The sequence below is a fragment of the Manihot esculenta genome, chromosome 5 (genome assembly GCF_001659605.2).
Source record: "Manihot esculenta cultivar AM560-2 chromosome 5, M.esculenta_v8, whole genome shotgun sequence".
NCBI lineage: Eukaryota > Viridiplantae > Streptophyta > Magnoliopsida > Malpighiales > Euphorbiaceae > Manihot > Manihot esculenta.
In genome coordinates, this window is record NC_035165.2 from 27587342 (window position 1) to 27730321 (window position 142980).

General features: G+C 31.6%; 13 protein-coding genes, 1 long non-coding RNA gene and 1 other non-coding gene across 30 annotated transcripts; 10 read left to right on the forward strand and 5 right to left on the reverse strand.

Moving 5' to 3' along the window:
• Window positions 1–12282: 12282 nt before the first annotated feature.
• Window positions 12283–14086, forward strand: LOC110614896 (calcium uniporter protein 4, mitochondrial). The gene is made up of 2 exons (XM_021756585.2): window positions 12283–12946; window positions 13501–14086. The coding sequence occupies exons 1-2, from the start codon at window positions 12299–12301 to the stop codon at window positions 13954–13956; spliced, it is 1104 nt and encodes a 367-aa protein (XP_021612277.1). The 5' UTR covers window positions 12283–12298; the 3' UTR covers window positions 13957–14086.
• Window positions 14087–25887: 11801 nt separating this feature from the next.
• Window positions 25888–25961, forward strand: TRNAT-AGU. The gene has a single exon. It is a non-coding gene; the product is annotated as a tRNA-Thr (tRNA).
• A 7516-nt stretch (window positions 25962–33477) lies between these two features.
• Window positions 33478–40735, forward strand: LOC110615517 (leishmanolysin). The gene is made up of 17 exons (XM_021757398.2): window positions 33478–34011; window positions 34849–35205; window positions 35301–35438; window positions 35608–35740; window positions 35859–35972; window positions 36066–36139; window positions 36218–36292; window positions 36869–36961; window positions 37123–37183; window positions 37533–37865; window positions 38003–38129; window positions 38226–38325; window positions 38613–38682; window positions 38776–38928; window positions 39075–39170; window positions 39710–40029; window positions 40135–40735. The coding sequence occupies exons 1-17, from the start codon at window positions 33928–33930 to the stop codon at window positions 40390–40392; spliced, it is 2586 nt and encodes an 861-aa protein (XP_021613090.1). The 5' UTR covers window positions 33478–33927; the 3' UTR covers window positions 40393–40735.
• A 7481-nt stretch (window positions 40736–48216) lies between these two features.
• On the reverse strand, window positions 48217–51373 carry LOC110614480 (probable 1-acyl-sn-glycerol-3-phosphate acyltransferase 4). Of its 6 annotated transcripts, none has more exons than XM_021756024.2 (5): window positions 50900–51373; window positions 50702–50777; window positions 49161–49776; window positions 48883–49013; window positions 48217–48715 (listed from the first exon to the last, which is right to left on the reverse strand). In XM_021756024.2, exons 3-5 carry the CDS (start codon window positions 49727–49729, stop codon window positions 48276–48278), a joined length of 1140 nt encoding a protein of 379 aa, XP_021611716.1. In that variant the 5' UTR covers window positions 49730–49776; window positions 50702–50777; window positions 50900–51373; the 3' UTR covers window positions 48217–48275. The 6 variants fall into 6 exon arrangements, with proteins under 6 accessions (XP_021611716.1, XP_021611720.1, XP_021611717.1 ...); XM_021756028.2 differs by having other exon boundaries at window positions 49161–49461; window positions 50900–51368; XM_021756025.2 differs by lacking the exon at window positions 50702–50777 and having other exon boundaries at window positions 49161–49794.
• Window positions 51374–52267: 894 nt separating this feature from the next.
• Window positions 52268–53688, reverse strand: LOC110614929 (elongation of fatty acids protein 3-like). The gene has a single exon (XM_021756619.2). It carries the CDS (start codon window positions 53395–53397, stop codon window positions 52507–52509), a length of 891 nt encoding a protein of 296 aa, XP_021612311.1. The 5' UTR covers window positions 53398–53688; the 3' UTR covers window positions 52268–52506.
• A 7457-nt stretch (window positions 53689–61145) lies between these two features.
• LOC110615526 (E3 ubiquitin ligase rnf-5) lies at window positions 61146–63024 on the forward strand. Of its 2 annotated transcripts, none has more exons than XM_021757411.2 (2): window positions 61146–61523; window positions 62107–63024. In XM_021757411.2, exons 1-2 carry the CDS (start codon window positions 61218–61220, stop codon window positions 62821–62823), a joined length of 1023 nt encoding a protein of 340 aa, XP_021613103.1. In that variant the 5' UTR covers window positions 61146–61217; the 3' UTR covers window positions 62824–63024. The 2 variants fall into 2 exon arrangements, with proteins under 2 accessions (XP_021613103.1, XP_021613104.1); XM_021757412.2 differs by having other exon boundaries at window positions 61146–61478.
• A 6490-nt stretch (window positions 63025–69514) lies between these two features.
• Window positions 69515–71044, forward strand: LOC110615525 (probable galacturonosyltransferase-like 1). The gene has a single exon (XM_021757410.2). The coding sequence runs from the start codon at window positions 69668–69670 to the stop codon at window positions 70733–70735; it is 1068 nt and encodes a 355-aa protein (XP_021613102.1). The 5' UTR covers window positions 69515–69667; the 3' UTR covers window positions 70736–71044.
• A 4773-nt stretch (window positions 71045–75817) lies between these two features.
• LOC110614963 (putative pentatricopeptide repeat-containing protein At1g19290) lies at window positions 75818–81663 on the reverse strand. 5 transcript variants are annotated; one of them, XR_002487875.2, is made up of 5 exons: window positions 81527–81663; window positions 77775–80963; window positions 77524–77695; window positions 77041–77275; window positions 75818–76673 (listed from the first exon to the last, which is right to left on the reverse strand). XR_002487875.2 is itself a non-coding variant. In XM_021756656.2 (2 exons), the coding sequence occupies exon 2, from the start codon at window positions 80816–80818 to the stop codon at window positions 77957–77959; it is 2862 nt and encodes a 953-aa protein (XP_021612348.1). In that variant the 5' UTR covers window positions 80819–80963; window positions 81527–81663; the 3' UTR covers window positions 77774–77956. The 5 variants fall into 5 exon arrangements, 1 of the variants encoding a protein (XP_021612348.1); XR_002487874.2 differs by having other exon boundaries at window positions 77037–77275; XR_002487876.2 differs by lacking the exon at window positions 77041–77275.
• Window positions 81664–81678: 15 nt separating this feature from the next.
• LOC110614965 (protein DA1) lies at window positions 81679–88267 on the reverse strand. Its single transcript, XM_021756657.2, has 11 exons — window positions 87510–88267; window positions 87023–87113; window positions 85800–85962; window positions 85455–85575; window positions 85238–85321; window positions 84835–84954; window positions 84508–84720; window positions 83938–84000; window positions 83708–83826; window positions 82442–82500; window positions 81679–82215 (listed from the first exon to the last, which is right to left on the reverse strand). The coding sequence occupies exons 1-11, from the start codon at window positions 87654–87656 to the stop codon at window positions 81908–81910; spliced, it is 1488 nt and encodes a 495-aa protein (XP_021612349.2). The 5' UTR covers window positions 87657–88267; the 3' UTR covers window positions 81679–81907.
• Window positions 88268–93368: 5101 nt separating this feature from the next.
• On the reverse strand, window positions 93369–96226 carry LOC110615968 (type IV inositol polyphosphate 5-phosphatase 11). The gene is made up of 8 exons (XM_021758243.2): window positions 96054–96226; window positions 95816–95957; window positions 95602–95732; window positions 95347–95423; window positions 95140–95265; window positions 94283–94470; window positions 94034–94171; window positions 93369–93702 (listed from the first exon to the last, which is right to left on the reverse strand). Exons 1-8 carry the CDS (start codon window positions 96086–96088, stop codon window positions 93523–93525), a joined length of 1017 nt encoding a protein of 338 aa, XP_021613935.1. The 5' UTR covers window positions 96089–96226; the 3' UTR covers window positions 93369–93522.
• Window positions 96227–98554: 2328 nt separating this feature from the next.
• On the forward strand, window positions 98555–102664 carry LOC110615613 (F-box/FBD/LRR-repeat protein At1g13570). 2 transcript variants are annotated; one of them, XM_021757584.2, is made up of 5 exons: window positions 98555–98712; window positions 99145–99216; window positions 100749–101591; window positions 101884–102039; window positions 102200–102664. In XM_021757584.2, the coding sequence occupies exons 2-5, from the start codon at window positions 99214–99216 to the stop codon at window positions 102479–102481; spliced, it is 1284 nt and encodes a 427-aa protein (XP_021613276.1). In that variant the 5' UTR covers window positions 98555–98712; window positions 99145–99213; the 3' UTR covers window positions 102482–102664. The 2 variants fall into 2 exon arrangements, with proteins under 2 accessions (XP_021613276.1, XP_021613277.1); XM_021757585.2 differs by having other exon boundaries at window positions 98559–98712; window positions 99149–99216.
• A 7098-nt stretch (window positions 102665–109762) lies between these two features.
• LOC110614629 (protein DETOXIFICATION 33) lies at window positions 109763–113409 on the forward strand. Its single transcript, XM_021756222.1, has 9 exons — window positions 109763–110197; window positions 110346–110541; window positions 111462–111807; window positions 111887–111973; window positions 112083–112139; window positions 112368–112606; window positions 112725–112843; window positions 112966–113052; window positions 113154–113409. The coding sequence occupies exons 1-9, from the start codon at window positions 109940–109942 to the stop codon at window positions 113220–113222; spliced, it is 1458 nt and encodes a 485-aa protein (XP_021611914.1). The 5' UTR covers window positions 109763–109939; the 3' UTR covers window positions 113223–113409.
• A 435-nt stretch (window positions 113410–113844) lies between these two features.
• Window positions 113845–116203, forward strand: LOC110616350 (30S ribosomal protein S9, chloroplastic). Its single transcript, XM_021758747.2, has 2 exons — window positions 113845–114290; window positions 115724–116203. The coding sequence occupies exons 1-2, from the start codon at window positions 113958–113960 to the stop codon at window positions 116009–116011; spliced, it is 621 nt and encodes a 206-aa protein (XP_021614439.1). The 5' UTR covers window positions 113845–113957; the 3' UTR covers window positions 116012–116203.
• A 2996-nt stretch (window positions 116204–119199) lies between these two features.
• LOC110615727 (probable hexosyltransferase MUCI70) lies at window positions 119200–122968 on the forward strand. 2 transcript variants are annotated; one of them, XM_043957005.1, is made up of 7 exons: window positions 119200–119425; window positions 119554–119865; window positions 120306–120517; window positions 120653–120829; window positions 120911–121066; window positions 122112–122388; window positions 122477–122968. In XM_043957005.1, exons 2-7 carry the CDS (start codon window positions 119679–119681, stop codon window positions 122707–122709), a joined length of 1242 nt encoding a protein of 413 aa, XP_043812940.1. In that variant the 5' UTR covers window positions 119200–119425; window positions 119554–119678; the 3' UTR covers window positions 122710–122968. The 2 variants fall into 2 exon arrangements, with proteins under 2 accessions (XP_043812940.1, XP_021613469.1); XM_021757777.2 differs by having other exon boundaries at window positions 119200–119865.
• A 6774-nt stretch (window positions 122969–129742) lies between these two features.
• Window positions 129743–138232, forward strand: LOC110615508. Of its 4 annotated transcripts, none has more exons than XR_006350641.1 (3): window positions 129877–132601; window positions 132695–132752; window positions 133689–138232. It is a non-coding gene; the product is annotated as an uncharacterized LOC110615508 (long non-coding RNA). The 4 variants fall into 4 exon arrangements; XR_006350639.1 differs by having other exon boundaries at window positions 129878–132601; window positions 132978–138232; XR_006350640.1 differs by having other exon boundaries at window positions 129743–132752.
• The last annotated feature ends 4748 nt before the right edge of the window (window positions 138233–142980 follow it).

Below are 142980 nucleotides of genomic sequence, written 5' to 3' on the forward strand. Positions count from 1 at the left end.
AATTTAAAAATAAATTGAATAAATTTACTTTCTAAATAATTATTTTCTACCCTAAACACATTTTTTAGGGAGTGAATTTCCTATAAAATACAAGTAATATTCATTATATTTAGGCATAATTTTTATGAAGCAAGAATAACTATTTAACCCATTATCTCAACAAAATTAATTATTTGATCTTCTATAATGAAAAATACATAAATTAGTCATTGTATTTTTGTTTTATTTGCTCTTTGATCCCATTGATCATTTTAAGCATTAGTTTGAATTGCATTCGAGTCCTATAAATTTAAGAAACATAACTATATAGTTCTTTTTATTTTTCTAAGTTTTAAATTATTTAAATTTATTATTTAATTAATTAAACTTATTATATATAATTTTAATATTTTTTTATTAGCTAAAAAGTTTCAATAATTGAATGAAAGAATGGACCACTTTCTGGTCAAAGAATGAAGTTTGATCCCACAATGTGGGAATTCTTTATGTTTTATGAATTCTCAAAACCAAACAAAATAATGCAAATTTTTGTTTTGTAATTTTGTCAAAGTTGCTTTTTTTTTTTTCAATAAATAAATAAAAGCTTTTTACTTTTGCCCTTTTATAAAGATTAGGTAGCTACTTGTTTGTGTTGGAGTCAATAAGAAAAAGAGGTTTAGTTCTGTTTTTTTGTGAACTTTTCCTTTAATATTGGCAAATGGAAGAACAAAGCTATTACTAATTGTTATAAAGGTGGTGAATTTGAATGGACAAGAAAATTAGAGGTTGGTTTAATAATTAATAATCATATTTTCATTTCAAATTTTTTTAAAAAAATTCATATTTGTCAAGCTTTACTCAACACCCATTGGTTGGTTGAAAATCATTGAGGATTGTAGAGTTTGTCCTATTAATTAATGCTATATAGCTGCACTTATTGTTTTATTATGACAATAAAAATGCCCAACAAATTTTCTTGGCATATTTTAATTCATGAAAAATTATTATCATTATATATTTTGTAACAAAAAATTTTTAATTAATTTTTATAAAATTAAAGTTTCCTTTGTGGTCTCTTTATTGTTCAATACTTTCGCCTTTTTCTTTTTTTTAAATCTAATTTTTTTCTTTTTCTTTTTCATGAAAAACGATCTGCATCAATTAATTATCGATGAAGAAGAAAATGTTATTATCCCTATTAAGAATTTTAGAGATATTTCGATCGTCATTTATGATTTCTGTATGGTGGGATGTTATTATCCCTGTGTCAGGCGAGCGTTTAATTCCCTTCGGCGCATGCATGGTCAGGGCTGTGAAATAACTAGATCTGCAGTCTTTTCTTTTTGTGGCTGGGTTTGAGGAACAAGAACCGGAACCTAGTAGAGGGTTGGATTTAAGGCTGAGATGTGTTGGGCCGGTCTAATTGAGTGACTTAAATAGGAGGCTAATTAGGAGGATGAACGGATTAGACCTGACTTGCTTGGGGGCTCAGAAGCCTCCTGATTGTGGATTGCTACTATCGACCCGACCTTATAAGGGGATGGGGAAATCCAACGATGATCAGATCCAATATTTTTTAATAAATATATCTTATATTTTAGTTAACAATTTATTTCTGCATACCTTTATTAACACCATTAATTTTGAAATTATATATATTAAAATATAAAAATTAAACTATTTATTAATAAAAAAATAAATGAAATAGCAAATAGAATATTTGATATATTATTCTTAAATAAGTTAAAAATAAAAAAATATAATAATAATAATAAAGCTTTTCTATTTTAAATATACTTTCTCGCCTTATAATTTTATTCACTTTATTTTTATATGAATATATAAAAAGATAATTTTTTTATTAATTTTTTAATTATACTCATTTTACAATTATTAAATTTCATTAAATATTAAAATATTTTGAATACTAATTTAAAAAAATACTAATTAATGAAAGGTTATTTTAAAAATAAAATAAAATAAAATAAGATTATAATAGTTAATTTATATATTATTATAATATAAAAAATAATTTTGGAATAAAAAAGTGAGTAAATATTATGAGATGGATAAAATATTATTTAAGGTTATTAAATAAAATAATTCAAATATTTGTGAAAATCATATTTATTTTTTAAACTTTATTTCTTGATTAATAAAGTCAAATTTTTAAAATTAGTCATGATTTTAACTCATTATTTAGTAAGATTTATTTTGCAATAAAAAAATTTAAATTAATTATTATAAAATTATGTAAAATTTTATTTATTTTAAGATAAAAAAATTAAAATTTTCGATTCTAAAAAAATTATTAAAAGATAAATAGATTAAATTAAATTATTATGAAATTATTGATTTGAAATGGACGGAAAAAGAAATCTTTAACTCCTTCTCAGCTTTTATTAACTTTCCTCCATTTGGTTCTAAAAATGTAGGCCCATATCTTCGATTTTTTTTATTATTATTAATTGCGTAATGGTACGTCACAAATACATATCTCGAATAAATAAAAAATAAATTATTTTTTAATTTTATGATATAAAAAAATTTATTAACTAATTTTTTAATTTTAAAAAATATATTAAGACATTTTTAATATTTTAGAAATTTATTAATTAAAATTTTTTTTGTTAATTTTTTTCTATCATCCCATCAATTGTATGACGTGCTGAGATAAGGGAGAAAATGTGTATTAGTGGAGTGCCACGGAGGATTCCCACTGAGAGGAGACCCTCAACTTTTGGAAAATTATAGCAAATTTCCACCGACAATTCTAACAGGGATCCTTTCTAACACAATCTACCTTGATTCTTTTTTTTTCTTTTTTTTTTCCCCAATTCGTTTCAAATAATTTTTTTAATAAAAAACTAATTAATTTTTATAAAATTATTTATAATTTTGTTTTTTAAATTAAAAAATAAAAAATGATTAAATTAAATTCTTACGTAATGTTAAATTTTAAATAAAATATTTGTTTCCGTGTAAAACACGTGAGAAAAAAAAAATCCAAAAATGAAGAATTGATGGGTTAAAGGCATGTGATCTGTATTGGAATGCAAAGTTGTAGAAGAGTTGAAAGAACACTTGATGTTTATCACATGGGAAAAATGGACTAGCGTCCAGACAATTCCTTACCCACACACATAAACAAATGGAATCCAACAATCTTTCTGCTTGCCTCATATGATTCCCTGCGGCTCCAAACTTGTTGGGATTCTTTTATTCTTATTCAGCAAATTAACAAAGATTTTTATTAACGTATTGCTGTTGAAATAAAAATCCTTATAGAGGTTTTTTTTTTTTTTTTTTTTATGAATTCTTCATTTGTTTTGCTCCTTGAATTGTTTAGAATCTCCATATTTCCACTTGATTTTGGAATCTACCTCCTTTTCGTCTGGTCTTTTCTAAAAAAATTTTACGGCAATGCAGTTATTTTTAAGGTTGAGCAAACCTAAATTTTAATATTTATAAAAATTAAATCGAATTAATATTATTAAAATAAATTAATTTAAATATTATTAAAATATAAAAGTATATAATTTTAAAAATAATTTGAATATTATTAAAATAAATTAATAATTTATCAAAATTTAAGGATATTCTTACGGGTTGGACTCGATTACTGTGTAGTTGCAATCTGATGATTCCACCTGTATTTTAATGATTTTTGGTTGGTACTTTTAACATAATTCATAGATTCTTGGTCCGTCAGGGACAAGCAAGTATATTTTTTTAAGCTAATAAACTTTTTTTTAAATAGCAAATAAAATTTCGACTATTGAATTATGATTTAATGTGATTTTTTAAATTAAATAATAAAATATTAAATTTTTCTATAGAAATTAAATATAATTTTTTTATTATGAGATTCAAAAGAAAATTTGAAATTTGGGTTTCATACACTTACACGAGAGAAGGAGCCAGCGGTTCATGGCCTAATACCACAGTGTCAGCTAATTTCAGCTGGCAAAAAGTTTAAACAAGTCCTGAAATTTTTATATTAAAATTCTAATTAAATTAAATTAAATTAAATTAAATTTTTTATCAAATAAAATCATAAATTTTACATTTATTTTGAAATAATCAAGTTCCAATCAATAAAAAATTTTAATAGTAAAATGTTATTTTTGACATATTAATTTTTTTTACTGTTTTTAATTAAAACAAACTAAAATACAAATAGTATAAATTTTTAACACTTAAAAATTACAGGAAATAATATTTCACTATATAAAATTTATTTCATTAGTCTTAAATACAAAATTCAGAGTTTTATTTGACCTTTCGAATTTTCAATGAATTTTGGGTTAACTTAAATGAAAAAAAAATAAAAATTCTTAGTTAATTTAGATAAAAAATAAAAAAAAGTATAAATTAAATTTTTTATAATAAATACATGAATGAGATTAAACATTAAACTTTTAACTCTTAATTTAGTATGATTCATTTTACAATAATTTAAATAAATTTTTATAAAATTATACATAATTTTTATTTTTTAAAATAAAATTTTAAAAAAATGAGCATTTTAAACGTTTTATCCATTTTTAATAAAACTTGAAAAAAAAAGAAAAATACAACAAAATTTATTGGAAAATTTTTTAGAAAAAAACAGTAAGACAGAATTTTGTGTTTTTACGTATCATTTTTCTACCAGAAAAACTGGGAAATTAGTTTTCCGTTTTCAAAATTTAGCTAAAATTAAGGGAAAACAACTTTAAGTTATTTTCCGTTTTTTTATAACAATTTTTTATTTCATAATCTAAAATTAAATAGTAATTTTTAAACATTTTTTTCTAATAATGAGAAATTATATTTTCATAAGCTGGAAATATTATGTGGTAAAAATATTTTAAAGATTAAAAAAATAATTTTAAATATATTATTTAATTATTTATTTTTTAATTTATGAGTTATTAATTGATATTACTATAATTAAATTGATGATATGACCAGAATGGAACTGAGCTGCAATTAATTAAAACATGTAAAGGAGAAAATCTTAATAGGCGACATCTTCACAGAGATGAAGTCAAGCAAGAGGGAGAGGGACAAGTTGAGGAATACCCCATCGATCAAGTCTTTGCTAATAGATATAGAAAACCCTGGTTTAAATTTGGGAGGAGGAAACTGAAAGCCTCTCTCTTCCCATGTGATCTTTTGTAATGAAAATATATATTTTACATATCTCGTTATTATACTTTTTAGGTGTTTGTATGTTTCATACCCTTGTCCAATATCACTACTAACGACTTAAATAATCTTTTAACAATTGGCTAAGGGGATATCACCCAATCAATCCCAGAACTTGATGATCACTATTTTTTATCCAAAAGGGGCTAAGGCAGGTTCACTTAGCAGGGTCTAACACTCGGTTTGCAGTCATAAAATAATTTGGAGAATTTTTGTGAGATAGGATCAATGCTAGGTCATGTGGCGTAGCGGACTCCCGCCTTCGAGCATGAAATGTCTTAGAGAAATTTTGAATATTGGACCTATACTTGATTGCGCGTTTTGAGGCTTGATCATAAGAATCGCCCTAACAACTTTAATCACTGACTGATGCCTTCGTCTTTTGGGAATTGTCATCCACAGGTTCGTCTTTCGGTTGCTTGTCTAGTTACTTAGCACAAGATGCTTTATTTGCGAGATTAACACTTGCATTGTGGCCTAGTGAAACCCACCTTGTGGTCCGGTATGAATGCCTTGATTAGTGGGACCAATGCCTGGTCTTTTGGTCTAGCGAAACTCGTCTTGTGACCTGACCTAACAAGACCCGCCTTGTAATCTTGATTAGTGGGACTGACGCCTGATAATTTTTACATGGGATTAACACCAGGTAGTTGTGCCCGTCTCATGGTCTGGCATGAATGTCTTTTTTAGTGGGATCAACGTCTAGATTATGGCCTGGCTAAAACTGCCTTGTGGCCTTTTAATAGGATCAACGCCCAATCTTCTAGCCTGGCAGAACCTGTCTTGTGTTATAGCATGAATGCCTTTTTAAATGGGTCCAATGCTCGAATTATGGCCTGTCTAAAACTGGCTTATGGCCTTTAGTGGGCCTAACACCCAGTGTTCTGCCTTGGCAGAACTCGTCTTGTGGCCTGGCATTAATGCCTTCATTTTCATGGTCTAACACCTAGATTATGCCCTGATTGAAATTGCCTTATGGCCTTTTAGTGGGACCAATGCCCGGATTGTAGTTTGACAGAACCCGCCTTGTGACTTAGGCTGGTGGAACCCACCTTGTGGCTTTCTCTGAATACTCCTTGATCCTTTTTCAATAAGGTGACCACATCGTTTCATATTACTAAAGAACACAACATATGAAAAAAATATCTCATTATCTGTTATTAATAAAATTTTCTCAGGTTACAAATATTCTGTAACAGCCCGGAAACCGGTACCTCTCTGTAACGGCCCCCGAACTGCTCGGCACTAGGATTCAGATCGGCTTAAGGCCGCCTAAACCCGTAGTAAGCCTCTCCTGAACTCCGTGTACCTGATAAAATCCCATACATGATCCAACAACAGACTGCGGAAAAACGTTTCTTGAAAACTACCAGACTTAACATTTAAAAACTGTACTGTGGGTCCAACCATGTGAACCAAATGTTCAGACATACTAATCTGAACTCGCCCTCAGGGCTACACCAGTGATACTCTACCAAGTAACCTCCATGCACTATGCGCTGTGTCATAGAACCCACTCTGTAAGGGTCAGCATATCATAAGGTAACTTGGCTACCATAGAGTTACAGGACTCAAACCTGGTCTTCTCTATAGGTCTCTCTATGGATCACAGGAATCACACCTGGTCTTTCCTCTGCACTGGTTTTGGGTCAAAGGAATGAATCCTCACAGTTATCATTCACTGGGTTTTCGAAACACAACATGTATTAAGTCTGGTTTGACTCATTTCTCATCAAGAAACTTTGAAAACTCAAGGGATTAAGCATACACTGGGGATAAAACATACTATAGGCAAAGCACTTACGAATCCATCAGCACATTAACTTACTATCTATACATCTGTACCAAATATCTCTTTAATTTACATCATGTCCACTATTCTATTACATAATCACAACCTGCACTATGACTTCATGCCTTACTCTTCGGATTCTGACATCCCACAGCTAACCTGCAAAACTGGGGTTAAGGGAGAGGGATGAGCAACTAAAGCCCAGTGAGTAGAAACACTGAAAACAGTTCATTCATACGCATTTAATATGAAAATGCCTCACAACTCAAACATTCCACATCTTTGATTAGACATGACCTCAAAACTCCCTCGACGGGCTATTGATGTCGCCTTGGTCCAATTGCAAATCACCCTAATATAAATCATAGCATCCATGATGCATGAACTATGCTCATACAGTCTGTGTCTGTAGTAAAAAAGTTTAAGTTTCGTTCTACTCACCTCTGCTCTTCTAGCAGAAACTGAACTGACTCTGTAATCTCTAACTCTGATGACCTCCTCGATCTCTCGGGTCCAATCCTACACAAATGGACTCAAGTGAGGTGCCAAACACACTCTAAACAACTCATAAACAACTCTACAACAACTCCCCAAAACCCCTCTACAAGCTCATAAACCAAACACATAAAGCATGCAAAAGAAGGCTGGACAGGACACTTTCGGCGGCAGGTTCGGCGGCCGAATGTCCTCTCCAGAGACGAAACTCATGCACCTTCGGCGGCCGAATCTCAACTTTCGGCGGCCGAACCCTTTCGGGGGCATGGTTCGGGGGCCAAAACACACTCCAGAGACGAAAGTCTCCTACCTTCGGCGGCACCTTCGGCGGCCGAACCTCCCCTCCAGAGACGAAAGTCTAATCCTTCGGGGGCAGGTTTAGGCAGCCGAAACCACCTCCTCACAACGTTCGGCGGCCGAACCCTCCTTCGGCGGCCGAAGCTGGGTTCTCCAGTTAGGCAGAACCTCGCTCACCTCATGCTCAACTTCCCCCAAACCTTACTCAACATGCATACAACACTCCACAACTTGCACATATGCTTATATATGCACAAAGGGGTCCAAAACTAGCCTATAACCCCAACAAAACACACTCAACTCATCAAATAGCACATAATCACCTCAAAATCCTCAAAAACTCAAAACATGCAACGAACCATGAAAACTCCTTAAAACCTTCAAAAATCATGAAACCATGTAAGAAATCTCCATACTCCTCTTGTAAACAAAAGGATGGAAGATCCTAACGTGAAGAAATGGAGGAAACCCTCTCCAAATCATCACACCGTCAAAACGCAACCTTTTTGCTTAAAATCCTCAAAACATGCTTAAATCTGAGTAAAACTCTCAAAGATTGGAAAGAACACATAGAACTCACTTAGAGAGGAAAGAAGACACACCTGAGGCGGCTGGGAAGTCGGAAAGCTTATCCCTTGACCGACTGAGGGGCCCCTTAAATAGTGGCTGGCCAAACCTCCTTCGGCAGCCGAACGTGCCTCCTAATCCATGCAAAGTTCGGCGGCCGAAACTCAACCTTCGGCGGCCGAACCTGGCAATTCTCCTCTATGCAAGTTCTTGCCAAAACTCAATTCTTAAAATTCATTTAAATAAAAACCGCTAAAAACATGTGTAAAAACATCCATGATACCCTTTGAGAGGAAACCGGCTCCAGAAAGTCCATCGGAACACCGGAATTCCAGACCCCACTCTAGCCGGGTATTACATATTCCATGACTCGGCCATCTAATTTGGTTAGCCTGTAAGACCCTGGGTGAATAACCTTCGAGACCTTAAATAGTCCCTTCTAGTTTTTTTCGAGCTTGCCAGACCGGCTGTTATATTTGTGGTTTGCTTATTTTCCCTGATCACCACTATGTCATTCTACAATTACATAATTAATTCTCAGAGGCTACTTGTAAGAGGTGGTTTCAGGAGTTGTTGTCTCGGGTTCAGATCTCCTCTCTTCCTTACCATTTTTGGTAAACTTTTAAAGAGTGTCGTCCCTTATCAGCCTCTCAATCTTATATTTCAGCTGCTAACGCTCCTCCATTGTATGACTGTGATATTTGTTAAAACGACAGTACTTGGTCTTGTCTCGTCTTTTTGCTTTCTCATGATTGAGTTTGGAAGACTTCCTTGTCATTTTTCCTTATCCACATTAGAATGCGTTATTCAATGGAGTATAATTCTTATACTTATTTTGATCATCCCTCCTTCGAGATACGAGATAACTCCTGTGATCTCATTCATGTCCTTGCCTCTCCAGCTTATGGTTTTACTTTTAGTTTGCCCTCTTGTCCTCTCTCAATGCTTGGACTTTGTCTTCCAGTCTGATATACTTCTGAGTTTTATCTATCAACTGTTAATACATTGCGGCTGGATTTTTTTATTAAGGAATCCATAAACTTGACGTTGCGTATTCCTTTCTTTAATGTTTCACACGCTATCTCATGATTTAACTCCTTCACCTGTATTGCTTCAACATTGAACCATGAGATAAAACTCCTTAAAGGCTCTCCCTCACCTTGGCGAATCTTTCGCAAGTTAGAGAAAAGTTTTTTACGAGGTATAGAAGTAATAAATTTGGATTTAAATGACATAGCGAAAAAGTTCTGAATTAAGTCTGGACTTAGATGTTGGTACTATTTTTTAGTCAAACCTATAAGTGTTGATGGAAACACTCGGCACAATACGAAGTCATTGACATCCTGAAACTGCGTGGTTGTCCTAAAGATCGCCAAGTGACTTATGGGATCTGCTGTTCCATCATATTTGTCCAAGCTAGGCAGCTTCAACTTGGTTGGGAATGTCTCTGCTAAGATTTCTTCTGACAGAGACGAGGCATCATTCAGGCTAAAATCCCCCTCTTGCTCCTTTTGGTTCCTCTGAACTGTCCATACCAGCTTCCAGTCAACATCTTTCAGAACATTGTCCGATTCGTCTAATTCATCTTCTTCGAATTCGGCCTTCCTTTTGAACAGCCTTTTGATTGTCTATGTCCGAGTTCTAGGGGTGTCAAGGAGGCTTTCTCTCTTCCTCTGGGAGCCATGATTGATGCCTCCCCCGAGTCTTATACTGCTCGAGAGTAGCCTGTAACTTTTGAATGTATTGGATCATTTACTCGTTGTTTAGATTGTTGAGATCTATTTCATTGACCATTGAGGGTGTATTTTATCCACTGTTAGGGTGTGGAAGAAATGATAACGCCGTCATCAGTAGCAACCTTAGCAACAGCCCGTGAACTACCGATCATTTTGAGGGAAAAAAGAGAGAGATTTCTTTCTAAGAGAAAAAGAATAAGAAACTGGCTTTAATCCAAGTGAACAGAAACGATTCAAAAGATATCCCGGCAATGGAATCAAATGATGCGGGTGGAAAATGGAATTGTACTGTGATTTGTTAATCCTGCAAGAGAGAGAACGTGAGGTAGTGGGTACTCATAACAACTACTCCGATGCTAAAGTCAATAAACTGGAGAATAGGGCAAATGTAAGGAATTGCATAAAATTCAAGTGTAGTTGTGTAAGAGAATTGCGTATTTTTATCTTTGTGATCGTTGATTTTTATACTGTAAAATAATGGAGTTAAATATAGTATTTGTTGATAATCCAACGATGATGTGGCTAGCTATTTGATAAGGGATCTCGCCAGTTTATTTGGTCGATGATCTGTAATTACAGACGTAATAAAAGTATGCTAGATTGTGCTTGCTAATGGTGACTTAATATGAAGGTTCGACCTTTTCAGGGGAGAACAAGTCTTGAAGAGGAACTGAGTGTAACGGTATTCGGCTTTTTGTTTTATAAAATCACGCATCCACTTATCATACTTTTATCATGTTATTCTATTTTATAGTAGCAAATGACTATTTGAATAATTTTTGTGTACCATCAATAAATTTATTTAATATTACAAACTAAATAAGAGAGTTTGTCAGCTTTGGGCTCAAAAAATCTTCAGCTTTGGGCTCAAAAAAATCTTTTTCTTTTTTTTCCCCTTTCAAAGGTTCTTTAGTTACTACAGCATCGGCAGATACTGGAATCTTGTTTGCTGACGTTACCCGAATCTTTGCCGACTCCAAGATTCTTAAGGTGAATCCCTTCTTCCCGCTACTGATGGAGGCCAGATCCCACAGGGGTACTTTCGTCTTCTCATTTCGCCTGCCCATCCCTCTCCCTATGCCCAGCCATGGTCAGTGCTGGTTTGCCGGATTTCATGGTTTGAACCGTTTCAGTTGAAAAAAGGTCAGGATTCAAAATAATTTTGATTTGGTTCAATTCAAAAGTTGTTTAAGATAATAATAATAATAATTAAAAATAAATAAAATTTATTTAGATCTTTTATATTTATAATGGATTATGTATTTAATAATAATAAAAAAATTATAAAGTACCAAACCAACCAATTTATTTTTTAAAAAGAATATATTTTCAAATCAGTCCAGTTTTGACTTGGAATTAGCGATTGAATCGAATTGTTTTGTAACTGTTTTTATCCTCACTCAGTAGGGAGGAGGCTCATAACCGGTCTTCTTATGGTTATGATCCAAGTTCTAAAATTGATCTGATCCAAGTTCCACTATCCGAACCGGACTGTGGTCTGATCTCTCTCCCAGATTCTATTCTCCATCCAATTATGCCAAGTCGACTTGCGTGCTTCACACGGCCATTTCATGCAATTTAATTTCAGTAGCAGTAATTTTTATTTTTGCGATATTTACGAGCCGTATAAAGAAAGAAATCAATATTTTTAGTAAATAAAGAAATAAATCTCTTTTTAAGTCATGAGTAATCTTTTTTATTATTTAAAAAATTAATGACTTTATTACTCAACATTGTCACGATAAAAAAAAAAGTTAATTTTGAAAGAGCAAAATATCTTATAATATTATCAAGTATTAAATTATGATAATTGCTTAAATATAATAAATTTAAAATCATATATTACAAGAGAAAAATAATTTTTTTAAAATGTAATGTATCATTAATTAAAATGTTTTCATACAATATTTAATTAAAAAAATAAAAATATTAAATAGGAGATTGAAACTCAACCAATTACGGATTCAACCGAGTTTCACAGGTTTTGGATGGGCATAAATAAAAGTAATAAAGTTATTTATGTAAATTATAATTTAAAAATTAGAAAAAAAATTAAATTGCGATTATTTGAACTCTAATAAAAGTAGATGGCTTGATTGGACTATTTCCGTTTTAAAAATATATGAAATATAATTTTTTATTTTATTTTTGTGAGAACCACATACATAGTTGTGGGTCCCGACGCTCCTCTATTTTTGGACATTATAAGTACGGCAGGGCCCGATATCTGCCTACTAGCATGAAAAGGCCAATCATCCTTAAATTTTCACGATCAACCCTCAGCGCCTCATCTTCTCCCTCATCAATGGCGCTTCGTAAGTTACTCTCGAAGCGTCTTTCCGATACTTACAGACTCGCCTCACCGGCGGTGACTCTACAGAACTCGCCTATTTCCTGCCCTCCCAATCTCCAAGTCACACAACTACTAAATGCAGCCAAAACCGATTACCTGAGCTCGCCGGAATTATCCGAGAAAGGTTTTTCCAGGAGATTCCTTCATCGGAAATCCGTAAACCAGTTGCCTGAGTTCCTTTCCATACCGGTCGGTGAGAAGCTGAGGGAAAAGCTCAAAGGAATTAACATTACCGGAGAACGGCTCAGACTGGATGGACTCGTACCTCCGCGGCAGGAAACGGTTGGCAAAGATCCTAATAGGTTTGAAATCACGATTATTGGTGCGAGGAAAATTCTGAAGCTCTCTCAGTTGGAGAGGCTAAGAGCAAAGTTCAGGGAGATGCCAAACAGCTCAATTTCGTATTCGGAGTTCGTTCAGATGTGTGTTGAGGAGTGTGGAGACGAAAATCAAGGTATCGAGTTTGCCAAGGCGCTGGACCGGTCCGGAAACGTCATCGTTTTGGGGAATATTGTGTTCCTCCGGCCCGAACAGGTATTAAAATATTCCGAAATTAAAAATAATAGTAAGAATAAATAAAGAAACTACAAAATTCCATTATATTTTAGAAAAAAAAAATAAATTTACGACAGAATTAAAAATATTAAAATAGTTTAAATATATTAAATAAATTAAATAAAATGCAACTCAAACTTTTAAATTTCGTAAATTGGCGAGGAACGGTAAATTTAGCCTTTTAACTACTATATTCTCCGTCATTTTTGTTATCGAAAAGACCTTGCGTGACTCAAACGGACTGGATTTGATATGTGGATTCCAAATCGAACTAGTCCCATCCGGATGAGTCTGTATCGTGTGGGATAGAATTATACAAATCAGTTGGATCTGATTCTTTGAAATTGTGGGTGGCCCCCAAGTTTCTGGTAATGGATTGCAAGTGGCATTCATGAAATTGCCTCAGGTCCACTTGCTTTCCATTTCTCGGTGAACGAGACAAACTTATTAGTGATATTCTGATTAACCCCACTACTTAATTTCATTGATTAATATGCTGAACGATTTAATTTGCCTTCTGTTATGCTTGATAGATGGCCAAATCAATGGAGAATCTAATCTCTCAATCCATATCAACTCCTAATGACCCAAGAAGAAAAGAACTGGAACAAATGGAGCAGCAAAAGGCTGTAATAGACCAAAAGGCCAGAGCCCAAGTTCAGGGTGAGCTTTATTGTGGACTAGGCTTTCTAATGGTGCAAACACTTGGGTTCATGAGGCTCACATTCTGGGAGCTCAGCTGGGATGTTATGGAACCCATATGCTTCTTTGTCACTTCTCTTCACTTTGCACTTGCCTATGCTTTCTTTCTCAGGACATCCGTTGAGCCGTCTTTTGAAGGCTACTTCCAGAGAAGGTTCAAGACCAAGCAGAAGAAACTAATGGAAGCCCACAGCTTTGATTTGGAAAAATATAAGCAGCTTCAGACATTGTTTTATCCTCACTTGGTTTATGGGTGTGCTCATTCGAAACATTACAAGACATTGTAACAGAGATGAGGAAGCATTTCCTAGACCCATGCACCACTGCAATTAATTTGTAAATTTATAGCAATAAACAGTACAAAGAGAGTGAAATTTTTTTATGATGAACATAGATGGATTAGAGTAGTTTTTGATAGCCTAAATGCATGTTTGGAATCTGTAAATTACAGGAGCCAGGAGGAATAGACCCTAATCGTGGAAAATTATAACATGCAACATTTGGTACCATATTATCAGATGGATTTCCTTAATAATTTGATGTATAAACAAAAAAACCTTATTTAAAAGAGGAAATTGTTTAATACTTTTAGGATATATTTTTACATAATTATTTAAATTTTATTAAATTATTTGCGGGATGATATAAAATTCTCTTAATAGAAGCTTATCTCGTGTATACATTTTGGACAGTCATTAAACACAAGATAGACTGGGCCTTGGGCTTAAGAGTTAGCACTAGAATCAGTTGTATCATGGTCCACGTCCATTCTCCGCTGTGGGTAATTGGGTGTGCCATAGATTCTGCTTCTGCAGACTCGGTAAACTGCAGAGTGTTTAGAGGATACATATCCGGATACAAGTAATTCATCTAGGTATTAGAAAAAGTAATTTATAATGTAGTTAACACAATAGTTATCCTCTTAAAATTCATTGTTGTATTATAAAAATTTAATTTTTTATTTTTCATTTTTTATAAGAGTATAGCCTGTTTAGTCGTAATAATTTAGTTTTTATAATTTTAATATTTATAATAATTTAATTACGAGTGAACTTTTCCAATTTATGATTTATTAATGATATAAAATAATTATTTTATTAATAAAATAAAAATTCAAACATTAATTATTTATTTTTAACTCATGAATTATATTGTAAATTATCAAAAAAACTCAATGTCCATACATGGAGTGTCTAGTTTTAAGCAATATTCTTGTCAGATTGTAATTTTAGTTTGCTAGACTGAATTTAGAGTCTGCTCTTTTACATCTGATTGAGAAAATTGCAGATATATTTATAGTGAGTTAGTCCTTTTCTTGGCAAAAACATTTAACAGTTGCCTGCCCAGTTGTCGATTTGAAAACTATAATTAAGTATTTCACAAAATGATAAGCCTGCAAAAGTTAGATGACAATAAATTTTTGTCTGAAATCCTGAAATTTGGCAGAAAACCTTGCCCGAATTCTGGCAGAGTCAGATTGACGCATGGCCAAAATGTTTCCAGCAATTTCCGCTGAATAATTCGTCTTTTACGGAAACTCATATTCAGTGGGTATTGGTTGATAATCAAAAATGAAATTGAGTTGTTTTAATTTAATCTTTTAATCCGATTTAATTATTTTAAGAAAGAATTATTACTAAATCAATTTTTTAATCCGATTTAATTATTTTAAGTCGGGTCAGGATTGTTGTTCTGAATCTCGGGGCTTAGGATGTTTGGGCTGGCTATTCTTCGGATCCTAAGATTCTTGATTTGGTCTGTTGTGTTGTTAAGTCTATGAGTCTTGCATATCTTTTGGGCCTTCATGGCTCTTAGAAATGAATCAGCTATTATTTTTTAAAAAAAAAATATTGAGAAGAATTTATTGAGCAAGGAAAATTCAATGCAACTCATCATAAATACAGGAAAGAGTTTGCCGGCAACTAGTTTTGGTTTTTTCAGGTACACCGGCAGTTGTTTGATTTAATGTGGAAGAGTACGAAGTTAAGCCCCTTAACTGTCACCTGTTTTAAAGCTTACCGACAACATGTAATTGGGCCCATTTCTCTGCAAAGCTGAGTTGAGGTGATTTTATGATCGGTTTGATTTAAAATTGAATCAAATCGAATAAATTGAAAAATTAAAATTTTAGTATTTATAAAAATTAAACTGAATTAATTTTAGTAAAAAATTGAATCGAATTAAACCGATCTGATTCAGTTCGATTCAATTTGGTTTGATCGATTTAAATTTTCAATAATTTTTTTTATTTTTTATACTTTATTTTTAATATTTTAAAATTTAATTAAAATATTTTAATTTTAATATAATCTAATCTCTCAATATTGTTAAAAATAATACATTATTATTATTAATCGATTCAGTTTGATTTTTTTATTTTTTCTGATTAAAATCGAATCGATTTGAAATAATTAAAACTTTTAAAATTTAAAATCAAACTGAATCAAAATAAATAAAAAATTAATTCGATTTGATTAATTTTTTAAATTTTAACCGAATGATCCTCGGTCCGGAAGCCTATTAAAGCAAGAGCAACGGTTCCCAATTTAACTTTGAGAAACTCATTAATTTTTATTTCATTTAATTTTGTAACAATTTTTATTATAAAATAGTAAATTGTGAATAACCTTATCTGAATTTTTATTTTCATTAGAAATATCAAATTTTTTTTGAAACTTATAAAAATAAAGTTTTGTCATTAAAAAAAAATATTATGACAAATAATTTGTGTAAAATTATTTTTCGTTTAAAATATTATATGGGAAAATTTTTAATGCAAAATTTTTTAAGAAAATAACTTAATTTCATTATTTAGTTATAATAATAAAAAGTCAATAATATTAGTACATTTAATAATAACATTCTCTAAATAATAAAAAAACTCTTGAAAAGGTATTATGAATAATTTAAATATAAATTTATGACATTGTAGCCACCTTCAACTCCTGAAGTTCGTAAGCACACCTTCAGTCCCTCGAGGTTCTAAACACACCTTAACTCCTTATATTCCGATTGTATTGGTTTTTTTTTTTCTTCAAATCAAAACTATGAATTGTATTAATAAAATTTTATTAAATAAAAAAAAAAATATCATTCAAATAGAGAGATAACTGTATCTGATAAATTCTCTAGGCAAAATATGAATTATTAGAGTAGTATTATGACAAATTCATCTAACAGAAATATCAGTTATAGAGTCTAATAAAAATTTACAATCATTAAAAATCAAACCCCTGAATAAGATAATTTGACAAAAATACTCCTCAAGTGTCTGTCTAAATTCCTGTATAAGATAATTTAGCAAATATACTCCTCCTTTCTCATCTCTCAAATATAAATCATTAAAATCTCCCGAACAAAACCACATAAGAGAGTTTCTATGAGATAAAACTTGAATAAGGTTATAGGACTAACGTCATCGTTGCGATTCCTGAAACCCATAATAACTAGTAAACCTCCATTGAATATTACCATCCGAAACAATCGAATAAATAAAATTTAAAGAAAAGCCAACCATAAAAATAGATCTATGACTCTTCCACGTTAACGAAAGATTTTCTCCCAATTCTTATCTATTAACTGAGAAACAACCATCAAAATGTAAAAAATTATGAAAAAATTTTCTAAGAGAACTAAAAGTTTTTTTTTCATAAAAAATAAAATGTGCAGCTTATAACTAGAAACCAAATCTTTCAATGCAATAATTGTCTGAGAATTGCGGCCATAAATCTGCCAATGAGGTCAGCATATTCTAAAAATTGATTGGATTGTATGTGAGAAATATTCCCACTATAAAAAAATTATAAGTGACAATAGGAATATCTCTAAAACTCTTAATAAGAACAATAACATATTTTTCTTCATCGATAATTAATTAACGTAGATCAATTTTCATAGAAAAGGGAAAATAATAAATTAGATTTAAAGAAGAGGAAAAAGTTAGAGTTATAAAAGGACTATAAAAGAAAATTTATGATAAAAATATTCGTAACCATCGTAAAAGTATTTTTATAACCTTTAAATCATATTCCAATTGGATTGTTAGCATCACGATTTTCAGGATATCATTTATGACGCAATCTTAATTTTCTATATTATTAATTAATTTAGATTTATGTTCCCTTAATTGAGTACTGAATTTTTCTTATTTTAATTTAATATTTTTACAATTTATAAAGTTTAATTGTCACGTATTTAATTTGATATATTTATTTAAATAAAATTTAAGAAGTTAAGAATTTTTAATTTTATGATTTTTTTATTATTAGATTAGTTTTATTTTTATTTATATTTAATTTAATTTTCAGATATTTTATGTAACGTTCATGCAAACTGTAATTTAATAAAAATATATGCAGACACATTCAATAAAGTAATGCTTTTAAATAAATTAGTCCATGTAAATTGCTAGGTGTCCAATGATTTAGTTGCAGCAGTTGTTGAAACAGAGACCAACAACCTCATACTTATTATAAAAATGGAGAGTTTGAAAGAGAAGTGAGGTTAAACCAAACTAATTAATTAATAAATTGGTAAACCACTCTCTTCTGGGATTCTCCTAATCTACCAAAAACCTTAATGTTCTATCCGACAAAATACCTAATTTTGTTTATCTATCTCATCTGCCTTTCTCATAATTAATTAATTAATTAATCAATCAACATCATCTCCATGTGGGTATCTGATAAATATTTTCCTCCTCCTGGTCCATGATAGATCTGGTTTTCTTCTGGGTCCCTTCTTGCTGGGCTCCCTGGTGGATCTCTCCATGTTCTTCCTGGTGAAGGGACCTGTAAAATAAGAAAGAAAGGTCAGGGGCCTACCGGGTGTGCCCCGGCAGAGGCCCTCCGACGCTCAAGTCAGATTTTATGGCTCAGAGTAGTATATTTAGGCAAGGGTTACAGAAAGAATAAAAATGGTGTCCAGGAAGGAAAAAGAAGAAGAAGAGAGCCCCCTCTGCGTGGCCTCTATCGTGATATATATATCTGTCTCTCTGCCACAATGCTAGCTGTCTTCTGTCGCCTAGCTCCGTATGTACGGATGTGTCAGGCGCCTGCTCCATGCGTAACGGCCATTAATTCTCCTCTGATACGTATGATTCTCCTCTGATACGCATGCGGAAGGACCTACCAGCGGGGCATCTTGGTCATTTTCCCCTTTCCGGACTGGGTTGAATGGTAGGGCTGAAGTTGAGCCTGGTGGGGGCCTGATTACTGGGCCGAGAGGTTTGGGCCGGTTTGATTGAGGAGTCTAGGCGGAGTCCGGCCCTGTGACTGAGCGGGCTGGACCTGGCTCTCGAGGGGAATATTGAAGCCTTCGGATCATGGACTGTTTTCATGGGCCTGGCCTTTATACCGGGGTGAAGAAATCCAGCGATCATCAATTGCCCCTTTATCTCCTCAGCAGTTATTCCATGCTGGTGAGGGGATAAATCTTTAAACTCTATTCATGACCGTGTGGTCTGAGAACTGCTCCTGTCGAAAGTATCCCTTTCTTGCCTTTTTATTATTTTTGCCTGAGCGTTGGACTCTTGTGTATGTTTTTTGCCCCTGAGTATTTATGGGCTGTCTTCTTTCGAGCGTTTTGCGGGCTCTTTGTTGCTTGGACCTTTCTCTAGGTCAGCTGAGTTGGTTTAGTGTGAGCGGTCAATTCTCAAGGTCGTTGCCTCTCATGATTGCCCCTGATTCTCTGTTTGGCTTTGTATTTTGGTATGCAGTTTGCTTAGGAATCGCCTTGCCTTAATTCGGTCTGTCTTATCGGGTTTACCAGTACTGCGCTCGTTTTCTTGAGATCGGCATGATGCTTTGGTACTTTTGGCTGTTGTGTGAGATTAAAGTCTTTCTATCTGATGACTTGAGCTCCTTTGGGAGGTCGGAGTTTAGCTTTTTCATTTATGGTCCCGTGCCCCAATCTTTTATGTGAGATCAGAACTATGTTCTTTATGAGTTGTTTTTGCTTGTTGCACCGGATGATCTTGGGGATTCTGGCTATTTTTGCTCCGGGAGATCTTTGAGATCTTTGCCGGTCTTCTACCTTAGTGAGGTCTTCTGCCTCATTGAGGTCTTCTGCCTCAGTGAGGTTTTCTGCCTCTTTGAGGTCTTCTGCCTCTTTGAGGTCTTCTGCCTCTTGGAGGTCTTCTGCCTCTTTGAGGTCTTCTGCCTCGTTGAGGTCTTCTGCCTCGTTGAGGTCTTCTACCTCAGTGAGGTCTTCTGCCTCAGTGAGGTCTTCTACCCCATTGAGGTCTTCTGCCCCATTGAGGTCTTCTGCCTCATTGAGGTCTTCTGCCTCTTTGAGGTCTTCTGCCTCTTTGAGGTCTTCTGCCTCACTGAGGTCTTCTGCCTCGGTGAGGTCTTCTGCCTCAGTGAGGTCTTCTGCCTCATTGAGGTCTTCTGCCTCTTTGAGGTCTTCTGCCTCTTTTGAGGTCTTCTGCCTCAGTGAGGTCTTTTACCCCATTGAGGTCTTCTGCCCCATTGAGGTCTTCTGCCTCTTTTGAGGTCTTCTGCCTCATTGAGGTCTTCTCTTGTCAAGACCTCATTGAGGTCTTCTTTTGCTAGGACCTCCGTGAGGTCTTCTTTTGTCAAGACCTTATTGAGGTCTTCTCTTGTCAAGACCTTATTGAGGTCTTCCTTGTCAAGACCTTATTGAGGTCTTCTCTTGTCAAGACCTTATTGAGGTCTTCCTTGTCAAGACCTTATTGAGGTCTTCTCTTGTCAAGACCTTATTGAGGTCTTCTCTTGTCAAGACCTTATTGAGGTCTTCCTTGTCAAGACCTTATTGAGGTCTTCCTTTGCTAGGACCTCAGTGAGGTCTTCTTTTGTCAAGACCTTATTGAGGTCTTCATTTGTCAAGACCTTATTGAGGTCTTCCTTTGTCAAGACCTTATTGAGGTCTTCTCTTGTCAAGACCTTATTGAGGTCTTCCTTGTCAAGACCTTATTGAGGTCTTCTTTTGTCAAGACCTTATTGAGGTCTTCTTTTGTCAAGACCTTATTGAGGTCTTCTTTTGCCAGGAGATGTTGGGGACCCTGGTCTTCATGCTCCGGGAGGTCTTTTAAGATCCTCACCGGCCGTTTTTATTTTGTTTTCCCGGGAGTTCTAGGGGATCCCGGTCTTCTTTGTTTTTCTGGAAGTTCTAGGGGATCCCGGTCTTCTTTGTTTTCCCGGGATGACCTCGGGGCCTCGCCAGCTGTTTTTGCTCCAGGAGATCTTACGGGATCCTAGTTATTTTTGTTCCGGGGTGACCTCGGGGCCCCGCCGGCTGTTTGTGCTCTAGGAGATCTTACGGGGTCCTAGTTATTTTTGTTCCGGGGTGACCTCGGGGCCCCGCCGGCTGTTTGTGCTCTAGGAGATCTTACGGGATCCTAGTTATTTTTGTTCTGGGGTGACCTCGGGGCCCCGCCGGCTGTTTGTGCTCTAGGAGATCTTACGGGATCCTAGTTATTTTTGTTCCGGGGTGACCTCGGGGCCCCGCCGGCTGTTTGTGCTCTAGGAGATCTTATGGGATCCTAGTTATTTTTGTTCCGGGGTGACCTCGGGGCCCCGCCGGCTTTCTTTGCTCCCTTAGGAGGTCTTGCGCAAGGTTCAGGCTCATTGGCCTTACTGTCGCTTCGTCATCTCAGCTGGTTTTGTGCCTAACTGAGGTCTTGGATAAGATTCAGGCTCATTGGCCTTACTGTCGCTTCGTCATCTCAGCTGGTTTTGTGCCTAACTGAGGTCTTGTTCATTTTTTTGAATTTTTCTGCAAAATAAGAGCTTGCACAAAGCGTATATAACGAGAATGCTCGTTGTTAATTTAATAATATTCATCAATAAAAAATGTGTCGCACATGTCACTTAGTTTCATACTTCAGATGAACAATTTATAAAATACTATGCTTGAGCATATAAAATATTGTGAAAAGTGTAAGTATTATTTACACTGTATAATTCTGAAATCAATAATAACTGCAAAACTATAAAGCGAAGGTAGCATAAAAGACTCTTGATTTTGAGGTTTGTCTGGTGGTGATGATGATAAATAATTAATTGCTTGCAGTAGTTGCGGATCGTGCGTAAGCTAATAAATCATTTATGATGGCATTGTTGTAATATTTGTAAAGAATTTGGGTACTTACCTCCTAGTAATTAAGAGTCACGTCGACCACTTTTGTATGAGTTGCGTTGACATGTCACTTTACTGCAATTCCCTCAAACTCAATCTTGAAAAATTAATAATTTCGATATTTGGCCGACCTGCTGCAGTCCGAGCTCCTTTCGGTCTTGCTACTCCGACTGGCCGATTGACCTCCATATTTACATACGGACGAAATGTTAAATCATGATTCTTATTGGAATTCACAGCAATTTGCGGATAGAGCAAAGAAAATGCTGAAGAAAGTGATGTGCTTGATTACTTCATCCTTGGAAAGTGTGCGTTATTGGAATTCAAGAGTACCCTTATTGTTGTAAAATCCAGCCATTTGTCAACTCTCTTCAACATGTGCGCTAGGCATGCCCATACCAAATCTTTCCCTATATAAGCATGGATTCAAGAGTACCCTTATTGTTGTAAAATCCAGCCATTTGTCAACTCTCTTCAACATGTGCGCTAGGCATGCCCATACCAAATCTTTCCCTATATAAGCAATCCATGCTAAAGTTGTTAGACCGTCCGCAGCAGATTTCAAATGGCTTGAGAAATTCAGCCAATCCCGCAAAATCAAGTTTCTGAGTTTACTTAGCCTTAATGAGAAGCTCCTTCTGAACACTAAAAGCTTCTTGCGCAATCTTTGTAACCTCCAACACCTGTCCACCAATCTTCTCATCCGCAGCCAAAACCTTACCAAAGAACTGTCCCAATAGATCGTCAAATGCCACAATTGATGGATCGATGGTCACATCAGCTCCACTAAAGTCCGAAACTCCATGGTCCCTGAACGCCGACGTAGACAGCGCCTCTAGCCGCGCCACCGCCGATTCGAGCCTGTCAATTAGCTTCTCCTTCATGAAGCAAAGCGACATCTTGCCTACTTCCTTCCTCTGTATATAACTGAGCTTTGTTTCCTTCCTTCTCTGTGGAAGCTTTCGATGGAGACAAAGAGCAGATCTGGGAGGACTCGTTGCGCCGACCTCACTTGCTGGAGCTCGACCAGACCAGCACTTCCTCCTCAGGTTGACGCGTCTGTGGCACCATCACGTCTGTCTATCCGGTCCATTTCTGCATCGCGCCGACCTCATGCATTTTGCCGTCTTCAAGCTGGCCAACACGTATGACCCGAATCTCTTCTTCAATTAGTTTGGGCATTTGATAATTTTGTATTGTCTCCCTGTCGCCCGATGCTTTCCATCTGTCTTGACATGCAAGTCCAATCTCAAACATGGCTCCGACCTCGACCACATTCAAGCTCGCGCACGGGTCCGACCTCAATGTGCAATCTATCGCTGTGGCGGTCGGATTTGCCAAGTTCTTTTTTGCTTTGCTAAACACGGCTCCGACCTCCGACATTACGCGAACCAGAAACAGAGAGCGGCAACTGGACGCGACAATCATTTTTATCCGACCCGAAATGTGAGCCCGATCTCCCCCACGGCTCCGACCTCGATCACAAGTCTAAGCTCGAGCACGGATCCGACCTCAGCGAGTAATTTCGTGCGGTGGTCGTTGGATTTGCTGAGCTCCTTTCTGTTCTGCTACTCTGACCAGCGAAACCATTGACGGTCTTACTAGCGGTGCTTGATCAGTCGTTCTCTCGACAATCAGACGGACTAATGCCGATCATGCTGACCTGGGTATCTCATCTCACCTTGTCTTTGAGCTGGACGGCATACCACGTCCAAGCTTATCCACCTTGCCTGGATATTTGATTATTTCCTATTATCTCCAGGCCGCTCTGATACTTGAGGGGCGTTGCTCTACAACAGAGTTGGATGGCTGTGAATAGTGTATCCTCTGACCTCATGTCCTATCCGACCTGAAATGTTAGTCCGGCCTCGCAATTTCCACAAATATATATATACTTCTCATTCTTTTTTCCTTTTACAGAAAAGATTAAAATCTACACTCACTCAGAGACAAGCATTTCGATTTGAAGTTTCATCTCGTCAGATCTCAAAGAAAAAGTTAGTAGTAATAAAATTCAATAAATGTTAAAATAAACAACGAGGGTAGAAAAATGAAGATTAAAAGACTGTCAAGATATTCTTACACCAGCTGGGTCTTTCTTTTCAGCTGGGTTACTGTAAATCTCCAGCTTTCTTTTTCGTGTAAGCTTTCTTTTTTGTATTGTCTCCCTGTCGCCCCGATGCTTTCCATCTGTCCTGAAATGCGACTCCAAACTCGACCACGAATCTATTTTCGAACATGGATCCGACCTCAACGAGCAATCTATCGCTGTGGTCGTCGGATTTGCTGAGTTCCTTTCTGTCTTGCTAAACACGGCTCCGACCTCCTTTTTTCTCACGGACTCCTCTTCTCTTTCTCTCACCTTCTTCTTCTCTTTTTTTTTTATTTTTTATTTTTATATATACAGCGGACCTCAGAATTTCAACAATACATATATTCCTCACCCTTCTTTTTTTTTTTTTTCTTTTACATAAAATATTCACCAGACTTCAAAGAAAAAATCAGCCGTAATAAAATCTAATAAATATTAAAATAAATTATCTGAAAGACCATCAAAATATTCTTTAGCACAATGAACCTTTCTTTTCAGCTGGGTTATCTGCTCAAACTTTCGTACCTTATGTGGATCTCAATGGGTGGATCTGAAAACTTTTGAGATAGTAAAATCTCTTTCGTGGAGGGCACATTCCCGGCCAAGCTCGGCGAGGGGTTAAAAGGAATGGGTGGTTGGTTGTTTGGAGTTGTAGGACTGGAAAATAAGAACCGCTGCCCCTCTTGGGCAGAGCTCAGATTATTTGGAATGACGTTAAGGTTATTTTCTTGGTGGTTTGCCATTGTGGATCTCAGTGGGTTTTGAAAGTGAAAACTCCGGTGATGAAAAGATCTCCTTCGTTTCCCACAGACGGCGCCATTTGATAAATATTTTCCTCCTCCTGGTCCATGATAGATCTGGTTTTCTTCTGGGTCCCTTCTTGCTGGGCTCCCTGGTGGATCTCTCCATGTTCTTCCTGGTGAAGGGACCTGTAAAATAAGAAAGAAAGGTCAGGGGCCTACCGGGTGTGCCCCGGCAGAGGCCCTCCGACGCTCAAGTCAGATTTTATGGCTCAGAGTAGTATATTTAGGCAAGGGTTACAGAAAGAATAAAAATGGTGTCCAGGAAGGAAAAAGAAGAAGAAGAGAGCCCCCTCTGCGTGGCCTCTATCGTGATATATATATCTGTCTCTCTGCCACAATGCTAGCTGTCTTCTGTCGCCTAGCTCCGTATGTACGGATGTGTCAGGCGCCTGCTCCATGCGTAACGGCCATTAATTCTCCTCTGATACGTATGATTCTCCTCTGATACGCATGCGGAAGGACCTACCAGCGGGGCATCTTGGTCATTTTCCCCTTTCCGGGCTGGGTTGAATGGTAGGGCTGAAGTTGAGCCTGGTGGGGGCCTGATTACTGGGCCGAAAGGTTTGGGCCGGTTTGATTGAGGAGTCTAGGCGGAGTCCGGCCCTGTGACTGAGCGGGCTGGACCTGGCTCTCGAGGGGAATATTGAAGCCTTCGGATCATGGACTGTTTTCATGGGCCTGGCCTTTATACCGGGGTGAAGAAATCCAGCGATCATCAGTATCTATTCAATTTATTATGTTGGCCCATTGATATGATCAATTGTTCAAGTCATCATGTCCCTTTTGACACTTTAAATTTGAAAGTAAGTCTATTTTTTAAAAAAAACAATTATTTTAAATAATATTTTATTATTTTTAAAATATATTAAATTTTATCTACATAAATTTATTACTGTATTTTATTTTCTCACTCCATGACTAAAAAATAAAAAATATTAAATATCAGTTATTTTATGAAAAAAGCTTTAAGTTGATACTTAATTATTTTTTCAAACAAAATCATTTTATATATTTTATTAACCTCATGAATTTTCTATACATAAATCTTATTAATATTATTTTTTTTATCATTGCAATTAAATAGTAAAAATAAGTTTTGCAGTTGAAAATTTTTTTTGTACACAAAGTAATTTTTTTAAAATAAATGAAACCTTAGCGGCTTCAAGAAAATTAAATTAAATTGGATTTTATATAAGACTTTAGACAGATTTAAGTATCATCAAGCTCTTGTAGCTCAGTTGGTTAGAGCACCCGTTTAGTAAGCGGGAGGTCTTGAGTTCGACTCTCAACAAGAGCACTTTGAAATTCTAATAATATTTTAATAATTAAAATAATTTTTAAAATTTTCAACGATTAAACAATATGAAATTAATTAAAATTTTAGTAAATAAATAAAATTAATTATATATATTTGAAAGCATAACTGTGTATTTAAAAATTTCAAACTTTTGTAAAAAACTGAATTAATTTGTTACAAATAAACAGCCTTTAGATACAACTTTTGCGTGATTCCCTTGCACTGGCAGCCGTTCCTTTGCAGCGTTATATGGAATTTCTTCAAGATCGAAATTCATTTATCATATCAAACAATTACTATTTCAAATATTTATAAATAATTAGTTATAATAACTCATTAAAATTATTTTTTAAGAAAATATTTTTCTATTCAAAAAAATAATATAGTGTTATTTTCTCTATTTAGAGAATTTAATTAAGACTCCTATATATAAATTTATTAATATATTTTATTTTTAAAATTAAAATTAAATAATGATATTTATTTTTTAAAAAATATTTTTTATAAATAAACAAAATTTATAGCGGGTATTTTCCATTAAAAAAAATCCAAAAAAGATTTTGGTAAGATTTGGCATTTTCGGATCTCAGATTTTAGCAGGATTTGGCTATGGTAGGTTTATGTTATAAATATATATCTACTCACGAGTAATTGCTCCGCCATGGAAATTACCCTATCACTATCAAAAGCTTTGCAATTTCTACCAATATTTTCAACTACTTTCTTCTTTCTTTCCTTTTCTTTTTTTTTTTCTAAAAAAAAAAAGAAAAAAAAACATGTATTAGATATAAGTGCTAAAAGTTAATGGTGATGTTTACTACCTTAATAGATGTTTAAAATGTTTAAATATATATTTTTATTACAATAATATTATTTTTTATTAATCTCATTATTTACTTTTATATAATATCATAAATATTAATAAAAACATAAAATATGAAAAAACTTTATAATTTAAAATATATAATATTTTATTTTATTTAGAATATTAATAGAAAGTAAAATTTTTTAAATATAAAAAATATACACATAATTTATAATATTAAATATAAACATTCAATTAAATATTTTAATATATATCATTTATATGTGTGTTTTATGTAATAGAAATTTATTTATAATAAATATTTAATTAAAAATATATTTAATATTATATATGATAAATATAAATATATTTAATTTTAATATAAAATTTAAATTAAAATATTATATATTTTATTAATAATATAAAACTTTAAAAACTATATTATAATTTACTGTTAACTTATATAAATTTAATTTAATTCTATTAACTATAATTACAGCAATTTAAAAAAATTTGACTTTATTATTTAATATTTAAAATATTAGATATAAATATAAATATAAATTATTCTAAATATTTAAATTTTTTATTAATAATTTTAATAAAATTTTTAAATTTTAAAAACTAATTTATTTTGTTATTTTATTTTATTAAATTAAAAAAATTGTATTAACCAATGCTAACAAAAGGAGATGGGAGATTTGAGTGTTAAACACGTAATTTATGAAATTTAATTAAATGTATTTATTCGGTTAGATGTAATATTTGTATTGAAAAGGAGTAAATGCAGTATTTACATTTACATGTCATAAACATAATATTTTTTTTTTAATCAAGAAATACTTTATTTATTTTGTAAAATAATAATTTAAGAGACAATTAGGAATATCAATCTGAATATTGAATCTACTATGATGAATAGACTCTCTAACTAATAAATGGGCGGCTTTATTTTCTGAACGCCGTATCCAACGAATATGAATATTATCATGAGACCGCATAGCATCCTTGCAATCAGAAACAACTAATTCAAATTCCAAAAAGTCATTCAAAAGAGAGTGAATAGCCAAAGTTAAGTATTGGTTATCCGTAAATTTATATTTAAAGGATAAAAAGTATTCATTAACATAATATTTATGCAAAGTTTAATTTATATGTTAAATTAATTATAATTTAACTCAAATTAAATCTATTAAAAATATAATTATAATTAAATAAATTTAAGTTGATTAAATTTTTTTATTTTATTAAGCTAATAAAAAAATCAATTTTTTATTTTTTATTTTTTAAATGAAGAAGCTAAACGTAACAACATATTAAAAATAAAATTGCATTTAATCTATATTTATTTAAAAATTAAAATTTTAGGAGAGTCAACAATAGCTCCCGTCTATTTCTTAAATTCATCACTATTTATAATTAAGTGTTATTAATTAATATTTTTAAATATTTTAAATGTGAGAAAATATAAAACATATTTTGCATAAGATAAACGAAACTTAAATGTTTCTACTATTTTGGGTTGAAAAAAAAAGAGCAGAATAAAAATGAAAGAAATTATCACAAAATTAATATAATTAGTCAATTAGATATGATGTGAGATGATATTGTCCAATGATCCATAAAGCAGTGTCCTTAGAGGAAAAAAAACCTTGAGCAGGGTCATTTTCCACAAGCATTTTCCTTAATCTATGCAACAACGTGAGACAAAGCCTTCGTGAAACATCATTGTACGTAAAGAAATTAGACTCTATAGTTACCTGGGAACATGTCTTCTTTGGCGGCCTTTCATTGTTTTGGTACTTTGGGGGTAATTATTCAACCCTGTGTCCGTAAATTTTCATTATCGAGACAATGTAACATTGCATTTGCATCTCTTTAGCCTTTCCAGTTTTTCCCAAGAAAAGATTAGGCTTTCAGTTCAATATCTCAACACTTGAAGCTTTGCGGTCAACTTTGATATTATTATTAGAGTTGTATTAAGAAAAAAAAATTATTTTAAACATAATTTAATTATATAATACTATTATTAATTTTTTCATAAATGTTAATTTGAAAACACAAAATAATTGTATTTTTTTAAGAATGTAATATGTAAATTTTTTTATATTTTTTCAATTAATCCTTGTTTAAAATAATTCATTTTATACAAAAATTTAAAACATTGAATATTAAAATAGAAAGAACTAAATTGACTCAAATAACTTTTTAACTTACTTATTCATTTTCACTCAAAAATTAATCCAAATTATTTAATAATATTAAATTTAAATTTTTATATTACCAATTCAATTGGTAATTTATCGATGTGAAACTATTTTATATAGCGAAATATCACTCTTGCCATTAAAAAATTTATAATATTTTAATCATAATCGAATACTAAATCAATTATAATTGTTAAATTAGAGCTAAATATTCAATAATGTGATTTACTAGTATTTCAGACAGTTCTATCTCGTTTTACATTGATATATTTTTTCACGCAATTTCACTATCTCTAAATATTTTTTCTTTTATTTAGAGTGATTTTGATAAAACCTATACAAATTAAGACAAATAATTTTTAAATTTATAGTTTTAAAAAATAATTATCTTGATATTTATCACATTATTATAATTATAATTATTATAATAAATTAGAAAGTCAAACCTCCAACCCAAATAATAATAAAAATAATTGATAAAGATTGAGTTTTAGGTGTGCCAGGTATACCAAACCCAACAAGCAACAGGCTACCTTAATTTAAATGAATTAATTGAATAGTTTTGCTTATCCTCTTCAAATAAGAATCCTTCCAAACAAACAATCTAATTCACGCAATCTATGTTGTCACCTTTTCAAAAACAAATAATAATAATAATAATAATAATCCTCTTCCTTTTTTCATCATTAAATAATTTAATTAAATTATAATTTATACTCTATTTATTTCAGAAAATATCTTTTATTTAAAAAATAGTAAATATTTTATGTAAATTAATATTATCCATTTTTCTTTAAGAACATTAATCTTTTTCTTAGGTAATTAAATGGAAAGAGAAAACAATATTTTAATGTCATTACCTTATGCCATTTTTGTAGTTCACTTTCTCTACTAACAAACTTACTTAAATACCCCTCTATTTTTCTCTATTTTACCTTTTTGCCCTTTATCTATTGGGGATGTTCCATTCAAGAAATCCAACTCCAGCAAACGTCCACTATCTTTCCCTTTGCTCAAAGTCAATCCCCTTTTTTCCTTAACCTCTATTTTATTATGAAATAATTATCTGTGTGCACAACTACATTATTTAATTAAAATTTAATATTACATCCAATGGTTGAGGCCCATAACAAATGGGACCAATGATGTTATTGCATTAATGTCAGATATTATAAGTATGCAAATCAACCTAAAACCGTCACCTTTGAGGAAAAAAAATATCAAATATATTTAAATTTTTATTTGTAAAATATATTTAATTTAATTTTAAATTAAAAGACTTAAAACGAATGCGTTGAATTTCACTATTTATCAATATAAAAGTTAATTAATTAAATTATATGCTGCCGACCATTTTAGCACGTGTGAGCCGTACGTATGCCTTTTAGTATGATCCGTACGGCAAGCATGCAATTCCTTCACAGAATAATAATAAAAATGAAAATTGATTTTTCATTTTTAAATTATATCAAAATTAATATATTTTTAAAATTCAATATTTAATCACTGTATTTTCTCCCTATGGAAAATAATGTATCTTTTCTAGTTTAATCAAAGTATATAGATTTAAACATTTTTTTATGAAAATATAAAAAAATGTAAATGTTAATTTTCATATAATTTTAAAATTAAAAAATAGTATACTTTGAATTATATTCGGTGAGTATATGAATCAGTTTTAAAATATAAAAAAATATTTTTTTAAAAATATACAAAACATTGACAGATCATTAGTTTTTAATTTTATGGTAAAATCTATTTAAAATATCTAATAAAAATATTTAACATTAATAATAAATATTTCATCCGTCTCATAATTTATTTAGTAAAAAAATATGAACAATTTATTCGTATAGATTTTATATAATATTTTTAAATAGGAGCGTTTTTTTTTTTTTGAAATGGGGATGGGAATTCGAACCTGAGATCTATGAGATGACCGAATGCACTTACCATCAGGCTAAGCCTGGAAGTGTATATAATAGTTTCAAAGGTATGTGGTATTATAATAAAAAATAAAAAATAAGTGAGTGGAGTATAATAAACTCTAAAATTAAAGGACTATAAATATAAATTATTCTCTCTGTGCATATATATTAAATGAATAATAATTATATTTATTTGCCTTTAAATCAAATTCACAGTCCAACATGATCTATTTATTATGCCCACTACCCGTGCCCTTCTTTTTTTTTTTTGGAAAAATTATTATGGATCACTGAATTTTAATCAAATTTATTAGTAAATCAATATTTTTTATATTTTCAAAATATAATAATTATGCCCCTATCCTCTTCCTCACTCCCTCTCTCCCTCTCCATTCCTCTCTCTGTGGTTCTCTCATTCCCACACGGGTTGGTGCAATGCTGTGTACTCATCAGAGTGGATTCAAGCTGCGACACCGGAATTGGTGCATAGGCGATGATAAAGACGTTGAAACACAGGAGTGAGTTGTGATGTACTCGTTGGAACTTTATTCATCGAAGTGGATTCAAGCTACTATGCTAGAATCAATAAGTACCATGTTTATCGAAGTGAATTCAACTAATACCTATGTTGAAATTGATGGAGTGAATTTATTTATAGAGTCAGAGAAAAAGTTGAGTGACATTATGGAGTTACCAAATCTAAGAACGAGTTACGAATCGTCCAATTTGATGAGTGATTTTTCGTTAGATGACTCAATAGAGGAATGAGTATATAATTATGGTAGTGGGTGTGTGTTTGATGAGCCAACGACGACAGAGAGAATTTTGGACAAGAAAATTCAATTGAACATTTAAAGAAAGCTAATGGCAGCTTTGTTCGTCGATTATTAGCCATGAACGACATACTAAAGAGCAAAATTTGCAATCGATAGAGTTAAGAGATTGAAAAATGCACACTCGTTAAGTACATCGGAGATGTACTCGAGTTTTCCATTGATTTTTAGGCGGTCATTTGGTTCTTCATATTGCATAGGGGAGATTAGAGTCATTGATTTTTCATCTTGTATATGGGAGATTTGAGTTATTGATTTTGATTTATATCTTTAACTATGGTTAGATTTGCAATGGTTGAATACTGTGTTTATCAAATATGATCAGACCATTACGATGAGTGGATAAATTTACAATATCATATTTCAACTTTTTATTATTATCGTTTTTAAAAAAGATTTGGATATATTGTTTTATAAAAAATATTGATTGATATTTTTTCTTTGAGATGTAAATAAAATTGTATTTTGCAAATTAGAATTACATATTAAATTATACAAAGAAATTATTGATAGATTATTAAGAAATTTATCTATTTTAAGAGTTTAATTATCGATATTCTTAAAAACGAAAGTAATCCAAAATATGGAGATTATTTTTATAATTAAAAATTATTCTATTTCTTTTTACTAGTATCTTGACTAATTGAATTTTTGACAAAATGATTAATTTATTTTATTTTAAAACAATGAGGAATATTTTAATTATTATTAAAAATTATAAAAATTAACTAATTAATTTTTCTTAAATTCACAGACCCTATAATAATTTACCCATTTTTTTTTCTTGTATTTCCATTAACGAATAATTTTAAATAAATATTCTTATTATATGTATTAAAAAATAATTTTAAATAAATTAAAATAACTATCAATTGAATAAAGGAACATTTACTGCACATTCTTTGAATCGGTTACTTTCAATTTTTCATGAAATAACAAATTTAACCGTGTGAGCATTAAAAAAAATAAATGGTTTCAACTTATCAAGGAATTAATTAAAAATGATAATTAAATAAATATAATTTTAATACTTTCTAAAAATTTGAAAATTTTTAATTCAACTAAATATGATGAAAATTAATTTCAACATAATGTAATTTAAATATTATCAGCTTATTTTATATTAAAAAAATAAAGTTAAGTTAGAAAAATACCATATAAATAGTTTTTTTTTATTATTATTGTTATTTTTTTAACAGGAGATTGAGGAAATGAGAAATTAAATTTTATCAAGGTTTAATGCGCATTAGCAGTACCAATTTTTTATTTTTATTTTTATTTTTCCTTCACCTGGTTTTTATTAAAAAAATTGGTCATTTACCCTTTATTTAAATTTGATAAAGTTAAAAAGTTAATTTAATTCTTTATGCTTATATTTAAAATAAAATGTAATTTTTCAGTTATTTTTTTTTTCACTTTAAAAAATAAAAATTATAACTGATGTTGTAAGGCTTCAATTGTTACAAATGGTTATTATGGAATTGATGTCTACAAGCACATTAATTAATATTTATTAATGTATTTAATAATAATTATTAATAAAATAAAACTATGTTTTTAAAAAATTAAATTATATTATCCTAAATCACCTATATATTATTACACGGGACTCTGTTAGTGGCATTTTCGTTATTTAACTACAGAACGAAGGCGATACCGGACATTCCGACGGCTGATATTTTATTTCTTGCAACTCTTTCAAAGCTGACAATATAAAAAAGGAAAAATAAAAAATAAAATAAAATTATCGAGTTATCAACTCTACCCACCACACCCGATTCATTTCATTTTCTCTCTCGTTCTCTCTATCTATGTGCTTCCTTCTGTCTTCACTGTCACTGTTTCTGTCTCATTTTCTCAGGAAAATCTACCGAGCCAAACAAGTCCTCGATTTGGAGTCTGATTTGCATGTTACGTTTCAACACCAAATCAGTTTGAATCTGTTTAAGAGAACATCCGTCCCTATTCAAACCCAAGACACGCTTCTTTTTCACTCATTCTCTGTCATTGCAAAATCGCGCAGAGTTTTTGAAGTTTTTCTTGGAGATTTTTTTTATATATATTTATTTATCTTTAGATAGCATTGTAAATGCGGAACAGCCAGCGATTCTTCAAGGTGTTAAGGCCAATCGGAAAATCGCCGGCGATTTGATGGAATCGACAGTTTTTTAGTGCGGGAGCTTTGGACATTTCATGGAGGTCATTTTCCGCTGTAGTCCATGCTCGGTCACTAGATTTGATATTGTTAAGCTCAGATTCGCAGTCGTTGCTTTCGAGGTGAGTTGTTTTTTAGGGGGTTTTCTTTAAAAAATTGTTTGTTGGTGATTTAATTTTATGTGATTCATTTATTCTTCTGGCTTAGGTCTGTTTTTGGAAATGGGAGATTGAGGGTTTTAGTTGATTGAGGAATGCAGTAATTTCTCTCTTCGTTTGGCTTCTGAAAACTTGTGGGAGAAATCTAGGATTTTGCTTCCTCAGTGTAAACAACAAGTGATTATCAGATTTAAAATATTTTGTTTTTAGTTTATTTTAATGCTTTCTCGGAAAGCAAACGGAGCATAGGGGTTTATGTATGTGGGGTTTGGTCCAATTAGCAAAGCCCCGTTTTGATAATTGGTAGTGTTATTTGCTTTTTCTTTTTGTTATAAAGAATGTGCCAAAGGTCTTCTGTTTGGTCACCATCTTTCCATTCTTTCCTTTTCTTAATGTTTCCTTCTTTTGTTTTTGGAGGTTACTTTTGTGGAACTATTCATTCCTGTAATTTTTAAGGAAAAGAAAAACCTTTTTATGGCGATTTAAAATGAGCTGGGCATTTTTATGTATCTGCAGCTTCAGTTTAGCGTGAAAGGGCTTTTGGGGCGAGTATAAATTATAGTTGCTTCATAAATTTGTGTTTTAACTCAGTTAAGCTCATGAAGTCCAAAGTTTTCATCTTTTTTCCTTTTCCCCTGGTACTGTCTAGGTGAATTTGATGTTTGCTAGATCTGTTGATTTTGTAGCAAATTTTGATGCAAAAATTGCGTTTTATCGGTAGATGTGATGGTCCTTTGGTTTGCAATCATACAAACTCTTGAGAGTTGTCAATAACTTGTGTTTATCCTTTCCCTGAAACAGATTGCGCTGTTATTTGTATGCTTTCAAGCTGCTATTGCAAATACCCAAGAACACCCAATTCAATGGCAGGGCCCTGAAAGTGGAGGTGGAAACGTTATCTCACATTCATGCATTCATGACCAGATAATTGAACAGAGGCGGAGACCTGGTCGTAAGGTGTACTCTGTTACACCACAGGTTTATGATCAGACTGTAATGTCAAAATCCCCTCATCACAAAGGAAGGGCATTGCTTGGAATTTCAGAATTGCGATTGCAGCAAAAGGATGCAAAGCAACCTATTAGGATTTTTTTAAATTATGATGCTGTTGGACACTCACCTGATAGAGATTGTCGAAAAGTTGGTGACATTGTGAAGGTTGGTGTCACAAATAATTTTTGAAGCCCTGTTCATTATATTAGTCATGGATGTGTAACTGATGCTGTGCTTGTATTCTGTCTTCCTTTTATCAGCTTGGGGAACCTCCTGTGACTTCTCTTCCTGGGCCTCCTTGCAATCCTAATGGTAATCCTCCAATTTATGGCGACTGCTGGTATAACTGCACTTCGGATGATATATCAGGGGAGGACAAAAGGCGCCGCCTTCACAAGGTCAGTACTTCTCCTAATCATTGCCATTTTGCTTGCCATAACCATGCAAATATAGTCATATTTTGGGATTTCTGGTAGTTCTTAATGTATAATATTGTGTAATGTCAAAAAGCTAAATAGAGAATTTTTTATCAAGCAAAGAACGCATTTTGAAAGCAATATTGTGCAGGCTTTGGGGCAGACAGCTGACTGGTTTAGGAGAACATTGGCTGTTGAGCCTGTGAAGGGGAACTTGCGGTTAAGTGGATATTCTGCTTGTGGTCAAGATGGTGGTGTGCAACTTCCACGTGAATATGTTGAAGGTATTGTCAGTGTATAAGTGTCTGTCTTGCTGAATTGCTCTTTTTTATTCTCGGTTTCTACTGCATTTGCCATATTAAAATTTCTGAGGTAGAAATTGTACTTGTTTAAATCTCCCAGAGGGTGTCGCTAAAACGGACTTGGTTTTATTGGTGACTACGAGACCTACCACAGGCAACACTCTTGCATGGGCGGTGGCATGTGAGCGTGATCAATGGGGACGTGCAATTGCTGGTAATTTTTGATTGAGCATTTTCTTTTAAAAAAAGTTATATCATTATCATACCCTTATAACAGCAGAATTCTGGATGGTTTGTTTCTTTGCAGGACATGTGAATGTTGCTCCTCGCCATTTGACGGCTGAGGCAGAGACGTTACTTTCAGCTACTCTAATTCACGAGGTCATTAAATTTCTAGATTAAATGGACTGAAAAAAAATTCTTTTCTTGTACTTGATTAGCTTGCTTAATCTGTTCCAGGTTATGCATGTTCTTGGTTTTGATCCCCATGCATTTGCCCATTTTCGGGATGAGAGGAAAAGAAGGCGTGGTCAGGTAGATGCTCTGATTCACATTCTCAATGAAATTCATCATCTTCCAAGAACACTTGTGATGTTTGAATATGGTCAGAAAGTATATGAATTGTTTGTTGGAACAAGAATGGGTTTTCTATGTACTTGAAGATAAACAATCACAAAACTTTCAAATACATGATTTATCCCCTCCCAGAACTTTCCATTTTCCCTTGTCCAAATATGAAACTTCTTTTTTTATTATGCTTTAATGCACTGCTGCGCTGGTGATTGTTTATCACATGATGAAAGGAAAAAAATAAAAAAGGATATTTGCAACTAAGATAACTTTGTACAAATTACACAATGAGGTTTTACTCGGCTTTTATGATCTTTCTTGATGCCCTAAAATATTGACATGTTTTAAAACTATTTCATGTGAGTATTTTAATTATGAATTTGGAAGGTATATAGAGTCATAACCTAAATTCTGGAACACTCCAACAACTAAGCCTTAATCCCAAACTAGTTGGATAAGTCTGCTATATGGATTATTTTTCGCCATTCAGCTCTGATAGACACCGAGTCCTCGTCAATGCCTAAAACTTTTAACTTTCAGGTTACTGAACAAGTCATGGATGAAAAGCTTGGGCGGATGGTAACACGTGTGGTGCTTCCACGTGTTGTCATGCACTCGCGACATCATTATGGGGTAATAGAAACACTTTCATTTGAAATATTTGCTTTCTTTTTCTTTATTTTGGGACTGAAGGGGGTGTTTTCATTTCAAAATATACTTTGTGTCATGGCGTTCTATCTCTGACTTTTACTAACCCAGAACCTTAAGAAATTTTTGGGTTCATTTATTGGCAGGCATTTTCTGAGAATTTTACGGGTTTAGAGCTTGAAGATGGGGGAGGACGTGGCACATCAGGTTTTCTTTCTTTCTTCCCCCCCTCCCAACCTCCAACCCCCCTCTCTATGATCTCTCTCTTTTTCTTTCTCCCTCAGTCCCTCACTAGAAGTTTTTCTTTAAGTTGGCCATAAATATCTGTATTAACAGTTAAACCTTTTCTGCTTAAGCATGCAGTAATCATCTTCAGAACTGATGTAGTGTGTTAGAACTTAAAGTATGGGAACAGAAATTCTGCGAAAATAAGCACATGCAAATTGCGTTTCGATTTATTCTGCAATAAGAAGTTATACAAAAATGATTTTGTGAACTTTATAGTTGTGGAAACCTTTAGCAGTTTAATAGTTGTTTATTTTATAACTTAATGCAGGGTCACACTGGGAAAAGAGGCTTCTTATGAATGAGATTATGACAGGATCTGTGGATACAAGATCTGTAGTTTCAAAAATGACACTGGCTTTATTGGAGGACAGTGGGTGGTACCAGGCCAACTATAGCATGGCTGACCATCTTGAATGGGGTCGCAACCAAGGAACTGACTTTGTGACCTCCCCTTGCAATCTCTGGAAGGGTGCATATCATTGTAACACAACCCAGTTATCAGGCTGCACGTATAACAGGGACGCTGAGGGTTACTGCCCAATTGTAAGTTATAGCGGGGACCTTCCTCAGTGGGCTCGTTACTTTCCTCAACCCAACAAAGGTGTGGTCTTGAGTCCTGTCTTAATGCCTTATCCTTGTCTATAAACTTATTTGATCATGAAATTTCGAAGATAATCTTAACAAGTTGATTGCTTTGGCTCATAGTTTGAATTTAATTTCTTTTACTGGTCATTGCAGGTGGGCAGTCCTCATTGGCCGATTATTGTACTTACTTTGTGGCCTATTCTGATGGATCATGTACAGACACTAACAGTGCGCGAGCACCTGACAGAATGTTGGGTGAAGTTCGAGGGAGCAGCTCCAGGTGAAAATTGACTGGAAGTTCTCAGAATGCAGCTGAGAAAAAAAAGTACATTTGGCACAGTATACTAATACAGTCTCTGTTTAAATGTATGTGTAGGTGCATGGCATCATCTTTAGTACGCAGCGGCTTTGTGCGGGGTTCTGTGACCCAAGGAAATGGTTGTTATCAGCACAGATGTGTAAACAACTCTCTTGAGGTATACTTTGGAGGTTTGATGTTTCCTTGCATGCTAAGCTGTGGTTTATTAGATGCATCGGTGATGTTATCTGGTTCAGCAACTTAGAGTGTCTGTTCAAGTGATATGACACCACAATTTAAATTAAATACAAGTATGTTTCTTAATAAAATGGCATCTTCATCTTTCAGTGCATTATGAAAAAGGATCAAATGAACTTCTCGCTTTTCTTTCCTACCTTTTCTTTTTTGTTTATTTTTTTACCTTGTGCAATCATCTCCTCAATGCCATTCTGATCATTTTTGTAGGTTGCTGTGGATGGTATTTGGAAAGTATGTCCTGAAGCTGGTGGACCAGTTCAGTTCCCTGGCTTCAATGGTGAATATTATGTTTTTATCTTATTTATTTATTTATTGTATTTCATCATGAAATCCATTTTTATTCATATTTTCTATATTCTTTTTCTTGCAGGTGAGCTGATTTGCCCAGCTTACCATGAACTCTGTAGTACGGGCTCGGTTTCTGTACCTGGGCAATGCCCCAGTTCATGTAATTTTAATGGAGACTGTATTGATGGAAAGTGTCACTGTTTCCTGGGATTTCATGGTCATGACTGTAGCAAACGTGAGTGCCTCCATCCTTTCATATCCCACAATGTACTCACTTGTTGGGATGAAACATCACTTGTGGAATCCCTAATATGTGAGCTACATTTATTTGTTTCTTCTGGTTATTTGCTGAAAAATTCATTCTTTGAATTTCTTTTGTAGGGTCCTGCCCTAGTAATTGCAATGGGCATGGTACGTGCCTTTCAAATGGGGTCTGTAAATGCAAAAATGGTTACACTGGCATTGACTGTTCTACTGGTAATATGATCCCCCGACCCTATTTTTGGGGAAAACCATGTTTGCTGATTTAGGTGAAAAAAAAATCATGTTAACGTTCCTATCTGTTTGTGCCTAATTGTGTTTATAATGGAAAAGGAAAAATGAAGTATTCTAGATGTACTATTGTGGCTGTGATTTGTAATTGGCTTGAAGAAGTATGACTCCCATTGTTGTAGTAGTTTCTAAAGTATGTGGATTGCATGTTAGAATGTATCTGGTATTTTTGAAGGATGAATAGATCAAAAGAATGCTATCAGAAGCTAAAAGTTCTTTTTATTTTTGTTTTACTTAGGACACCATTTGAATGATAAGTTTGGTCTAGTAGTTCATTGTTATTGCTGAGGTTTTTCTTGTCTTCGCTTTTGTGATTTGTGTTTCAAATCACAAAAATGGCAAATAGGACAATGAAGTCCAGTTGTGGCTGCTTGCCTGGTTGCACATGTACTATGAGATAAAATATCTTTGAAGTAGCTTTAATCTACCATTCTCTAAACTATGCTTCTTTGTGTTGTATGTAGCTACTTGTGATGAACAGTGCAGCCTTCATGGTGGGGTCTGCGATAATGGAGTTTGTGAATTCCGATGCTCAGATTATGCAGGGTACACTTGTCAGAACAGCTCAACGCTTCTCTCTAGCCTTTCAGTTTGCAGAAGTGTGGTGGAAAGCGATATGTCTGGTCAACATTGTGCACCCAGTGAACCAAGTATATTGCAGCAGCTAGAAGAAGTAGTTGTCATGCCTAACTACCATCGATTGTTCCCTGGTGGTGCCCGGAAGTTATTTAATGTCTTTGGCAGCAGTTACTGTGATACAGTCGCTAAGCGACTAGCCTGCTGGGTGAGTTACATCCATTATTTTTTCTGGAGCAATCTAATATCTTATTGTGCATGATAATGACTTCTCTATCATGTTTGACTAAAAAAATTGACGCCAAATGATCAGATCTCCATCCAAAAGTGCGACAAGGATGGTGACGACAGGCTTCGTGTGTGCCATTCAGCATGTCATTCATATAATTTAGCATGTGGAGCATCACTGGACTGCTCAGACCAAACCCTCTTTAGCAGTGAAGAAGAAGGTGAGGGTCAGTGCACGGGCTCTGGAGAGATGAAGGTATCGTGGTTGAATCGACTGGGGCTTAGGTTCTTTTCAAGCAATACTTCAGTCGAAGGGACATCTGTAAAGTATAGGCAGCTGTAGTTTCTTTTCATTTCCCCCTTTTAATATTTTTTTTTTTTTAATTTTTGGCTGTAATTTTACAAGGAGCACCATTTTAGGAAAAAGGGGGCATGTAGTGCACGTGCCTTAGATGTAGGTGGTTGTCTTTCAATCATCCCAAATGCCATTTAAGAAATTTGGGTGAAAGAGGCTTTCAAAGATGAAAGCAGCATGTAGAGATTTGGAAATGTATGCAAAAAGAAAGAACAAAAAAAAAAGAAAAAGAAAAGAAAAAAAAAAAGAAAAAAGAGAAAGCTCTGTTGACGAGCAAAAGAAGTTTGGCCGAAGGCCTAGAAAGAATGAAAAGCCTGTGTTTTCGTGTTTCCCTTGTCTGGCATTCCATACATCTTACTCTCTAATTTTTTTGTCTTAGTTACTAGCTCATTTAGATTTACAAACAGCTGAACTAAGTTGAGATATGGTGACGAGAGTTTATTAAAGCCATTACCAGGGCCCTCAATCAGACTAATTTGCTTCTCGGATCAACCTGTGAATCGGGGTTTAACTCTTGCCAGAGATTCGAAGCCCGTATGATAACCGGTGTGGCTTGCAGCTGCTGAAGCAGCTCAAGTAAAAACATGAACTAGCTAGGCTCTGTGACCTGTAGTGGTAAGAACGCATGCCATGTCTCCAATTTACATTTTGCTGCCAATGGTTTCTCATTTTTATCTTTAGGAAAGGGATTTAGTGAAACTTACTAGAATGCAAAGGCTACAGGACCGCAATTCTTTTCTTCAATCGAGGACAAAATGCAAAGACGGTCCTTTTTGTCCTCCAAATCATCAACATGATTACAAGGCTCGCTTTGATGAACCATAAGCCTCAAATAAAGGTAAAAAAATGTCAAATAAATGAGGAGCCGGCCAAGCCACTCATACAGCCCAATCCATATGAAAAAAAATACTACAGTTGTCTCCTTCAACTCAACAGAAACTGATAGCTGTCCAACTAATGATAAGAGGCATTTTCCCTCCTTATAACGCATGTAAATAGTACAATATGAGCAGTAAATAGTGTTCTGGATTATTCTTCTTTTCTATGTAAATAGACATCGTATAACGTCTCCCGATCGTTTTTTTTTTCTGTTCATAGTATTAGAGTCTCTCCATTGATATTAGACTTCTCGTAAATGTTTCATTCTCCGATATAATTCTTGATATAAGGAGTGTGTTGAATTCTATATCGGTTTAGAATAAAGATAGTGTCACTTATAAGGGTTTTAGACACTCTTTTCTTTGAGTTAACTTTTAGAATGAGTTAACTTTTAGAATGAGTTAAATTTAATTCAAATTTAACATGGTATCAAACAACCTAAGCATGTCCCTTGTAATCATTCTTCTTACCGGTGGAAATTGCATGTCCCTTGTAACCATTCCTCTTACTGGTGAAAATTACTTTACCCGAAGCTGCTCTATGTTAATTGCGTTACGAGCTAAAGATAAGCTTGGCTTCGTTAATGGCACTTACAAGAAACCCAAAGATGATGCCCCTGAGTATGAGAAGAGGCTCAAAGTTGACAATATGATCACTGCCTGGATTTTAAGCTCCATTTTCAAAGAGAAAGTGGAAGCTTTCTTGTATGTCACCTCATCCAAAACCACTTTCATGCACATCTCCAAACCATACGTACAGATAATGGTACTGAATTCCTTAACCATAAGTGTGAGCAATTATTCCATCAAAAGGGCATATTGCATCAGAGGTTCTGCATTTACACCCTCAACAAAACAGGGTGGATGAACGCAAGCATAAACACCTTCTTCAAGTTGCTCAAGTTCTTTTATTTCAGTCCAAACTATCACAAAAATTTTTGTATACAGTTCTTCATGCCACCTACATCACTAAATTGAAAAATTCCATTTAAAAGTTTACACTCAAACCAAGTATTATGGTAACCTCAAAAGCTTGCGGTTGCCTTTGTTTTGGAACCAACACCAAGCCCACAAAAATAAAATTTGAACCCAAGCTATTCGAAGTGTCTATTTGGGAAATGCTACAGGACAGAAAGCCCATATCCTCATGGACTTGCTTATACAAAATTTTTATACCTCCAGAGATGTGAAGTTTCATGAGCATATTTTTCTTTTCAACCAAACTTCAATGCAACACACGTACCCCCATCACCATGATCCATCCGCCAATGAACCCAGTTCATCCACTTTCGAACCTGAGCAGACGAGCACACCCACTCAATCTTTAAGAAGGAGCACAAGGCATCATGCTCCACCTGCATGGTTACAAGATTATGTTGCTCACATTGATGTTAGTCCATCCTTTCCAATTATTGCAACGATTTAGCTAGTCCATAATCAGTTTAAGGTAATACTGAACCATACCATTTGACAACCTTTATTTTGGATCATAAGCATGTTGATTTTGTTGCATCAATATCATTAGCTCATGAACCTATTTCCTGTGAGCAAGCAAAGATAGATCAAATTGGATATCTGCTATGAGCAAGGAGCTGGAAGCCTTAGAAATAAATAGGGCATGGGACCTGGTGCCTTATCCTACTGAAAAATGCCCAATAGCTTCAAAATAGATTTTTCGAATCAAATTTAAACGAGATGGAAGTATGGACAAGTATAAAGCCTACCTTGTAGCAAAGGGGTTTAATCAGTTGGCCGGTATCTATTACACTGATTGTTTCAGTCCAGTAGCCAAACTTGTTGCAGTCCACTTGTTCTTAGCTATTGCCACAAGCTTTAGTTGGCTCGTAGATCAAGTCGACATCAACAATACATACCTCCACGGTCAATTGACGAAGAACTCTACATGCTTCCGCCATATGAATATACAAAGGCAAAAGCAGAACAAATATGTCCATTGAAAAAATCACTTTACGGCCTAAAACAAGCTGGATGACAATAGAATCGTGAGTTTTCCTCTAAGTTACTGCAATATATTCACTCAGTGTCCCTCAGATCATTGCCTATTTATCAAAGGATCCAGCTCTCACTTCCTTGCACTTTTAATTTATATCGACGACGTATTGATAACAGGTCCGTGTGAACAAGACATTCAGAATGCAAAACAGTTTCTTAATCAAGCCTTTACGATTAAAGATTTGGGGATTGCAAAATAGTTTCTTGGAATTGAGATTGCTCGATCTACTGCTGGAATGTGCCTCAACCAACGCAAATACGTCATGGATCTCCTAAGTGAACTTGGGTTACAAGATACTAAGCCAGCACCTACACCTCTCTCACGAGGCATGCAACTATCTTCTAACAACATTCCAGTATTGGAGTTTTCAGATAAATATCGGAGAATTGTTCGCAAACTGCTCTGCTTAAATATTACTCGGCCAGACGTTTCATTTCCTATGCAACAACTCAGCCAATACATGCAAAATCCCAGGAAAATCCATTGGAATGCTATTGTACATGTAATGCTGTGGACACGACGTTCCATTACAGGCTTATGTATCAGCCCACTGTGAGCCTATCTTCCATTGAAATTGAATACCGTAGCATGGCTTTTAGTGTTTGTGAATTAAAATGGCTTTCTTACCTCCTTAAACAATTTCACCTTCAACCCACACTTTCAATTCCATTCTACTGTGACAAAAAAGCGGCCCTCCATATCGCCTCAAACCCCTTCTTCCATATGAAAGAACCAAATACCTCAACATTTTGCCATGTTGTTAGAGAACACTTACAGAAAGGCTTTGTGGGACCTCAAACACATACCAGCCACATAACAATTAACCGACCTATTTACCAAAAATTTAACGACTCCTTCCTTCTCTTCCCTTATTCTCAAGCTAGGATTAATCCAGCTCCCGCTTCATAATCTCCTGCTTGAAGGGGGCCTGATGAACCATAAGGCTCAAATAAAGGCCCAAAAATGTCAAATAAACATGAACCAATGTTGTATCCATCTATCGCGCTAATGTCATGGCAATCCTTGTCATTTGGATCTGTGGTAATAGTGAACTCTGCGAATGTCACTGGTGGAGCTCCACCTCCCGTGCACTTTAAAAGCCTCCATAGTCACTGGTGTCACACTTTCCAGACCCAAAATCATCAAACGTGCATCTGGTTCGAACTAAGGGTGGAGACTGATCCTGGATTGATGAACCAGGTGGCAATACAAAACACCATTGCTAAGAGTCATTGCACCATTCCACCAGGCCATATCTTGTAGTTGCATACATTATGAAAAGCGAGAAAAGGTGGCATTTAATTTACATCAACCCCTCTAAAAAGAGGTCCAGTAAAATAAGTCTTTTTAAAGTAAAGATTTTTAAAAGCCTTAAGTTCAAAAAAATCCTTAAAAAAAATCCTCTTAATATTTTATTTTTCAAAAAAATCTACTTCACCATTATAAGTTTTATACACAAATCTTATTAACATTATTTATTTTTATACATGAATTTTATATGTAAATTTTACAAACATTTTAATAAATAATTCAGTTAAAAATATATTTCATATATAATATTCTGAAATCCAGAAAATAGAGTTTACAGTGGTCGTGTAAAATTAGTCGAAAAAGACGTTTCTCCCCTTTTATCTCTTTTCCTTTTATCCGTCAGTGATATCTAACCGCTACAGTATCACTTATCTCTGTTACTCAGATCCGTACATAAGAATGTGTCAGAACTTCTCTCCACACCAGACGGCCATTTAATTCTCTCCAGCGTGCATGCAAGTAGAGCTGCGAAATGACTTGACCTGCTCTCCTACTTCTTGTCACGTCACTAGATTAGACTTTCTTCAGATGGGTCCGCGCGTGTGGCCTGTCCGGCCTGATTCTTGTCACCAAGCTGAAATGTGTCGCGTGAGATTGGCTTACTTTGAGAAGGATTTGATGGGTTTCGAGCTTGTATTTTTCTTTAGGATCCAATCTTATCCCAAATATAATAAGTCTAGCGGTCATCAATATGTAAATTGTTTTTCACAAAACACTCTTATTTCTCCATCGATTAATCAATGTGCCTTTTCGTTTGGTAAGCATAGTAAAACACTTAAGCTAAACACATACGTACATCCGTACATCGAATGAAATTGATTATGTGCCACATAATTTCAGAATAAAAGAAAATGCATCTGTGCCTCATTGATTAATGTTTGACAATTTCCTCATTGTTTTTAACATCCATCATTATTTTAAATGTATGACCTAAGAGATTAACTACTATTGGTGGACTAATGGCTTTCAGAATTTGGGTATACAATAGACTGCTTGGGATAAATTGTGTCACTCAAAGGAAGATGGTGGACTTGGATTTCAGAAATCACATGAATTCAATTTGATAATGTTAGCAAAACAGGGTTGGCATTTATTGATCAATCCAAATACATTACTTCTGTGAGGCATTGACTTGGATTAAATCCCGTGGGTTTTACTTCTGTCCTTTTAGAACCAGATGTATGGAGGATTTACCATACATTAGTAATAGTTATGTTAATGTTGTCAAGTCTCTGTTGTTTGAGCTTGATGTGCTCTCAGTTACTTTTGTCCATAAGTCTACAAATTCGTGTTCTCATTTTTTTGCACGGGCTGCAGTTTATTTGTCAGATTCAAATGATCGTAATTTATAATCTGAATTAAATTAAATTTAATTGACCTTTAAAAAAAAATACAAAAATTTAATTAAAATTATTTAAAATATATATTAATTAGCACCGCTAAGAAAACATATTACACTCTTAAAATAGACCAGGTCTCTACTGTCATAACCGCATGTTTCCAACGTCCAAACTCAACGATGAAAATTGTGCCATTGTTTTGTCACTCAAGTGATTGCCAACTACTTCCTTTTATCTTTTTGTTTCTTCCCACCACTGACAAGATCTTTTTTTTTATATATATATACTAAATTTATAATCTGGTTTTTAATTTTTACAAAAAAAATCAATTGATATTCTAAACTTTTACTATTAATTTTTGACATATAATCTGTATAAAAGTACAATATTTAGCCTCTAAGCACGGATATAATTTACACAATGGAATAATTATTTTAAGAATTTAATAATTATATTTATAAATTAATAATTATATTTTTATCAAAATCAAATGTCAAAATTTAACGAAAAAAAAGTTAGGATATCAGCTAATTTTTTATATAAAGGTCGAGAGTTAATTTACATATTCTATCGGTCTTATAATTTTTATACACTTTATTTTTTTATATATTAAAATAAATGTATTTCTTTTAATTATATCTATTTTAAAAATATTAAATTTTATTAAATATTATGAAAATTTTAAGAGATTTTTTAAAAATAAAAATAAATAAAATTAAAATAATCAATTTATATGTTATTAAACAATAATTTTAGAACAATTATACAAGAAAATACATATAAAAATGTCTATTTGGTCTTTTCTTTTTAAATATCTTCTACTCGTACATGACAAACCCTATCAAATGCAATTGTTCTATCTTCCATTGCTCAAGTGATAAGGTCATTCATATTTGAAACTTTTTCATGCTTGTCCCGAATAGCTAAGGTGAGGGATTGACAAGACGAAGCAGAAACGGTAAAAGGAATCGGAGAAAAGTGTAGCACTCCAAAAGATAAGAGCATGTAGTGCACCCAACAGTCCTATCATCATTTAACACGTGCACCCTAATTCATTTTTCGAGTCATGTGAACTCTATCCTGGGTGCCCGCTTAGCGGGCTTAGTAATGGTATATATCGATCTCGTAAATACGAGGATTGATTTCTCTTCCACATTTGACAAAAAAAAAAAAAAAAATCTCTTTCACATTTGATTAAAGAAAAAAAAAAATTCATGGATGAAAGTGGGACCCTCTAAACCCGTAAGATTTTAGTTATATTGGTGAAGCCCGGACCAATTTTCAAACTCTTTTTGTAAATAAGCTTTGAACAACCGGGCTGGAATGAGTAAGGTTCTGTGAGATTTGGGCTGGCTACATACTGACGACTTGCATTCCAACACTCCCTTGCACAATCAAAACTGATATCATTTAAATTTGGTTCTCCATAGTCATATTGTTTTACAATCATTTAAATATTACTTAAAGAAATGGAAAAAAAAATTCTCAAACAGTATATATATTGGGATATATCAGTAATTTGGTATGTGTACAGCCCAATCTATTCAATAGACTTGTATCTGAGTTTAAAAGAGCTGTAGACCCACCCAGAGGAAGATGATAATCGAGGCATATGCAAAAGAACCAAAACCAATGGTTTCCAAATTGCAAGTGAACCTCAAGTGGTTTCGTATTTGCCCTTTTAACAGAAAAGACATTATAACCTTCTATGTAAAAGTAATCTAGACTCACTAATGAGCACAACCTTTACTCTTAAGAGGGAAAGCAGCATTTACATCTAGGAGCAAACACAACATTCACAATTAGATAGTTAAAATATTCACTTGCGCAATATTTATACTTAATAAAAACAAGACATGCATTTAATAAGTTTAAATTCAATACAATTATGCTAAACTAATTATAATTTAACTAAAATTATGTTTACTAAAAATATAATTTCAATTTATTAAATTTAGACTCATTAAATTTTTATTTAGCTAGATTTATAAAAAAAAAATCAACTTTGTAACTTTTTTTTAATGAGGGAGCAATATAAAATAAACTCACATTTAACCTACTTTCATTTAAAAATTAAAATTTTAGGAGGTGTTGCCATCTGCCTACCTTCGTCATTATCAATACTCTTTCTGCCTTATATCAATCATTTTGGATATAAACTGTAATGCTTGAAAAACCCTAGCTAGTAAGTTTCTGTCAAATAGATTTTCACCCCTGAAATTAAAATATTTTGAGGGGAGGGGGATTAAATAAAAGTTTCTATCAATTTGCAATAAGGTCTCACATGAATCTAACTTGTATATATCTTGTATGACAAGCTATTCATTGCTAGATTTTCTTTTTCTTAAACACTGTTGTAGAATTGCCTATAATTGGCATTGGCTGAATTTTAAAGTAAGTAGCCAAGGAAAGAAATGCACAAGCTGAACTTACATATATTTTGAACCAAATGGATGAAAAGAGGGTGAGATACGCAAATATCGCAGTCAAGGAAATTACCATCATAAATTTTACCAAGCATTTCAATGTAGAAAGTTCTTCTTCTGTTCCTTCATCAGGGAAGTGGCCATGAGTTTTGAAATCTGATAGCAACTGATCCTTCAGCTGGAAGGCATTCATTAACCAAGTAGCAGCCTCACTATCAGATTCTGGGATATCCTTGACTGGAATACGTCGAATATGAATGTGAACTTCTGCTGGATCCACACCAAATACAATGTCCAAAAAGGTAGGGCATTGATGCTTGTATCCAATAGTTATGTCATAAACTGCAGCATATGAGATAGACATGTAAGTGTACAATATAATATCTGGAAGCATATGAGAGATAGAACTGCAGAACAAGATATGTAATTTCGACAAATCATGCACATATAATCACAATTGGATGCGTTCCAAAGAAAATATAACAGTAAAATTAGTTAAAAACTAATACCAGCATCTAAGGAACTCCGAAGAACTCCCAAGCAAAGGCAAAAACCCCTTGTCTTTGGAAGCAGCACATTAGTCAGCATAGGAAGTCCAACTTCAGCTGCAAATTTTTGACTCCTCAGGCATTTCTGTTCTCTGTGTAAACAATGCAAGCAAAGAAAGCCTCTTAAGTGCTCTGATTATAAATCTTACATAAAATCTAGTTTCGTTGTCAAGATCAAGGATGATATGGAAAAGCAAGCACATGGAAAATTAAGGAGGAAAAGGGAAAACAAGCCTTACGTAAAATCAGTCCCTTCAGGAAAAAGAGCAAGCCACAAGCGATCTTGAGGATCCTTAAAAGTTGAAAGCATTTGATGCATGACAGGTTCATCAACTTCCCACTTTCTATCAACTGAGATGAACTCCAAAACGTGAAAACCCCAACCCAGGGCAGGAAGTTTCATCAAGCTGCTCTTGAGGATATATTTAATGGAGCCTAGGCACCCTTTTCGCAATGCAAGATCCCACAAATACATCCAATCAACCTCAGTTCTGTGATTGGCAATAATCAAAACACGTTCTTTTGGTGGCACAGCATTCCCTGAAAATACAACTTTAGTCCCATTTATCTTTTCAAACAGAAAAGGCCACAAAGATAGCCAAATTGAAAAGAGAAACGAGGCTACTTTTCTGGAATAGTGTACGCTGGCAAGCCGCATCATTACGGCAGGGGGTCCAAAATACACTAGAAACATAACAGAAGTAGAAAGAAACACCAGAAGACACATCAGACCCCTAGTGAATCTAAAAGGAGTCAATGGACGGTGTTTTTGCTTATCAGTAGTTTTGAGGGGCTGCGAATCTTCCATCTCTTTCTAGGATCTGATATAAAGTCCTCACTTCCTCTTAAGGCCAACTGCAATGGAATGTGCACCTAAGTTACTCGAGTAATTGAATTATCCTCCACTTTTAACAGAAAGATGCAACAGCACAGAGACGAATTTTATGATATATCAAAAGCATATTAAAGCATAAGCTACTCATTATCAGACAACTATTTGGAGTATAACTAAAGGTATCAGCCGGTTGGAGAAAAAGTTAATTACTAGAGAGTGAGAAAAGGCATTGATAACAAAAAAAAAATTCTTGGAAGCCAAGCAAACAAACGAATTACTGGTCCCTCAGCAAGAAATGAATCAGTAATCAGGCGGCCCAAAAATTGGATAGACTACTCCTTTCAGTTACCAATAGGAGGAACCAAGCACTTCAACTTTTTTTTTCGGGGTTTGAAACACAATATATCTCAACTCTAGACGAATCTAGTACCGAACTAAAAGCCCATTGGTGCCAAGCACTGTAACTTTGTGTAATATAAATAATGACCTAAACAATAGAAGAATGCCTAATTAATATTTGCATTTATGAGCAGCAAAAAAAATCCTTTTTTTATTATAAAGTGGTAAAGAAAATTAATCCTAAGAGCTTGAACTCTGTTTTTTACTTGTGCATTGTCAATATTAGATTTGATTTAAATAAATTTAAATTGTTCAACAATAACTAGCAAATTTGATTTCAAATTTCCCCAAAATAAAGCTTAGCTCCGTGATAACGATCTCGTTTATTGCAGTGGGCCCTAATTTAAAAAAAAAAAAAAATTGTAACGTGCTGATTAAGAAAAATTATTACTGTAACTTTCGATTTAGAAAATCTCGACCTAAATTACAGATAATCTCTTGCAGAGATTACCAAATATCGCAGTATAAATTTCATTTAAATTATTTATAAAAAAAACGTGATTTCATTTAAAAAATAAATAAAAAGCGAATATACAGATTACTTACCATAGGTGAAATTAAGCGGAGAGAAAAGTACCAAACAAGCGAGACCGTGAATTAACCAAAAAAATAAAAAACAAAACTACAAAACAAACAATCAGAGATTCAAAAACTTTGCGGTCTCTAATGGCGGACGAAGCAAAAGAGAAATCAATCAGAAAGGAAGCAAAGAAGAGCAAATTGAGAAAAAGAGTGGAGAATTACCTCGTCGCCGGAGAGAAGTCAACAGATAGGAAGCGAGTAAGAAGATGCGGTTTAGGAAATAAGGAGGAGAAAATTTCTGGTTTTAATAGCACAAGAAGAAGAAGGAGGAGGAGGAGGAGGAGGAGACTCCATATATAATAAAAATACTAAAATTGGTTAATCAAACAGGGAATTTCGAATCTAGATTCGGAAGTAAAGGATAATAACAAGAAGAGCTCCATCCACCTCGATAATTACTTGGGCCTGATTGGCCAACAACGTAAAAATTTTAAAAAATAATAAAAATTTTGAAATTTTGTCAAGTGGAGTTTCAGGTACAGAGAGGAAATGGCCAACTAAGGAATTATTGAGGTTATGTTGGTTTGTGTTTTGTATCTTGTGCCATTTGTAACTGTCCAATCACAATTGAGATTTGGATGCAGAGATTGGGTTCTAAATGGGAGGAGGCAATGATTCCCGGAGATCAATTCCATGTGCTTACCGTGTAGTTTTTTAAAAAATTGTCTTTTTAGTTCGGCTATGTTGGTTAAAAATCAACTGATTAATGGCTGACGAGATCTAGTTTGAAATTGGAAGGAGTCAAGAAGGGTGGGCCGAATGGGATTGGGTTCTTTGAATTTAATTCACACTAAGCTAAAGCCTATTTAGCTAGGCCCACAACGCCGGTCCTTTTTGAATTAGATTAATTTTTATTAATTCTGGTCCATAGCGTAAAGAAAATTGGAAAACCTTTTTTCTGTCCTCTTCTCATATTCTGTATCAATAAAATTTTGATTTATTTTTATATATTTAATATATAAATATTATAATTTTCCCCCCCAAGTTTAAGCAAATTTCACTCTTCAGCTTTAATAGGATAAAACATTGTGATTGCTCATTAAGAAATTGTATCGGTTCGCCCGCCCGTGTACCACGTGTAAGCAAAAGGTTGAGATTTATTATTATTGCAATTATTTTTTTTTGTCGGAAAGGTCCAGACTTTGACATACAATGGAAGCTTCCTTTCTTGGATTTTTCTTGCTTTTTCTGTCAAAAGACACGCAAAGAAAATGTAAAAATTGAAACATCAAACCGGCAATAGTTTCTTGCTTTTCTGCCATGAATCTAAACTATGAAAATTTATTCAATGCAATGAGTTGTATGAAGAACAATTGGATAGTCATTACTAATTATGGTGAAATTAAAAACTATAATAAAAAATTAAAAAAAAAGATGTAATTTTTCGAAATTAAAGTGAAAATGCTTATTCATTCTTACTATAAAAGATCGAAATTCTTTTTATATATAAACACTTATATGACCTGTACAAGGCATTGAAAAGTAAAAGAAATACAGGGGGAACATGAGATCACCACCTAAGAGAAATTAATTTAAAAAAAAAAAAAAGAAATAAAAGATGGGCTGCTTGCCCTTTCATGGCGTTGACCCAGCAAAATTGCTGATGTTGTTCAAACCATTACCGCTCCTCCTACCTCGTTGGCTGCATCAAGCAACATCTGAAACCTTTGCAAACACCCTGCTTTCAAGTTCCTACGAAATTGCATGTTCAGACTCAAGAAACCGTTTCTGTACAAATGAACCCAGCAAACCCAGTTCAGCTTAACTCATCAACTTGCCTTTTTTATCTCCGAAGCAGAGTCCTTAAACTCACCCATCACTGCGCGAGCCTTCTTCTTAATCAAATGCACCTTCACGTAAAATCTCAAAAACAACAGTAGAATCATGCCATTTAATACAGAATTCAAACCCCAAGCCACCATCCCATTGCATCCACCTTTCAAGAAATGCAAGAATAGAACCCCAAAATGGCAGACCAGATTGCAACCCAACAGCACAACTTGACAGTTCGCTACAAAAAGAAAATGTGCCCTTGGCAACCCTATTGCCGTCCAGAATCGGTACCCATAAACAACAGAGTATAATAAAGTTGTTAGAAGAATCGCCAACACTTGAAAAGATTGAGAGAATTCGAGCCAGAGAAAGGACATGAACAAGAGAATGGATTGGTTGAAGAGAGTAAAGAAGGAGAGTTTACGATAACGGAGGATTGTGAAGAATGTACGGAACAAGTGAAGGAATCTGGACAGATAGAAAGCGTAAGACCAGAAGAAGACTCGGCCGGTGGGGCGAGTCCCAAGTGGGAAACAGAGAAGCCACTGGAAGGCAGTGGTGGTTTTCGTACGGCGCCAGAACCATCGTGTGTCACGGATCTCGGCTGCGGTTGAGAAAAGTAAGCCGATGAAAATGAAGGCTGAGATTAACGCCACAGTCAGACTGTGGATTGCTGGGATGGGGCCGAGTGGCACCCGGCGTTTACGGCTGAGGAGGATGGAGAGGAAGAGGTGGAGAGTAATGGAGGCGGAGATGTAGATGGATATAGCCGAGAAGATGAAAAACCAGGTGGAACCCCATGTCTGGGTAATGCTCCACCGGAAGTTTACTATTGATGGGTGCTCCGATAAGCAATGTTTCAAGCTCTGTAACGTAGATAGCACCATGTTCGTAACTGGGGTGTAATCAATCTAGCAGAATTGCGATCCTAGCCGATTTCTTTGTTTCTTGCAGATTCAGGGAAAGGGAGAGCTTGAGAGTCGAGAAAAAAATATATATATATGAAGAAAGAAAAGAAAATTTTTCTGGGAATGAGAAAAGACAGGTGGTGAGCAATTGGATTAAATACGACGAATGGAAAAAAAATAAAAATTGGAGGTTTGTCAGCAGATTGCGTGTATAAGGATTGAGAAAAGCTTATTTCGCCATTATTATGGAGCTTGTAAAGGCGGACTTTTCAACCACTGTTAGGAAATAATTTTGGACCTCAAGGCTTGACTTGGGCATTGTTTTTTTCTCATTATTATTTTTTGAGAAGACTGTTATTATTATTATTAATTAATTTATGAATTTATCTAAAAAAATTTCAATTCAAAGATAATTAACAATTTCCTTATATTTTTTTTGTGTATTTTCTACTTAGCTCTATTTTTTTCTAATAATATGTAGGTATATATAGATTTTAATAATTTTACGTTTATATTTAGATATTATTATTATTAATAGATTTTGATTTTTTTTAATAAATTTTTGTCGTCTGCTTTCGTGGGATTTACTCACGCCTCCCTCGTGAGACTTTATTATTTCCTTACTTGTGAGGATTTATTTATCATTTTATAGAAGTATAACGTTTTATTTCATTTCAATATTATTAGCTCTTACCAAATTTAAATTTGAAATTTCTCAGACATGGAGCATAATAATAATATAAATTATATAAAAAATCAGCACTCACAACTTTAACCTCATTAAATTCATTTAAATAAATTTAAGAGATTTCAAATTTTATTTCTCTTATTTTTAATTATCATTTTAAAAAAAATATATACAAAAAACTAAACAATTAAATTTGCACTTTAATTATAAAAAAATAAAAATATCAAATTTTTATTAAAAAACACCGTATTATCTATTTTTTATGAGAATTGCACTTTTTATATTAAAAAATTAAATTTTAATTTGAAAAAAAAATATAATGACCGGGTATAATTTATAAATTATAAAATAAAAAAATATATTTTTTCTCTATTTTTATGAATATTTCAGAATAAATAAAAAGATAATTAAAATCAAGATGCCACAATTTGGTGGAAATTGAATTTGTTTTTTTTTTAAAGAATTGATGGTAATATATTTCATAATTTATTTATCAATTAAAATAATTTATATACGTACTATGTATGTATAAGATAAATGTTGGAGCTTAATTTCAGTCACCTACCGCTGCTCTATTAACATACAAATGCAAACACTATTTTTAGAACTATTAAAGTTAATTAGCATTATTATATTAGATGTGTTCCATCAATTTGGATTTTACACATGGAAACTGGCGTCTCTATAAGTGGTCCTTTTTTCATTTCAAATTAATGATTCTAAGTTTTCTTTTTAAAAATAAAATTAATAAAAAAGTCAATTAAATAAAAAATTTTAATATTTAATGTGACCGAAATAAAATTATAGTGTGATTGGTCAATTTTACAAAAAAGAGAATGTAAAGTCATTTGTGTTTATATCACACAATTCAACGCTTAAATCAGTAAACTAAAGAAGAGATAAGTATAATGAATTACTTAAAATTTCAGAAAATTTGTGTAAGAGAATGTGTACCTTTATCCATGTAATTATTGGTTTTTATACTGTAATAAAATTAAGTTAAATATAGCATTTTTTGAAAATCCGGCGAGTATTAGCTAATTGATAAGGGATCATACAGCCTAATTGATTGAGAATCCCATAATTATAAGCGTAACGAGGATCTGTTAAATTGTGCTTGTTACCCTTTCCACGGATGAAACCGCGTATCGGTTTATCAAATCCTTAGCACATGACTTTGTTTTATGGTGACAGCTCAATACTTACTTTGGGCGATTATTGTGTTATATCAAAGGTCATTCGTCGGTCTTTGATTTCTCAGATTCGAAAGTGATAGTTGTCTTCACGATTTTTGGCGCGCGACTAATTTAGATTGGTCTTTCTCTGTTCACATCGCTTCGCATGATTCTACCCATCAATAATGACTGCCCTTATTTCTCGAGCCGCATTAAAAACTTGGCGAAACCGTCACGTAAGAATCCTTCTTCTCTTATAGATATCACTTTTGCTCTCAATTGACATCTTTTATAATACTCGGCTAAGCTCCGGCATCGGAATTCTTAGTGATGAGCACTATTCGGTTCAAATCAAAAAAACTGACCGAACCGAATTAATTTTAAAATTTAATTCAATTTTTTATTCAATTCGGTTCGGTTTTCAATTTCAGTTATTTCAGTTCGGTTCGGTTTTGATTAGAAAAAAATAAAAAAATCGAACCGAACCGATTAGTGATAATAATTTGTTATTTTTAATAATATAAAGAAATTAAATTATATTAAAATTAAAATATTTTAATTAAATTTTAAAAAACTAAAAATAAAGTGTAAAAAATAAAAAATTTATTAAAAATCGAAACGATCAAATCGAATCTAATCAGACCGGTTCAGTTCAATTCAGTTTCTAACCAAAATCGGTTCAGTTCGATTTTCATAAATACTAAAATTTTGATTTTTGGTTTATTTGATTCGGTTCAGTTTTGAACCGAACCGACCGAATACTCAGCTCTAGGAATTCCAACCTTCTGATGGAATTCCCGTTGGAATCTGGAATTTCCGAATCTGGAATTCCCTTAGAAGGGTAAAATAAGGTTTTATAAAATGAATTTGAAAATTTTAAGATTTTAAAAAAGAAAGAAAAGAGTTTTGAAGAAAAATGCTTTGGAGGGAAAAAACCATGTTCGGCCGCCGAATATGGTGCTGTCGCGGGAGCTCTCCTTTCGGCCTTCGAAGGTGGTCTAGTCAGTCATCTATAAGAGGCCTCCAGTCCAAAAATGGGGAGAGATCGGACTGGAGGCCTCTTATAGATGGCTGGCCATACCACTTTCAGGGGCCGAAAGGAGAGCTCCCGCGGCAGTACCATGTTCAGCGGTCGAACATGAAGGTTCGGCGGTCGAACCTGGTTTTTCCCCTCCAAAACATTTTTCTTCAAAACTATTTTCTTTCTTTATTAAAACCTTAAAATTTTCAAATTCATTTTATAAAAACCTTATTTTACCCTTCTAAGGGGATTCCAGCTTCGAAAATTCCAGATTTCAACGGGGATTCCATCGGAAGGTTGAAATTCTGACGCCGGAACTTAGCTGGGTATTACATCTTTGCTTTAAAAAAGACTCGGTTATTCCTCTTTTTCGTTTACACTTCCTTGTTTTCAAGGTAATTTTTGTTTGCTTTTCCTTAAAATGAATAGAAATACTTTCTCTTATTCTCTTTCTTCTGGTGAAAGTTTCGCCTCGAGCTCCTTCTTCGACGGCCTCATCCGTGCCCCAGCTCCTATTGTTCCACTGAGAGCAGCTCATGAAAGTGAAAGCGGCCTGATTAGTGACATTCCTTCTATACTAATAGAGAAAATGGACATCACCAAGGCGGTGAGGAATGCCATTTTGTCTTGGCAAAGCCATCTTCAGGCGAGGCAGGTTCGGGATCCTTACTCGCCCATCCCCTTTGGTCTTGAGGAAAGCACCTCCTTAGCTATATTTTAATCTACACGTTTAAATTTTGATATAAATTTATATGATATTTGCATTTGAGTTTAATTTTAATTAATTTTTTAAAAATAAATTTTATTTTATTTTTAATAATTAATTAAAATCATATTTAAATATAAATATTGAGTCACTTAATTTAAATTTTAAATATTTAAATTAAAATATAAAATGATGTAAATATAAAATTTCTTTCCATCAATTGGCTAAATAAATATAAAGAGTGGCTTCAATTTTATATAAGTTAATTAATTGTGAAATTTAAAGGGTGCTATTAGAATAAATTCGATTTGTATGATAATATATTTAATAATTATAAAAATATATATAGAGAGAGTTTAAATATACATTATTAATTAATTTTGTAAAAATTATAATGTGAATATTTAATTTATATAAAAATTAAGTTTATGTAAGATACCTCATAATTCAATGATTCCAACTTCTCCCCTTAATTAGTGAGACTGGTCAACATCTCTTGAGTTTAATATATATATTGACAAATGATAGTCCCATCCTTATGTTGAGTTTGATTTTATTAGGTAATTAGATTAATGTCAATTTCAATCATGTATTTATTTTAGTTTTTAATTATTCAAATTTTTCAAAAAATTAGTTTAATTAAGAAAATAAAATTTTTAGTTTGAAAATTAAGAAAATAAAAAAGCTCTCTTGATTTTTAATCGAATAAAAGCAGTAATTTTTGTTTATCAAATTTAATAAATTGATCTCTTAATTTTCATTAAATTAAGGAATTAATAAATTTACCTTAAAAATTTTGATTTTAAGAGTATAAAATTAAATATCCCTAATTAATACATAAATGAAAATTGAATATCTAGTTCTATTGATATTTCAATTATATATATAAACTTTTTTTTTTTAACCTATATATCACTATACTGTATGATTGACTAAATAAACTCTCTTAATTTTCACTAAATTAAGGAATTAGTAAATTTAGTCGGTTTTGAACCATAAAAAAAAACAACGTGAAAATTTTGATTCTTTTAGATCAATTAATAAAAAGTTAGAATTTTAAATTAATACGTTTAGATATTTTTTTTATTTTATTTTAAGTTACATGGTATTTTTTTTTTAAAGCAAAACTACTATATTAATAAAATTTAATTAAGGAATATCATTCCAAACAGAGAGACTATTATACCTAATAGATTCTCTAGCCAAAGTATAAGCAATTAGAGTAACATTACGACAAATCCATCTAACAGAAATATCAGTTTTAGAGTCTAACAAAAATTTATAATCATTCAAAATCAAACCCTGCATAAGATAATTTGACAAAAATGCTTTTCAAGTGCATGTCTAAACCCCTGCATAAGATAATTTAGCAAAAATACTTATTCTTTTTTCTCATCTCTCGAGTATAAATTATTAAAATCTTCCAAACAAAGCCACGGAAGAGAGGTTCTACGAGATAAAGCTCGAATAAGGTTTCAAAACTGATGTCGTCGTTGCGATTTCGAAAACCTATAATAACTAGTAAACCTCCATTGAACATTACCTTCCGAAACAACCGAATGAATAAACTTTGAAGAAAAGCCAACCACAGGAATAAACCCATGACTCTTCCACATTAACGAAAAGCCTTCTCTCAATCATTGTCTATTGACTGAGAAGCAACCATCAAAATGTAAAAAATTATGAAAAAAATTCTATACGAGAACTAAGAACTTTTGTTTCCATCAAAAATAAAATGTCTGACTTGTAACTAGGAACCAAATCCTTCAATGCAATAACTGTATGAGGATTGCCGCCATAAATCTGTCAAAGAGGTCTGCATATTCTGAAAATTGATTGGATTGTATGTGAAAAATATCTCCACCATACATAAATCATAAGTGACGATCGTAATATCTCTGGAACTCTTAATAGGGACAACAACTTCTTCTTCTTCATGATAGTCAATTGACATAGATCGTCTTAAATGGGGAAGTAGAAAGAAGAAGTTAGGTTTAAGAAAGAGGAAAATGTGAGAGTATCGAGTCACAAAGGGATCACAGAGGGAAAAGCTTGCGTCGAAAGTTAATTTTGATTAAATTTTAACTGTTTTTTCTTTAGATTACATGTTATAATTACATTCAACGGATTTATATATTTAAAGATATGAAAAAGATGATGTTTTAGATATTAGATTGATGACGTGACCGGAATACTGTCATTGACTAAGCATGCAAGAAAGAAAATGTAAGATGATGGTGGGTGCCAACGGCAGTCACTCCGAACTGAAATTAGTATGCTAAAAAATAAAGAAAATATAATGAATTGTTTAGATTTGAGTGGTGTAAAATAATAGCGTATTTTTATTTCTGTAATTCTCTCTCTTTTATATTGTAAAAAAATAGAGATAAATATAATATTTCTCAATATCCTGATGATGATATCGTCGGCTTAATGATGGATATTACCAACTAATAAGTTTGGTAATCTCACAACTATAGATATAATAGGGATGTATATAACATGGATATATTGGACTTGTTGCTTGACAATGGTAATTTCGTGTCGAGACTTGTCCAATTGAGAGAAGAGTGAGTCTTAATAATGAATAACGTATCTTTGTCTCTATAATTCTTTTTCTTTTATATTATAAAAAAATGAAGATAACTATAATATTTCTCAATATTCCGACGATGTATGACCAGTTTAATGATAGATATTGTCAACTAATAAGTTGATAATCTCACAATTACAGACATAATAGGGATATATTAGACTTGTTGCTTGACAACGATAATTTTATATTGAGACTCATTCTGCCGAGAGAAGGGCGAGTCTTAATAATAAATTGAATATTTAAAGTGTTTTAATTTTTTTTTTCAGATTAGACCATTTTTTTCGCTTGTAAAATTATAATAACTGCTCTTAATTTATTTTAAAATTATCATGTAACATTAAAAAAATTTAATAATATTTAATTTCAAAGTTAACTAGACCTTGTATCTAGGTTGGAGCAACAAAAATACTATATAGGTAAAATTCACATTGCTTCTTGTGTTATAAATAAAAAATAATAATAAATTTATATATAATGAGAGAGCCAATAAGATTTAAAAAATTTAGAAAATATTTTTTTCCATATTTTCTAAAATAATTTAATTTTTATTAATAAAAAACTACATTAATTAATTTTTAAATAATTCAAATATAAAGTTATATAAAAAAGTATTTCTCCGAAACAAACTTAGTTTTAAAAGCCGTCAGAAACTCTGTATCGTTACAAATAAATCGGTCAAATATTGTTTGACGTTCTAGAAAGTCTACCGTTGCAGTCTCATCACATCAATTGCCCTCTCATAAATCAAAGAAAATCAAATCTTCAAATATTTGTTTTTCTTTTCAAAATTTGTATTTATTAGGTAAGATGCACAAATAATTAATAACGTAAAAGAATAATTAATTATATTTAACTTTTATATAAATAAAAGTATAAAAAAATACAATAAATAATTTTTTATTTTAAAAATAAGACATGAGTGAAAAAACAGTACATTTTTGTGGGATTAGGGATTTCAAGCATAAGTATAAAATTGCATGAAAAATTATTCTTGGAGTTTATTGACCCTCAAAGAATTTCTATAGAATTCAACATAAATATTTTTTTTTATCAATTCTCTTAGTTTAAATGAGGGAATTAATTATTTTTAATTTAGAAAAAATTATTTTAAAAAATTAAAATTATGTATTGAAATGCAATGTTTCAGTTATTTTACAATGTTTAAATGAAGCTCGCTACTAAAGATTTTTCATTTTTCATTTTTATTTACCATATACAATTACTTGAAATTTATTTACTGCTTCGAATAAAATTTAAAAGGAGTTAAACTAAAATTTCGTAAAATTGGATTTCAAAAAAAAATCGTAACATTGAACTTGTTAGCAATTTTGATTGATTAATCACCGACTTCGCGATTTGCTTTTAATCTCCACCTTTGGATTGATGGGCCAGTGAATCACAGTGCCAATCCTGAAGGAGTTGACACGTTTGGCATGACGTGGATCGTACAAATGGCATTATATGATTGGAAGAAGAAATCGTTTTTTCTGGAATATATATTCTTTTAATTTTTTGCCAAACATGTCACACTACGTCTGCGCCCCAAGTGCATCCTACGAAGATGGCTCGCAAAATCGTTGTATTTCAACCGTCCAATTATTTGAAATGGGAAAATGCCAGACATATCTAACGGTCAACACTCAACGCGGTTCAAGAGGATTTTGGATCCGCGACAGCTGGGAAAATCTGGAAGAACACGAGAAAGAAACTCCGAGTGGAAGTTTCTGAAGATAGAAAGAGAAAGGGAAAAAAAAATATTTTTTTTCTTTGTCGTCAAACTAATTTCTGAGGAATTTTCAAAGCTTCTCGCTGGATCGATCGCTTCGTGGATCGATCGATCGATCGATCTTTTTCTGTGTGATTATCTTAAAAAGGTCAGAAATTCGATCGATCTTTTTCTGTGTGATTATCTTAAAAAGGTCAGAAATTCCATTCTTAATTTCGAATAGTTTTCATTTTCATTATAATAAATAATTTTCCTTTTGAAAATCTTGATTTAATTTTGCTTGTGGATGATATCTTTCATTTGTTAATTATTGCCTTGAGCTTCTAGAAGTAAATAGACGTGAGAGAGAGAGAGATATCTGAGGATTTGGTGGTTTGAATTTGTTGGGTTTTTGGAATTTTGGTTCTAATTTGGAGGCTTGAAACTTTTGTTAGGAAACACTATTTCAACTCCAATGAACCGTTTGGTTATTAGAAATGATAAAGAATCTAGAATTCTGATAGCATCAGTCTGCTTTGGAGATAGACCATAAGAACTCGTTGCCATAGTAATATGTTCTATTTCTGTCAGTGGCTTTAAGGATACCTTTTTATGGACAGTTCCTGGATTATAGATTATCTTTAAGGTTTCCAACTTTAAATATCTGTAGTGTCCTCTGGATTGTGCTTAGGACGATTTGGTTATAGGGTTATAGTTTTCAATTCTGCAGTCTTCAAATTTGATGCCAGATTATTAGTCATTGTTGGTGTTGATTTAGTTTTATATATGATTTATAGGCTTTTGACTGGGGTAATAATCGTGAGATGGCAAGTGGGTTTGGGGAATCAACGAGCAGGCCATCCCAAAACTCCTCATTTTCTAGCAACAACGGTAATGGGGATGCTGGTAACTTTGAATGCAATATTTGCTTTGAGTTAGCTCAGGATCCCATCGTAACTTTGTGCGGGCATCTTTTTTGCTGGCCTTGTCTTTACAAATGGCTCCACTTTCACTCACAATCCAAGGAATGCCCAGTTTGTAAGGCGCTTGTAGAGGAGGAGAAATTGGTTCCTTTGTATGGTAGAGGTAAAACATCTACTGACCCTAGATCAAAGTCTGTTCCTGGTGTTAATATTCCTAACCGTCCAGCTGGGCAGAGGCCTCAGACAGCTCCTCCACCGGAATCAAATGACTTTGCCCAACATGGATTTGGATTCATGGGAGGGTTCGGAGGATTTGCACCAATGGCAACAGCTAGATTTGGGAATTTTACATTGTCTGCAGCTTTTGGTGGTCTCATTCCTTCTCTTTTTAACCTTCAGTTGCATGGATTTCCTGATGCTGCCATGTATGGTGCAGCTGGTGGTGTTCCTTATGGGTTCTCTAATTCATTTCATGGTGGCTATGCACATGGATATCCTCAGCATCATGGGCAAGGACAGCAAGATTATTATCTGAAGAGGCTACTTTTTTTTATTGGTTTTTGTGTTCTTCTTGCTCTCATTTGGCAATAGATTTAATCAGTTTTCAAAGCCTACTAATGGATAGTTAGGGCTTATAGTCTCATGCCTTTCTAAATCTGTTAGTGCATTTTTTTTTTCTTGGCACTGAGGAAATTGTCCATAACATACACTTCCAAAACTCTTGTATCTTCTCCATGTTTTCATCAGCCATCAGCTATGTGGAATGTGATATACATGTTTTTTCTGGTTGTATTGTCAGTTTATGTGCATTTACGCACACTCATGGATTGAGTGGATCACTATAGCTGCCATGCAATTAGGAGTAATATACTTTTCCTTTGTCTACAGGTAACCAAAAGACTTGCTTCCCTCATGGTTTCAGTCATCACCTTGAGTATGCTACCATATTACAAAATCATGCACTTTTTCCATTTTGTCCAACTTGTCTGTTCCATAGTGTCACTATAAATCCTGGAAGAATTGCTTAAGTCGCTGACCAATCAGGTAATAATATGTAGCAAAAGATATGCATGAACTGCGAAATCCTTTTTCAATTTTATGTGCTTTTCCTCACTCCCTTCAATTAATTGATTTTAGCTGGCTTTTATTAGTTATATTCTCCTAGTTGACAAGAGGTGAACATTTTAAGTATAAATATAGCTAACTCAAACTAGTTTGCGATTAATGCTTAGTTGTTGTCGTCTCTTTGTTGACAAGAGGCTATTTCTTTAAGGTTGTTGTCGTCTCTTTGTTGACAAGAGGCTATTTCTTTAAGGTTGTTGATCTATTTTCACTGAATTGCTAAGAGGTATAATTTATTTTATGAATTTAATGATAATCCAACAGTGACACCCTGGGTATTGTCTTTATTCGCATGGTTATTTGGCATTGATTTCACATTCCATTAATTTGTTTTAATTGCTTATTCAATCCATATGATGACTATCTAAAGTCTAAGCAGCTCAGTGGATGACTTGCTTATTGTTTTGTTGTAATTGGCCCATATTTTGTAACAAAATATGCCAATTATAAAATGGAAATGCTGATTGATTCTTGCGGGACAGAGACCTTGTTAGCAATACTCTCCAGATTTACAAGAGATTTACTCATGGAAAGAAGAAGGGAATAAATGCAAGTCACTAATGCAGTCGAGAAAAACTAGCACCATATGCCCATAGTGTTAATAGTGCTATTAGTTGTATTGTTGGTATTTTGCTTTATTTTCTTTTGCTTTCCTTGATTGTAGGAGAGTGATCCTTCATGTTCTGATTACGCTAATAATTTTCTTTGTTTATAGAAAAAGGTTATCTCTTCCCTTTTTGTATTTAAGTTCAGTTGAGAAGGAGATGATTAATTTGCTAAAAGTTGTTGAGTACTTAACTCAAGAGATCTATAAGTTCTCCCTTAATGAGTTTGTGTTATTGTTATCATAAGTTGAAAGAAGAAAAAGATTTCCTCTCCATCAACCATTACTCTCTCAACTCTACCCACTCGATCCATAGCTAGATCCATTTTCTGAAACCCTAACAGTTTGGCATTTGAGCTAGGTTTATGGGCGAATCCATCTAGCAGCAACTTGATCGAATTGTATCTTTGTTTCTCTAAGAACATGCCGCTAACAAATCACAACAGGAAGAATTATACACCAAATTAGAAACTCTCACTCGAGATGTAGCTAGTGCTAAGCAATTTTTTTCTATTGCGAATGACAGTGGCCCAAGCTGTGTTTTTAGACCGAAGGGACAAACCCACTCCAATTCCATCGGAGACTCTTCGGACAGCTCAACTATTGTTTCCAAATTCACGAAGCTAAATTTTCCACGATTCAGTGGACAAGCTGATTCTGTGGCCTGGTTAATTCGTTGTGAGCATTCTTCCAACATTAACAAATCCTGAATGAAGAGAAAGTAAGTTTAGCTTCATTTCACTTGGAAGGCAACTAATATAGTTGAGAAAAACTAGCACCATATGCCCATGATGTCATACTTGCTAATAATGTTGTCTCCTATGTGTTAATAGTGCTGTTAGTTTTGTTGTTGGTGTTTTGCTTTGTTTTCTTCCACTTTTCTTAATTGTAGGAGGGTGATCCTCTATGTTCTTATCATGCTAATAAATATTCTTGTTTATAAGAAAAGGTTATCTCTTCTCTTTTTGTGTTTAGTTCAATTGAGTCAATAAAGGAGTTGATTAATTTGTCAAAATTTGTTGAGTACTTAACTCGATATTTACAAATTCTCTCTTAATAAGCTTGCGTTATTGTCATCATAGGTCAAAAGAAAATAAAAGATTTTCTCTCTATCAGCCATTACTTCTTCAACTCCACCCACTCGTTATGATCCATTTCCTGAAACCCTAACAGACCTGAATTTATATGGTAAAATGGGTGTCTTGGTGGACAGTTCAATGTCATGTGATTACTGATGCTGGTTGAAGAAGGATTAGCTATAAATTGTAGTCCTGGTAATCTAGTTATTTCAGCCTCTTCCAAGCTTCCACTAGTAGGTCTCTGTTGTTGTCAAACAGTCAAACATGCAGGTGATTAGCCAGATTCATGGGGAGGTAAGGTTACTGGCTATACATGGGATGAGCTGTTTAACTCTGAAATTTTACTGATTATGTTTGCCTCTTGGCGCTGCGCATTATGGTAGCTTTGGTATTTTGATTGCTATAAAATTTGTTGCTATGACATTTTGGACTTGATCTTGGTTAGCATCTCAAGTGCCTTGAAAGGAATGCGCATCATAAGAATTTGGAGTATGCTAAAAGCAGAACAGATTCAGTTTATTTTTACTGTTGATTTTCTTAAATTCCATGGATTTTGCAGGGCATTTTGGCCTTGTTGAATGAACTAGTGAAGAGGGTAGTTGAACCATGTAGGCCATAGAGATTCAGCAGTGGGCACTTTATAAAAGTTGGGGGAAGATGAGCCTTTGATGCCATAATTTTTTTAAAGATGAGTCTTTATATTAGCATACGCATTAATTTTTAAGATGAATCGATTGAGGTTCTTCAATGGCCTGATCCACCACCAGATTAAAGATCCATATTAATTGTGGCCCCTTAATACTCGAAAAAGAAAATCACATTTTTTGCTTTCAAAAAAAAAAAAAAAAGAAAATCACTTTTTCAGCACATGGGCTGCTTGATTGAGATTGAGGTAATGGGTAACATGCAGACCTCTACTTGAATGTTGTTGTTAGGTTAGCATATACAACAGAGATTTAAAATTACACAAGACTCAAATCCTAGGATTACTTGAATGTTGTTGTTAGGATAGCATATACATTGCACACCTTATACTTGTGATGGCAATGTTTTTGGTCTTAGTAGGAATAAAAATTATTCAATACAATCATTATATATATTATAATTAATTTTTTTTTTTAAATGAAAGAAATATTATTAACTCAAAACGATCAAGGAAACTATATGAGAAGGAGGGACATGAACCCAAACTCTTTGACCTGACTCAGAATGAGCCGATATTGCTAGAACATGAGCGACATCATTCGCAGACCTGTAAATAAAAGCATATCTTGCTTCCTCAGACCAAAAGGTGATAAATCATCTAATGAAGCATTATTAATGGACACAATAAGAACCTGAGCATCCGATTCGAAAAGAACTCGATCCCATCCGCACTCTTTAATCCAGCTCAATGCCTCTCGAAAAGCCACTGTCTCAGCACACTTAACCTCCATCTGATTGCAAAAACAGCCTGTTTTAGCCACTATAAATCTACCATAGTTATTATAGTGTAATTTATATAAAATTTATTATAATTAAAATTATTATAAATGTAATGGTTGTATTATAAAATTTTTTATGAGATTTAACATGAAAAAATGCATTATCAGTTTGTTAAATGTAAAAAAAAAAAATAATTATTATAAAAATTATTATAATTTAAATAGCTAATAATTCAATTATTCTAAAAAAGATAATTTTTTTTAAAAAAATTTAATCATCGTTCTAACAATTATCTATACGAGAAATATTTTTAAATATAACATGCGGCGTTTAAAAATTGAAAAATAATATAGCTGACATTATAATAATAATTCTTTTCAATTAAAGAGGGCATCGATATAATAGTAAAGAGTCCGTTGTTGTCTACATGATTATATCGTAATCATAGTTAATTTGGAACGACCAATGAAGGTGGGCTTTGGTCATTCGAACTTCCTTTTTTATTACCTTCAAAATGTTAATGTTATTTGGTACTGTCTAGACGGAATAATAAAATTTAAGTCCAATAATAATAAAATTTGAATCGCGTAGAATATTATTTTTAAAAATTTATTTTATAATTTTTTATAATTAAATAAAATTTTTTAAAATTTTATTTTTAAAATTAAAATAATAAAAAAATAATTTTAATTTATAATTCAATAAAAATCAATAAAAAAATAAAAATAAAGTATAGAAAATAAATGGATTCTCTTTTATAAAAATAAAAATTATTTATAGTGAAAAATAATCGTGATATAAAAATTTTAATATAATATAATTAAATTTGTATAAAATTATAATGATCAAATTTAATATTCGATTTAAATATTAAACTATTAATAGTAAAAAAAATTTATAAATAAAATTTTTAACTATTATGAATCTTATACCATAATTATATTTGAGATTTAAAAATATTTAAAAATTTAAAAATAAGTATTTATTGATAAAAATATTTTGAAATATAAAATTTTTTTACAGCGATTCCACCTATTTTAAAAAGTTTTTCATTGTTAATTTTAAAAATTTAGTGCATATGTTTTGAATATGATATTTTTTAAATTATAAACTAAAACAGATTAATAAAACTTAACATACATAATAATCGGTGAAATTTTTATTTCTATAAACTAAAAACTCATTTTGATAAGTTAATATTTTATTAACATCATAACACACCATAAATTTTATTGTCAATACTATTTTGCGCTAATAGATCATGTGAATACCCGATAGTTCATAAATACTCTAGAGATTATATTATAATCTTATACTAGCGGCTCTACATTATATTTATATAAGTGATAATATATATACTATAATTTATATATTATTTATAAGAGATATGAATATTATTAAAAGTTTTAAGTTAATTTTCTCATTAATGCAGTTTAATACTTCTCACACCATAAAAATAGATTACGTTTTATACAATATTAAATAATACTAATAGAATTAATAAGTGACTTATTATTACACATATAAATATTTTTTTTATAGAGTTTTTAATCACAAAGATTGAGTTTCTATCACTCTCAATTTTATATTAGTTCAAATCCCATTTACCTCTATATTTTATTTATTAACTTTTTTTTAAAAAAAATTAGTAAAAAAATTAATCAAATTTTCCACTTCACATAATTAATAGATGAAATAATATAAAAATATAAATATATATTTAGCTAAAAGATACGACATTTATTTCGCAGATAAAATAAGAAGTTTGGCGTTTTTCTCATCTTCATAGGCGCGAAGAGTGAGGGATTGAGTTCCTTGAGCGGATAACGTAGGACTCTCTGGTTATTCACAGACATGGAGTGCCCAATTTTTGTGCTGTTTCTACGGCACGCATTTGGAGTTGTAGCTAATCAATGTTTCAATAGTTGGAAATTACAAATAAATTATTCAATTTAATTAAAATGAATTATTATTAAATTAAATATTTTAAAAATTAAGCAAATTGTATATACTATTTATTTAAAATTATTTATCACCTACAAAAAAATTTCAGAACTACTCTTGAGTTTAGTTATTTCATGCATCAGTAAAGTCCTGCTTCATCAATCATCGGGTCAGTCGACAATGTGGCATGTGACGCGTCTTAAATAGAATTACTATTTAATCCCTTTAACTTTTAGAATTGTTCAATTAGGTCCAAAATAATATTATATATATTAAAATAAGGTTTACCAGATTGGCATGGGATATTTTTGGCTAAATTCTACAGATACACAGGCAGTTTTAGGTCCAAACAAATGACGCCAAGCCAAGACAATGCAGAATTCTGTGATACAAAAAACTAGGTTGGCAGGCAGTGGAAGGTCCAACCGTGTGGCAATTCTTATTATAATTTATTTTTATTATGAATATATATAAATTTAATTTAAATAAATATTTTTTAGTTGTATGGCAAATTGATAATAGTTTATATTAATTAATGAGTAATATATATATATATATATGAATGAGATGAAGACTTGGGTTTAAAGCATGATTTTTTTTTGAAGTTGGTTGCTTAAGCTTAGTTTTCTCAGAAGGGGACGGTTCAACTCATATGAAATGGAAGTATAGATCGTCCTAGACCATGAACCATCAACTAACATTCTTTTATTTTTAATTTATTTTCTTTTTTCGTATAATTAGAATAATTATTTCGTTTTAACAATTTTTTTATATTAATAAAATTATAAATAGTGATATTAATAATATTTTTGAAGTGTAAGAAAATAATTTCTTTTGTTGGGAAGAAAAAGTCAATTTTTTTTAAAGATGGCTTTAATATTTCTTTATTAAAAAAATATTTTTCACTCAAATTCTTTCAAAACAAATAGAAAATATACGTATTTTTACTTAAAAAAAAGTTAATTTTATAATTTAAATTATAAAAAGGAATCCACTCATTGTAATAATTTTCCGTATATACCCATTTGTCAAAAATTCAGAAAGGCTCCACCCCCTACAATTCCAAGCAATGTGAATCCTTGACCAAAGCTTCCCTGCAGCCCATCCACCCTCTACCTTTACTTTATATAATAAGAAAAACTAAGTCCAAACCCTGTGTTTACTCTCTCAATAACATATCTCCTTAGCCTCGTCCCCATGATAAAAACCAAAACACTTCACAATCCTTTTCTCTTCTTCACCGCAAAACCAAAACTCTCCAATGCTTAGAGTTAGACTCCCAACTCTTGCACTCCTCCTCCTCTTCTCCCTCACTTTCACCGCCAATGCCTCTGCCTTTCCTCAACGATTCAAAGAAGCTCCCCAGTTTTACAACTCCCCAGACTGCCCTTCGTTTGATCGACATGACCCTGATTCAGAATCAGACGGTGATGATCACACCATAATCTTCTGCTCCGATCAAGCAGTACACGTAGCAATGACTCTAGATACTGCCTATATACGTGGCTCCATGGCTGCTATTCTCTCTGTTCTTCAACACTCTTCTTGTCCCCAAAATATTGCTTTCCATTTCGTCGCTTCCGCCTCTGCTAACGCCTCTTTCCTACGCGCCACCATCTCCTCCTCCTTCCCTTATCTCAAATTCCGGGTTTACACGTTCGATGACTCGTCCGTTTCTAGACTCATCTCCACCTCGATACGTTCTGCTCTTGATTGCCCTCTAAATTACGCTCGTAGCTACTTGGCTAATATCCTTCCTTTATGCGTTCGCCGAGTTGTCTACCTCGATTCGGACCTCGTCCTCGTCGATGACATTGCCAAGCTCGCCGCTACTCCACTGGGTGAAAAGTCTGTTCTCGCAGCTCCTGAGTACTGCAATGCGAATTTCACTTCTTATTTCACGCCAACTTTCTGGTCTAATCCTTCTTTATCACTCACATTTGCGGATAAACAAGCTTGTTACTTTAACACTGGTGTCATGGTCATCGATCTCTATGGATGGAGAGCTGGAGATTACACTTCCAAGATTGAAGATTGGATGGAGCTACAAAAAAGAATGAGAATATACGAACTGGGTTCTTTGCCGCCGTTTTTGCTGGTTTTTGCAGGAAATATAGTGCCTGTTGATCACCGGTGGAACCAGCACGGACTCGGCGGGGATAATTTCAGAGGTCTCTGTAGAAATTTACATCCGGGTCCGGTGAGTCTCTTGCACTGGAGTGGTAAAGGGAAGCCATGGGCAAGACTCGACGCCAACCGTCCATGTCCTTTGGATACTCTATGGGCTCCATACGATCTCTTGCAGACTCCATTTGTGTTGGATTCTTGAAGAGAAGGAAACTTAAGATTCAAAGCTCATGCTCTTACAGGAACCTCGTAGGATCACGAAGACAGAGATCTAGAGAGACATCAAGAATTCAAGATGATATACAAAAATATATTACAGTATCGAAGCTTAGGTAAGTTGCTGTGTGTATATACATCTATGGAGAATTAATTGTGTTGAAAATTTTGAAATTGTGAAGCTAGAATAAGGAAGAAACCCGCAAATGGAGAGTCATCAACTTCCACCTTGGGCATAAATGGTTAATTAATTGTAATCAAATTTCCCACAATAATAATGATAATATTCTCTAAATATTTTCCTTTTATTTTTTATAGTGTATTAAATAAATTTTATTTCAACTTTCTCTTTCAGATGTAAATGAAAAATTAAGAAAGCAATTAAGAGTTGCTCCCTGTCAATTAATCTAACAAACTCTAATTAATATAATAATAATAATTATTATTATTTTGTTTAAAATGATGGCTTAAGTGTAAGAAAATGGAAGGCTGGAAAGACATTTTGCCAACTGATACAGACTGATGAACTACAGCAAATAAATTCTAAAGGAAGTCTCCATTTCATTTTTTTCTACTTTGTATAGTCTTTTGACGTAGCTTTATCATAAATTCTCAATCAACTATTCAATAAAGACAAAAACCATTAGTGATTTTCAAGGTCTTGCCTGCAACTAAAATCTATCTACACCGTATTCACCCTTGTGCACTTCTCTTAATGGGTATCGAGAAGAATCATTTATTAAAAAGGAAAAATATTTTATTTTGTAAATATTTTTTACTTTTGAAATTAAACTATTCATTTAAAAAAAAATAGAAATTAAGCAATTCAGGAATTTGAATGTTTCTTTCCTTGCTTTGTCTGAGAAATATAAAGGGGTTGAAATGGCCAAAACGTTAACGTCATCATGAAAAGTTGGCAACTTGGGAAAAAGGCACATAGTTGCCAAATGCTAATTTCTTCTTCAATCATTTCCATATTATAAAAAAATGGTATATATCCATTGCCCCCTCTTTCTCATCATCACCTCCAATAATAAAAAAATAATATTTAATATATTTTTTGACAATTTCAAATTACCAAAGAATTTTCCTTACCGAATAAAATCGAATTATTTTCTTCCCATAATCTTACCAAACATATATAGAATTAATAAGATCATAAAGAATGACCTAAAGTAAAATAGCTACAGCCAAATTTTTATTGGCTAGTTTTTTTTTTTTTTTAAAAAAATATATTAATAATAATTTGTAGGATCTCAAAATCAGTTTTTTTTTCCTAATTTAATTCAACATGCATGTAATATAAAATGGGTTTAATTTAATAATGTTAGAATTGTATTTTAAATAATAAAATTTGAAATTTAAATTATAAATAGTTGAAGTAAACTCAGAATAAGAAATGTATAGTGGGCTTCAATAATACTTGGTTTGTCAACTGTGTAGAAATTTGAAGATAACATTGTCATGCCATCCTGTTAGAATTTTTATTTTCCTTTATTTATATTAAAAAATATAGAAATATAGACATTAATTAATAATGTACATAAGACTTTCGGTAGCCCAAAGCACTTAACAGTGAACACTGCAAGGGAAGCAGAGGTTGGAGGAAAAACTCGGAGGGTAAATAATTTTAGGTAAATTATATTTTGCTTTTCGGGTGTTAATAGATCAATTTTTATATTTTTAAATTAAATATTTAATTTTTTATAATTAATTTATTTAAAAAATTATTTATTTATTTTTATTGTTAAAAATATTCTTTTAAAATGAAGATTAAAAAAATTGAAAGAGAAGAACTTGAAATCTCTCAAGGTTATTCAAATGTACTTACTATTAGACGGTAAATAGTGAATGTTTTACTTTTTTTTTTAAATGTTAAATTTTTTTTTTCATCCATTTTAATGAGACTTATGACTTTATAAATTTAAAAATAATTTTAATATTTATGAGTTAAAGTCTAATATTTATAAGAGAATTTAAGTAAAGAAAAGTAGAGTAATTAATTTTATGTAGATAATAATTTTGGGTGATTTAAAAATACAGCAACTTTTGCAATCCTACGAATACGAAGACGAAGATCGGATGAGAAAGGATAAGCTGGTGGAAAGAGAAGAGATTCCATTATTAGATTTTGAAGATGATGAGATGATGTTGTTGAAAAAACGCGTTTTTATAAAGGTGGGACGTGGACCTGCTGTTATGTTTTACAGCAGGACCATCGTGGCCTTTGTTCCCTTTCAAATAAAAGCGGATTCCATTTTTATTTTTCTTTTCCTTTTACTCATTTCAAAAAATTGTTAGACGGATCCGATTTGTTATATATATAAATTATTTCAATTTATTTTTAATTTCATTGAAAGATCATAAACTATATTGTAATAATAAAAAATATTAAATATTAAATTTTAATTTTAATTTATTTATAAATTATCATTAAAAAAATTAAATATATTTTATAAAAATTTTATTTGAACTTAAATATATTATGAATTCAAAATATTTAAATAGATTTCTCATTAAAATTTAGTCCATAAAATTTCTCTCCCTTTCAAAATGCTAATTTGAACGTGCCTTTATATTTGGTTAGAGTAGCAAATTATTAAATACACTTAAAGTCCTACTTTATGATACTAATATGATATATTAAATAAATAATGTTATAATAAATAAATAATAAATAAATTCCAAGTAAGTACAACTGCCTTATTAATGGTGGAAATTTAATATAGTTTTAAAAATTTTAATCACTTATAATATTATTTATTTAGTACTCTATTTCATAATTTTTGTTTATTTTATTTTATTTTTTTATACATATTATTTCCAAATATATCCATTATTAAATTTTATTAAATAATAAAAAATATTTTAAAAATAAAATAAAATAAAATTATAATACTAAATTTATATGGTATTATAGTTTAAAAAAAATAAAAATGAACAATAATTTTTAAAACAGATAAAAAAAAATAAAAATCATTGGATGGGGGAAATATATAGTGATTTATAGAATTTAGTAATTTTGCTCGTGTAATTTCTATTAGTTTTGGCTCATTCTATGTCAATATTATAAATATCTCCTATAATTTCAGCATATAAAAATTAAAAAAATATATAAAAATAAAAATTTATTTTTAAAAATAATATTTCATTATTAAAAAAATAATATATTATTAAATCAATTGATTTAAAAAATTGAATTAGACTTATTTAACCCTCAAATAAAAATATAAAAGCCTAATTGGATTTATTTTTGAATTTTTTTTAATCTTTCATTAGACGTAATTGGGAGAGATAGACAGATTGATGATGCTTCATGCTTCTTTACTGTCATATTTCATATTGTAATTGCCTAAAAATCCTAAGAAAATATTGACAATTACATGTGATAATACCTTTCTATTCTACCAACTTTTTTTTTACCATTTTTTCATAGGAAATTCTCCAATTATCATAATTCATTTTATAAAAAATATTTAAATAAATTCTTACACATTCTAAATAAAAAAAATTGATAAAAAATAATTAAAATTAGTTTTTGTGAATTTTTTTTTTAATTCCAAACACAGGGTAAGTATTTTGATTTAAAAGAGGAAGTTGCTCTATCTTGCATTATAATAAAAGATTGGACATATATACACTTTCAACAGGAGAATTCAAATTTAATCATTGAAGACAGCAATATTGAGAGAAATAATTATAAAGTATGAAAAATTAATTTTTTGGTATATAGTAAAATAAACATGAGATATTTGTAAAAATAGAAAATAAATACACGCCTTTCTGCTTTCTAGTTAGTACAGTTGATGGCAGCTGCATAAATGATTTATGAAGTCGTTTTCAATTTATGTCAATTTTAAGGGAAAATTTTGCTTCAAAATGTCAGCAGTAATAAATATCCATGTCTTGCTTCATCATATAATATATAAATGCACATAAATTCTCTAAGCTTTGAAATAACAATTACAAAAGAGAAAAAAAAAAAAAAGCATCAACTTGCTTTTTTTATTATAGGTCGTAAATTAACTAAATTATTTATAAATTCTTTAAAATTCAACTTAGCTTAATTTGTTTTCTAAATGATCAAACTCTAAATCTAATGTTTTCTGACCTAATTTTCATTTCTCAAGAGGGGAAAAACAAAAGGTAATTCTTATTTCCACAGTAACGGAGGAAGTATACAGACATCTATTTTTCCAACTTTCATTAAGAATCTACTGTTTGTGCTTCCTTGGAAGTCACTATGAAGTACATCTCAATCGACAGCGACTGAGCAACTATGCCCACAGTAGGGGTGAGCAGAATCCGGTTCGAACCGAAAAAACCGACCGAACCGAACCGATTTGAAAATTTGGTTCGGTTTTTTATACATTTCGGTTCGGTTCGGTTCGGTTTTAAATTTTAGAAATTTCAGTTATTTCGGTTCGGTTCGGTTTTGATCAGAAAAAAACCGAAAAAACCGAACCGAACCGATTAGGAATAATAATATGTTTTTTCAATAATATAGAGAAATTAAATTATATTAAAATTAAAATATTTTAATTAAATTTTAAAATACTAAAAATAAAGTGTAAAAAATTAAAAAAATATTAAAATTCGAAACCGATCAAACCGAACCGAATCGAACCGAATCAGACCGGTTCGGTTCGGTTCGGTTTCTGACCAAAATCGGTTCGGTTCGATTTTCATAAAATCTAAAATTTCGGTTCGGTTTTCATAAAATCTAAAATTTCGGTTTTCGGTTTATTCGGTTCGGTTCGGTTTTGAACCGAACCGACCGAATGCTCACCCCTAGCCCACAGTGCCTGAATGAGGGAGATCTTTGGTATACTCTTTGGTATACTTTCTCATAAGCCTACATCTCATTAGCCTTCCCACTTACTTTCCTATTAAATTAGACATGTTACTCAGTCAATTCTCTCTCTTTCTTGTGGGGCCAATGCTGAAACCGACAACATATAATCTAAGTGCTTATTCTATGGAAGTCAGCCTATAATAGTTTTTTCAATTATGACTTTAACCATTAACTGAACTATTTAAGACATCATCCAGGGCCACATCGTAACAAGTATAAACTACATGATGTATTTAAAATATAATGATAACAACCATCATGACCGAGTCTTGATGACAAACAATGGAATCTTCAAAAATTCCAAACAATGGAGTTATAGCTTCCGTGTACCTTCAAACTCAAAAACAAAAACTAGATAACTATGTGCACATCAAGTTCACATTTCTTATCAACGTCTTATCTTTCCAATTTATTATTGGGTTCATCAGATGATTAACTACTTAATTCAGCGAATGAAATAAACTACGACATATTTTTTTGGCTTAATAAAAAAACAAATTACAATACCTCATGACAGCCATTGTGCATCAGCTATCATGCTCAATAGGTTAGCCTTTCTAGCTTCTGTCCATCACATTTATCATCTCAGGGACTTAACGTGCAGAATGCATAATAATCCGGTGATAAATGCATTAATATTTCACACAAGTGGCAATGTTCTCCATTCAACAAGCGATTCTTCAAGTTCAAAATTTAGTAAGAAAATCTTGAAGCACCAAAATTTTTGAAAGTAACACTCAACAATACATTTGTGTCAACATTTTCATGCTTGATATATAGTTTCTCTTTAACTTTTTCATAAAAGAATTAAAAAAAATAATTTTAAAAAATTAGAATTAAGATTTCTGGGAAGAGGTACCTGGCCAGCGGGCAAGTATAATATTTCAATGCATATCCTAGGGATATGGGCTGGCTTTCCAGGATATCATGTGGATGGTGGTGAAGCAACATCTTTTATCTCCAGGCGTGGACCTTAAAAAAGCAGTCCAAGTCCCAAATATTGGCATCATGTTGATCGAGTATATGGTGATATGCTGTAGGTGAATTTATTGTAGTGCCAAACAAGCTCCTGCAACAAGATTCAATATTGACATTAAGGTGAAGACAGAAAAAAAAATACTAACCATTTATAAACACGTCCAAATAATTCCTGAAGTCAATTTTCTAATCCGAATTCCATCCTTTCCCCATTAACTAATTGAACAAATCAGAAAGCAGCAATCAAACTTTATTTTTAACATAATATCCTACAAGCATGAATGCGCATACAGTATAATAACCTAATTTCCACACGTTAAAAGTCAAAAAATGACTTTTCATGTCCTTTTCAAAACTATAAGAAGGATGCATTCCTCTCAGTACAGGCTGATGGCAAAAGGATGTGAAACCCATTAAGAAACAATTTCTGGAAGAGTCTAATTTCCCAACCAACCTACACAGAAATGCATAGTGATTGGACTTCGACAAAAAAATTTAACTTCTGCCATGCTCCAATTCTCGTTTTAAAAGGCAGCCTTCAAAAACAGTTGGGTCCAGAAGAGAAAATCTGTCTCCTGCCTTTAGCCTTCAATTACAAATCGGGCATGGTGAGCTATTTCCACAAGAAACACTATGCTATGGATTGGCCTTTTCACATTCAACCTACTGCCATCCATAATATGTCTTCTTAACCTGGGAAAATGGACAATATTTTGATCAATACCCTATGGAGGTTGTCAGACTTTCAAGAGCATGTGAAATTAATGCAAATAAGAAAAGGGTATAATGGAACTGGGTGAATGCTACACTTATAAGACACTAAACAATTTCTTATACAAAAGTTAATCAATTTGACAATCCCACAATTTGAACTCAATCATCAGTCTTTCACTTCCAAATATGTTAAGTATAAGTCAGTAAGCCCTCCAAGGCAATCACACCTGTACATGCAGAGACGAGACAACTGTACAACAAAGAATCCATATAGCCAACACGTTGTTTGGGATCGCCGCACAGTTGTAAGTCAGTAAGCCCTCCAAAGCAATCACACCAGTACATGCAGAGATGAGAGAATTGTAGCACTAAAAGCCAAGATGAAACAGACTGATTATCCTGCAACATTAGGGCTAAATTCAACAATATATTTATGTAAACAAGAGTCAAACGTACATGTAAAAATCATGCATTTTACCTGGCCTTCTCAAGGAGATGGCTGTAATCAAAATAACTTAAGAGCAAACTCAATAGAGATAGTGTCTAACAAAGCCATATGGCAACAAAGAATCTATGTAGCTGACCCCAACTTGTTTGGGATAAGGCACAGTGGTTATAAACTGAACAAAATTTGTAACAAATTCCTAGTTCGCCGAGCATTCAACAACTCACAGCTTGAGACATAATACATGAATCCAGGTCCAGTATTTTTTTAGCATTTGAGAACACGTCTAACTCCATTTGTTTATGAGAAATAACACTGGCAGAGTGATAAGTCACTTGCATCATATTGTGAAGCTTGGATATCTTCTTTACATCTCCTTGTTTAATATAACCCTCAACTAACTTGAGAAACGTTGCCAGATTTTGATCCACAAAGACCTCTGTCATCTCATCTAAAAGCTTAATAGATTTTTCCACATCTCCTTGCTTGCAAAAACCATAAATCAAGGCAGAACACGTAACTATGGAAGGAGAAATCCCTTCTTTTAACATCTTGTTTCTCAAATCCAAGGCTTCTCTAGTGTTACCATTTTTACAATATGCATCAATCAGTATATTATAAGTGATAACATTTGCATTTAATCCCTTGGAGTGAAGTTTATTGAAAAGCCTCCATGCTCGATCCAGATTACCTGATTTACACAGGCCATTCATTAGAGCATTGTACGTAACTATGTTTGGAACAAGACCCCTTTTCATCATCTCATCCCTTAAGAAGAAAGCTTCATTCACATTACCAGATGCTGAAAGGCCATGAATCAGAGTGCAGTATGTGAAATTGTCTGGATTGAAGCCTCTCAGCAACAAGCCTGAGAAAAGATTTCTTGCGTCATCAATTTTCCCAGACTTGCAAAGCCCTGCAAGAGCTATGTTGTACACCACCCTGTTGGGTAGAGAAAAACTTTTAGCACTTTCATCAAGAGTATCTGCAATTTTCTGACTGTCCACATATCTACCATCTGCCTTCTGGAACCTGTCAAAACTTCCATGGTCTAGAAAAACATCAAAATCCACCATCTTCTGCAATAACATATTTGCTTCATCTATTCTTCCAAGTCGATAGAGGCTACTGACAATTTTGCTGCAAATAATTACATTAGGAGCAAACCCCTTTTCAATCATATCAAAATATGCACTAAAAGCCTTATCCAACCTGTCTTCATCACACCACCCAGCAATGAGGGTTCCATAAGTGACAACATTAGGAGATAATCCCTTAATGCACATCTCAGAAAGAAGGACCATAACTTCACTTGTTTTCCTGGACTTAAAAAGTCCATAAATAAGAGAATTATACAATTCAATGGAAAGAGAAATCGCTTCTTTTTCCATTATCTCTTTAACTTTAAAAGCTTCTTCAACTTTTCCAAGTCTACAGTACCCATCACTCAGAGTTCTATACGTTATTGCATCAGCTTTACAACCCAAGTCCTTCATCCTACTAAAAATCTCCTCTGCTTCAGCCATTTTCTTCATCTTACACAAACCATTAATCACAGTATTGAAAGCATATGTACTTCTTCCAAAACCCCTTGCTAGGATATCATTCCACAGGGACAAAGCCCTTGGAAAATCTCCCATTTTGAAGAGTCCATCAAGCAAAGTACAATAGCTGACCTCATTAAGAGACACACCTCGCTTTAGCATCAAATGCCAAAGGTTCAAAGCATCCTCAAAGGCACTCACACGGCATAAGCCCTTGATGAGAGTATTATAAGTAACAACATTAGGTTCAATTCCAACCTGAAGCATTAAATTGCAAACATTAAAAGCCTTACTTGTAAGACCTTCTCTACAGTATCCATCCACAAGGGTACTATAACTATAAGAATCTGGTTTTAAGTCCCAGTTCCCCATAGCTGTTAACAACCTCTCTGCTTCACAAACTCGACCATTTTTACAATAACCATTGATCAATGAGTTGCAAATAAATAAATTCATCTTCAATCCTACATTTAACAGCTCATCTCGTACCCTAATAGCATCATCCATTTTGCTAACTCGACAGTATCCATCTATCAACACACCATAAGCATATTCATCCAAGACCACACCTTCCTCTTTCTCCATCTCCCGAAGCACCTTCTCCGCTTCCTCAAACTTCCGTTGTCTACAATAACCTTTAATCAATAAGGTAAACGTGACCTTGTTTCTCAGAATCCCTCTTTCACCCATCAAAATCAAAACCTTTTTGGCTTGTTCCATATCTCCCAGACTAACACACCCATCAATCAAGCTATTATAAGTCACCACATTCAATTCATAACCTAAATTCTCCATTTCCTTAACAAACTCCATAGCTCTACCGACCCTCCCCTCCTTGCAATATGCGTTAACCATAATAGAACAAGTAAAAACATCAGGCACGATCCCTAACCTGTCCACTTGGTCATAAACAAGCACTGCGGTGTAACTTTGACCTTTTCGAACCAAACTACTCAACAAACTATTACAAGATCGCAAGCTCGGTACGAAACCGCACTTTCCCATATTATCAAACACATGGAGTGCATATTTTGTCATTCCCTTTTCAGCATATGCTTTCAATAACATATCAAAAACAGTAGGCGAAAAAGCAAACTCCTTATACGCTCTAACAAGCTCATCCCAAACAATAAACGAAGAGTAGTTATTCTTGCAAAGACCAATCAATTCATTTAAATAGGATCTGGTCTCATTGTACATTCGAACACGAGACAGAATGTGAACAAGCTTACAGTAGGACTTTACACTCGGTCTAAAATTGGGTTGCTTCGAGGCCAATTTGAAGAAATTCAAGCAGGAAGTAGGATGCAGTTTGAGTTTGAGGAGAACAGAATCGAGAAGATTATCGGAAAAATCGAAATTAAGGTTTTTGAGGGCATGGTGGCGGCCAAGGATGAGAAGGCGGGAGATACGGTCGAGGAGTTCGGGGCGGGTAAGCTTGGATTCGTGGCGGGGCTTCCAGTGTAGGGATTTTTGCGGGCGGAGGTGAGAGTGGAGGCGAGAGGAATATGGGATTGGAAAGCACCTGAGCATTAGAGGAGATTTGACGGCCGACCATCATAACATCTGGCCACTTTAGGCATCCACTTAGCTCCAGGCTTTGAACTTAAGCAGTACCATTACCAAAGGCTCTGCCCAGGCAACATGGCAATAGAACTACATGTCGTGTGATGTAAATCTACAATAAAAAAAATAAAATTAATTTTGTAAAAATAATTAAATAAAGTAATTACTTAATTTATATATTAATTCATTAAATAATTCATAAATAAACTAATCATATTATTATATACGTTAACTCGTAAATAAATTGTACGGAAATTTTATTAATTCATTTATTTTATTCATTTATTTTATATTGTATTATTATATTAATATTAAAAATACAAATATAGCAATGAAGAATAAAGAATGAAAAATAAATACATGAAAAAATATTAATAATCTAAAAAAACGATAGAATACACCATAAAAAAATAAATTAAAAAAGTAATTTTATACATATATTTTAATATTATTTATTATTAATATAAATCAAGTTTATTATTAATATAAATCGAGTTTAAATTCAAATAGTTTTTAAATTTAAATAGTGTAATTTTCAAGGATATTTTTTCCGTTTGCGTCCCTAATAGGAAGAGGCGAGCCTCTTGATACAAAGTTTCAGTTCTGATTCTTAACCGGTCCGGTTCACGGTGCAAACGGGCCTAAAGGGGACTTGTTTAACAAAAGAATTCATACGTTCTTTAACAATGTAGAATCTTTTCAGCAAGGATTGGTCTGAAGGAAGAGACATCAACCCAGTTTCTAATTAACAATCCCAACGCATTGGCACCTATACTCAGAGCTAATGAAAGGAGCTTCTGTATCAGTATTGAGCAAGACAGCAACACTGAAATCAAAGAATGAATATTTCTCATTAGATTAATAAATTAACCCAAAAAAACTATTCAATGGCATCATACCCATGAGACCAAGAACAAATCAGGACTGCTAAAAACTACTCTCTAGAAAACAATTCCTATGTGCAGTGTGCTTAGGCCTTGGGATCATATAAGGAAAAGACCAAAGCTTTTTAACTATGTTAAAGAAAAACATGGTAAGACTTCAAGATTCAGGACTTCAATATGGAAATCGCCCTGTCATTCGAATATGATCGAGTGTACTTTGAAGGCCGTATTTTTGCACTGCTCGATGGCCGATTCTGAATCCATCTCCATATACTGGAGAAGTGTCCGACTCAATCTGATGCTTAAAAAATTCCCCCAGCTTCCTCTCAAATGGAGATCTTACACCCTGTTTTGACGCTCGCAAAGCAGAGGATGAAGCAACATTGCTGCCTGAACCAGTTTGGAGCTGTGTCTCTAACCACATATATGCAAGAACCTGACAAATGCCCTCTTCAACATCTTGACTGAGATGTTGGAAACCTTGCAGAAACAAAGAATATCTCAGCATATCTAGAAAAAGACACCAAATGCACCCATTGCAAAGAAATTATTGGGTCTTTCTGTCAATTAACTTCATGCAAATTGCTATTGCTGGAAAGGATCACCATCATCGTAATAAAACAGATGCCACTATTTGAAATTATGTTGTGAACTTTAAGAAAGAGAAACAAACTGATTTTATACATCGCAGAAGAAGAAAATTCACCTTTAAGTCGCATCCATGCATGCATCATCTCATGAGCCAGGATTGACCCGGTAAGCAACCTGCATGAAACCCACACATCAAATATCAAAACTGGTAATTACATATGCAATACTATAAACATTCAGATCCGCAACGTATTAAAGCAGCACAGGATACATAGAGTTCATGAAGGAGACATATTAAGTTGTCTCAAACTTCGGTACAAGAGAAACTCCAAGAACTGCAAAAAGTATGCAATTTCTTCAAGGGTATCGTTGGAAGAGAAATTTAAACTTCACATAATTTAATTCCAAAGGGCAGAAATCTTTAATTGGCTCCTAATGCCTAATTTGCACACATGAAGATAGAAATTATATTATATTATAGTGCTTCTAATAGAATAATCTAAAGGGAGATTTATAATTTAGTCCCTGGATATTACCATTATTAACAAGTCAGTCTCTGCATTTTTAGAAACCTATTAAAACGTCCTTATCTTTTCTTTCCGTCAACAAAATAGTCCTTCTGTCCTCTTTTCTGTTAAAAATAGATAAAAGATGAGAGAAAAAATCTTTAAAATCTAATCTTACCCTCAAATAAAACTCTTATTTAGTCTTTGAATATTACTAGTATTAATAAGTCAGTTCCTATATTTTCAAAAATCTATTAAAACGTCCTTATCTTTTCTCATATCTATTAAAATGTCCTTATCTTTTCTTATATCTATTAAAATATTCTTATCATTTGTTTCCGTCAACGAAATTGTCCCTCTTTCTCCTCCTCCATAAAAAAGAAGAAAAAGAAGGGATAATTTGATCTTTTGCTATATTTTTAACGGCAGAAATAGACAGAATGACTATTTTGTTGACGGGGAGAAAAAATAAGGACGTTTTAATAAGTTTTTAAAAATGTAGAGACTAACTTATTAATAATGACAATACCCAAGAACTAAATTGTAAATCTCCCTAATCTAAATGACATGGAATGGCAAGCTTATAAATATAGACGCACATATACAAGTGGTCGAATGAAAAAACTTCATAGTTCCCATTAAATTATAACTAGCCAGCTTTTGTTTTATTTAAAAAAAAAAGCTATAAATTGTTTACATGTCATTTTACTATTGGTTTGTCATTCCATGTCAAATTCTGGCGTGGAATAACCAGTTCAATTTGTAATTACTCCAAGATGATGGGGGGCTAATAATAATATATATTTTTATTTTAGTTATCTACTTCTTGATGATACACACTGGTAAAAGTTTAATAGCAAAAGACAAAGATATACCTTGGGAGGCCAAACAGAACGAGAATTGCTGTCACCTCACACCGACGTGTCAATTTGTAGGGCTCTGTTACCATATCCATAGCCCAGTTTCTTGCACCAAACCTGGGCCGCCTGAGTATCTGGTCATTTATGGCGATTGTAATGTGAATTTCCGGTCAATGTACAAATGTCAGATCAATATCAACCAATCCACCACAATAAACAAAAGGAAGATTTCAAAAATCTCTTACCCTGCTGACTGTTTGTTCCTCTGAAAGACAAAGTCCTCTGGTTTCTGGCATATGATAATGGCCCTGTCCGAGAAAGAAGTTTCAAAACCCAACTACAAAAGGCTTCTAGAGAAAAACAAATGCAATTGCTAGATTTTAATTGAACATACGGACAAGGACATCCCTTTTTTTCCATATGTTCAATAATGTTGGACATGATAACTCTCTGAGATCAAGACTTGAAGCATAATGCTGTTTTCATTTTCTGAAAAAGAAAAATAATAATTGCGCCACTGATATTGCTTGACTAGAAGAACATATATCATTTCATTTTGTAAAATATTGGAGAAGATAGATAACCAAGAATAGTGATAACTTCGAAAATCTTCAATTTTAGGTTGTAATTAATTAAAAAAAAATCAAAATTCACATATTTTTTTATTTTTCAAAAAAAAGAGAGGGTGGAAATTAAGTGTATCTGATGTAAATGGCCACATGTTTTAGATCAATGTTTAATAAGCCAATTTTGATCACTGGAAAATTGTTTTATCATAGGCAATACAAGACCTGTTTTTACGCATTTACACTTACATTCTTTTCCCCTTCCCGGGCTTCATTCAGCGCTTGTCTCTCAACCAAGAGTAGTGGGACATGCTGCTCCACTCTCATATTCAAACTTTCATAAAATTCACGTATATCAAGGTAAATGGGCTGACATTGATTGGTGTCCATGATTGCTGAGTCCAGACACTCTAGGCAGAGCTTCCGACCATCACTAAGCGCAACATATCCTGTGTCTCGTGGCTGAACAAGTTCAGAAGATATATCCCGACATTTTGTAAGAAAACCAGGTGAATGAGATTTTCCCTGGAAAGCTTGAGATTTTTTGTGCTTGCATAAGTAATTCATTCAACTAACCTCCATTCGCTCACAGCTGCAGCACCGAGGAGTACCGTCGTGTTCATGAGATGGGCAGTATTTTTGGACCCAAAAAGGATGTGCCCTATATTCAATAAGACCAGCAGGGTTTGTTGGAATCTGTCAAAAAGATATAAAATCAATTAAAAAATAAAACTTGAAGAATAGCATTAACACATACTTCAGATCTATTCCATTAGCTAGGCAATTAGTTTATACCAGAAAAAATTACTAACATACATTTTGCATGTCAATTTCACTGAATTTTTAGTAATCAGAGTAAAGTAATCAATGGTCCAAGGTTATAACTCTCATTTTTATCCTTGGTCAATAATCAGAGACAAATACATTGTCTGATATCAGAATCACTATAGGATTTTCTAGTTATTGAAGAGATACTCACAAAGTACTTGCAAACATCACATTTCGGATGGTACCGCTCCTTGTAGCAAGATTTATGATAACGATAATTCCCAGACATAGAGAACTACAGGAGAAAGAGTATATGTAAAGTTAGAAGCTTCACTTCACTGAAAAAAAAAATCTAGTGAAACATAATAGGATTGGCTGAAATCAACCATAAAATTTCACTGGTGGCTAATCAGAAGTATAGTTTGCACCTCATAATCAGAAATTGGTAGGTTGCAGGCATGGCACCGGAAACATTCTGGATGCCAGAATGCATTGAGGCAATTTAGAAATCTTCCATGACCAATCTCTGTATTGCAACCAGCACAAATCCTAGTAAAAAAGCAGGCATTCTTGGGTCATCTTTCTTGAAATTACTAATACAGTAACATAGTTACTCAGAGATAGAGTGGTAGCATAAAAAAAAAACAGAGGATGATGTTCAATTAGCAATGCTAATGAACAATCAAACTTGATTTAATTTTTTAACAAATAAATTGCGGGAGACCTTGACAACAAACTAAAGAAAAATTTAATAAACAATACAATTGAGATACCTATATCCCATTGGAAACTGGACTGGGACAGGTTGATATAAATTGCCTTGGTATGCATTGCCATTTCCATATCCATATCCATACTGAGGAGGAGATTCAACATTCAAGCTCTCTTGTATAGCTCTAGCAAGTTGTTCATCTTCTTCCAGCTGAGTCTCATTATCTATTAAGGTATTGAGAAACACCATAGATTAAATCATGAGATAAATATATAATGATTTCATAAAAGAGAAAAAGGCTCAACCAATTTTACACGAAAATAATTGATTAGAAATCATACAGATACACCAATAAAGAGATAGATTGATTGTTTGACATATCAAGGGACCAGTATAAATTTGCAGAAAAGAAGCTAAGAGATGAACATCAAGGAAATGCAGATGAGACAAGATGAAAAATTAAGCATACAACAATCCATAATGGTAAAAGAATTTTATTGAGACATTACAATAATTAGTTTATTTTAAATCAGAAAAGATTGACATCAGTAATTGAATTGAAGCTCTCCTATTTCGTAGCAAACCACACAACATTAGAGATGCGGTATGAAACTACGAAAAACAACAATAACAACTAAGCCTGGACAACAAATTAAGTGGGATGGGTATTTGGATCTTCCATTCAGCTCTATTCAGCTATGAATTAGAAACTTAATAAGAACAATAAGTTCTCTTGAAAGAAACCAAACGAACAGCATCTTGATGTCAAATTCCAAAAATTAATTCAAGGACATGCAATAGGTCTTCATTTTGGAAGTGGAAACAGTGTCTAACCACTGAAGCACAGTGCCATTATGTGGAGCTTTCAAGGTCAAGCCTATGTAAGCAACTGTATGAAAAAGCGAGATCTTCTTATATTATGCACCTTTCTACGAGGAATTTCCCTAAAGTTTATCAGTCTCAATCAAGAAAAAGTACCATAATAAATGAACGTAGTAGTGATAGTACTGATAAAATCAAAGCATTACAGTATCATCACTTGGCATCAGTAGTTCACGCTATTCTTTGATACTGACAAGAAACCTAGAAATATCATGTCAAGGTCTGTACAAGAAAAGAGTTGCATACAAGAAAATGAAACCATTTAAGCACAACTCCAAGCAGCAAGCAATAAACAATACCTAGAGTATCCAAAATGATGAAATGATTCAAGCACAATTCAAAGCAGCAACGTATATTACTAAAATGTGCATTAGAGTATCATCTAACAGCCATATTACTTACCAGTAACAAATTTTCCATTCTGACGTTCTTCTGAAAGGGACAATGCAATAGCACGATCAATATCTTCATTCTCCCGCTCTGACCACACAGCCTGCAGTCATTATCCGAGATCAAATTAGGAACGAGGGTTAACTTCAAGCAAAATTTCAACCACAGTTATTAAGATGCTCATGGAGTCATGGTAGTACCCAAAAAGTCAAAGTTATAATATTTTGGTATGAAGGAAGTACTACTTGAGGCCCTCCTAAACTTTAGCTAACTTCTAAAATGCACATGACTTTATTACTCGATGCAATGCATATTCCTACTCACAATCTAACTCAAATACACAAATGGAAATATTACAGATCTCAAGGCAAAGAAGTGGCATTGATTTAACCAAAAACATAGACTGGATGCAATGCAAACTCGAAACATACTATCTAACCCAACTACAGAAATGGAAATATGACACATTCGATGGCAAAGAAGTGGCATTGGTATGTACCCCTGAAGTGGACGGAGCATAATAATTAGGATCCTCTCCATAATTTCCGTGGTAATGGCGATCTGAAGCATTATGGCTGAAGCCTTTAAAAATTTTGCTAAGCCATCTGCTCATGGTGGATGAAATTTTTCCTGAAAGATAAACCATTCATACAATGATTCTAACCAAAGTACAAAGGCTGCTAAATACTTATTGTTTTTATCTCATGTGAGAATGATAAGTAGGGTGTTCATAAAAACTGAATAAACAAATTAAAGCATGGATTTACAAGCAGTTGCCAATCCAAAATGAAAGTTAAAAACTCAATTTACTTGGTAGCTGATAGAATTGAGGAGAATTTCATATTAAAGAAATGGTCAAGTCAACCCTAAAACAAAAAACTGAATGCAGTTGAAGGCAATTCACAAATAAACAATAGTAAGACAAGGTCCTAAGCATCCAAGTGTCCCTGCAATCCCATAACTGGGCGTTTTATATGCCACATGCAAATATTAATTCCAGTTGTAGGATAACCAACTCTTACAACTCTACTACATTTCTCTAAGCAATCATTGGAAACCAGAGAAACTATAGCTAGTAAAAATCTTCAACAAGTTATTGGTAAGCTATCAAAACTTGCCATCAGCTCAAGTCAATCTAACAGAAATAGAAAGAGAATAAGTTCGAGCTCGACATGCCAATCAAATTCACGAAAAATAACATTTTTTATATTAGAATCTTAAGAGAGAAAAAGGGTAAATAACCAAAACTATGGAGCAACGCACCTATAAGAAATCAAGAACAAACTTGCAAAAATGGCAGAAACAGAAGAGACCCAGATGAGATTAGATCCCAATCAGCTCGAAAAGCCACAAAATTTAGAGTCAAACAAAGAAAAGGTAAAATCTTTTGCTAACAGGCATTAATCTTTTTGCATATTTTTATGTGGGCAATAGAAGAATCTAACACGGAATCAGAAAATTCTTTATGTACAACGAAAGAATAGAGAATAGAGAATAGAGAATAGAGAGAAGAAACGCGTAAGAGAGAAACAAGAAGGAACAGAAAGTAAATACGATAAGAATGTAGGCAGCGAGGGAGAGGGAGTTCTTGAATTGTACGCAAATTTCAAAGTCAAATTTGGACAAATAAACGTATAAAAGTATGAGAATTAAGATTATCAAGAGATTATTGTCAGAAACCAAAAAGGGTTTGACGAAGGATCATCATCAAAACCCAATTTGGTGGGTAGGCATGTGGGGTCCCCTCTGCAATTCTATAGGAGAAGACCCCAAAGAAGGTTCTCTCTTCTCTGTAGAGCAAGGAATGTGGTTTTTTCTGGTTTCTGCTGTTTTCCTTATTATTTAATTCGTTGTTTTATATTGTATATTATTAGAATTGTGGTAGTTGAGGCGCGCGTCTCATGGGAGCTTTGTTCTAAGCATGCAAATAATAATTAAGGAAAATTATTATTTGGATTCTCTGTACTGGAAAAATCATTGATTGGTTATTTGATTTTAAGAAATATATTAACACTTTTTTTTAAATTTTATATTTTTATAAATAATTAATGTTAGGATTAATTTATATTTAATTATTATAATTTTATAAAATTAAGTGTTTAATGAATTATAATTTTAATTAATATATTTAATGGATTAATATGAAATAGTACAAAATTATAAATATATATTTAGAAAAAAAATGGCATGCTCAGTTTGTATAAAACAAATTCAATCATGTTCATTTTTAATTTTTAATTTTAATTTATATAAATACGTAAATATAAATATTTAATTAAATATTTATTAAATCTAAAAAAATAGAGTTTTAATGTGAACGAGTGAATTTAATTTAGAATGATTCACACCTTTTTTTTATTTTTTTCTCTCTTATTCTCTAGTGACACGTAATCATTATTTCACCATCATCGGACAATCATTTAATTTTATTTCTGTATTCGTTTTGATAGAGTCACAGTATAACTTGATATGTTCGTCTACTACTCATTACGTTAGATAAGTTGAATATCTCTTTGATGAGTTCAAATCTTGATTAACTCGACTTGCTCGACTGTAGACTAGATTGCGTGCTAATAGATCAGTTTGTATTGTGGACTATAACTTAGAATGCTAGTGCTGAGCTATCATCAAACTTGAAATTAGCAATTTAAAAAGTGGAAATAATTATCATTTTCATCGAATATAATTGGAACAGAGTTAGGAAGATCTAACTAATGGGTTAATTGAAATTGGATTTTGCCTAATTGAAGTTAAATTAAAATCAATCGGAATATTAAGAGTTTTGTTTATTTATGAAAACTAATTTATATATAAAACATATTATAGAAATATTTTTTAATAAAATATTTTTTATTATTTAATTTTAATTTAAAAATAAAATATATCAAACAAATTATATATAGAAATTTTAATAAAATTTTTAAAAGTCACTTTAAAAAAAAAACTTTAAAGTATATAAAATGATTTTTTTATCATAAAATTATTTTAACTATAAAATATTGTTTATTAACAATTCTTCTTTTGGTTTCGAATGTTTAAAAAATATACGTAAAATATTTTTTAAAATTGAATTTTAAATTAACAAATTTTAAAATTTTTAACCATTTGAATTTAAGCTACAAATTAACTCCAAACCCTCCCTTAGCCATCCGATGATTGTCCCATTATGTCGGCTACTTTAAAATAAAATCAAAAAAGGAAAATTACTTTTTAGTCTCTGAGGTTTAACGTAATTAATACTTCTATCCCTCTATTTTGGCGACTCAACACTTAAGTCCCTCACTTTTTTTCCGTCCAAATTTGTAATCCTTCCATTCAAAATAGCCTTTTGGAATATGTGAATTGATAAAATTGACCCTCACTAAAAGTCCTGCTATTTCAAAATCACGAAACCCAAACCCAATCTAATGCTTCTTCATTGTAGATGCTTCTTCATTGTAGATGCTTCTTTACTGTAGATTATTCTTTTTCTTCTTTTTCTTCTTTTTCTCTATCTCCAAATCACTATTAGCCTCCTCACCATAACTCCTACCCTTTTTACAACAAATCTCTCTCTGTTTCTGTAAGAGTTCACTCTCTCATTTCTCTATTGACCCTCTAAGAAAAGATTTTGCAACTCTCAAATAATATTTTAGGGAGAAGAAAAATGGAAAAAAAAAAGAAAAATTAACAATGTCAAGAGAAAATAGAGAAAACATGAGGGAGAATAAAGATAAAAAAGAGAAGAAAAAAAGAAAAATCAATAATATCTAAAGAAAATAGAGAAAATATGAGGGAGAAGAAAGATGAAAAAGAGAGAGAAAAGAAAAAGAAGAATCAATAATGGGTAAAAGACAATGAAGAAGATATGAAAGAGAAAAATGATGAGAGATTGCATGTTGAGGGGGTTATTTTTAGAAAAAATTCACACCTCTCACCTTTGACTCTTTGATCAAACGGCTATTTTGGATGGAAGGACTACGAATTTGGACGGAAAAGAAAGTGAGAGACTTAAGTGTTGGGTAGCCAAAATAGAGGGACAGAAGTGTTAATTACGTTAAACATCAGGGACTAAAAAATAATTTTTCCAATAAAAAATAAAGAAAAGGGTAAAATAGTAAAATGGGTCGTGAAGTCAGGATGCGATGGGCCGCCCTCTTCTTGTCTGGTTTTATGTTATGCCCCCTAATGAACCAATTCCCAGAGGCCCTAAACAGCAAAACATCAACTTTTACCTCAAAAGAAAATAACTATTAGGTCCCTCTACATTAAAAAAAAATTACTACTTTATTTATATTTAAAAATTACTCCATTAAAATATTTCTCAATTTCACAAAATTAAACTATTTTAATTTTTTTATTAAAAATTTCTAACGGTCTTAAATATTTATATTATTTAATTTTTTTAATTTTAATTATATATATTATTTAATTTCAATAATTTTAAATGTTTATATTATTTAATTTTTTCGATCGATACTAACACAAATTAATTATATTTTTTTTGATAAAATAACTAAATGATTTGATTTTATAAATATATAAAATATTTTAGTTGTATAATTTTTAAAATAAAAACGAAGCAATAAATTTTACAAAATTTTTTAAATGTGATAGTAAATTAGTAATACTCCCTAAATCACTCTACTAACACAAATTAATTAATAATTTATTTTTATAAAATAACTAAATGATTTGATTTTATAAATATATAAAATGTTTTAGTTGAATAATTTTTAAAATAAAAATGAAGCAATAAATTTCACAAAATTTTTTAAATATGATAGTAAATTAGTAATACTTCTTTTAACTCAATAAGAATCCATTAATTTCCACATAATATAGAATACAAAGCCTATTAAATAAGTTATAAAGAAATAAATAAAGTTTGATAAAAATACAAATATATAAAATACAATATATCTTTATCATATATCTTTATTAGGATCCTTATCATATATTCTTATCATACCCCTCAATTGATAAATGATACATGAGTACTCGATGTCGAGTTTTGACTAGTAATTTTATTAAAATGTCAGCAAGCTGGTCTTTGAAGCAAATAAAACAAACTTGAACTTCTTACTTTTAAACCTTGTCTCGAACAAAATGGAAATTCACCTCTAAATGTTTAGACCGTACATGAAAAATAATATTAGCATATAAATATGTAGTTTCAATATTGTTATAACAAAGATTAGAAATTTGTTTAGAAGTATACCCAATATTTCGTAAAAGAGATTGTATCCAATTAAGTAAACTCTATAATCGCCAAACCAATTGTCCTGTACTCAGCTTTGGTGGAAGACTTGGTAACGGTTTGTTGCTTCTTGAAATTTCAAAAGATTAGATTTTTGCCCATAAAAATGGCAAAACCAGTTGTAGATTTTAGATCGTCTAAATCACTTGCCCAATCAGCATCCGTGTGTATATTCAGGTTTGTATCTTACGATTTGGAGAACAAAAGACTATAGCTGGCTGTTGCTTTCAAGTATCGCAATATGCATTTGACAAAAGTCCAATTCTCATTTATTGGCGCATACGTAAATTGTGATATTTTGTGAACGGAATAACATACCGCAGGACGAGTAAGACTTAAACACTGCAATCCACCAACAACGCTTCTGTCTTGAGCTCCATAGTATTCGACTCGTTAAAATTTATAAACTCGACTCATTTTCCGAATTTATGATTAGGCTCATGAACGGTCTCGTTAAGCAGATTAAGATTAATATTATAAGAGAAATAAACTCAAACCCTATATATACTTTCATTAACTAAATTTAAATTTTCTAAAATTCAGCTCTATATAGTTTAATTACACTCTTAAAACTTACATATATTTAAATTGTTAAGATTTAAAAGTTCATCTTTATAAATTTACGAACTAATTTATATATATACTTATTTAACTAAAATTATTTAGTTTTAAACTAAAAACCATTATATATGTAAATAAATTAAACTATTCGTGAAATATTCGAGATTAAAACTCGACTCATCTAAATTCGTTTACTAAACGGGTCAAGTTTGAGTTTATTAGTATTTGAATCGAGTTCGAAATGAGTAAAGTATGAATTTAGCTCAAATTTTAAAAAATTTTAACAAACCAAACTTTAATTCTTTAAAACTCGGTTCGGTTAGGTTCATTTCCACCCATTCCAATTTGAACAGTGTGTTTGGTAGACATACAAGTCAAGTGTTGTTGGTCAGTATAGCTTGCAGTTAGGTGAAACTCAAACATAATTAACAGTTAAAACATCTAAGCATTGACATTTGAAGTTGGAGATTTATGCACTTTAGTTGGTCAGTAGTTTCTAAGGCAAAGACTCAAGTATAAAACCAATTTCAACACAACATATAGAGGAAAGAAGGGTTAAGGATCTCATTAAGTTAATGGTGCAATTAATACACAGGAAAACTAATAATGTTAATTTTATTACAGAAAAGAATAAGGTGAAATTGACCCAAAAATAATCACAGGGAAATTTTTTTCATTTGGGCATATAGATACAGTTTTGAAGTTATTGGTTTTAGTCAGTACTAGGAGGTGCTGCTTGTTGATTGACTTTCAAGCAGAGGTGAGCTTTCACTGGCTTGTGATCTGAGCTGTAAATATCGTCGATGGACTCGTAGCAATGTAAGCTTGCACTAATTTCGTCGCCGTCATGTATCTTGAACAATATCCGATCTGTCCACGAAGGCACTCGCACCTGAAAAATCCATCCATAATATTACTTGTTGAAAAAAATATGGAACTTTTTATTTATCCATACACTCATTCAATCAATTATTATAAATTATTTATAAATATTTAATAGTTAATTTAAATCAAATTGAATACAAATTAAATAAATTACTTATCTATTTATATTTTATTAAAATAATGAAAATACTACTGAAAAATATAAATTAAAAAATTAAATAAAAATTATAAGAAAATAAATCATTTAATTTAGATATATAGTACTTTCCAAATAATTAAAAAAATCTAATTAATTTTATAAACTAAACAATTCTAAAATAGCAAGAAATAGTTATTACCTTGTGACTTGTATCATAACTGCTGCTTCCGACATTGTATTTGTACGTTGGTTTAAATGTCAATGTCCCCTCGCAGAATCCGTCGAAAACCTGTCCCTTTTCTGCTTCTTGTAAGAGCTGATCTTTGCTGGTGAGCAGCTGTATCCATTGTTACACAATCACAAACATTAATTAAAACAATAATCTTAAACGACAGTTAACCTGATAACATAGAAAGTGATAGATCGATGTTTCATTACAACAACTCACTCTATGAAGATCTTTCTTTATTAAATTTCTGACAGGATATGTGTCTATCCCCTGAATCCTGTAGTTGAGGTCTCCCAACCATACAGTGATTTGGGCAGGTCTAGCGTAAGGATTCCAGTTCCTGGAGAAAAGGTTGTGTGATATGTGTCTGCACTGGGAATTTCTCTCTTCCACATTCCGAGCATGAGCTGCATGCATGCGTGCCAATATATTTATTTACTGCAAACTAAAATTGATAAATATATTTCATTTATATAAATAAATATTGCAACGGACAATATATCAACCGACCTAGCCACCACCCACCAGTAAAGGCATAACAAATCAAACCCATCGACTGGTTGGTTTGACAATAGTGCTTCCTCCAATAGTCTTCCACTCCTAACTACCTCTCCTCTCCTTTATCATATAATGTTTAAAATAATAATAATAAATAAATAAATTTATATATTCATAGTGATTAACCCTAATATTTATATATTAATTAAATTCATAATAAATTTATAGCAAAAAATTACCACCACTATCCCAACTTGGGCCCCTATCTGCCCAGAGGTGGTTCCCAGCTAGGTTCCACATGGAATTGAGAAGCCCATGCACGCAAGGCCCAGTTCTAGAAATACACAGTTGCGCATCCCAAACAACTAATCAAATTCTTAATGGAAAATTATGAAAATTCTTAATCGTATGTATGAAAACTCAGCTAATAGTAAATCACCAATATACTTTTATAAATAAATTTACCATGATTTTCATATATATAGCATTTTATTTAAATGGTTGGGACTTTCCCAGAAAATTAATCATCAAATGGAAAAAGAAAATGAGAGTATGTAAGTGAAAATTTGGATTCTTACCAGAGAGATGGCAAGAGACAAACACCATTCTAATTCCTTTGTAATTGATACGGATTGCTACTGCCCCTTTCGTTCTCCTAATTAATCTTCCAAATCCACCCACAGAATGCTTATCCACCTTCAATTCTATTAACCAGCCTTTTAACATAAGTATGTGCATGGTTTGGGAAATTAAATTAAATGAATAGTAAGAAGATTTTCACTCACCTTTGATGAATAATTCTGAGTTCAATGGCGAAAATACGTACAACTGAAGAGATTGCATGATGGCCTTTCCTTGCAGTCTTCATTCAAATTTAAAACTTAATTAATATACAGTTATTAACTATGAAATTTTAAGTTTGTTTTCCTTTTCATTTGATAGTGGTGGTTATCTATGGCAACATCTTACACTCAGATTCTATAAGAAGAATGGAGAAAGTTGTAGTAGAAGAAAAGAGAAGGAAGAGTTTGGATTCTTACATATGAGTATCCGCAACAACTGCCTGCAATAATACTGCAACATTTTTCCGAGGTACCTCTTGCAAACCAACAACAAGTAGATCAAACTTCCGATCGCTGCCAACAAGCTCCACCAAATCTTCAAAAGAGACCTAACGAAATTGCAAACCATGCACACTCTAAGATTAATTGTCAGCTCATTTTATATAACAACAATTAATGCATGAACTTTTACCTTTCCGTTCATGTTCCAGGTCACTATGCAGACGCAAAGGTCAGAGTTTCTTGAGAAGTTGCAGAGGTTATCGACCTTCACAGTCTTTATTCCTTCATGCTTGCTCATGGAATCCATTTGCTCTCTCATCACGAACTTAGACCTTATGCGATAAACAGAAACCCAGATTAATATCATCAACATGAGCAAGAATCCAAGACAAGAAAGAAAAAGAGAAGTTGACGACGATGATATATACCTTTTTCCAGCACGATTTCCATTGCAATTTCCCATTTTCTTGGTTTAAGATTCACGAAACCAGGGACTCTATTACTGTTCTGTGAGCCCATGCAGAGTTTTGAGAAGAACACTTTGGTTTTGATAGAGAAGAAGAGATCAAACAACTTTGTCGTTTGACTTGGGACGTGGGAAGTTATTGTTATATACGTGGAAACGGAAACATTATTAGGGTTTTTGGCGGTGAAGAAGGTATGGAAAGCTAAAGTCAAAACATGTAAACTCTTCATCTTCAATATTGCATATCTGATATGATCACGAAATTTTCAATAGTTAGGTGAGGCGTTATTGACAATTCATGCAAGTTTAATCCAACTTGGAAAGGACCACAATTTCTCACGTCATTATGACCAATGTAGCTAAATCATTCGATCATTAGCTCAATTATATATGCCAATTAAAGACACATGTCATCATTTGCATAAAGTGTCAAAATGGATGCCAATCATGCATAGCTAGTTGGTATACATTCCAATTTTTCATCTATTTATTTTGAAATTACTCATCTTATATATGATGAGAAAAAAAAATTCAATATCTGTTGAAATAAAATTAAACTAAAACAGAGAAAATGTGAAACCGTTGGTATTTATGGATAGTTATTCCAGTTTAAGTTATTAAACTGATAAAATGGCCGAATATAATAAAGGGTTAAAATTCAAAATGAGTGTATAAGAATACATATCTTAATATCTGTCAATATTAAGTTTTATATCGTAAGAAGGTGGAGTCAATTATTAAATTTCATGTAAAATTGACTGATATCAATTAATAGATAAAAATTTCTGTGATTGTAGATGTAATGGTTATCTGCTGAATTATATATGCTAACAGAAATTTTTACGAGTTTTAATAAACAATAAAATGTTACGGTGTCTGAATTTCTTTTTTGGGTGAAATCATGTATATCTTATTAGATTTTTAGATTTTTGTTAAGTGAGTATGTTTTAAGGCAACGACTCATAATTTATTTTAAAAAATTGTTTTGTGGATTAAAATATTATAATAATTTCCGTAACTAATTTAAATTTTTTAAAAGCAATTATCAAAATTGATGCTTTCGTATTTCCCCATCTTTTCATTTTGAAATTTATTGCTTTTATCATCACAATTATTAAACAAAAGGTTAAATCGTGATGTGTAGTTCACCTATCATTATTTGAATTATTGAGGTTTTCACTAAATAAATAATTATTATTTTTTTTAGCTTTAAATTTTTAATATATAAAAAAAATCATGAGCATATGCTTAACTTTTATATATTATAGTTTTAATTATCCATTAAACTTTGATTTAATTTAAACTCAAATTCACTGATTTCAATTTCTCTTAATTTAAATTATTCTATATATAAAATTTATTAATTCGACTTATCTAAATTATCTGAATTAACGTCATATAATAAAACATTTATTCTCAAATTTTAAAAAAATTTATATTCAAAATTTGAATTCAAAATCAATAATTAAAAAAATATATATCATTTCATTTCACTTCACTGAAATATAAAAAATTTAAATTTTTTATCAAATATTTATCTGAATTATCTGATATTTTAACATTTTTATTGATTAATATTTTTTCACCTAACATTTATAGAAGTGTAATATTTATTTTTTATATGCTAAAATTTTTCATCTTTGCTATTAATAAAATTAAACTTTGATTATCTATAAAAAAAACATGTAGACTGATTTTTCGTTATATTTTTTTATAAAATTTAATATTTTAATATCTATATTTTATAAAATTTAAAAATTAAATAGTTATATTTTTATAAAAAATAAATTAAATATTAAATATTTATATAAAAAAAAAAGTCAAAATGTCAGTTAACTTTTCTTTTAAAAAAGTGTAATGCATTTAACTTCAAAAATGGGGATCCAGAGCCTTTATGGTCTTCCAGCATAATGCGGCTGAAGTTTGACACTTCAAATTCTGAAATGAAGATGAATATATTTATATTGTAAAATCACAGCCGTCCAGTGATATCTTTTCATACCTAAAAGAGGAATACTAGATTGATGTGAACACTTCCAAGGACCAAGGTTTCTATATTATCTAGATAACGTGCGCTTGCAAAATTGCCTCATCCCAGTTCAAAAAACTTATTATTATTATTTTTTTTAATCAAAGATATGTAGAAATTCGTTATAACGAAGTCGGGGCTTTAGCCCAATACAAAAGTTGAAGAAAGTAAATATTAAAATTTTTTAAATTTTTTATATTTTTTATTATAATAATAAATAATTTGATTATTATAATTTTATTTGATTTTATATTATTTTAAAAAATTTAAAATATCTTTTAATATTTAATAAAATTTAATGTAAATAAAAAATTATATTAAAAAAATAAATTAAATAGAAATTATGTGATGGAGAGTAATAATTTATAAATTAAAAGAATTTAATTTTTTTTTTGTACATTTTAAACCGTAGTTTTCCTTTATTTTATAAAACCCCACCAAAATTCAGATTTATTTTCTCCCAAGACTCCATTTAGTAATTCAGTGATTGTCGGTTATATTGCTCTTTCGCATAAGCTGAATCGCTGCTATCAGTTTTAGCTATTTCCAGCATCAATTGATAATTGCGCTCTTTCAGCTACTTCCTCCTCAGGTAAAAACTGCAATATATAAGAGAAACACAGCTCTTTATTTGTTCTTATTCACTGATTTTTCTTAGATCTGATGCCTCAATTTTCTCCCAAATTGTTTCTGTTTATACCCTAGAAATTGCCTTTTCTTCATCGCATTTTTACGTTTAAATCCTCTGCTCAATCTCAGTGCCACTGTAATGAAATCCCTTAAACTGCAGCTACTTGTGAATTTTGCTACTGTTAATGACGATTGTTTGTTTGATTTTTCCCCCGCTTTTGTTTGGCATTTCATCTGGCACATTGAGAGATATGGATTGCATTTTACTAATGTTCCTAGGAAGTTAATCCAAGCTAGTTGCATTGTAGTGCTCTTAATTAGTGGAGTTTGAACTTTAAGCTTTTACAACTTTTTGTTTCTTGAATTTGATTTTGGCCCGTCGTATTTACTGAAGCAAGCTCTTGATGGCTCGGCAATCTTTGTGGGAAAATTGAATCCATGTGAGTAGAAGTGAAGAACGAATATGGTGAGCTATGCCTTTTCTTGCAGTGGCTTGCTTCTTGTTAATGCAGTTATTTTTTATTCTCTTCTTTTCTATTTCTTTTTTTACCCTACTCGTTCTAGTGTTCTTTTCAATAATTTGGCATATTTTGATTCCTCTTTTTTGTAGAATTGTGTGTAGAGGCGCAACTTCGCTTCTGGTGATTTTATTTGCATTTTGATATGTTTGTACATAACGATCTGCATTATCCAATGGGTATTTACTTGTTATATGCATCAAGTAAAGCTACTAGATCAGTGGCAATATATCTGAAGTATTCGTGGTTTTGATGCCCGGTTGCAATTCAACCAGTGTTCTTTGACTTTCATGGTTCTTTAAGATTGAGGAGGATGGTTACTGAAAGATTTTCCTTGTAAGAGCTCTTTCTGCCCTGATACACTGCAACGGCACCATGTTAACAATGAAAATGTAGGTAGGGAAATGTTTTGCTTGTTTGCCCCCTGGAAGGGTGGGAGACATTCTGCTTGTCCTTGCAGCTTGACTTGTTCAGCCTATATCGTGGCAGAATCAACATTCATCTTTATGCGCTTTCAGTTCCTCCCCAAGTTATGCAGTTTCGTCTGTCATTACAGGATATCCAGTCTGCTGGAGCTTATCCACATAGCATACTTTCTTATTCTTCCAAGAAAGTGTATTCAGGACTATAATTTTAGTTAAGACTGAAGGGGTAATAGCTGTCTGGAGCATAATTTCAGCCAGTAGTATTATTTCTGTTTGCAGTCAATGTCTTGTATTCTTTGATTTGTCATTCTTATTAAACTGATCAAGGGGGCCAATGAATACTAGATTAACTGTTGTTATATCCACTAGTGACTAGACTGGAAATTATACTTTCTTAATGAGCATTGCAGTTGTGGTTCACTAGTTTCTCTATTAAGAGTAGATGGCCTGTAATTGCCATTGTTGATAATTGTGGAAATGTGTTTATGAAAGTGATGATCCTCATGTTTGCTTGTCATTTTGTAACTTGAAAGAATAATTAGTTTTGCAGTGGGACTCTGGTTTTTTGTTTGAATAATTAACCGAAATGTCGAGTTGTCACCACCACATGATTCAATGGGTGTTTTCCTCATCTATGTATCTACTGTTAGTCCTGGCACTTCTTTTTCGTAGCTTATCATAGATATTGGCTGGCACAAATCTATGTCTTGATATCACATCTAGTATCATGGGATTGCTGTGCTTGCTAGTACTTTTTAACAAGCTCAAGTTTTGTATGTATTTCCTTGGTTTTTTTAGATTGATGAAGTGAAGAATATTTCCAATTCGGATTGGCATTTTAGATACTGTTCTGAAAATATGATGAATCTTGATTTTCTATATTCTCTTAATTATCCATAATATCCACTTGTCAGTATCGCTGAATAGCCTTTATTTTCTTGCAGTTAATGATTTTTTATTTTCACATTTTCTGTTTAGTATACAGGCACTTATTGACCTTGTTTGCCTTTGTCTTTGTATGATGTCTAAATGCTTCTCCCCCTTGAGTAAATCAGAAGCATAGAGAACCACCGAAATTTCCTTGCTTAGAGCCAGAGGTAGACAGAATCAGCAGCTTACCAGGGCATGTTTTGGACCAGATTTTATCGCAGCTGTCAATTAGAGATGCAGTGAGAACAAGTGCTTTATCAAGTAAATGGAGGTATAAATGGGCTAAAATTCCGCAGCTTGTGTTTGATAGTAATTGTGTCCCTAATCCCTCACAAGATCAAACTCTCATAAAAAACAAGCTTGTCAACATTGTTGATCATGTCCTCTTACTTCATACTGGCCCGATACACAAGTTCAAACTTTCTCACCGAGATATTCTAGGTGTTAGTGACATTGATAGATGGATTCTTCATTTATCAAGAAGCTCTATCAAAGAATTCATACTTGAAATATGGAAGGGGCAGCGCTACAAAGTACCATCTTCTTTGTTCTCTTGTGAACATCTTATTCATTTGGAGCTATTCAATTGCTTGCTAAAACCTCCTTTATCATTCAAAGGATTCCGGAATTTAAAGAGCCTTGACCTTCAGCACATTACCCTGACTCAGCATGTATTTGAAAATCTAATTCTTAGCTGCCCTCTGCTTGAGAGATTGACATTGATGAACTTTGATGGTTTCACTCACCTTAATATCAATGCTACAAATCTTCAATTTTTCGACATCGGAGGTGTTTATGATGAAGTCAGTTTTGAGAATACCTTTCAGTTAACTCTCATCTCCATTGGCTTGTATGTAAATGTAAAAAATGACCGAAATGCGGTTCATGGGAATTCTAGTAAATTGCTCAGGTTCTTTGCTAATCTACCTCATATACGAAGGCTCGAGATTCAGAGTTTATTTCTAAAGGTAATGGTTATTCCAATATCATTTCTTTTGCATTTTGTAACCTTGAACTTTTATGAAGTTTGTTGGGTTATACAGGGTAGATGATAGACAAACACACGCACTCCCTCACCCCCTCATCAGACGCATATATATGTTTAGCACTTATTTTGAGATTTTATATTTCTATATCATATCACCTACTTGCCTTTTTTCAACTTTCAGTAGAGTATTCGAGGTTATTCCATATGCAATTTTGTCATATTTATTTGAGATTTAGATTTATACTGTTGGTCTACATCTTTTCTTGCTTCAGTATCTGGCTATTGGCAACATACCTAGCAGATTGCCAAGACCATGCATTGATCTGAATTACCTTTCTATACGCATAAATTTCAATGATATGGAGGAAAATTCTGCTGCCCTGTGTATTTTAAGAAGTTCTCCTAATGTGCAAGAACTGGAGATGCTGGTAAGCTTCTTTCATGTACTGTTATGAACTTTCAGGTGGATTGACAATTTGACATTAGCTTTTTATTTTTTCCGAACAATTTATCTCCTGCGGTTCATTTTTGTAGCTTTGTACTAAATGGATTAAGTTGCAACTTCCTGATATTCTAGACTTCATGTAGGCACGCCCAGAGGAGCAGGCTTCTGTGGGAGCAATATCTAACTTTTGGGAGGATGACCACTGGAACAGTCTATTTGGCCAACTACGACTTGTGAAGATAGTTGGTATTAGTGGTGTGAAATCTGAACTTGATTTCATTAACTTTCTGCTTTCAAACTCTCCTGTTCTTGAAAGAATGACTGTTAGGCCAGCTACCAATGATGGAGGATTTGAGTTGCTAAAAGAACTGCTGCGTTTCCGGCGAGCCTCAGTGAGAGCAGAAATCATTTATCTTGATCCGTAGGTATTATCTGATTGCCTTGGCAACCTTGAAAAATGCATAACATGTAAAAAAGTAAGCAAACTTCTTCTGAGTACATTCATATTTTGCTTCAGACAATTTGCCATTTTGCAGTTGATCATGCGGGAACATATGATTGAACTAACGGTCTTTTATAATGAATGATCCTTACTAGTATTAACTAAATGAAATTTCTTTAGATTGATAGTTCGGCTTCTGTGTTTCTGTAACCATTGACGTATCAAGATTTATAATATATGTGAACGAGCGGCCAGGAAAGAAATAAGGAGAGTGGCTGCACTCAGATGGAAGGGACTATGCTGGAAGAAGTTAATATCAAGTAAGCCGTTAAGATAAATTAATAATTATCCACTGAATCCCTCGAAAACATCCACAAAACAAATTATCCACCATTTTTTTTTTGTATATTATGACCAACGTTGTGTTTGGATAGAGCAACTTATTTCTATGATAGGACTCGAAATATAGTTAACTTGTTATGTATTAACCTGTTTAAATTTGTTATCATCTGTTTATTTAATTAAGGTAATAGGTTAACTTATTTTATTTTGATCATTTTAAATCCATTATGCTTTATTTAATTTATTGCTAAATTTTTACAAAGCAGTCGTATTTTAAAATGTTCTAAAATTTTATAAATTGAAATAAATAAATAAATAAAATTTGCAAAAATATTTTACAAATTTGAAATTAAAATTGTATTATTATTACTTGGTTAATATTTATTTCATTGTGCTACTAATCTCTTTATGTTAAAATCTTGAATGACTCATTTTAAAACTTAATTCATAAAGTTCATGTTTAATTAATTAATAAATCAAAATAATAAATATGTTATTAGAGTTAATTATAATGAATGTTAATATATGTATATATATATATATATATATATATATATATATATATATATATATATATATATATATATAATATTTAATATTTTAATAAATTTAATATTTTGGCATGATTAATTATGCGGGTCATATTCGGAATAATCATTTTTATATTATACATGTAGGTTACGTGCCCCGTTTATAACCTATGAGTGTGAATTGCCAGCCCTACGTTTGGATAGGGAGAAGGAAATTAGTGAAAGGGAAATTAAAAAAAATGTTTAGGAGGAAATTAAATTTTTTTTATTGTATTTGAATAAAAGAAGGGAATATTTGAGAGGAAGTTGATTTTTATAATTTGACTTTTAAATTCTCAAAAATAACATAAAAAACTATAGAATACATTTATATTTCAAAAATTTTCTTCAGTTCGAGAAAAAATGAAATGAAATGAAATGAAGTATGAAAATTTTCTCCCTCAAAATTTTCTTTATTTTCTTCAGTAAACATAAAACAATGAAAAAATAAAGTATAATTATGAGAATATATTTATATTTTAAAATATTTTTGGTGAAATAATCAGAGCTTAAATTAGGATTTAATTGCCTAACCTAATTTGATCAAGTGGTTAAAAATATATATAATTCATCTAAAATCATAAATTTAAATATTTTTTAATAAAATAATTTATTTTTTATAATTTTAATTTAAAAAATAAAATATATTAATAAATTTACATAAAAAATCTTAATAAAATTTTCTATGCTTAGAAAATGACTTATATTTTAAAGAAAGAAAGTAGTTTCTTTTTAAATAATTTAATTTTTTTAATTAATAAAATATTTTTATTCATTAAAATTTTTAAATATACTAAATATTAGAAGATAAAAAATTTTTATTTGAAAAATATTTTTAGTGAAATAATCAGAGCTTAAATTAAGATTTAATTGTCTAACCTAATTTGATCAAGTGGTTAAAAATATATATAATTCATCTAAAATCATAAATTTAAGTTTATGTTCTCCTATTTCCTATTAAAAAAATTAAAATTTTATTAATGTAATAGATAATTATAAAAAATTTTATATACTTTAATTTTATTATAATTTCAGGCCATACTAATTTTTTTTATAAATTTAACTCTATTTTTTAAAAAAAATTAATAATTTTATTTTAAACTTTTAAATTATTATTATTTCTATTCTAAAATTTGTTAATGTGCTGTAATAACAGTAATAATATATCGAATATTATTAATTTTATTTTAAAATTTATTGACATGTTGTAATGATAGTTATATGTATTAACCGGCGTAATAATTTTATTAATTTTGAAATATAAAAATAATGATAGGATAATTTTAAAAAATTTAAAATTTATTTAATAAAAAGAATATTGCGACGGTCAGTTGCTTCCAGCTGCCTGCTTACGCCGCAAATCCGTCCCACATCGGAAAATTGAAAGAAAATTGATTTGTATATATAGCTAGCACAGAACTATTAAATAATTTGGATTAACTATTTTGGATCAAGTGGAAAGTGGGTCTAAAAGTTATTTGGGCCAATTCAGGCCCGGCTGTTTCAAATACTATAAAGTATAATTATAATAAAATTAAAATTAAAATATTTTTTCCATTTAACTCATAAAAAATTTACAAAATCTCTTGTTATTTTATGATAGTGGGTTCTTCTTCCAGCAAATTTCTAAGGCCACCCTTCAAGAATGATTGATGTGCCTAATTTCAATGTCAATCACTCATTATTATTGTCGTTATTTTGAAAATAAATGAGTTTCTTTAAGTAGAATCAACAATAATAGCATCCACTTCCAAGGAAAAACAACAATAGAGGAAAGGAAATCAGTGAAATTAATGCCTTGTTTGGATGACATGAAAGGAGAGGAAGGAAAATATTGTGTGGAACTAAATATTGACAAGACATTTTCTTTTGTTTGGTTAAAAAGGAGAAAATTCTTAGAGAAGGGAAAATGTTGTTTATTTTTTCCTAAATATTATCTCAAAATGAAAAAATAAAAAAGAGTTGAATGAAAAGTCCAAAAGTGCACAATCAAATAAAAATTTATATAAATATCTTTTTTATTTTTATTTATATCAACCATATTTTATTGTGAATAATTAATATAATAAGACAGACAGTTACTTTTTTTTTTTCTTATTCATCTCTTTTCCAAAGAAGTGAAAATAAATTTATTTTCTTTTTCATCCTTTTATATTTTTTGCTTATTTAAACATAACAGAGAAAATAAAAAAATAAAATAAAATGTAAATCTCTATATTTTTATTTGGGAGTTAAATAAGTTTAATTTAATTTTTTTAAATAAATTATTAAATTTTACTTTTAAGATTAAATAAGTCATTTGTTAAAAAAAAATTAAATAAGTCATCATTTAATAAAATATCATTTTTTAATTTAAAAATTATTTATTATTTATATATTTTTTAGGTTAATTAAAAATACTAAATTTTAATATTTTAAATTATAAAAATAATATTATACTGAATTAAAATTTATTTGGTCTTAAAAATAAAAGTTAAAAATTTATTTAGTTAAAAAAATTAAATTAAATTTATTTGACTCTTAAATAAAAATACAAGAATTTAATAGTATTTATTTTCAAAAAATATGAACGTGAGATCCATTTTCTAATGGCAAATAAATAAATAGATCCACTCATACGTTTTATATTATTTTTTCTTGTGAAAAGAAAAAGCGAGAACAGAGAGAAACCAAATGGTACTAACAGCATCGGGCCTCTCCTCTGTTGAGTTGCTTGTGCTTGCCGTCGTCAGTCTGTACACATCACCTTGTTTGTTTAGTTTTTAAATATCGTTATCGTTGTTTTCAGTTGGATGTCACAATGATCGATTTTAGTGTCGGTTTGATAGGTTTATGACTTGTGTGCTTCTGATGTGTGCGGTTCTCATAGACTTCTCGATCATAGAGAGGTTTTTATTTGATTTGGTTCGACACTTTGAGAATCGCACCACCACGTCCAGTGACCACACTCTTGTCGGTCTTGCTATGGCTACGAGTTCTGTCGAACGACCTCTTTGTGTTTTGATCATCGTGGGTTGAAGACTTTTACTCCTCTGTTACTTTTAGTTTACAGATAGTGTTGGCTTGGATTTCTTTGCACATGCTTCTTCGTTTTGGATTCCAATGAGCTACATATCGTCTTTTTCTCTTTTTATTTGCGTTTGTCACTGTAGACATGCAGTTGTTTGTTTGGCCTGAGTGAATTTTTTCGGTGAGCAGACTTGTGATTGTTTTAGTTTTTCAGAAACATTCGGTGGCTGTGGTTTTGCTGCTTCCCTAACTTTTTTGATGGCTCCTTTTTTGAAATTGTATTTTGATTTTAAATTGTTGATTTGGTTGTTTGACATCTTCAGCATGTCTAGTAGACGATGGTCTTTCTCTGATTTGCTGTGTAGAGGTAAGGAATGAGAGGGTAAAAGGATAAAGCGGTGGGTTATTTCAGCATGATCTCGAAATGAGTTGGATTCTATTTAGGCAAAAGACCGGGATTTGGGCTACTGTTTCTAAGCCAGTTTGGTTGGATATAGATTGGCTTATTTGACTTGGGTTCAATCGTGTTAGGCTTGGGTGTTTCCTCTTCGGCCTTAGTTATCCACTAAACTTTTAATAATAAAATACTATTTTGTATTAATAAAAGAAAAAAAAAGAAAGAAAGAATAAATAGATAAATAAATAATAAAAAGAAAAAAGAAAACAGTCGGCCCGCTTAGATTAGAAAAAATAATTATAAAAATTATAAAAATATATAAACGTAAACGTATAATAATTAGTACAATAATTAAATATTAAACAAATTTAACCATCATATTTATAATATCTTTGGCTTAAAAATATACAATAATATTTAATATTAACAATGATTTTTTAATAATCGATATTTTCTTATTAAAAATTTAAAGTATTATTTTAATTATTTTTGAAAAAAAATTAATTTAATCCTAAATCAAAAGATTTAATAATTGAATAAAAATTTAACTTTTGTCATAATTGGATACTTTTTCCAAAATTTATAAGAAAAGTGAAATCTCAGAAGCTAATGAGATATAATGAAACACAAGAACATCAAAATAAAAATGAAAATCACTGAGCTTAAGTTAGTTAAATTGATTATAATATAATTTTAAAATTTAGTAAAATCACAACTTAATTCTTATTTTTTAATAATAAATAATTTAATTTTTTTAGTGTTAAAAAATATATATATATAATTTTAAGCAGTTTTAGCCAAACCCTTAAATAATTTAAGTATTTTTAAATTAATATATAAATTAATAATTAAAAGTCGCTAATTAAATCAAACAATTTCTAAATTGTTATGCTTTAACAGTAACTTTTTAACAAAATATATTAAATTTAATTTCATTAAATCTAATGAATTAAATATAAATCGCTTATAAAGTAAAATAAAAAATTACTGAATAATATATTAAAATATTAAATTTAATTTTTTTTAAATATTAAATTTAAAATTTTTAAAATTCAACTAATGTATTTATTGTGGAACTACTCTTATGAGTGGTAATATTCACAACATCGTAGACTCTTTTCTTGCTGTCCTACAAAAGATTCTGTTATGCAGAAAAACACAAAAATAGAAATAAAAATTAAAAAAAAAAAAAAACAAAAACAAAAACAAAAGCCAAAAAACAAACAAATACAAAACAAGAGTACCCAGTCATCCGCTATGCATGATACCTTTAAGTTTGTCTAGAGCGACGGCTCGGTACGATGCTTTGCGGTCAAAATTAGTAGTCCGCAATATTTATTTAAATTGGCATTATATAAATTAATAATATAAATAAATAAAATTTTATATAAATTTATTATATATTTACATTATAAATTTAATTTAAATAAATATTTTTAATTAATTATATATCTAATATTTAAGCACGTTTTATCTACTAGTGTAAATATATATTTGATTAATTAAAATATATCATACTATTTTAATCGTAATAAATTTTCTCTAAAATTATTAATATTATTTTATTATATTTTTTTAAATATAAATTTATAAAATAAAAAAAATACTGAATGAATTGATATGATAATCTTTTTAAAATTAATTATAAAAAAAATAGTGTATTTAAATATAGAAATTATGGATTCTTTATATAATATATTGAGTGAAATTTGAATATTATTAAAGATGGATAAAATAATAAAGTTATACTTAGAATATAATATTTATAATTAATAAAAACAAAATATATATTTATAAATTTAATTTTAACATAATTATACTAAATCAATTATAATTTAATTAGAATTATATTTAGTAATTTTTATTTAATTAAATTAACAAAAAATCAACTTTTAATTTTTTTTAAAATAAAATTATTAAATATAGTAATATATTGAAACTAAATTCATATTTAGTTATAATAAATTAATATTAATAAACTTTAATTTAAAAATTAAAATTCAGCGAAAGGACAGGCAGCCTGGCTGTCCCCTTGAGCTTGTCGCTGAGTGCAGGAAAATTCAATTTATTATCTAATTGAACTCTTCTCTGGAACAGCTCTTATCGTACTTGTGTGGTTGTGGGTCCAACGGAAGGGTGGTGAGTGTTACGTCTGAAACTGACAAGCGACTAGAAATACAATCCAAACACAACTTGGCAACTCTATAGGATCAACGGCCAATTATTGAAGAAAATAATTATTTCAAATCAGATTTAGATCTATAATATAGATATATAATAAAGTTTATATAAAATATTATATATTTAAATTATAAATTTATATAAAAATTTCTCCGATTATTAAAATAATCACGGCAAATCAACCTCCATTTATTTTCCTAAGTCGCTAGTAAATTAATTAACCACGGTAACTGCCTTTCAGAAATCGACGCGCTTTATTGTCACACCTACCCCTCCTAGTTGGCTAGGATTAGGAACTACATAGACTTGGCCGCCAATCAATTTCGGTCTCATTTTGGATGGAAACTATCCATACTATATTATTTATTTGATTTTTATACTAAAAAAATTAAAGAAAATCAAATTAAATAATATAAATTTATTTAAAAATATTTTGAATTATGCCGATTCTAATTGAAAATCAAATTCAGTGATTTTGGATGGGGGATATTGATGTAAATGGAGGAGTGGCGAAACGGAATTGTAAGGAACTTTCTAATAGCATTTGTAGGTTTAGTTTGGTTTGATTTTTCTTTTTAATCTTTGATAAGACTTTATGTAGTCCCACTTTGTAATTTGTGGACCATCTAAATGCAGTTTCCTTGCAGATCAAAAAAAAAAAAAAAAAAAAAAAATTCAAAGATCACCCTTTGCGTCAGCATGAGCTTTCCAAATCTCGTAGTTGCTCCCATGTAAATCGCGGACTTTTATTTTTTCAATTTACGTGATTATCTAGTAAATTTACCTTATTTTTGTGTTTATCACATTTTTAGATAGAAAAAAGTTTTAAATGATCAGATTGATTAACTTAAATTAAATAGTGGCTGCAGGTGGAGACCATATCTGTTATGTTGTAAAGATTCATAGCGGCATACGAGGAGCTACAGCAAGCTAGCACTCATTTATGGCTATAGATGCTCCTCTTCTCGACGGCTATGCCAAAAGTGATCATCAAGAAAACAAGTATATCAGCGTCGTTAGAGATTTTAATGAAGAGTCCAAGCGGCTATGGAAGCTAGCAGGACCAGCGATATTCACTGCCATTTGTCAGTACTCGCTGGGTGCACTCACTCAGACCTTTGCCGGTCTCGTGGGCGAGCTTGAGCTCGCTGCTGTTTCCGTTGAGAACTCGGTTATTGCTGGCCTCGCCTTCGGTGTCATGGTCAGTTCTTCTTCCCCTTGCTTCTTTTGTTTTTTCTGTTAATATCTACAATGTTTTTGTTAGTAAATAAGATTATGAGGTGTTTGGTTTGATAAAAAATTGCATAATAATCATAAAACTTAAGTTTGGATTTTGAGTTTGAGTGCAGCTGGGAATGGGCAGTGCATTGGAGACGCTTTGCGGGCAAGCCTACGGTGCGGGGCAGCTGAGAATGTTGGGTATATATATGCAGAGATCATGGGTGATTCTGTTGACCACTGCCTGCTTATTGGTTCCAATTTATGTTTGGTCTCCACCCATTCTGGAACTCATTGGACAGACTACTCAGATATCTACTGCTGCAGGTTTCTTTACTACTGTGTCCCTTTTCTTATTAACTCTCTCTCTCTCTCATTAAACATCGTATGCATAAATAATTCTGGAAAATTCCATTAATCCAATTTTCAATTCAATAAATATAATTAACCTCCTTTAATAAATTAAACATTGTCAGAGCTAAAATGAGATGTCATGAAAATTTTTTCCCTTGATAGTGGTCTATGTCTTAAAAAAGAATAATAACAAAAAAAAAAATATAAGTTGGGTGGAATCCCGTGGCTAGAAGTAACCTGCACGGCCTTGTGCAATGAAGGCTGTGTGACATGCTGGCGGGCCTTGTAACGTGCTGCTTTCTTCAGTTACGTCCATTCCTCTTCCAACAGTAGACTACATAAGTCATGTAAACTAGGTGCAAATGAATTAAACTATTCTTGAATTATTCAAAGTTTACTCATCTTCTACATCAGTTAAATTCAAATTTAATTTTAAATTAATTTTGTAAACAAGTCGGAGTTTGAATTTATTAAACACACTAAATTTAATGTCTTAGGAGAATTGAACTTAATTTGGAATTTATATAAATTTTTATGAGTCAAACTTAAACCTTTAAGTCAATTCTACTCGATTCGATTACACTATTAAAACTTGTAGATATTTAGTATATTAAAATTTAAGATCTTATCTTTTACAGGTTTGTATATGTACTTATTTAATCAAAATTATTTAGTTTTAAATTTATTAAGTTTAAATTAAAACTTATTATAGTTGTAAACAAAATTGAATGAATTATTGGAGATTAGACTTGATGATAACTCCACTTGTCTTAATTTATTTACTAAATAAACTAAATTTAAACTTTGGACGCTTGTTATTTGTTCAATAGGATTTGATTGTACCATATACAATGAGTTTTTGAGAATACATTTAACTAGGGCATTTGTTGCAGGCAAATTTGCTCTATGGATGCTTCCGCAATTATTCGCATATGCAATGAATTTTCCAATACAGAAGTTTTTGCAATCACAGAGGAAAGTGTTTGTAATGGCTTGGATATCCGCTGTGGTACTGCTGTTGCATGCATTTTTCAGCTGGTTGCTAATACTGAAGCTTGGCTGGGGCTTAACAGGAGCAGCAATCACCCTCAACACTTCTTGGTGGATCATAGTTATTGCCCAATTGCTGTACATTTTCATTACCAAGTCTGATGGGGCTTGGTCTGGATTCTCATGGCTTGCATTTTCAGACTTGTGGGGTTTTGTCAAGCTTTCTTTGGCATCTGCTGTTATGTTATGGTAAATTTTACTTTCTCCTCTTTAATTCGTCGCTATAAATTTGCGTCATGCATTGATGATAAGCAATATTGACTTGCAGCTTGGAGTTTTGGTACTTGATGGTACTGGTGGTGATAACTGGTCGTTTGCCTAATCCCCTTGTACCAGTTGATGCCATTTCTATATGGTAAGGTCTCTTAGTCCATTGTCATTATACAGTCATATGCTCAATGGTAAGGTCTCTAGCTGTACATATAGAGAATGCTTAATTAAATCAATTTCTACTTGTTTTGCAGCATGAACATACAGGGATGGAATGCAATGATCGCAATCGGTTTCAACGCTGCCATAAGGTAAATTTCTCGGTTCTTTCATTTATTAACAGAGCTTGTACAATTAAGGGTATAGGCTTGCACTTATACGAGAATAAGTTTAATGGCTGTTAGATCAAATATCTGCATTATAGTCGAGTTTATATTAAATACACTCTAGAAGTAAATCCTGAAGCAAGAAGTTGTAACATCACCAGCAAGAAATGGTGATGTATCATGAATAACGCACCCATTATTTTTTCCTGACAGTGTGAGAGTATCAAATGAACTTGGAGCTGGGAATGCTCGGCTTGCAAAATACTCAGTGATAGTTGTTTCAGTGACATCCATCGCAATAGGGGTTATTTGCATGGCTGTGGTTTTTGCAACAAGAGACTATTTCCCCTACCTCTTCACTACGAGCGAGGCCGTTGCTAAAGAAACTACTAGACTTTCAATCTTGCTAGGAATTACCGTGCTTCTGAACAGCCTTCAGCCTGTCTTATCTGGTAAGTGCTGAAGGACCTTAGTCCTTAGACATTTGATAGGCGATCTAATTTCAGAGTTTTTTGAGTGAATATTGAGTTTCTCCTGTTTGTTAAATTTCCTCTATGGATTTTGTTTAAGGTGTTGCTGTTGGAGCTGGATGGCAATCTCTTGTTGCATATATCAACATTGGTTGTTACTACATTGTTGGATTACCGGCAGGCATACTCTTAGGATTCACATTTAGTTTTGGTGTCATGGTAATTAAACTACCAGAATCTATCTCCTTTCTACTTCTTGATTGTCCTCTGCAACTAACATTTGCTTATGTCTCTTCTGAGAAATCTGAATGCAAATGGATATTTTAATTTTTGTGTTGCAGGGTATTTGGTCAGGGATGGCAGGAGGAATTCTGTTGCAGACCATAATACTGATTATAGTCACTTCAATAACCAACTGGCAAAAAGAAGTCAGAACCTCTGCTCTTTCTTTGTTTCTCATGAAATTGCCTCGAATTTTAGTTGTTTACTTTATCAGCAAATGTTGATCGTCAATTTATTGGATTCGCAGGCTGAAGAAGCTGAAAGCCGTGTTAGGAAATGGGGAGGATCAATTGCAGAGGATCGATCTGAATGGTGAGAAGTGTTCCAAGCATAGAAGAATGACACCGTTGCTTTTGCAGTGCAGAGACAGACAGCGAGACATAATCATCTGAGACATGTTAGGCCTGAGAAGTGATTGTAGCAAATGTCTTCTTTCCTACAATGTGAACTAATTCATTTATGAAAAATGAAAGATAAAAATAAAAAATTCACCTTTTGAGCTATATGGTAAAGGTAAAAATATTAAATTTTATTTTTAAATTTAAATTTACCATAAATTATCTTTTAAAAGTCAAAGAAAATCAAATAGATTAATTAGAGTGGAATTTTACAATCTAAAATTTTGTTATGGTTTTATTTAGTTTTTTAATAATAACTTAAAAATAAATTTAAAGTAAAAAATAAAATTTAATATTTTTGCTACATTTTTTTTTTGAAATGGAATTTTTGCTACATTATATAATTCAATGATAAATTTAATATTTTAACTAAAAATACAAAGAAGTGGATGTTAATTTTATTTAACCTCGAATAAAGTAATTACTTTTTTTAAGTTAATTCCATGTGAGAATTACTTAACTTAAACGGCGTCGTCTGCTACCATCCCACTATGCAGATTGAACAGAAAATATAAATGGGCATTATCGTCAATTTGCTTAACATTATCCCCTTCGACCGGTTTCGCCTGCTCAAATACTTCCTCAGCTAGCTCACGGCAGTACACCACAACTGTCACCAGTGTCCCTCGCTGAAGCTCCATACTCAAATCAAAATGTCAATCTCAATCTCCTCACTCACCTCTTCATTATCTTCGCTTTCTTTCTCTTCTCAGATTTCGCAAAAACCAAACACCCTCTCATTTTCCCGTTCAAAATCCCTTCCTCTCTCGCTCTCTTCCAAACCTGCTCGTCTTCTTGTCTCCGCCACGGTTGCTTCGCCCGTGGAATCCGAGGCTACCGATCTTAAGAAGTTAGTTAAGTCGAGGCTACCCGGTGGATTCGCTGCCCAACCTATCTTCGGCACTGGTCGCCGTAAATGCGCCATTGCTCGAGTCGTTCTTCAAGAAGGCACAGGCAACATTATCATCAATTACCGCGATGCCAAGGTCTTTCCTCTTTCCCTCTTTCACTATGTGACTGCTGAAGGTTATGGTTTTTCACCCCTGCTTGTGTGGATCGTCGAGGTTTAGTTGTTTGATAGATGAAAATTTAGGGATGTTTAAACAAATTCAGGGCATAATTCGATTGGATTAATTAATTTATATGTGTTATATATTGCTTGAGACTAAGGACATAGAGAAGAATTGAAATTTGCTAACTGAAAATTTGTGGATTGAGACTTGAAGACTGAAAGGAACAATGGCAAAGGTTCACAAGTTTTGAGTGTTTTTAGAATGGCATGTATTCTGTTATTATCAGATATATAGAACTGTGTTTTTATGAATTCTTTTAAGCGCATGATATGAATTTTCTAGCTCAGATTTTGAATGCTTAACTTCTAAAAATTGCCGGTGAACCACTCGTCTTCAATTTAGAGATGCTATTCAGCCATCCATGCATAAGGACCTTTTGTTAAAGCAACGTACTTTTCACTTCTGGAATACTGATTATTCCAACATATAAAGCATTATGTTCCTCATGCTGTTTGAAATTATTGCTCTGCACTAACCAGGCCAACCTCATACGAAACAAGTTCCTCTGTTTTATTTTGTTATGGAATTCATGTCCTTGCAGGCTTTTATGTTCAGAAATTTTGCATGAATTTTTATATGGTATCTCATGATATGTTTGTTGTCATACTCAAAGAGCCGGGGAACAAAATGGCTAACCTTACTGATAGTTTTGTAAGATAGAAATTCTCTCTTTTATCTTGTGTGTGGGTCTGTTTTTTTTCTTTTGGGATCTTTTGCCTAGTCATTTACTATATTTTGCACGTACATTCTATTACACGCCTAGTGGCAACTTGTTAATTTATAAAAAAAATTGATATTAATAACTTGAGACAATTTTTAGGCTATGTAGTTCCATGTTTTATTGTTAATAATGCATGATTCCTTCCCAGTTATTGTAGCCTTGTTTGAATAACTTCCAACTGCTTGTGTCAAATTTTCTTCATCTATTTACATGCTGTCTTTCCATGAGTAACTTGTGCATGGAACAATAATATCATCACTTTTCCATTTGCTTTCCTCTGGGTTGCTTTTCAACTTCCTTGCAAAGGATGAGCGCCTGTTATGGGCTTAGGCCTTTACCATAGAGAAAGAACCACTTATATATGCTCTTAAATATGGTTTTTAATTCACTTAAGAGTGATGCCTAGAAATCATTCTAGGAAGTGTCTTTTGATGAATACAGTGGATGCCTAAGTTCTCAATTCTTACATAGAAGGGGTGGCATGCTTTTTCATGGGTATCTTTTGTGGTATGATCATGGCTCTTGGGTTCTTGTTATTATGGAGCTATGCTCTCCCTCTCTCTCTCAATTTCTCTCCCTCTCCACATGTTTATTCCTTGTGACTGGGTTTTGTAACGCTGTGCAGGAATATCTTCAAGGTAACCCTTTATGGCTTCAATACATAAAAGTCCCATTGTTAACTCTGGGTTATGAGAGCAGCTACGATGTATTTGTCAAAGCTCATGGGGGTGGCCTCTCTGGTCAGGCGCAAGCAATCTCCCTTGGCATCGCCCGTGCATTGCTAAAGGTGAGTGAGAGCCATAGACCCCCTTTGAAAAAGGAAGGGCTACTGACCAGGGATTCAAGAGTAGTTGAGAGGAAGAAGGTTGGTCTGAAGAAAGCTCGCAAGGCCCCACAGTTCTCCAAGCGTTGAAGTTTAATGTTATTGTTTTACACGTTTAATTAGCAGCTTTTGTTTGTGTAGATCTCTATCGCGCTGTATTTAAGCAAATATTATTTTACTTTAGCAATTCATTGATGAAGTGAGATTTGCATTGCAAAACAGAAAATTTTTATGAGAAATTCTCATTCTTTTAAATAGAATATGTAATAATTTTAAGTAGAATCACAAGAATCCACTACTCTCTCCTTAGTAGGATTGTATAATCGAAATTGAATTGAATCAAGCTAGAGCTCACTTTTCTTTTTCTTTAATTTCATTATTATTATTATTATAAATTTCATAAATTACATAGTGTATTACATAAAAGCCTATAAAATCAATAAATAAATAGGGAAATGGATGGGTTCCCTTTTTATAAACTTTTTGATAAAGATAATTAAACTCAATAGAAAACTCTCAATTTTCTAAAAAATAACCGAATTCCAACGATGCAATTTTATTTTATAGTTAAAAATATAACATAAATAAAGTTACTTGTGATGCAATAAAAAAAATTCAAGTCTTTTTCTCTTGCCATAAAAAACATTTACCTATGAGCACTATTTTTTCATCTTTTGTGGTTTAGACTTTATTCAACATATTTAGTCTTTAGGTTAAGTCAAAAATTAATTTTTATTATTTATTGTTTGATAAGTAATTTTTTGTACTAGTATTTAATGATTAAACTAATAAATATTGAAAAGCTACTCTTCTTAATATTTAGTGTTTGATGATCTCTAATTATATTTTTTTATACTTATATTCTTTTATATTTTATAAATTTACAAGTTCAAACTTTAATATATAAAATATATGTTGATAGATGGATCAAATATATGGAAATGCTCATAACACTTGCTATCTTGTATTTTTTTGTTTATAATATAAACAAGAAGATGTTTTTTTAAGTAATGTTTTACTATTAAGCTTCCATTTCTTTTTGAAAAATAGAACGAAAATTAATTTGTATTTAGAAAATATTTTTTATAAAATTTTTAAAAAATTATTTTATTTTTTATTATTTAATTTTAATTTAAAAAATAAAATATATTAATAAATTTATATATACATATTAATAAGATTACTAAAATGTAAAAAATAATTTTTTTAAAAAAAAATTTCTTAAAATAATTTAATTTTTCTTTTAATTAACAAATATTTTTTATTAACTAAAATTTTAAAATATTTAAATATTAAAAAATATAAAATATTTTTTATAAAACAAATGAAATATAAATTAAATAAAAATTTAATAAACTTTAAACTAGGTGAGTTGTATGGAGACATGGTAGCAGTGTTATTTATGGGCATGTTGGATGATAATTTTTAAGATAATGTTTAATATTTTGAGGGAGGTAAAATACATGAATCATAAAAAGTTAGCATTTTAATTTTTGATAATTACTGCTAATGGTGTTAAAACAGTTAGCAGTATTGTGGGAATGAGGAGACTTTTCCTCTATGAGCTGCCCCATGTACTGTTGTACACTCTCAAACTGAGTAGTGCGCACAACATTCATCTTCTTTCATGATTACCATTTGGATTGGGCTTATAAATGATAAAAAAAATCTTCACTTTTAATTCCATTACAAGTACATTCTATATTTTTTTAATTAAAATTTAATTTTTTAAAATTATTTTAATTATATCATATTATTAAAAAATTAAAAAATTATCATATTACTTATCACACAATATTATATTATTGCGTACAAATAATTTTTTATACTTTATCATTCTATTTTATACTTTTATCTTTTATATTAATAATTGTTTTAATATCCGACTAAATGTATTATATTATTATTTATATGATTAAAATTTTATAAAATTATAAAATTATTTTTTTAATATTTAATATATTTAAAAATTATTTTTTAATTTTTTAATTTTTATTAATAATTTTATAATAATAATTTATTTTAATCTTGACTAAAATTATTATGAATTGATTTTTTTAAAATTTATCTAATATACTTACTATTTAACATTATTTTTAAAATTATTATTGAAAAAATAAATTTATTAAAAATATTAATTATAAAATATTAAAAAAATAATTTTTTAAAATTTATTTAATATATTAATTATTTAACATTAATTTTAAAATTATTGTTAAGAAAATAATCTTATTAAATATATTAATTATGAAATATTAAAAATAATTTAAAATAATATTTAACATAATTTAATTTAAAAATATTAAAACTAATAAAATAATTTTTTAAAATATATTTTTTAATTATTTTTTTAACTCTCAAATATACTATTAATTCGTTATTTTTTTAAATTATACTAATATTTAAAATGAATTTTTAAAAAATTAATAATATATAGATTAAATATTTAATTTTATATTCAAATTTATTAAATAATTAAAAATATATAATTTATTTAAAATTATAAATTTAGTTTTCATTTTTTAAAAAAAATATTAATAAAATAAATAATTAAAAAATCCTTATACTTTTAATTTTATTATTATTTTATTTTAAAATTTTAAATTATGATTAATTTTATTTTAAAATTTATTAATATGATATTGACGATGAAAATTTTATTAATTTTTAATAATACAAGCCAGCATATAATTATAATAATTTTAAAAAATTAAATTTTAATTAAAATTATAAAATATAATTATAATAAATTAAAAATACATACTTTCTTTCGCCATTAATTTATATATATAATTTTAATGCGACGGTTACCATTTTAATGAGATGATAACATATTATAATTTGCCCATTTCAAAAAAACATATTATAATTTGCGATTAAAATTTAATCATATTTAGTATAGTACCTAAATACATTAATAAATTAAAAATTAATTTTATAATTAATTTTTTTTGACAATAATTAAAATTTATTTTTCTTCAAATAATAAAATTTTAAAAATATAATACCCTCTTATATAAAAAAAATTAATATATTAATTTTAATAAACTTATAACAACCTATAAATGTATAATATAGTTATACATATATATATGAAAAAATACATTAACATTTTAATTCAAAAATGAAAAAAACTTATAAAATGTAATAGAAATGAATTTTAATTATAATTATTATCATGCAATTAAATTTATAAAATTAAAATTAATTTTTTTAAAATTAAACAAATAAAATATAAAATTTTACAAGGAAGGTTCAATGAGACTCTTTTAATCAAAAGGTAATATTAGAGATCATTCTTTTCAGGCTGTTAACGTCCTTGCTGCATCCGTCCGGTGCTCGTTGCTGCCTCCGCTGGTTCTATTTGCGTCCGAGAAGTCCTACATCAGGAAACTGCGGTTATCACTCACGATAGGAGCATTGGAGCTATAATCTGACCACCACCTTTCAGCAACTCAGTGGCAGCAGTGTGATTACAGATTAATGCTTCCTCCAAACCCTAATGTCCCAAAATTGCAATTTTGAATTTATCATTTCTATAGATATTTAGTCACTTCAATATTTTTTATAAATATAATTTTCTATGTCGGCCTCTATATTCAACAACAGCAGCATTTCGATCTCCGTCTCAGATGAGGAGTCGGATGAACTCAGCCGGATACGGGAACGAGTCCGCAGAAAGCGCAAGAAACAGCAGGTTCACCGAGTTAAGCACGAGTTCTCTCAGCGTGTTCTAAGGTTCCTCTTGAAATATTGGATGGTTTTGATTTTCCTTCCCGCTGCTGGGTTACTCGTGTTTGAAGCCTCGAGAATTGGTAAAAGGCCAAGTTTGGATGTGGAATTGGAACATGGCGAAAAGAAGACAACTGATTTGAAAATTAACCAGACTGTTAGTGAATCAAAGAAGAAAATACAAGAGAATTTGGATCGGCTTGATCCACCACGTAAGTGATTATTGAATAGTTTTTTTTTTTTTTTTATCTAATTAGGTTTATAATTTTCCAAACTTCATCAACTTTCCCATGAAGATGTTTGCTTTTACATTATTGCAATAAATAGTTAACATTTATATAGTCTCTGTTTAAGGGAACAGTCACTGGATTTGCAAATATGATATGCAGATAATGATTGCTGTATTTGGTGGTGTTTGGTGAAATTTGTTGATGTTTCCTCTAAAAAAAATGCCTATTGATGTTTTCACTGGTGAGAATACTTGTCGTAGTCTTATGATGGTGAGTGTCTGAAAGAGAGAAATAAAGGTATTATATCACCTGAAACTCAATGGTGCTATTGGTTGTGGCATTTGGGCTTTTGGAATAAGCAGGTAATTATTAAAATTTAGAATCAGGTCATTAAAACCCATTACATTTGTGGATGGTTTCAGGTTGCTTGAAGCTACTACCTCCTACAGAACTTCAACATCTGGAAATTCCCATGCATGATGAATCTAGTCCTGTTAAAAATGTGGTATACATATCAGAGAAAGACACACAACATGGAGGGAATACTACCCTCCCTCAGCTGCGCACAGTGGGTACACGATTTAATTTATTTACTGGAGACCAAACACTTGAGAAGAGAGAGAAAAGTTTTAAGGTTATAAGCCACATCTTCACATCATCAGACATTTTCTAAACTGATGTTAGGATCACAACTTTGATTCTCTGACATTAAACTTTTTTATAAGCCCTTGTTCGTTTCTGCTCATACTCTGGTAATTATGGCTTTCAGGTGAGTGAAACACCGCAAATACATTGTGGTTTTTACGGTGAAAATGGAGGGTTTAAGATTTCTGATGAGGACAAAATTTACATGCAAACCTGCAAAGTTGTGGTGTCTACTTGTGCATTTGGTGGTGGAGATGACCTTTATCAACCTATCGGAATGGTAGACACATCGCTACAAAAGGTTAGCTTCAGGTTGTTGAAACCTCATTTTGTTGCTTAGACATCAACAAGCTCTATGCATATTTTGACTACATTGTTGCAGGTGTGCTATGTTGCATTCTGGGATGAAATTACTTCAGCAGCGCAAGAATTAAAGGGGCACAGAATTGGTGAAGACCATTTTATTGGGAAATGGCGCATTGTGGTTGTAAGGGATCTTCCTTTTATAGACCAAAGGTTAAATGGTAAAATCCCAAAGGTACCAAAGTTAATTATTTTTTATATGATGTTGGAGAAAATACATAGATATGTACGTGTATGAATGCATGTGATTCTTTCATGTTGACTTCATCTGTCTATTTCATGTCTCAAACAGATTTTGGGTTATTCCTTGCAGACTTTGTTTTCCTTTGAATATATAAGTTTATGCAGTCAATTTAGTGTTTAATCCACTTGCACTTGGGGAATTTTGAAAAAAAAAAAAACTACATACTAATTGCTCCTCATATTCTTGCAGTTTACATAAAATTACTAGTCCTCAAAATTAGTAACTTGGAAATTCTTTTCTACTATTAGAATTTGAAAAAGAATTTTATTCACATTTGTTAATTTTGTGAATTTTATCAATTATTATTTGCAATTTCTTGAGAAAGCACATGTAGAAATATGGTAGAATTTTTGCCATTTCAGATCTATGGATCCACATAGACAGAAGATATTGAGCTTAGTGGGAGGAAACAAATATGAAATTACGTTTGTTTGGTAGTGTTTTCCCTTGTCTGCATTTTGATAAACTTTTTTCACATGGACACTTTTTTTTTGTTCATATGCTGAGTTAACTTGAGGTATCAAATTATTAATAATGATGTATGCATGTTGCTGCATTCCTGTACGTTGATTTCTCCAACTAGGTAGAGTTTCCTTTTTCTTTTACCAAATGGTTATCACCATTGTATAGGAATCCACAAGAAAAATAAAACAAGCATTGGAAAAAAGTTAGTGCTATGTTTAGTAGCAAATGTAGCCAAGAGTGTGGTCTGGATCAGTATCATTATCCTGTACCGACTGCTGCTTGAGTAGGCCTATGTGTTTTTAACATGGTTTAGCTATTACAGTTCAAATTTCATACTGATCCTTATGTTCATCAATGTCATACACGGTCCTTGGGTTATTCCTCTAAGATGGCATCATGTAATCTGCTCTCCTTTATGCTGTGTCAATTCATGCTTGTAAATTTCCATATTGGGATATGGTGCTGTTTGAATGATTTTGTGGGGATTTATATTCACTCCTGCTGCAATCAGATGTTGGGGCATCGTCTCTTTCCTCATGCCAAGTTCTCTATTTGGGTAGACTCAAAATCCCAATTTAGGAGGGACCCCCTTGGTGTTCTAGAAGCCCTTCTTTGGCGTACCAATTCTGTATTAGCGATTTCACAACATGGAGCTCGCAGCAATGTGTATGAGGAGGCTACAGCTGTTGTGAAGAAACACAAAGCCAGCCCAGAAGAAGTTGAGGTGCAGTTGACTCAATATCGGCAGGATGGCTTGCCTGAAGACAAGAGATTTAATGGAAGGAAGGGTAATTGTTCTTTAGTTTTAACATTAAAACAAAAGCACATTGTGCCTATCTTTATGATCTAATGTTAGTAAGAAATTTTTTACTGCAGCTTTAAATGAAGCTTCAGTCATCGTGAGGAAGCATACGCCATTGACAAATCTATTTATGTGCCTTTGGTTCAATGAAGTGGTTCGCTTCACTTCTCGGGATCAGTTGAGCTTCCCTTATGTATTATGGCGGTTGAAATTGTTAAAGGACATCAATGTGTTCCCTGTTTGCGTCCGAAAAGATCTAGTTAATAGCATGGGCCACATAAGCAAGGCTAAGCCATTGATAAATTGATGGTATGGTACTGCAGTCCAGTTCCACGGTTGGTGATTGCATTTCATTGTGACTGGCTATCAGGCGTATCATTTGTACACAATTTGATTGAAGTTAAAAGTGTTGGAGGAATTGGTCAGAATGATATTTTTAGCTGGTTCCTGCTTGTTGCTTGATCAACTCTCCTTGTATTGTTATGGTCATCATTTAAATGGCTTGAGTGGATTTTGTATTTATCTTCATATTCCAGTTATAGAAAAGGAATGAATCAATTTACTTATTTTTTTGGAAGTTTTGCTTCTTCATTTACTTTTCCTTTGTGGGGAAAATATTGTGTTCTCTTCTTGGCCAATTGAATTAAAATTAGCAGTTTCTTTCCTTGTAGCTTGTCGTGGCGTTGGACTTTGAATGGTTTGGATGGTTAAAGACTTAAAGCTAAGGAAAAGCAAAATCTGATAATGTATAAATGATATTTAAGTATTAGTTATTTCACATAATATTACATGTACATGTACCACATTTCATTCTCTAACATGTTATAGGTGCTTGGATTTTTGATACAAACTATGAAAGAATAGATCCTAGCCATTAATTTTGATTAAAGTTATCCCCTCACACGTCGCTTACAAATCAAGTTGGCATGAACAGGAGTCTTTGCTTGTTTTGTTTTAAGATGTGTTTGATACAATGATATCCTGCCCATTATATGGTGTTACTCGAAGATGCACTTTTTTGTGTCTCCAGGTTCCCTTAAGATGAGCTATATAGAGAAGTTGCTCTTATGAAGGGAGTACTCATCGTCCTCTGCTCGTTATTATGTTGGGGTCTTTTCGGTGTAAGCTTCTTTTTGTCTGTTTTTATTGGTCCATAGATGTTTAAGTGTGGTACAGTAATTTTTCAGAATAGACCTTTTATACTCCAATTCTTCATTTTCCAATATTGTATTTATATGGACGGCACGATATTTCATGAAATACAATATAAAATATATCTGATTTATATTTATGCACTTAAATGATATATTTGTGTATAATTTTTTTTTTTCGCTAGATGAAAAGTATATATTTAAAAAAAAAATATTTAGTTATTAAAACCTATTATAACTGAAGTTGAATTAAAACCTATTATATATATTAATTTTTAAATCAAATTTGATTATACATGATTCAAATTCGTCACAATAGATTTTTTTTTTTAGTGTGAAAATAGAGTAGACTGTAATAGTTGTTTTCTCCCTTCAACTTATTCCAAGAATCCATTTCATCCAGGAATTGGAGAACCAAGTCATTCATCCAAAATCAGATCCGAAACTCATGTCTCGGCACGATACCAAATCTATCCTTGCTGACTTGCCATTGGGATATAAAAAAATAAAAGAAAATAAAAAAAGAGAAGAACAAAAAGATGGGAAGGGGTAAACAATGACAAAAGAGGATGTAATTATTCAAGCGATTTTCAAGTTCTGTAACTAGTGAGGGCTTTACAGTCATTTTTGTAACAAACTAACAGTAAAATTGACCCTATTTTAATAGAATGGCTAATTTGTTAAATGGAATAAAGTTAGAAGCCTAATTGTTACTTAAACTTAAAATATGCACTAATATGTGAGTTTAACTAAAACTTAAAAACTTATTTGTAGATTACCTTTATTTTTAATAACTTAGCATTTGATTGTTTTACATCCCAAAAAAAAGAGTGTGTTTCTGCTATGAAAGAAATTATTAATGCTCTTAAAATACCCCTAATGTGAGCTGTGGTTGATTTTGAGGACTGGTACTTGTTGTTGGGTTTGCTCAGGATTCCATCAATGTAGTGGACAATTGAATTTATGGAGAGTGAGATATTGGAATTTTTTTGAATTCGTTTGTTGTTGGGTTCTTTCTATGAATTCCCATTGTTAAAGAACATGTGCACAGGCTTGTTCTGGAATTCTTTTGTGCTTTAGTCATTTGCTTGATTTTCAGATTTGTTGTACTTCAGAATAAGTATTTGGATGAAATTCAGATTATTTTGAGGATTGATGATTTGCTTGATACTCAAAGATTAAGAATCTAAAGCTAACAACTGTGTATGGGCTATTAGCCTTTGTAATATGACAATAAAGATTGTTAAGAAGTCATAGCTTATCAATTGAAAGTTATTTTTGGAGATCTGATAGATGAGTAGCAAAGTGCATTTGTTCTTAGCTTTTTAATTAATGTCTTGGTGGCTTTTGAGGTTTTCCGTTATATGAAAACTAGAGGTCCTTTTAGTCGTCGTTTAATTGGATATGATCGGTTTATAATATGATTGAATAGTCATTTCTGAAATTTACCATATTAAAGTTAGATTTTTCAGCGATTTAGAAAATATTAAGTATGACTGATATCCGAACTGTATCTTATTCTATATTTATTAATAGTGCTTTAGTGGCTTCTATCATTCTGGTTAGAGGTATTGATAGGTGGCCAATATTTCCTCATTTATTTCTTCTTTATTGCAAAAGTTTGTCTAATCAATGAGTAATGGCAGTTTACATGGTCTTCGAGTTTGGGTTTGCAGAGGTGCACTAAGGCTCAATTCTATTGAAGTTGGCGCTATTGCATCTATACTAGAGCGTTGTGCAACTTTTATCTAGCTAAAAGGTTAATATGCACAATGGTTGTTTTTAGTGCTCATGCGGCGGACTCTTTAAAAAAATTCTTTATCTGCCTCCTTAGGGCAGCAAAAAATATTCTTATTAAAATTGTTGCACAAGCGATATCTATATATAATATGTAGTGTTTTGTGTGGTGAGGCAGAAGCAGAATGAAAAGTGAAAGCATTTATGTTTTTGAAGGCAGTTATGTCAGGCGAAAGGGGTCTTTTAAATCAGCTGTATTTTAACATTTTCTCAGTTTCGGCCAAACGATTTCCATTCCTCCCGTTATATTGTTTGTTCTTTTCTATTACATTGTTGAATTTCTAATTCTCACATCATACTCTTTAAATGGTTTTTGAAGATCCAAATCACTAATAATATCACTTGAATTAAACTCAAGACTGAGTTTGTTTTTATATTTATGCAGTGGTGTTGGAGGTTGAATTCCCATTCGATCTAATATTCTTTTGCTTAAATTTAAAATATCTTTCAATATCTATAAAATTATATATGTCAAAAATTTACACTTTATATCAATATAAATGTAATATTATTGGTAATGATAAATTGACAAATGTCAAATGAAAAATGAAAAATAATATCAAATGAAAAGAAAGTAAGGAAGAAAGAAAATATCACAATTTACAACTTTAAATTCTTTTAATATTGCAAGTTAGATAAATTAATTAAGTTCATACAACTAACTCAATAGTATTTAATAATGACAATGACAACTAAATTAAAGATTTTTAAAATGCAATTCAGGAATTTTATCAAACACTTTATGTATAAAGTTTTAAGTTAAGTAATTTAAATATTAGTTTATACAATGGCAGCAATAAATTACTCATGAAGAAAAAAAAAAATTAAAGTATTTCAATAAACACCTAACATGCACTATATACACAAGGCAAAATCAAAAAATAAATATACAAATTCTAATTTGAATTAGTTCAATTTCATAATTGAAGTATCAAAATAATATTGAAATTGAAGAAAATAAAAAACTTCACTCACCTAAAATTGAAGAGCAAGAGAAATACTTTGAAATTTCAATTCATTTAATTAAAAAAAAGTAAAAAGCTATAAATAATCTTTAATTTGTGAAAAAGAAAATTAAAATACTCCAGATTGCAAGTTATAAACAAAATTAGTTTTCTGAAATTTTTTTTAAAATTTGTATAGGGAGCGGGCGTGAAAATTTTAACTTTCATTATATATATATATATATATATATATATATATATATATATATATATATATATATATTAAATTCGGTGCAGCTAACGGGATGGAATAATAGAATTGGAATCTCATAAATTTATTTAAATATATTTATTATCATATTAAATCTATTAGTGCACTTTTTAAAAAAAGATATTAAATTTAAATTTAAATAATTTAAATAATTTAAATTATATTAATTATTCATATAACTTACAAAATATTATTCGTATTAAGTAATATTTTATATTTTATCTTATATTTTATATAGAATTCAATATCATGTATCAAAAGATAATTTTATTATTTATATAAGAATCTCACAACTTCAATTTGATTATTTATTCAATATTTGTATTGACGTAAATATCAGAGAGGTTTCAAGTGCATTTACTTAATATTTTCTCTATTTTGTAGACTCGAGAGAAATATAATGAAAATAAAATAAGAATTAAATTATAATTTTTTTTTTGTTATAAAGAATTTCAACTTATTATTAATTAAGAGTGTAAATAAAATTAAAACCAATGAGACTTCCTAACTTATCTTGATAATTATAATTTTATTATTATTTAAAAAATTATTATTTAAAAAATTATAATTTAATTATTTAATTATATGAGCAATTTATTTAAATTTAAAATAATAAAAAAATTTATTAACATTTAAATTATAGTTGATTAAATTTTATCGTAAAATATTTCTTTTAACATTAAATTATTTATATTGAAATTTTATCATGACTTAAATTATTTAATAAAAAAACAATTAACTAAAAAAATTATCTCTCTAATACTTACAATTTGTTGTTATTTAATTTTTTTAATTTCAGAAATCCTTAATTAAAATTTCTGGTAAAAGATGTTTTTTTACATTTAAATTCTATTTATTGAAATTTTATTAAAAATAATGACTTAAATAAAAAGTTTGTATATAAAAATACAAAATTTAATATATTGTATTGGGAATCAAAATTTTATAATGTATTATATTTTGAAATAAAATAACAAATTATTTAATTAAGTATTAATTTAATGGAATTATTATTAATAATAAATTCATATAAATTTTTTTATTATTTATTATTTTATATATTACATATTATCTTTATTTTGATTCATTACAAAATAATATATCATTTAACTATTATTTAAAATTTAAAATTTAATTAATTTTTTATTTAAATTTAATCATAAATTATGATAATAGTGTAGCTTTCTAAATCTCAATAATCATATAATCTTTGATGACTTCAAACACTTTTACAATTATTTTAATAGTTTTTGATTTCATTTATTTTTTTTACCATTATTTTAATAGTATCAATAGAGTTTTATTTTGTCGTTTTAGTGATATTTAGAATTAATTTTTTTAATTATTATACCAATAATTAGATTTTTAGATGGTTTTTCTGTTTACAAATTTGTAACAAATTTAATTTAATTTATTATTATTTTATTATTTATATTAATGATATAAGTAATTTTTTATATGAAAATAATTAATAATATTTATTTTTATAACGAATAAAGACACATGAAAAGCATGTAAAAAAAGTTTAATATAAAATGAAAATATTCAATTTTATTAAATATTAATAGATAGTTGAATTCTCATTTAGAAAAATAAATAATTAGTTGAAAATTGTATTAAAAATAAGAAAATTAAATAAAATTATAATTATCAATTTATATATTACACATAATATAAAAAAGGAAAATGAGAAATATTTTAAGATAAATGAAAATAAAAAGATAGATAAAAAAATTATGGGATGACAATTATTAATTTATATATTAATTATAATAGAAAAAAATAAAATAAAAAATATTTTAAGATAAATAAAAATAGAACATGAATAAAAATTATGGGATAGAATAAATAATTTTAAATATAGTAAAAAAACTCTTAAATATGTATTAAATAATAAAATAATTTTTCTTGCTTTAGTAATTTAAAATAATTTAAATGATTACAAAAATTAAAATAATGAATAAAAATATCAATTGGCTTAAGTTAAGAGTGAGTATGTGGAATTTTATTTTTTATTTTTAATTTAAATAGTTTAATTTATTACTTTTAAAAATATTATTTGATTTTATCTATATTTATTTTTTTAAAAAAATAAATTCATAATTTATTAATTTTTTAGATTTAATTTTTTTATAAATTTAAATAATTTATAAAAATTATTAAATAATCTAACCATAACTTTTTTATATAAAAAAATTTTTAATTTATTTTTATAAAGATAAATAGTTTAATATATAATTTCAATCAGATAAATAAAGTAAAATAAAAATAATAATTATTTTTAATAATAAAAAGTGAATGTATAAAAATAAATTAAATAATAAATGAATAATTTATTTTATAAATATTTTAAAAATAAAAATATTAGTATATTTGAGGTTGAAAACTTAAAAATCAGAAGTAAAATTTTAAATTAGAAAATAATAGAGAAATAGGATGATTGTGATTTTATTTATAAAAAAATTATTATCAAGTTTGAGAGTTTTTAAAAAATTTATTAATTTATTTTAATATCAAAATCATTCAATTAAAATATTTATATAGTTCATAAAATTAAATTATTTAATAATTTATAAAAAAATTATTCGTCAATTTATTTTGATTTTAATTAAATATACTAAATAATATGAATATAAATATTAAATATGTATAATTAAAATTATATAAACTAAATAATATAAATATTAAAATAAATTAATAAAATTTTTTAATTTATTATATGTGAATTTACACATGATTCATAGGCTTGTTTTTTCTTTGAAAAAAATGAACTTATAATTAATTCATTAATTAAATATTATAATTGCAAATTTAAAAAATATATTTTTAAAAAATTATATATTGTCATGTGAAATTTATATAAAAAAGAGAAAAAATATTAATTGTACTAACACAAAAAATTATATAATTTCAAAAAAAAAAACACAAAAAATTATATGTAAATTAAATTTTAAAATTAAATATATTACAATTTTATATTCTTCCCCATCTTAAAATGTTCCTAAATATAGTATTAAGTACTTCGTTAAGAAGTATTTGTATGTATAGAATAGGTAACCGACTCTGTACTAAGAATAAATCCTAGCCATTAAATTCTAATCAATTGGTTAAAAAAAGTTCTGATCAGAGTTATCTGTTAACGCGTCGCTTACAGATACGCTAACAAATCAGCGTCCACCGCCTCTGAAATAAAGACCTTGTCAACATTCCGCAACCGACTCTGAGATGCTTCCAGATTAAGCGACACTGATTCAAAATAAATCCCGGCCGTTAATTTATGCAATAACAATTTAATCTCAGCCTTCCAATCTCATTCTACTTCTGTATAAATACTGCTCTACCTCCGTTCCTAGGATTCTTGCCTTGGGTCTTAGGGTTTGAGATGGTGATGGATGTGTTGATTAATTCTGGTGTTTTCTTCTATTTTATGCCAGACGTCTGTGAGATCGTTTATCTTTGATTGTTTATATTGATGATATGATTCCTGTATGTCTCGGTTCGCATGTGCAGGGAAGATTTTGATGCGAAGAGAATTGTTGATCTGGATATTTCTTCTTTTCTCCATACGTGGTTTTTGTTTGCAAGTTATTTTTGCTGAAGATCGAAATGCCTAGTTTTATTAGGATCACTTTCTGGGTTGGTTTGGATTTGGTGGATAGTTCACCATGTTGGTAAGATTTCTTTCTGGTTGTTTTGTGGTGTTAGGTATTGGAATAAGCATAATTGTGGATTGAGGTCGAAGGTATTTTCTTGTTTTGCATTGGCTTTCTGTTCACGAGGAATTTGCATCTTGAATTGAATTGCCACGCAGCTTAACACAGTTCTGATGATTGGTTAATTGATTGATTTCAGCTCTAGTAGGAAACAGAGTTCTGTTCCTGATTTTTTACGGTGTAATGCGGCATTGGTGGTAGCTTGACAATCGATTTAATATGATATTTACTTTTGAATTATTGCAATTTCTTCTTCTATACACGTTTCCACAAAGACATTCAAGGTCAGTGATTTTAAATTGGTTTCTTTCTCTTTTCGGTCAAGTGTTATTTCGTCGTCCTTCATTCAACGAGTTACTCGGTGGTTCTTTGATCATTGTTAAATCTTCGAAACTCTGATTAATTAACTTATATGATGGCTGACAAAAACGGTTCTGTTGGTGGTTTCTTTCTGCGGCCTTTTTCAAGGTATGGATCAATCCACTTATTACCAGGATTGGTGGTTTGTGGTTTGATTTTCAGGATCATGGAGCATTTTATTTAATCCTTATAAACCTGTCAGCAGGCTGGTGAGGGAGATCTTCTTTCTTGCGTTTGTTAATTTAATTTATATTTCCGGATCATTGGGCATATAGATTATTTTCTGATTTGGTATGTTTGTATGTGGTTTCAGCTAATTGTTCGATGAGGATGTTGACTAGGAATGAAAAATTATTGAAAAATTCTCGTGCTTTGTATATCCAGGAAATTATTGGTATGTTAGGGAGTCATCTTGTCCCTAACCAGACATATGGAACATTATTGAAAAATTCTTGTGCTTTGCATGGATCAATGGTGATCCAGGAAATGTTTGATAAGCTAAACGAGTTGGCCATGATTTCTTGTTGCCTAATTTAGTAGGAACTTGCCTTTGTTGGCTGTGGCATCAGTGGCGTTTTGCTATCCAGCACTTCCAGTGCATTGTTCTGCCAGCTTGTGTCATGGGACATATTGAAAGAGAATATTTGACATCCATTTGGCGTTGGGTCTTTGATGACAGGCATGAGCTTGCATCTTCTGTGACTCATGATTTGCGAATACGTGCAAAGGCTTGATAAGGAAGTCTTTTGTGCCTTGTCCGTTGGTTGAAAGTTTTTTCTTCTAAAATATCAAATATTTTCTCCTTAAGAAAAGGTTTTGGGGGTTATTGTTCTGAGGTTTGTGGTGTGATTTCCAGGATTGGGGAGCATTTTTGGGGTTGATTCCTTTGTGCATGGTTAGAGCTGTTGGCCTGGTAGTTGGGGGAGATACTTTCACCCCTTTGAACTAGTTTCCTAGCCTGGTTTTTTATGTATTTGCAGCTTTTTATTTGAGGAGGATGTCAAGCAAGAATGAATGGTCAGGGGTTTGTCTCGCTTTTTCCAATATTGGTTCTTTCATTATATCAAGTAGTGTAAGTGTTGTTATAACTTTGAGATCCTTCCTTGACAGGTTTCCTTGATTCCAGTGTTAAATTGTGGAGCATAATGGAATTAATTGATGATATTGATGTTGGAAGTATTCTCTTCTTCTCTTGTCTTTTCTTAACTTTTGATTTTCAGGATCATGGACCATTTTATGTGATCCTTATAAACCTGTTGGCAGGCTAGTAAGGGAGATTTTCTTTTAACCCCTTTGTTTCTTGCATTTGTTGATTTAATCTATATGTTCTGAATTTTGGCATATAGAATTAGTTCCTGAGTTAGTATGTCAAGGGAGTTTTGTTGTCTCTCTTCATTCTCTCTACTTCATATAAGTAGAATCATGGAACTAATACTGTGATAATTTTTAGATTTGTGGTGCCTCCTGATCAGTTTCATTGGTAAAAGTGTTAAGATTTATCAAATTTTTATTTGATGTTTGTTTTTCCAGGATCTGCACGACATGGATTAATAATGATGCAATAAGTGTTTGATACGATAAATATGTTGGCTGTTTGTGGGAGCCTGCCTTCTGTATTGTCTCTGGAGTCCCATTACTAATGACTGCTCTTAGCATTAGCTTGCATATTGTGTGCTAAGTGGCTTAAGATGTGTTTGATACAATGATATTCTGCCTATTATATGGTGTTACTCGAAAATGCATTTTTTAGTCTCTAGTTTCCTCTTTAGATGAGCTGCCCTATATGGAGGGAGTTGATGTGTTTGATACAACGGTAGCGTGAGCCCATTTTATGGTGTTACTCGAAGAAACACTTTTTTGCTTCTCCAGTTTCCCTTAAGCTAAGCTATATGAAAGGAGAAGTTGATGTCATCGAGGGAGTATTCATTGTCCTCTGCTTGTGTTATGTTGGGGGCTTCTTAGTGTAAGCTTTCCATTTGTCTGTTCCTTTTGGTCCAAGATGTTTAATTGTGGTTTATTTTATTTTATTTTTAATCTCCTCTTATTTTTCTGGCAGTTACATCTCCATACACATTAGGAGCGTAGTGAGTGAAAATTGTGATATTGATGGGGAGGTATTTTTTCTTTTGCCTGGATCCTCTAAAAATGAGATATGCTTGAGCTGCATTCCCTTGATTTTCTGCATCCTTATCTTCTATTAGGCTATGAACTTGCTTCTGCTTGGGGGGAATGCGATAGTCTTGATTATGTTCCTTGGTGATAGTTTATAAATCTTCATATGAGCAGGTGGTGTCCTTGTGTAAGAACAGTAACAAATGAGATGCAGATTCTTTTTACAGGATCTGCTCGAGTGGATTGACGTATGGACCACTACTGATAGGATGTTGCCTTTTGTTTCTTCTCTGGGGTCTTATGGCTGCATGGGGAGTGTAATTATGACTATTCTCTTTGGTTAGTTCAGCTTCAGTGTGAGTGCCTCCTGCGAGTCTTTCTGGCAGTGTGTGGATGATCATGAACCGGAAGTTATTGCCCTTGTTTTTGGTTTGAGTTGTACTTTCTCAGAATCAACCACCACCAAACATTTGTGAACCAATAAAACAAATAAAAAAGAACTAGTAGTAATTTTTCCCTGTAGTGGATGAACTGGATTTGTGGAGTGGGAGATATTGGAAGGTTTCTTTTAATTTATTTGTTGTTGGCTTCTTGATGATGGCACAGACATGAGCTTGTGCCTTCTTTATAAGTGCCCTCATTACTAGAGAACATGCACACAGGCTTGATCTGGAAGTCCTTTTCCCTTGTTTTTTGGATGGAAGTGTTTCTACTTGAGTACCATATATGTTGTTCTTAAGAACGGGAATTGGCCGCATCAACCTTGGTTATCTATAGCTTTTTTCCCCCTTGTTGGATCCCCAATGCACATTGTGAAACCTGTTGACAGACTAGTGGGGAGATTTCTGTAACCCTTTCTGTTTGGCTGGAAGTTAGATTTATAATATTAACTATTCACATAGAATTATTTCTGAGTTTGTATATTTGTGTGTTTTCAGCCCCTTATTCGAGGAATATGTATTGTGGGAATGATCAAGGGAGTTCTCTTGCCCCTTCTAGCGTGTGTTTCAAGCTTGTTATTTGATTTAGATGTGGTGTGGGAATGATCAGGGAGTTCTCTTGCCTCTTCTAGCATTGGCTCTCCCCTTCATACAAGGAGAATTTTTGAGTGAATATTCTTATAGTTTTGCTACTTCCCTTATCAGGTTTCCTTGATTCCAGTGTTTTCTCGTGGAGCATATTGAGATCAATTGAAGATGCTAATCGAGTACTCTCTTTTCCTTCTTGACCTTCTTAAAAAAAACCTTTTTTTTCCTTTTTTAGGTGTTTGATCGTCTTTTCTTTTCTTGATTCTTGTATCTAATCTTTTAATATAAAATAAATTACTATTTAATCCCTTCATATCAGGCATTTTAGATATTTTCCTAGTTAGTTCTTATATTTTGTAATACGTAACGGCTTTTTAAAAAGTTTACTATAACTTCTAAAACTAGTAGGCGGATTAATTAGACTTTTTAAAATGGCAGGATTGTTTTAATGCATTTTTCAAAATTGAGAGGCTAACTAGTGAGTTTTAATTTTCGCTTTAATTTAATGCATGCTCCCTATTGTTTTTGCTATGACTTTGCACACATAGCTTCTTATAAGATATCCTTCTTTTCAGGACAAAAAAAACTAAGCATGTGTATATGAAATTTTCTCATTGATCTTTCCATAGTTGTCTAATCGAGATTCGAAAATCGAATATAGTTGTAAGATCTGCTGAAAATTCAAAAAATCAATTAAAAATAATACATTATCATGATGACATATAGAATAATATTTATTTGTTATGTTATATAATTTCAATTTTAGAAATATTTGTTTATGTTATATAATTTCAAATTTAGAAATATTTGTTATAATAATGTGTTGTATATACACATATATTTATATATATATAGATATATGTATGTATACACACACACACACACACACACACACGCACACACACTTTATAGCAAAAATGAATACTTATGATAGTTTATTTCTACAAACCTGCCAGCAGGGGAGTTGGGGAGATGTTTCCATAGTTATGAAATTTTCTCATTGATCCTTTCCATAGTTGTCTAATCGAGATTCGAAAATCGGATATAGTTGTAAGATTTGCTGAAAATTCCAAAGATCAATTAAAAATAATACATTATCATGATGACATATTTTGATAATATAGGATTGTCATTCGTCTAGTTAGAAATATTCTTTATAATAGAATGATATTTATTTGTTATGTTATATAATTTCAATTTTAGAAATATTTGTTTATGTTATATAATTTCAAATTTAGAAATATTTGATATAATAATGTGTTGTATATACACATATATTTATATATATAGATATATGTATGTATGTATGTACACACACACACACACACACACACACACACACACTTTATAGCAAAAATGAATACTTATGATAGTTTATTTCTACAAACCTGCCAGCAGGGGAGTCGGGGAGATGTTTTACCCTTTATTTTGTGCTTGTCATTTAATTTATATATTCCTTGTTATTAATATTAGGTCATATCGAACTAGTTTTTGAGTTTGTATATTTGCATGCATTTTCAGCTTATTGTACGAGGAAGATGTCAATGGGGAATGATTGCCTATTCTAATATCGATCCTCTTCACTATAGAATCCTCTAGCAGATGATTTATAGTTTTTTTGATTTTTGCTGCCTCCTGATCAGGTTTCTTTGATTCAAGTGTTCCTGAAATCCAGACATAAGGAACTTCTTTAGATTATGATAAGGGATTGGAAGCTCTCTTCCCCCCTTGCTCTCTTCCAGAAAGAAGTGTTTCATAAGATATTTTGAGTTGGCCATGTTTTCTTGCTGTCTTTGCCCAAGTCTTTGGCTTAAGATGTGCTGATACAATGATATTCTGTCCCACCGTATTTCATTGACAAAGATGCACGTTCTTATGTGTCTATGGTTGAGCCAATGATACTGTCCATCTTATTACATTATATGGTCTCAAATATGTACTTGTGTTTCCAGGTTCCCTTGAGATGAACTGTATAGAAGGAGAAGATATTTATGAAGGCGTGTATTTCTAGACCTCTGCTCATGTTATGCTTGGGGATAATGGGTGTGGTTCTCCTCTTGTTTGTTTTAATGGTTCAGATATGTGTAGTGGTGGTTGATTCTAAGAGCTTTCAATTCCGTCAATGTAGTGGACTAATGGGTTTGTGAAGGGACTTGTTGAAAGAAAGAATTTTTCGTGTCCATTTGTTGTTGGCTCTTTGATTATACGCATGAGCTTGCATCTTCTATGACTCATTTGCAAATACGTGCACAGGCTTGATCAGGAAGTGTTCTGCACGTTGGCTGTTGGTTGATTTGAATTTTTTGCGTCCATTTGGTGTTGGCTCTTTGATTATAGGCATGAGCTTGCATCTTCTATGACTCATTTGCAAATACGTGCACAGGCTTGATCAGGAAGTGTTCTGCAAGTTGTCCGTTGGTTGATTTTTTTTTTCTAAAATTAGTAGTTCTTTTTTCACTTATGAAAAGGTTTTGGGGGCTACTGTTCTGAGGTTTGTGGTGTGATTTTCAGGATCGGAGACCATTTTTTGAGTTGAATCGTTTGGGCATGGTTAGAGATGTTGGTTGGGTAGTCAGGGAGATTTTTTCATCCCTTGAACTAGTTTCTTAGTCTATTTTTGTATGTGTTCCCAGCTTTTCATTTGAGGAGGATGTCAAGCAAGTATGTGAATGATCAGGGGGGTTGTCTTGCCTCTTCCAATGTTGGTTCGTACTTTGTATCAGGTAGCGTTTAGTGTCGTTATAACTTTGTGATCTTTCCTTGACAGGCTTCCTTGATTCCAGTGTTGTTATTGTTACATTAATGTATTGCACTTGTTATGATGACTTAGATATGAGGGGTACGGATTTGAACAAGGCTGATCCATCTTGTTTATGATCTAGCACGTATTTCAATTGTGTGCTTTTGCACGACCTGCGTGGCTATATTAATAAATTCATGGGCTTCACTGGTATTAATATTGATGTGGTTACAATAATTTGTTGGTGATGAATTTCTGGTTATGTTGGTGAGTTGGTATGGTATAATTCATTGATTTGTGGCATCAACCAGTTTAAGGAGCTTGTGATTTGTATGTGGTTCTCTTGCTCCAAAGATGAGAATTTTAAGCATTAATTCCTGGTCTTCTTGATTGCCAGCTTTAGTGTGAGATCGAGTTTCATCAAGGAGTTGTTTTGACAGCCTGTGGATTGGCATGAACAGGAAGTTAGGTCTTAATCAAAAGATGCTGATGTATCCAGGCTCTCCTCATAATTCGTTCTCGTTATTGTTTGTCTTGTTACTTTGTGATGGAGTGTCTTAGATGTGTGTCAGCCAACGCAACTGTTAACATGGGTTTGCAAGTCTCAGCCTTTCCTTTCCCCACTTTGATGTAGTTCCCAGATGTTTTGAAGTAACAAAATTTTCCTGTATACTTCCTGGTGCTTTGCTGTCTACTGGTATATGGTTGTAAAATAACTGCAAGTCTTGTTCTCTTCTTTGGTCTTCTTCCAGGTTTACTTGCTACAATTGGATACTCGAGGCATGAAGGGAATCCTGATTTAATTTTTTATTTTGTGCTCCTATTCTCTATCTGTATCATATAGTGATCTTAAGTCTGCATGATTCAATTGCTCTCTGAGCTCTGCTGTTGCTTTCCCTCTCTCCTCATATGTTGGCAGTGATGATGATCAGCAAATGAGGTTTCTGTTATGATCTTTGTTCCTTTCCTTGAGGTTGAGTGAGATAGGTTGACACGGATAATTAGCTGGTTTCAAGATGTTGGGAAGGAGACGGAAGATGTCCTTTGACATGTTGGTTATTGCTGCATCTGTATTTTCTGGTTGTGGTATTGGTATTTTCTTTGTGCCACAGGAGGCTGGTCTTCTTGTGAATTGTTTTCCAAGCGTTAATTACTTTCTTTGTTGTTCTTTCTTCTTTAGTGGTCTTCATTTCTGCCGTTTTAAAGCATGTAACTCCGCCTGTGTTAGCGAATACATGGCCGGTCTCAAGCCCGGATAAAGGAGGAGAGGTTGCAAGTGCTAATTACTTGGTAAGGTGATAGCAATTGCTTAGTGCTTGATACTTGATTATGACGGTGATTGTTGAGTGTCTGAATGATAGAAATGAGGTTGTTCATCACCAGAACTCAATGCTGTTGTTGATTGTGGTATCAGACCTTTTGGAGTAAACACGGAAGAGTAATGGAGCATTTAAGATCTCTTATGAAGAGAAAATTTACATGCAAGAAATTCCATATTTATAGTGTACTATTTGAATACTTTTGTGAGGATCGTCCCTTTTCTCGTGCTAAACTCTCTCTTTGGGTAGACTGAAAATCCCAATTTAGGAGGTTTTCTTTTGGAGTTCTAGAAGTCGTTTGTATTACCGATTTTGCAACATGGAGCTCGCAGCAATGCGTATCAGGAGACTATTTCTCTCGATGAAGTACAAAATCAGAGTTTTTTTTTTTTTAATAATTTTACTAATAAATGTGTTTATAAATTTATTATTATTAAATATTTATAAATATTTTAATTAAATATATAATTATTTAAAATTCTAAATTTTTAAATATCAATTTTTTTTAAGGGAGTAGAATTTGAAATTTTTAGATTTACTTCCAAATAATTTAAGTAACTTTCTAAAAATAATTTGTTAGTGTATTGCATAGGACTAAAAATGTACAAGTAATCTTCAATGAAAAAACTTACGTTAAATTTTTAATAAAAAAATTATAATAATTTTGTTGGTTAAATTATGTTTATAAATCGTTTATAAGTTTGTTATATTGTGTACAATATTTAAAAAAATTAGAATCAGCACTAATTGTGCCTTTGGTTTAATAAAGTAGTTACTTTCCCTATGCATTATGGCGGTTGAGATTATTAAAGGAAATCAATGTGTTTCTGTTTGCATTCCGTGTCTTGCATGCTTGTGGTTCTCTTGCAGGTTGCATGCATGTAGGTGGAGATTTGGATTGACTGTGGTTCTTAGCTAAGTTCACAAAAAGTAAAGGAAGGTAGTTTGTGGAGCTTCGACTCGGAAGGTGCAATTGGGACGTTAAAGAATGCACCTTTTTCATTGCCGTTTGTTGATTTCATAGCCTTCTTTGATTTGGCTTTCTACTGTGCGTTACTGTTGATAAATCTGTGCATTTCAGTATTCTTTCATTCGATCTCTTTTTTTTTTGGGCAGAATAAAGATATGCTTCTAGTAACTTCTTATGCCTTTGTCTTTTCTTGTCTCTTTGGCTTCAATCCTTCCATTCCAGTCGATGAAAATCAAATGACTCCCTGCCATGAAGGTGTCAAGCATAGTCGATGAACCAATCTAAGTTTTCATTTCTTCTTTTAACTTGTTCTAAGAACCCCTTTCATCCATGAATTTAAGAATCAATTCATTCACATGTAAAATGAAATCTGGAACTCATGTCTTTATGTAGCACTAAGTCTAACATCACTCGCTAGTTAAAAGATGTAATTTTTAGTAAAAATTTAAATTTTGCTTTTTAGATAAATATAAAACTAGTCATATCTCTGTGTGGCACTAAGTCTAATCTCATTCACTTGTCAATTGAAAGATGTAATTTTATCCAAAATCTAAAATTTGCCTTTTAAAGAAAATTGATCATGGTAAAATAAAATATTCTTTTGAAGTGTCTTTAAATTAACTTGAGATTAATTAAAATATAATATAATTAAATTAAATAATAATGCATAATAATTTAATAAAAAATACATCTAATAAGGTCTCAAATTAAAACTACAGCACTAACGAACAAACAATTTTTTTTAAATTTTTATTAAATGAAAAATTAAAAAAAAAAAAACACAACAGAAATGGATGAGGCCTAACTTTAGAGGCATAATTAAAAGGACAAACCGGTGTTCAAGAAAAAACTAAATAATACCTACTGTCATTGCAAATACAGCCAAACTGTTATGTTGATATATAATATAAATAATTTATAGAATATGGCATCTCGCAAAAAATCAGAAAGTCTTACTGATCTGGCTAAAAATCAGAAAGTCTCGCTACAAAATGTTTTATGAATTATTATAATTCACAGTATAAAATTTACAAGGGATTGTAATATATTTTAAATAAATAAATTTTTCAGATTTGGAATAATTAAATAATAAATTATACTTCACTCATATTTCATCCATAATCGATTATATTTTATGAATTATATATAATTTCACAGTATAAAATTTACATAGAATTGTAATATATTTTACAAATACTGAAATATTTAGATATTTTCATATTTTATGACGGATGTCTTTTTATTTCATAAGAATATAAAAAATCATGTAATATATTCAGAGAGTAGCCGACATCCACATAAAAATAGTTCATTTAGAGAAAAAAAAAAAGAATAAACTATTTTTTCTTCCATCAAACTGTTTGTTCTTTTATCAAACTGTCTTGATGATAGATAGCAAAGAGAGCAAAAAAAATTTCTAAAAAAAAAAATTTCTTGAGAAAATAGATTTTTTTAAATATGAAGAAACATTCAGAGAGAGACACACACTCTTAGTTAACTCTCTATAGAGAGAATGGGAATTGGTAGGCAGTGCTCACCACTTTCTCAAAGCAACATGGCTTTTTGTCATGTAATTGCTAAAAAAAAGTTAAAATTCAAAATTTAAAAATTTTTTTATTTAATTTATATATAATAAATTAAAATTAAACTATTATAAACAAGCGGCTCTAACTATAGTGTGAGCGACTTGGTTCACTAATTTTTTGACAAAGGAGAAAAAAATTTTAACTAGATCGTTTACAAGAGCATTACAATTATCAATAAGCATTGCAAAATAGGACCTATCACTTTGTTTTGATTGTAAAGTATGAACCAAAATAAGACAATCAGATTCTACACAAATTAGGAAAAAAATCAGCCTCTTTATCCAACTTAAAGCTTCTCTAAAGCATAAAACCTCCCTTGAGGTTGGATCATTCATTCCTATTTATGTAACCAATTTACCAGCACAACACAAACCATTGCTATCATTAATTATCACACCAAAATCGAATATACCATTTTGTTGGATTGAAACATCAACATTACATTTGAATTGACCTGCCATTGGAGCCTTCCATGAAGCTTCCACACGTTCAACTGGTTGTCTTTCAGTTATTTGTTGTGCCAACTGCGATTTCAGGAGTGTTGATCTTGCTTTGGAAATCACATAATGATGATCACACTTCTTACCATTCCACACAACATCATTTATCCCTAACCATAAACTCCATAGAATCATGAAACCTCCTCCTTTTGTTTCGGTTTGTACTGCTGCAAAACAGTCGCCAGCCATTGATAAAGCAACTAAATTGCATTCCATCCAAAAGAAGAAAGAAGCCATACATGTTTCGCAAAGTAACACTAGTGAAGGATATGCAAATCAGTTTCTAGTTGTTGATGACAAAAGGGGCAGCTTACTTTGACATCAATGTGCCTATGGCAGAGATTCGCTTTGCAAGGAAGTAATTGCCTTGATATTCTCAAAACCAAAATCTGCACCTTTTCAGGGACTTAAACCTACCATATTTTACTCCATGGAAACGTCTGATCTGGAAGTTGAATATCAACACTTTCCATGGCAATTCTATAACCTTCCTTAACTGAATACTAACCACTTCGATCATTTTCCAGCATCATTCATCTCTGCGAGTAGTCCTTGATAGTGGAATTTGCAAAATACAATCAACATCTCTTGCATTAAAATTGGCCCGAATCAAATTTGTATTCCATCTACCTTCAGTTAGCAGATCAGATACATTTGTTAACTGACTAGAAGTATCCGTTTCTAATTGAATGTATGGCATATCATCTAATAACCAAGGATCCCTCCAAATGCTTACTTCAATACCATCACCAATTCTTCTCATACTTCCTTCCATTAAAATATGTCTGGAAGCCAAAATTGCTCTTCAAATCTGACTTGGATTGTGACCTAACTCTGTTTGAAAAAATGATGAATCCCGAAAGTACCTTGCCTTCATAATTTTTTAGGCTAAAGCATTCGATTGTTGCAATATTCGCCAACCTTGTTTTGCAACAAAGGCTAAGTTAAACTGATGCCAATCATGATATTCAAGACCATCTTGAACCTTCAAAATAGTCATTTTGCCCCATCTAATCCATCTCATACCCTTATTATCTCTATTTTTCAGATTCCCAAAAAAATCCATTCATTGTTGTTTCCATCTCTCTACAAGTCTCCATGGGTAACAAAGACAAACTCATAATGTAATTGGGCATAGCTTGAGCCACAGTTCATAAAAGAACGTCTTGGCCCGATCTAGACAGCAATTTTGATTTTCAACCCTTTAATTGTTTTGCTACCTTATCTACCACATACTGGAAGACATGTTTCTTGTCTCTCCTAATCACTTATGGCATCCCCATGTAAGTTTCATGACTCTCTACCTCCTCTACTCCGAAGATGTTACATAAAGTATTTCTATTCTCAACATTAACAAGATGTTACATAAAACATTTCTATTCTCAACATTAACATTTGGAGTAAAAACAAAAGAGGATTTTGCCAAATTCACCATTTGACTTGAAGCTTTCTCATATTTAGCCAAGCTAGTCTTCAACTCCATAGCTTCATTCGGGTTAGCTCTAGTAAAATATAAGGCATCGTCGGCAAAAAACAAATGAGAAATCGAAACTGCCCGTCATGCCACTTGTGCACCATGATGCGTCCATAATTCTGTAAGGATGATAGTTTAGCCGACAAACCCTCGGCAATAATAAAAAGATATGGGAATAGGGGATCCCTTGCCTCAACCCTCTCTATGGTATTACTGGTCCAAACTCTTCACCACCACGTAAGAAATAGTATTGAACTGAAGTAATAATCTGCATAATCCTCTCAACCCACAAAATCAAAAAACCCAACATCAGCAAAATTTGTTTCAAATATTACCACTTAATCCGATCATATGCTTTAGTCATATTTGTCTTCAAAGCCAACCAACCAGTATTTCCTTAGGTCTTCCTCTTTAAAGTATGGAAAGTTTCATAAGCAATGATGATGTTATATGTAATTAAGCGATTTGGTATAAAAGCACTTTGAGAATCAAATATTATAGAGGACAATACCTGTTTTAATCTGTTTGCAATGCCTTTACACACAATTCTATTAATTACATTGCTTAATGAAATCGGTCGCAAATCCTAAACTCTTTCCGGCACAACTTTTTT

Excerpts from the sequence above, each read along its gene's own strand:
- LOC110614965 (XM_021756657.2), bottom strand. The coding sequence starts at position 87,656 with ATGGTTTATCTTTCAGGAAAAATTTCATCCACCATGAGCAGATGGCTT. Across the intron at positions 87,114-87,509 it reads ATGCTCCGTCCACTTCAGGG|GCTGTGTGGTCAGAGCGGGA; the intron begins GTACATACCAAT and ends TAATGACTGCAG. Across the intron at positions 85,963-87,022 it reads GAATGGAAAATTTGTTACTG|ATAATGAGACTCAGCTGGAA; the intron begins GTAAGTAATATG and ends ATACCTTAATAG.
- LOC110614629 (XM_021756222.1), top strand. The coding sequence starts at position 109,940 with ATGGCTATAGATGCTCCTCTTCTCGACGGCTATGCCAAAAGTGATCAT. Across the intron at positions 110,542-111,461 it reads TCAGATATCTACTGCTGCAG|GCAAATTTGCTCTATGGATG; the intron begins GTTTCTTTACTA and ends CATTTGTTGCAG. Across the intron at positions 112,140-112,367 it reads GGTTTCAACGCTGCCATAAG|TGTGAGAGTATCAAATGAAC; the intron begins GTAAATTTCTCG and ends TTTTCCTGACAG.
- LOC110614929 (XM_021756619.2), bottom strand. The coding sequence starts at position 53,397 with ATGGTGCTATCTACGTTACAGAGCTTGAAACATTGCTTATCGGAGCAC.
- LOC110614480 (XM_021756025.2), bottom strand. The coding sequence starts at position 49,729 with ATGGAAGATTCGCAGCCCCTCAAAACTACTGATAAGCAAAAACACCGT. Across the intron at positions 49,014-49,160 it reads CCTGAAGGGACTGATTTTAC|AGAACAGAAATGCCTGAGGA; the intron begins GTAAGGCTTGTT and ends TTGTTTACACAG. Across the intron at positions 48,716-48,882 it reads TCGGAGTTCCTTAGATGCTG|TTTATGACATAACTATTGGA; the intron begins GTATTAGTTTTT and ends CATATGCTGCAG.
- LOC110614963 (XM_021756656.2), bottom strand. The coding sequence starts at position 80,818 with ATGCTCAGGTGCTTTCCAATCCCATATTCCTCTCGCCTCCACTCTCAC.
- LOC110616350 (XM_021758747.2), top strand. The coding sequence starts at position 113,958 with ATGTCAATCTCAATCTCCTCACTCACCTCTTCATTATCTTCGCTTTCT. Across the intron at positions 114,291-115,723 it reads TCAATTACCGCGATGCCAAG|GAATATCTTCAAGGTAACCC; the intron begins GTCTTTCCTCTT and ends AACGCTGTGCAG.
- LOC110615613 (XM_021757584.2), top strand. Across the intron at positions 101,592-101,883 it reads TTCAGAGTTTATTTCTAAAG|TATCTGGCTATTGGCAACAT; the intron begins GTAATGGTTATT and ends TTCTTGCTTCAG. Across the intron at positions 102,040-102,199 it reads TGCAAGAACTGGAGATGCTG|GCACGCCCAGAGGAGCAGGC; the intron begins GTAAGCTTCTTT and ends GACTTCATGTAG.
- LOC110614896 (XM_021756585.2), top strand. The coding sequence starts at position 12,299 with ATGAAAAGGCCAATCATCCTTAAATTTTCACGATCAACCCTCAGCGCC. Across the intron at positions 12,947-13,500 it reads TGTTCCTCCGGCCCGAACAG|ATGGCCAAATCAATGGAGAA; the intron begins GTATTAAAATAT and ends TATGCTTGATAG.
- LOC110615968 (XM_021758243.2), bottom strand. The coding sequence starts at position 96,088 with ATGGGAAATTGCAATGGAAATCGTGCTGGAAAAAG. Across the intron at positions 95,266-95,346 it reads CTCAGAATTATTCATCAAAG|AATTGAAGGTGGATAAGCAT; the intron begins GTGAGTGAAAAT and ends GCTGGTTAATAG. Across the intron at positions 94,471-95,139 it reads TGTCTCTTGCCATCTCTCTG|CTCATGCTCGGAATGTGGAA; the intron begins GTAAGAATCCAA and ends GCATGCATGCAG.
- LOC110615727 (XM_021757777.2), top strand. The coding sequence starts at position 119,505 with ATGTCGGCCTCTATATTCAACAACAGCAGCATTTCGATCTCCGTCTCA. Across the intron at positions 119,866-120,305 it reads GGATCGGCTTGATCCACCAC|GTTGCTTGAAGCTACTACCT; the intron begins GTAAGTGATTAT and ends GGATGGTTTCAG. Across the intron at positions 120,518-120,652 it reads AGAGAGAGAAAAGTTTTAAG|GTGAGTGAAACACCGCAAAT; the intron begins GTTATAAGCCAC and ends TATGGCTTTCAG.
- LOC110615517 (XM_021757398.2), top strand. The coding sequence starts at position 33,928 with ATGGAGGTCATTTTCCGCTGTAGTCCATGCTCGGTCACTAGATTTGAT. Across the intron at positions 35,741-35,858 it reads TCCACGTGAATATGTTGAAG|AGGGTGTCGCTAAAACGGAC; the intron begins GTATTGTCAGTG and ends TAAATCTCCCAG. Across the intron at positions 38,929-39,074 it reads TGGTCATGACTGTAGCAAAC|GGTCCTGCCCTAGTAATTGC; the intron begins GTGAGTGCCTCC and ends TTTCTTTTGTAG.
- LOC110615525 (XM_021757410.2), top strand. The coding sequence starts at position 69,668 with ATGCTTAGAGTTAGACTCCCAACTCTTGCACTCCTCCTCCTCTTCTCC.
- LOC110615526 (XM_021757411.2), top strand. The coding sequence starts at position 61,218 with ATGCCAGACATATCTAACGGTCAACACTCAACGCGGTTCAAGAGGATT. Across the intron at positions 61,524-62,106 it reads TGTGTGATTATCTTAAAAAG|GCTTTTGACTGGGGTAATAA; the intron begins GTCAGAAATTCC and ends TATGATTTATAG.